This window comes from Salvelinus sp. IW2-2015, linkage group LG26 (assembly GCF_002910315.2).
Source record: "Salvelinus sp. IW2-2015 linkage group LG26, ASM291031v2, whole genome shotgun sequence".
NCBI classification, from domain to species: domain Eukaryota; kingdom Metazoa; phylum Chordata; class Actinopteri; order Salmoniformes; family Salmonidae; genus Salvelinus; species Salvelinus sp. IW2-2015.
This window is the reverse complement of record NC_036866.1, coordinates 45,279,498-45,423,676: the sequence shown is the minus strand read 5'-3', so window position 1 is coordinate 45,423,676 and position 144,179 is coordinate 45,279,498. Positions and strand designations below refer to the sequence as shown.

Sequence of the window (144,179 nt, the reverse complement as noted above, 5' to 3'; positions counted from 1 at the left end):
CCCAAGAGTCTTCCTTCCACACACCATGTAGTCGTCAATGGTCTCTGGCCTCTAACATGCCATCCACTGACTGGGATGCAGCAGGAATGTGGGAAAATGAAAACGAAACTGCCCTTACCCTGCCACCTCCACCTCGCCCACTCTGCTCTCCTGGAACTGAAGTAAAGCTGTCCTACACAGGGCTAGGCCAGCTTTGTCACACAGACACATACCTCCTCTGCTGCTCATACGTGGCAATAGACCAGGAAGTCACAGTGAAATAAGAGAAGTACACAGTAGTCTTTCAATTGTACTGTCTTACCCTCATTTGGTCTATTCCCCTGAACATACCAACCAGGAAGAATCCCTCTGTGTAGCCTAACCTATCCCATTCATAGACGCTAACTGCTTTAGCGCCAATTGACAATAGTATCTTCTGACAGGGGGAGTTTAGTTAAAAGCGCCAAAGCTTGCTCTAAACATGAACACACATCGATTGCGCGTATCTTTCATATCAGCTAGAAATCATTTTCAAAAAAACAAAAGGTTAAATTACTACACACCTTTTTAGGGTTAGGGTTACCACACAGACATATTTCCATATTACATCCCTTGTTTACGCAAAACAAACAGAAGACAGAGTGAATTATTATTATTTTATTATTTAACAAGGCAATTCAGTTGAGAACAAATTCTTATTTATAATGACAGCCTTCAGGGGATCAGTGGGTTAACTGCCTTGTTCAGGGACATAACGACAGATTTGTACCTTGTCAGCTCAGGGATTCGATCCAGCAACCTTTTGGTTACTGGCCCAACACTCTAACTACTAGGCTACCTGCTGCCCCTGTGCTAATCAGCTATCTGCCTCTCCGAACACCTGTGTGGAAACGGAAGATGGACGCAGCAAAAGCAATGTCACTGAAAAATACTGTTGGCTGTAACTGTGTTGAAACTGGTTAAAACAGTGTACAGTAAGTGTATATTTTGAATGGACTCTACAAGGTGCCAAAAACGTTCCACATGGATGCTGGCCCATATTGACTCCAGTGCTTCCCACAGATGTGTCAAATTGGCTGGATGTCCTTTGGGTGGTGGACCATTCTTGATAAACACGGGAAACTGTTGAGCGTGAAAAAACCCAGCAACATTGCGGTTCTTCACACGGTGTACCTGGCACTTACTACCACACCCCGTTCAAAGACACTTACATATTTTGTCTTGCCCATTCACCCTCTATAAACGCAACATTGGTCCCGTGTTTCATGAGCTAAAATAAAAGATCCCAGAAATTTTCCATTCGCACAAAAAGCGTATTTCTCTCAAATTTGTGCACACAATTATTGACATCCCTGTTAGTGAGCATTTCTCCTTTGTCAAAATAATCCATCCACCTGACAGGTGTGGCATATCAAGAAGCTGAATAAACAGCATTACCGTTACACAGGTGCACCTTCTGTTGGAGGCAATAAAAGGCCACTCTGAAATGTGCAGTTTTGTCACACAACACAATGCCACATATGTATCATGTTTTGAGGCAGCGTGCAATTGACATGCTGACAACAGGCATGTCCACCAGAACTGTTGCCAGAGAATTGAATGTTGATAGATGATTTTCTCTACCATAAGCCGCTTCCAACATCGTTTTAGAGAATTTGGCAGTACTTCCAACCGGCCTCACAACAGCAGACCATGTGTAACCACGCCAGCCCAGGACCTCCACATCCAGTTTCTTCACATGTAGGATAGTCCGAGACCAGCCAGTTGGTCAGCTGATGAAACTGGGGGTTTGCACAAACAAATAATCTCTGCACAAGATGTCAGAAACCGTCTCATGGAACCTCATCTGCATGCTTGTTGTCCTCACCAGGATCTTGACCTGACTGATCTTAACCGACTTCAATGGGCAAAAGCTCACCTTCGTTCGCCACTAGCACGCTGGAGAAGTGTGCTCTTCATGGATGAATCCCGGTTTCAACTGTACCAGGGCAGATGGTAGACAGCGTGTATGGCATTGGTGTGGGCTGATGTCAACGTTGAGAACCGAGTGCCCCATTGTGGCGGTGGGCATAAGCTATGGACAACGGACACAATTGCATTTTATCAAAGGCAATTTGAATGCATAGAGCTACCGTGACGAGATCCCGAGGCCCATTGTCGTGCCATTCATCCGCCGCCATCAGCATGTACGACAGCATGTTTCAGTTCCCGCCACTATCCAACAACTTCGCATAGCCATTGAAGAGGAGTGGGACAACATTCCACAGGCCACAATTAACAGCCTGATCAACTCCATGTGAAGGAGATGTGTCGCGCATGAGATAAATGGTGGTCACACCAGTTACTGACTGGTTTTCTGATCCAAGACCCTTTATTAAGGTATCTTTGACCAACAGATGTATATGTGTATTGCCAGTCATGAAAAATCATAGATTAGGGCCTAATGACTAATTGACTGATTTACTTACATGAACTGTAACTCAGTCCAATATTTTTAATTGTTGCATGTTGCGTTTCCATTTTTGTTCAGTGTATTAATACGTATACTCAAAAGGTAGTTATGTATACACAATCTGTATCAACAGGTGTCTTGTGTGACTCAGTTGGTAGAGCATAAAGCTTGCAACACCAGGGTCGTGGCTTCGATTCACCCGAGGAACATGTATGTAAAAGGTAAATCACAATTTTGCTGTGTGAAGTTTTCTATTTTGATTTCCATACTATTTCTTACTTTAGTTTTCATTGACTATGGTTTTCGTTTAGTTGAATAGTTTCTCTAGTCCTGATTGTTGCCATTTAGCCAAATAGTCCTGTTACAAGATATTATTTTGGCGCTTTTCATTGGAGTTTTACAGCTGGCGTATGTATACGCAAAGAACATTTGTTAATGGTCACAAATTAAAACAGATATTTGCCTTGCTATCATGACAATGAACACGTGTGCAGAGATAGAATAATAATCATCATCATCATCATATTCATCATCATCATCATCCTACTCAAAACAAACGGTATTGGTCGCATACACATATTTATTAGATGTTATCGCGGGTGCTCCAACAGTTCAGTAATACCTGACAATACAAAACAATTGTACAACTAATAACGCTATTATTAGCCTATGTTCCTCCTTCCTCTACTTCTTATTTTTGTTGGGTGGGTGGGGCTACTAGGCTTGTACTTGTAGGCCTAGTTAATATTAGGCAAAGTCCTTGTTGCGCATTGGTAAAAAAGAGGCCACACGAACAATAAGGGTTACATGAGTCCTCCAATCCAGCCACCGAGCATCTCTGCTTCCCCCACTGGTGCCTCGCAGTAGCTACAATCAGTCCCTCGCCTAGTCTACTGCCTCCAGAAACGGACCTGAGACCTCCCACTTCCAATAGCCCATACGCTGGCGGCGATGGGAAGGGACTATAAGCTTATGTGGAATAGCGTTCTAAAACGTGCCCCCTTCTTTGAGGCGGACCTCTCTTTTTGGGCCTCTCTCTCTCTCTCTCACTCACGTCGAAGCTGCCTTTGATCTGCTCCATAACCAACCTACATAACAACAGTCACGTCATTTCCCCAGTGCGCGGAGGGGAGGGGAGTTTATTGAGGAAAGCTGATCAAAGTTTGGTCGCCTCCTGAGAGCTTCGACACAGCAGTCGCAGCAGACAGAGGCAAAGCAACATCCACGGAACTTTTGGGGAAGCAATAGTTCAGACTCTCTTTCAGTCTCTCTGTCTTTCTCATTGCTCAAGCGACTGCCGGGATGGAACACCAGTTGCTGTGCTGTGAAGTGGAGACCATCCGGAGAGCTTACCAAGACTCGAACCTGCTCAACGACAGAGTTCTGCAGACTATGCTAAAAGCTGAAGACAATTATCTCCCCGCAACGAACTACTTCAAATGTGTACAGAAAGAGATTGTACCCTGCATGAGGAGAATTGTTTCTACATGGATGCTGGAGGTTTGTGCAAAAAACCCTTTCTAACAGATCCATAACATTCAATTATCTGAATCATGTCACTGGTCTATGCCCTTTGAAATATAGGCAAAATACATTACTACCATGCAACTATAACGATTGCTTGTCCTGTGTTGTTCATGTCATGTGTTTATTACATTAGTCACCCAGCGATAGCTTAAACGTTGGACTTAATTCGAGGTTGTCTGTGTGACTCATTGAGCCTTATTTTTACCTGACACATGCTGCAAATGACGCCAAATTTCCCCTCGGATTATATTCGTGTGAACAAAATGTTACACTTTAGTATTATTACCTTCTTAATTAATGTCAATGTACACGTACTGTATGCCGTCACTAGTGCCAGTATTCGCCCTCTTTGTTTTCTTGTGGTTTATAGCACTACTTTGTGGTTTAAAATGTGTAATAACCATGTCGCAGCTATTTTCCATATTAGTCACTGACCTCGGATGCAATTGAAACTTTGTTTCTGTTGTTAAGTTGCCACTTGATAAAGAAAATTTTGCCTACGTAACTGTTCTTAGAGTTGAAGCAACCGAACAATCAAAGTCGATTTGGGAGTTTCAAAGGGTCGCCTCTAAAATTGGTTAATGGCTTCTATCCCTTTTGAGAGAATGTAATAAAGGTGAACTATTATGTAAGACGACACATTGATTAACATTAACAGGGTAAAAATGTTTTCGTGGTGTGTAAGTTTATATTTTAAATTAATTTTTAAAGTTGCATGCTGTTATGCGATGTGTGCGCGTGCTGCTTGTCCAATTTCTAGCGGCTTACAAATATAGTTCATTTTGAACATTATTATTTTAGATATTCGGAATATGACACTTCTGTCCGATAAAAGAAAAGCATAATAATGTTTACATGCCAATGTTACATTCTAAAACAAATTTGAAATATTTAAAAATGTTTTTTGAAAATATGGCGAACTACAATACGGCTCTGCAAGCCATGCGCTTGCCTTGCAGAGATCAACCTTTGTGTCCACGAGCGAAATGTCTGTCCATTTTTATTTATTTATCCAAAACGTCTTAGATCTCCTTTACAGGCACATAATATGCATGTATATGCATGCGTGTATGACTCGTGTTATTGTTTGTTATTTTTGATAGTTTTGTAGCTTATGGAGATATAGGCCCATAGAGTGGATGTGTAGCCTATATAGACTGGATGTGTAGCCTAACTCGTTTCGCTTTTGATTCCAGGTCTGTGAGGAACAGAAATGCGAAGAGGAGGTTTTTCCCCTAGCTATGAATTTTTTAGACAGATATTTGTCTGTTGAACCCACGAAGAAGACTCGGCTACAGTTATTGGGCGCTACATGCATGTTTCTGGCGTCTAAAATGAAGGAGACCATTCCTCTAACAGCTGAGAAGTTGTGCATATACACAGACAATTCCATCCGGACGGGCGAGTTGCTGGTAATTTGACTTCCACATCATGTTCTCATCAGTTATAACCAACACATGTAGATTATGTTTAGGCGGTATTGTAAAATGTAGTATAGTGTTTTTGACATATTTTAACTGTGATAAGAACTATAATTTCTTATACGCGGATTCTTTTCAGTTTAGCCAAAGTTAACTTTGGGAGATAAATCATTTTAAACGAGAAAATAACTGAAATTCTGTAACAAAATGTCTTAAACCTACTTCCCCTAACATCAATGATTGTCATTGTCATGGCCCTGGCACAGTGGCAGAGCATAGGCCTGTGTGGAGCATGCCCACCCTCTAGTGGTGTGTTGGTTTCTTGAACCCTTGCAGGTGTCCAACTACATGCATTCTCTCTCTCTTCCTATCTCCTCTACAGCAAATGGAACTACTGGTATTGAACAAACTGAAATGGGATCTAGCCTCAGTTACTCCACACGATTTCATAGACCACTTCCTCTCCAAGCTACCCATCCATCAGGACACCAAGCAAATCCTGTGCAAGCATGCCCAGACATTTGTGGCCCTCTGTGCTACAGGTATGTACTGGAGTCCCACCACCACCTGCCTGTTGTTACACTGCTGACTGCTCTTCTGTTGCTGTTTAATGCTGTTAACTTAAAAGGAGGTTGTAGTCCTACATGTCCCCTGGGTTTCAGATGTGCCGATGTGAATTACTACTGTGAAGAGGGGTTTCCAAAGGCAAGCGGTTGAGTTGACGTTTGTCAACGGCATGATAACTCCCGTACTTGTGTAACAGTTATGCCGTTCTCTTTTGCCCTACACTTGATTTGAACCACTGGACTTGGCGAGGTTTGGGTTTTGGTGTAGACCGTTCTGGTAAATACAACGCAAGCTGGACACATTCCAGAAAAGTTGTGTTCGTTTGTGAACGGGCCCTGCGAAGCTGTCTGACACCTGAGCATCAGATGCTTCGGGAATATACTTTGACGTAGCTGCTGTTACACTGTCTAATTTCTACCCTTTGGACTAAGCTGAAGCAGAAGCCGGCACAATAGAAGGCCTGAAGCCAATAGCAAGCAGTTTTACTTAAGGTTATATTGAAGAGAAGTCCTGCTCTATAGGTTTCCGACCTGCACTGCTTTCCCTCGAAAACATTTGATTTGTGTTAGAGTAAGGCCCTCTGTCTTGTGGTAGGTCAGGGGGGAGACTTATCTCAATGCGCTGTTTGAAGTTAGTGCTTAATTGAATAGATTGAATGGGCCTATTGGCCTAGGCCCTGCCTTGTTCTGTTGTGCACTCTTGGTGGCATGGAGATAAAAAGGTCCTGGCCTCTCTTTTGGAAGGGAAGGGAATTAAGAGTGACTCAATAAGAACACTTTTAACAAATGTTCACTTACAGTAGTTAACTCCAATTGTATGAAAGAACAGGCAAACAGAATAAGGTAGGGAGGGAATGACAAGGGAGTGTGTGTGAAAGCATGTTGAAGATCCTGTATGTGCTTATTTGTGTTGAGTAATAGCTCAAGGCACTTAACGAGTTCTGACCTGCTGCCACATTGTCGGTATCAGGGGTGTGTTTTAACACTCTTTGATATACCTTTGTGACATTCATTTACTTCCTTCATCTTGCCAGCATAGAAGAAATGTATCCCCTTTTATATCTTCCTTTTTTTCAGAGACGGCGGAGTCTCTTGCCTTGTATTTCTCCTTGCGAGCAGCTGCTGGCTGGCATTCCTGCATTCATCTTGAGGGTTGCAAGCATTTATTTCCTTTCTCTTTTATAGGGAGGCTAGGATTGGGTAGATCTAGTGGGGATATGGGCCTGGATAATGGCTCTCTGGCTTGCCTTTATGCGAGTTCAATTAATCTCGCAGCGCTCTTCCTCAATCCTCCTCTCTAAGCTCTCTGTGGTGCAGGCCCTTGCAATGGGAGCTCACTCACAATGATGCCCCAGCCCCATACCCATTGGGTTTTGGGGGGGGGGGGGGGTGTAAAGGGGGCTCGTCTCCTAGACTGAGAGGCCCCCTAATTATATGGTAAAATTAATGGTCTGAGCCTGGTGATTAGACCTGTTGTTTCACACAATGTGCCTCGTCTGAGGAGCCCCTCTGTGTGTGTGTGTGCGTGCGTGCGTGCGTGCGTGTGCGTGTGTGAGCGCCCCTGCCTGGAGTAGATTTATTGTCTCTCTAAGCACTTGAAAAGAGGAAGTGAGACATGATCTTTCCAGAGAGGGTTCCAAGCCAAGCGAGTTGAAGAGTGATTTATTGCATACTGAGGCTGTCGAGAAGGGGAAAGGGGGTTTGGGCTTGAGGTGGAGGGGGTAGAAGAGGGTCTGGGGAGAATACATCTGCATTTCATGAGCTTGTCTCTTTCTCTCTGTGTGATTATCAAGCAGTTCTTGGCTGAATAGATCGTTTATCACCAACATCAGATTCCAGCAATATGTCTTACCTCTTATTTGATTATGTCATTTGTTGTATCTGCTCCTCCTTGCTCTTGACAAAGTTTTGTATGTATGCAAATTTGAGGCTAGAGAGAGTAGGAGGGGATGACGGCTATAGGAGTGTAATGGGGGAGGGGGCAGTGTGACTGGGACCTACAGCATAGCTCCTCAGTAGCAGTCAGGGCATACTGCCACATGTCAGCATGGTTTCTCTGTTCTGATTCTGTTGGATGCACAGTGTCTCTCTCCTCTCTGTCTTGCCATTATTGGTTGTGCCACATTACGCTGCCCCATCCCACTCGTCCCACCTCCTTCCTCTCAACCCTCTCTCCCTCCTCCACACTCCACCTCATCCCTCACTGCAGGGGTGTCATCTCTCTTTTGTTGTCGCACCCGTGTCAATGGCCTGAGCTGCCGCTCTGCAGCCAGTGAGCTGCCCCATTAACAAGGTTGTTGTGTGAATTATTTGTGATCAAATGCCTTGCTTCGGGATTTGACCTGTTGCCTCTCGCTCTTCCTCCTCTCTCTCTCTCTCTCTCTCTCTCTCTCTCTCTCTCTCTCTCTCTCTCTCTCTCTCTCTCTCTCTCTCTCTCTCTCTTCTCTCTCTTTCTCTCTCTTTCTCTCTTTTCCTTTTCTCTCCACCAGAAGTCAAAGTTCATTTGCCAACCCTCCGTCAATGATCGCAGCGGGCAGTGTGGCGGCTGCTGTCCAGGGGCTGAATCTGAAGAGCATGGACGATGCACTTTCATCCCAGCAACTCACTGACTTCCTGTCTCAAGTCATCAGAAGTGACCCGGTATGCAAGGACAACCAAGTCTCATGCAAAAATGTTGAATTTAAACATACAGTTTAGAAATGTGACTAGAGAGCCTAATATTGTAAAGGTGCAACCATTCTGCCTCGCTTTGCAATGGGCAATGGAATGGCCGTCTTTTATTTTCCACAGATTTCCAGCCTTTTATTGATCAGATTGCTATTGACTCGTGGGGGAGAGGGGGTGACAGTAGAACAAGAGAGGAGTAGTCCTGAGCATTAACCCGAAGTATCAGTTACCCGGGTCTCCCACGGGAGCAACCAACGTCTTAGACCATTAGAGCAAGAGGAAATTCCCTCTTGGGCCGAGGGCAGACACGGGTTTTGAAGTTCGTAGGCAGGGTTACCTCATCATGTGACCATGACTGACTCATGTCTGCTATACCTGCTATGTAAAAGAGCCCGAAGAATGCGTTATTGAGAAGGATAGAGAGCAGTTACTTCGCATGGTATCTCTACCTGAAAGTGTCAGTGTCATGATCTAAGTGATTGTTAGATGGTATTCAGCAATCATAAAAGTGTGCCTTATTTACTTTGAAGAACAACTAAAATAGTGATTTTGTAAGACAGCAGGGGCAGCAGCTCCATGGAGATGAGATGATGACTTGGAATGAAGTAGTAAAGTCATCAAATATAACAAGTGTGATATACACAACAACTGAAATATTTTGTTAAAGTAACGTGAATAAATGATGGTTAATAAGTGATGTAATGGGCAATCACTACCATCATGGGATTTTTTTTATAAAAAAATATTCTGTGTTACAGCATTCAACTCCCATAATGCATGTTGCATTTAATCTTTTTTTTTTTAAATAAGCGAAACCGGAGTCAATTTTGTCTTCTTTTTTTTTAATAATCAAACCCGAACCGACCTCAAAAAGTACTACTACTAGTATCACTCAGCGCTAGAGGAGAGAGAGAGAGAGAGAGATCTGAGAGACAGGGGATGTAGAGCAGCAGGTAGCCAGGTCATAAACCCTGTCTCTGAATGGATCAGGAAATGAGAGGCGAGCGAACAGTCCCTCACTCCGGTGCAGTCGACGACGACGTGCAAAAGCTCTCGCTCGTTGTCCCCTTTGTCAATGACGCAGGAGGCCAGGCTCTTGTGGAGTCCAAAAGGAAAGGAGGAAGAAAAAAGAAAGAGGCACCATGAATAAATGCACTTTCCTCGCAACTACAAAGTCAGTTGTGTATATTTGCATAACAAACACAGGACACAACTCAGTCCTAATGTCATATTTTAGTACCTACAGTGGCTTACGAAAGTATTCACCCCCCTTGGCATTTTTCCTATTTTGTTGCCTTACAACCTGGAATTAAAATAGATTTTTTTGGGGGGGTTGTGTCATTTGATTTACGCTAGTTACGCACTTTGAAGATGCAAAATATTTTTTCTTGTGATACAAACAAGAAATAAGACAAAAAAACAGAACACTTGAGCGTGCATAACTATTCACCCCSCCCCCCCCCCCCMMMSYCAATACTTTGTGGCGCCACCTTTTGCAGCAATTACAGCTGCAAGTCTCTTGGGGTATGTCTCAATAAGCTTGGCACATCTAGCCACTGGGATTTTTGGCCATTCTTTAAGGCAAGACTGCCCCAGCTCCTTCAAGTTGGATGGGATCCGCTGGTGTGCAGCAATCTTTAAGTCATACCACAGATTCTCAATTGGATTGAGGTCTGGGCTTTGACTAGGCCATTCCAAACCATTTAAAGGTTTCCCCTTAAACCACTCGAGTCTTGCTTTAGTAGTATGCTTAGGGTCATTGTCCTGCTGGAAGGTGAACCTCTGTCCCAGTCTCAAATCTCTGGTAGACTGAAACAGGTTTCCCTCAAGAATTTCGCTGTATTTAGCGCCATTCATCGTTCCTTAAATTCTGACCAGTTTCCCTGTCCCTGCCGATGAAAAACATCCCCACAGCATGGTGGTGTTCTCGGGGTGATGAGAGGTGTTGGGTTTGCGCCAGACATAGCGTTTTCCTTGATGGCCAAAAAGCTCAATTTTTGTCTCATCTAACCAGAGTACCTTCTTCCATATGTTTTGGGAGTCTCTCACATGCCTTTTGGCGAACACCAAACATGTTTGCTTATTTTTTTCTTTCAGCAATGGCTTTTTTTCTGGCCACTCTTCCGTAAAGCCCAGCTCTGTGGAGTGTATGGCTTAAAGTGGTCCTATGGACAGATACTCCGATCTCTGCTTTGGTCTTTGTTGCCTCTGATTAATGCCCTCCTTGCTCGGTCTGTGAGTTTTGGTGGGCGGCCCTCTCTTGGCAGGTTTGTTGTGGTGCCATATTCTTTCTATTTATTAATAATGGATTTAATGGTGCTTCATGGGATGTTCAAAGTTTCTGATATTTTTTTATAACCCAACCCTGATCTGTACTTCTCCATACATGTGTCCCTGGCCTGTTTGGAGAGTTCATTCATGGTGCTGCTTTCTTGTTGGTACCCCTTGCTTAGTGTTGTTGCAGACTCTGGGACCTTTCAGAATAGGTGTATATATACTGAGATCATGTGACCGATCATGTGACACTTAAATAAAGCCCGCCTGTGTGCAATATAACTAATAATGTGATTTCTGAAGGTAATTGGTTGCACCAGATCTTATTTAGGGGCTTAATAGCAAAGGGGATGAATACTTTTGCAAGGCACTGTAATCTCTCATTATTTCAAAGGAATGTCCAAAATTATTATTATTATTAGTATCATTATTATTATTATTATATTGAACTAAAATATAAACACAATGTGCATCAATTTCAAATGTTTTACTGAGTTACACATTCATATGAGGAAATCAGTCAATTGAAATAAATTCATTTGGCCCTAATCTATGGATTTCACATTCCTGGGAATACAGATATGCATCTGTTAGTTACAGATACCTTAACAAAATGGGCCTCAGGATCTTTTCAAAGTACTTCTGTGCATTCAAATTGCCACCGATAAAATGCAATTGTGTTCATTGTCCATAGCTCATGCCTGCCCATACCATAACCCCACCCACCACCATGGGGCACTTTGTTCACAACTTTGACATCAGCAAGCCGCTCACCCACACAACGCCATACACGTGGTCTACGGTTGTGAGGCCGGGTGGACGTACTGCCAAATTCTCTAAAACAACATTGGAGGCGGCTTATGGTAGAAAAATGAACATGCAATTCACTGGCAACAGCTCTGGTGAACATTCCTGCAGTCAGCATGCCAACTGCACACTCCCTCAAAACTTTAGACATCTGTGGCATTGTGTTTTGTGACTAAGTTTCACAGTTTAGAGTGACCTTTTATTGTCCCCAGCACAAGGTGCACCTGTGTAATGATCATGCTGTTTAATCAGCTTCTTGATATGCCACACCTGTCAGGTGGATGGATTTTCTTGGCAAATGAAAAAATACTCACTAACAGGGATGTAAACAAATTTGTGCACAACATTTGAGAGAAATAAGCTTTTTGTGCGTACGGAACATTTCGGGGATCTTTTATTTCAGCTCAAGAAACATGGGACCAACACTTTACATCTTGCGTTTATATTTTTGTTCCGTGTATTGTTATTATTTTAATCAAAGGATAATATCTAAGTATTGTGTAGTAATAGAATAACTTCTGAAACCTTCCTCACCCACTGGTCTGGCTCTAGTTTCTACAGGTCTCTTTGATCCAGGTAATAAGAACCGTAATCATTAGAATGAGGTCCCTAGGGCTCTCCTTCCACCACCTGACTGAGGGTCTGCCCCTCTTATCCTTCGCCCAATGAATTGCTTTTGCTCCTATTGTTTTGGGTCCAGGAATTGGTGCTAGCAGATTTGGTTTCCAGTCTTTCTGGATGTATTCTCTTCCACCTAATCCTCACACAGTCACAGCCCTTCCCACTAGAGTGCAACTCTGCCTCTGCTGTTCCGTGTGTTGTCGCCGCTCCTTAAAGCCTACACAGTATACCATTGGTACCATGGTCATACCCTTCTAATACTGCATATGCATACAAAAAAGCCACCTGTTAGACAAATGTCCATGACTGTAAGTGGTCCTTGTTGCTGAGAGACGATCCAACACTAGTCCTTATGTCATCACTAACAATGCCTCTCTCTCCCCCCCCACTATGCAGGATTGTCTACGGGCGTGTCAAGAACAGATCGAGTCCTTATTGGAGACCAGTCTCCGTCAGGCACAACAACACACCGTTTCCACGGACACCAAGAGCATGGACGAGGAGGTCGACCTGTCGTGCACGCCAACGGACGTTAGAGATGTGAACATCTGAGTTGGACAGCCTTTTCTGGTGCTCACTAAGCAGAAGCCATGGATGGAGGATTGGGCTTCGGGGAGAGAAGAGAACGCGCTGATTGACACTGTCTCAGCAGCACCACTCCCGCTGACTGCGCTCTCACCTACTCACACCCCTGTGCTCGTAGCATAGGGTCTGGCCTGAACGTCATGTCTGGCTCCTAACAGGTGCTGTAAGGGATCAGCCAGGGCTTCATGCGTACACATGCTCTCTGTCCCCTCACTGGTTTGAGGCAGCATCAATCGGGCATGGTTCTCATTATGTATTTTAGACAAAACAAACTTGAATAAGAATAAAAAAAGAAGCGTAGTGCTGTATGTACAACAGAATAGACAACTAGAATAAGAATAATGAACTAGGTATTTTTGTTGTTGTTTGGACAGATTGAGCATGATACACCTGCAATTTCTCACGTAAAACGCTAGTCCTGAGTTGTTTGATGACATAGGCGTTTTGTGGTGTGGTAAACCCGTTTCTAATGGAGGGGCGGTTTTTGTTGTCCCTGGTTAGTTTGGTTTGGCCATGCTTGCCTCAACATTTAACCAACTTTGAGATGTTGTTTTGAAAATCAGTCTTCTAATCTCCTCTTTTTTTTTACGGAGAATGTAACCGTACAATGTTAATTTGTTTAGCGTACTTAGGGCTCTCTTCAATCCATATCGCGGAAGTTCAGCGTTACGACATGATTGAAATTTAAAGGCAATGTTCCCGCGTTGGCAGAGACTGCATTGGCTGTAAACTCTGCGTATGTCGGCTTAATCGGAAATGACCTTTACATTTCGATCGCGCAATCTGTAACGCTTCAGCGATACTAATTGAATAGAGCCCTTATTCAATTGTCATCAGAGGTCTGTGGATTACCAAGGCCTCTGTCCTAACCGCTAACCCACTGCTTTCCGGAGACAGCAAGCTAACCAGTGAAGTACAGCTACTTCAAAATATCTGCAGGAAGTCTAGATCATATTATACTGAATGCTTGCAACATTGCATTCTGCCACAGAATAATTAGCTAGCCGTCCTGTATGTTCTCTCTATGTAAGCTAACGTAGTCCACAGTCTTTATCGAATTGTAATTCTGTCTTACTATCTAAAAACCATTCCATCAAAAAAGCACTTTGGGTCAATAACTCCTTACTGCCTATTTTGAGAAGAACCATATGGGACATGACTAAACATAATGGAATGGTTTGGGAACAACGTCAGTTTCTGGGATGAAGAGTGTTTCTAAACATGGTGTTATGTGGGAATGGCAGGACATATTAGGATGTTTTGGGCAAATCGAATCTATTTGTCTAGCTAAAATACCTGGACCCCATCTTTCCGACATCTTAGTAGTAAAGACGGTGAAAAATGGTGGTCCCATCCACGCAAGAAGGCACCTGTCTACCTATTCTCCTCATGACAGTTGATAACAGACTTTTCTAACTGCTTGAATTGCATCTGAGGCTTGTAATTTGTAGTTACACTAAGAACTATTTATTGCAGAATATTCTCTTTTCATGATGACAGAAGCTATTTCATATATATGTGAATATTTCCAAACATTCAATTCAGAGTTGCAATTACATTTTTTGCAAATATGTGTAATTTCATCCAATCAAAATACAACTTTTTGGCCCGACTTTGAAAGGCATGTGAAGTAAAACTACACTCAAAGTATTGCTTTGAAATCATTGCGTTGGCTTAGTGTACTGAATGTTAAGGAAAAACTAGAATTCAAAAGAGGAATGTCTCAAATCTTCCCTTGTCATCAAATGAAAATTGAAAAGGCTTTTAAATAATTTTGCACAAATTCAAAGATGTCTTTTGCGTATTGTTGAAGCTGGAAGAAATAACTGAAGTTGCTATGGGGAGGGGAGTGATGGGGGGAATAAGGTATGTGGGCAAACGGTTTGATTGTACAGTGACAGATTTTTTTTTGTTAACACTCCTAACAACAAGCTGCTATGGAGGAATATTCCCAGCAAAGTTTCATGACTTTAAATGAAACGAAAATGAAAAGAAAAACCATCCTTTTTTTCTCAAAGTGTTTGCTGCTATTTTGTGGATATTTGTAATAGTTAAATGTCAATATACTGCCATGTAATAGAATTTCTCATAGAAAATTATGATATTATTGACATTGTCATTTGTAGTGTATTGGTATGCGATCCGATTTTTCTTACTATGTTTTATGATTTCTGCTCTATTCCAAAAAAGAAAAAAAGAAAACGTAAAAAATAGAGCTCCTGTTTCCTTCACTATACCTCATGCTACAGACAAAAATATCGGATTATTTCGTCTGAGTTTTACTTTAATTCTGACTGTATCTTTTTTTATTTGTCTGTCCATTTTGAAAATTTAAATACTATTATCCAAATGGGTCCTTCAGGGAGCTAGTAGAAAGCATTGATTGAACCTGGTGACATAACAACCAATCTGATGTTAGAAAGTTGTTATAACTAGTTTAAAACACCTTTATAACTCCTTTTTAAGCTGTTTCATTAAAAGAGACTATCCCCCATTAGGCCGTTGATGGCCCTTATCTATATATATATATTTATAAAGCTTTTGTACAAATTGAAAACAGATTTTTGTAAATGGCATGTTTACCTATTAAGCCATAGGTTGTTTTCTGATAGCGATTTAACACCATTTTGATAAAAAATGTACCTCATGTCATCAGCTCGAAACGACCAGAGACATGATGTTATCAATCATGTGTTTTTGCTGCACAATAAAAATAAATTTAAAAAAAATAACCCTAAAGACTACTGCATCTTTTCTCTTCGTGGTATGTTAGAGTGTTCCATATGGAGGCAATATTGTTGGTTTTGCCTCAACATAAGTGAATACTTTTCCGGTCTTTGTGACCAAAGTCAAGTAAATACATCTGCTTGGATATGAAGCTGCTATCCAGGTCCTAGTCACTTTGATTCCTACCTAGTGGGGAAAATGTGTTGAAAAGACATCAGGTTGCGTATGCATGTGTGTATGTAAGGGGGGTGGGGGGTAAGAGACTGAGAGGGAGAATTGAGAGAAAGGAGCGAGAGAGGAGAGGGACATAGTACATTCTGTTTTGTTATGCATGGAATGCTTTTGAAGGGAGAATTCTCTATAGAGGAATAGAAAGGCTGAAACCCTAATCCTTTCCCACAGGCAAGGACCTCACCAGGATCGGGATTTTGGGGCTTTAGCCCCGAATGATTTGTGGTCAGCCCTGAATCCTTTGCGCTGCTGCGATGGTGTAAAAATAATTTAGTCAGCTGAATGCACCGCTTAGTTCATAGAGCCGTGGTTACGTGAAACTCACAAAGTCACCCAACCGTTATAATACATGTAAAGCAATTGCTGTGTGTTCTCAACTACTTTATCATTTCAGCACCGTTTTCATTGGGACAGCGCCATTGCGCCAGTGACGTGAAGTGAGGTTGGTGGCTGGGTAAGCACTGGCTATTATCAAAGCCAGATTTACTGACAAATAAAGCTTGATGTAGCCCATGTTCACCATACAACTGATAGCGCCAACAACCAGAGTGAAATAGGCTGTTAATAACCGAAATTGACTTTCTTTTTTTTTACACCAAATGAAAATACCATTGAGGCCAAGATACACAAACCTTTAATGTTTGCATATTTAATATCATCTGACAAAATTACACGCTGCTCAGCTCAGACATGTAGACTGATGTAGCGTCCACAATTTTTAGGCCTTGAGACAATTGAGAGATGGATTGTGTATGTGTGCCATTTAGAGGGTGAATGGGCAAGACAAAACATGTAAGAGCCTTTTAATGGGGTATGGTAGTAGGGGTTCTGGTAGTAGGAGCTAGGTGCACCGTTTTTTGTCAAGAACTGCAACTCTACTGGGTTTTTCCACACTCAGCAACAAACCACCCTCCACTACTGGCTTGCCTCTGAAGCTAAGCAGAGTTGGTCCTGGTTGGCCCCTTGATGGGAGACCAGATGCTGCTGGAAGAGGTGTTAGAGGACCAGTAGGAGGCAACTAGGGCAGTGATTGGGGACATTTCCCTGTGTAGGGTGTCCTCTTTCAGATGGTACCTTAAATGGTTGTCTTGACTTATCGTAGGAGTGTTAAGGCCGGTGTCCTGGCTAAATTCCCAATCTGGCCTTCATAACATCATGGCCACCTGATCATCCCCAGCTTCCAACTGGCTCATTCATCTCCCCTGTAACTATTCCCCAGGTTGATGCTGTAATTGAGAATGTGTTCTCAGTCAACTTACCTGGTAAAAAAAGTGTTAAATATATATTTTTTTAAGTATCAAGAATGTTCCACCACCTAAAGGACATCCAGCCAACTTGACCCAACTGTGGGAAGCATTGAAGTCAATATGGGCTAGCATCCCTGTGGAACGCTTTTGGAAACTTGTAGAGTCCAGGCCCTGACAAATTGAGGCTGTTCTGAGAGCAAAAAAGGGGGCGGGGGGGGGATTTTCATTTTCTGTCATTTTACAGCCAACCATGTTATTTGAGGTGAACAGAGAATGAAAGGCTACATACCTTTGAAATATTTCCCGTGCAGGTCTTTCAGTGCTTGGCGAATCCATGACAACAGCATCTGCACTCCCATCAGTGATAGAGCAAGTATCAATTCTGTCAGTCGACTTGGAAAATTGTTGGAGGTGCAATGGAGTCCATTTGTCACTCAGGTTGTTTTTGCTAGGTAGCTAGCTTTGTACAGTTCAATGGATGTGAGCATAAGATGTGAGTGCAAAATTATGTAAACATGCCCACATTTGCACAGCGTACCCCCTGCAACATGTTAAGGCAAAATGCAAAAACATTAAATAACAAAAAATATTGACATTTTTTTGTATAATATTTTTTTCATTTGGCTCTTCAAAACAGCTTTCTTTATTATATTATCACAGGTTAAGCACTGTCTACATTGACTGCACATCATTGCATTGCACTGCTTTAAGACAAGCATGGGAACTTGTCTTGATAAATCAATCAAATTGTCAGATTTTTGTTTTTACCTTAAACAAAAAAAATATATATGTCACGTTCCTGACCTATTTCTGTTAGTTTGTTGTATGTGTTAGTTGGTCAGGACGTGAGTTTGGGTGGGCATTCTATGTTGTCTGTTTCTATGTTGGTTTAAGGGTTGCCTGKTATGGCTCTCAATTAGAGGCAGGTGTTTGGCGTTCCTCTAATTGAGAGTCATATTTAGGTAGGTTGTTTCACAGTGTTCGTTGTGGGTGGTTGTCTCCTGTGTCTGTATGTATGTTCGTGCCACACGGGACTGTAGCGTTTGTTTGTAGTCGTGTACCTGTTCGTGCGTTCTTCACGTTATATGTAAGTTCGTGTCCAGGTCTGTTTTCATCGTTTATTTGTTTTGTAGTTTATTCAAGTATAGTTCGTTTTCTGTCTTCGTTGTTTTGTCGTGTCTTCAATAAATCATGTCATCATACCTCGCTGCACATTGGTCTTCAGATCCCTCTCTCCTCTCCTCGTCTGAGGAGGAGGATTTAGAGTATCGTTACAATATATGTACACTACCGTTCAAAAGTTTGGGCTCACTTGGAAATTTTCTTTGAAAAAAAAGAAAAGCACATTTTTTGTCCATTAATAAATCCTGTTGAGGATAGAGGGCGCTATTTTCACTTTGGGGGAAAATCGTGCCCAATTTTAAACGGCCTCGTACTCTATTCTTGCTCGTACAATATGCATATTATTATTACTATTGGATAAAACACTCTCAAGTTTCTAAAACCGTTTGAATTATATCTGTGAGTATATCTGTCATTTTGCAGCAAACGTTCTGTCAGAAAGTGAAAAATCTCAAATCGAGGCTCTGTTCCAGGGCCTCCCTATCATTTTGCTTGAGATTTATGACTATACATGCACTTCATACGCCTTCCACTATATGTCAATAGGCTGAGAGAGGTGAAATGGAGTGTATAGGTATTTCTATGGTCAAAAGAGGCCTCTTGGAATGACAGGACCCCAATTTCCTCTGTTCAGGATGACGCGGGATGGACATCAGCTTTGGCTTCTGAAAAGCTTTCCCTATAGACGTGTAATATCTCCGGCTTTGATTTTATTTGATAAATGTGACAATATCATCGCAAAGTATGTTTTTTCAATATAGTTTAATCAGATTATTGAATTTTCTTCGGGAGTTTTGGCGTGTTCCGTTCACTGCGTTTGTTCACGAAGGACAGCTTGGCGCCACTTGGCTAGTTTTGCTTGCTAATTCGCGAGGGAAAAAGGCCATTCTAAAACCAAACAACGATTGTTCTGGACAAAGGACCACTTGTACAACATTCTGATGGAAGATCATCAAAAGTAGGACCCATTTATGATGTTATTTCATATATCTGTCAAATTGTTTACTATTAGTTTGCGCCCAGATTTTGGGCGCTCTCTCGCCATAACGTGAGCTGGATGTCGTACTGAAGTTATTTTTAGAATTCTAACACGGCGATTGCATTAAGAACTAGTGTATCTATCATTTCCTATACAACATGTATTTCTTTGTAAAGTTTATGAATCGTTTTTTTGGTCAGAATAGGTGAGTGTCAGAAATAGATCCGGACATTCTGGGAAAAAGATGCTACATGTTCACAATGTATAACCACGGATTTCAGCTCTAAATATGCACATTTTCGAACAAACCATATATGTATTGTGTAATATGATGTTATAGGACTGTCATCTGATGAAGTTTATGAAGGTTAGTGAAAAAATGTATATCTTTTGCTGGTTTATTCGCTATCGCTAAYGTGCCATGAATCAATGCTGTTGTGTGGTAGGCTATTGTAGTAAGCTAATATAATGCTATATTGTGTTTTCGCTGTAAAACACTTAAAAAATCGGAAATATTGGCTGGATTCACAAGATGTTTGTCTTTAATTTGCTGTACACCATGTATTTTTCAGAAATGTTTTATGATGAGTATTTATGTAGTTCACGTTGGTCTCTATAATTACTCTGGCTGCTTCGGTGCTATTTTTGATGGTAGCTGTGATGGTAGCTGTAATGTAAAACTGATTTATACCTCAAATATGCACATTTTTCGAACAAAACATAGATTTATTGTATAATATGTTATAAGACTGTCATCTAATGAAGTTGTTTCTTGGTTAGTTTGGTTCGTTATGTGCAAGCTACCTGTGCTGTGAAAAATGTCTGTGCTTTTTTCTATTTGGTGGTGAGCTAACATAAATATACGTGGTGTTTTCGCTGTAAAACATTTGAAAAATCGGACATGTTGACCGGATTCACAAGATGTTTATCTTTCATTTGCTGTATTGGACTTGTTAATGTGTGAAAGTTAAATATTTAAAAATATATTTTTAGAATTTCGCGCTCTGCCTTTTCAGTGGAATGTGGGAGGAGTGGCGCTAGAGGAACCCCTGTCCTAGACAGGTTCCATTAAAATAACATAAAATTGATCAGAAATACAGTGTAGACATTTTTTATGTTGTAAATGACTATTGTAGCTGGAAATGGCTGATTTTAATGGAATATCTACATAGGCGCACAGAGGACCATTATCAGCAACCATGACTCCTGTGTACCAATGGCACGTTGTGTTAGCTAATCCAAGTTCATCATTTTAAAAGGCTAATTGATCATTAGAAAACCCTTTTGAAATTATATTAGCACAGCTGAAAACTGTGTCCTGATTAAAGAAGCAATAAAACTGGCCTTCTTTAGGCTAGTTGAGTATCTGGAGCATCAGCATTTGTGGGTTCGATTACAGGCTCAAAATGGCCAGAAACAAAGACCTTTCTTCTGAAACTCGTCAATCTATTCTTGTTCTGAGAAATAAAGGCTATTCAATGCGAGAAATTGCCAAGAAAATGGAGATCTCGTATAACGCTGTTTACTACTCCCTTCACAGAACAGCGCAAACTGGCCCTAACCAGAATAGAAAGAAACAGACGCCTCACAAGACCTCAACTGGCATCTTCATTAAATAATACCCACAAAACACAAGTCTCAACATCAACAGTGAAGATGCTGGCCTTCTAGGCAGAGTTGCAAAGAAAAATTTATATCTCAGACTAGCCAATAAAAAGAAAAGATTAAGATGGGCAAAAGAACACAGACACTGGTAAGAGGAACTGTTGAGACTGGTGTTTTGCGGGTACTATTTAATGAATCTGCCAGTTGAGGACTTGTGATGCGTCTGTTTCTCAAACTAGACACTAATGTACTTGTTCTCTTGCTCAATTGTGCACCGGGGCCTCCCACTCCTCTTTCTATTCTGGTCAGAGCCAGTTTGCGCTGTTCTGTGAAGGGAGTAGTACACACAATAGTCATTTACAACATTAACAATGTCTACACTGTATTTCGGATCAATTTGATGTTATTTGAATGGACAAAAAAATTAGCTTTTCTTTCAAAAACAAGGACATTTCTAAGTGACCCCAAACTTTTGAACAGTGGTGTATATTTGGATATTTGGTTACAATTAGGCTGGGAAATGTTAGCTAAGTTGAGATGCGTGCTCATAATAATTAGTCTAGCAATTGAAATCAATTCAGATCTTCTAACACATGCCTATAGCTTACCTGATGAGCTTCCCTGATGTTTTTCTGAACTTTCCAATACTTTTCCGATGCAATACTTTTCCGATACTTTTCCGATGATTCCTAGATGCTCTTCCAGACTCCCTCCACCTACCCAAGGATGTCAGAGTACAAAAATCTGTTAACTTCTTGTCAATAGGGGGGCACTGTTTTCACTTTGGAAAAAATCGTGCCCAAATGAAACGGCCTCGTACTCTTTTCTAGATCATACAATATACACATTATTATTACTATTGGATAGAAAACACTCAGATGTTTCTAAAACTGTTTGAATTATGTCTGTGAGTAAAACAGAACTCATTTTGCAGCAAACTTCCATGCAGGAAGTGAAAAATCTGAAAACGAGGCTCTGTTTCAGGGCCTGCCTATTCAATTGCCTTATATTTATCGATATGCATGCACTTCATACGCCTTCCACTAGATGTCAACAGGCAGTGGAAGGTGGAATGGGGTGTCTAGCTTGATCTGAGGTCGAACAAGAGCTTTTGGAGTGGCAGGTCAGGAATTTCCTTTGTCTACCAAGGCGCACGAAGTACCTCGATATTGTCTTCTGATAAGCGTTCGGTTTACACGGCGAATGTCTCCGGCTCTGATTTTATTTGATACATGTGATAATAACATCGTAAAGTAGGTTTTTTCAACCGAGTTTTATCAGATTATTCAATGTTTATTGGGACTTTTGGAGTTTTCCGTTCTTTGCGTCAAGAGAGGATGGGAATGTTATCAACATTGGCTAGCATTGTGGCGCGAATTCGACAGAAGAAAAGGACATTCTAAAACCAAACAACAATTTATTCTGGACCAAGGACTCCTATGTACAAGATTCTGATGGAAGCTCAGCAAAAGAAGAACAATTATGATTTATTTCGTATTTCTGTGGAAAATGTTGATTCCTATTCTCTGCCGTTTTGGCGAGCGCTGTCTCGCAATAACGCAAGCTGTTTTTTATGGTAAAGTTATTTTTTAAAATTCTAACATGGCGGTTGCATTAAGAACCAGTGTATCTTCATTGCCATACAACAAGTATTTTTATGTAAAGTTATGATGAGTTTTTGGTCAGATTAGGTGAGTGTCCAAAATAGCTCCGGACATTCTGGGGAAATGTTGCTACATATTCACAATGTATAACCACGGTTTGCAGCTCTAAATATGCACATTTTCGAACAAAACATAAGTGTATTGTATAACCTGATGTTATAAGACTGTCATCTGATGAAGTTGTTCAAGGTTAGGATTAATTTTATATAATTTTGCTGGTTTTTGCGATAGCTACCTTTTCGGTGAATAAATGCATTTTGTGTTTGGCTATTGTGGTAAGCTAATATAATTCTATATTGTGTTTTCGCTGTAAAACACTTAAAAAATCGGAAATATTGTCTGGATTCACAAGATGTTTATCTTTCATTTGCTGTACACCATGTATTTTTCATAAATGTTTTTATGATGAGTATTTATGTATTTCACGTTGCTCTCTGTAATTATTCTGGCTGCTTCGGTGCTATTTGTGATGGTAGCTGCAATGTAAAACTATGATTTATACCTCAAATATGCACATTTTTCGAACAAAACATAAATGTATTGATAACATGTTATAAGACTGTCATCTGATGAAGTTGTTTCTTGGTTAGTGACTAATTATATCTCTATTTGGTCGGTTTTGTGATAGCTACCTATGCGGTAGAAACATGGTGAAAATATGCGGTTGAGTCTTTGGCTATTGTGGTTAGCTAATAGAAAATACATATTGTGTTTTCGCTGTAAAACATTTTAAAAATCGGAAATGATGGCTGGATTCACAAGATGTTTATCTTTCATTTGCTGTATTGGACTTGTGATTTCATGAAAATTATATTATATGATATCCCTGTTTACGCCCTGGCCTTAGTTTATCTTTGTTTTTCTTTATATTTTAGTTAGGTCAGGGTGTGACATGGGGGATGTTTGTGTGTTTTTGTCTCGTATAGGGTGTTTGTATTGTCTAGGGGGTGTTTGTAGAGTTCATGGGGTTGTGTTCAGTGTAGGTGTTTATGTAAGTCTATGGTTGCCTAGATTGGTTCTCAATTAGAGACAGCTGTCTATCGTTGTCTCTGATTGAGAGCCATATTTAGGCAGCCATAGTCATTAGGTAGGTTGTGGGTAATTGTCTATGTGTAAGTTGCCAGTGTCTGCACTTATTTGTTTTGTATAGCTTCACGGTCGTCGGTTTATTGTTTTGTTTAGTTTGTTTTAGTGTTATTCGTCTTTCTTAAACACTTAACTGAGTAACTCAATTTAACCTTGCGTAATACCGTAGATGCAGTCATAAGAAACTAGTTCCCTGGTATACAGAAAATACCCGAGCCCTGAAGCAAGCTTCCAGAAAATTGGAACGGAAATGGTGCAACACCAAACTGGAAGTCTTCTGACTAGCTTGGAAATACAGTACCGTGCAGTATAGAAGAGCCCTTTCTGCTGCTCGATCATACTATTTTTCCAACTTAATTGAGGAAAATAACAATCCAAAATGTGTTTTTGATACTGTCGCAAAGCTAACTAAAAAGCAGCATTCCCCAAGAGAGGATAGCTTTCACTTCAGCAGTGATAAATTCATGAACTTCTTTGGCAAAAAGATCATGATCATTAGAAAGCAAATTACGGACTCCTCTTTAAATCTGCGTATTTCTCCAAAGCTCAGTTGTCCTGAGTCTGCACAACACTGCCAGGACCTAGGATGAAGGGAGAGACTCAAGTTTTTTAATACTATATCTCTTGACACATTCATGAAAATAGTCATGGCTTCTAAACCTTCAAGATGCATACTGGAACCTATTCCAACTAAACTACTGAAAGAGCTGCTTCCTGTGCTTGGCCCTCCTATGTTGAACATAATAAACAGCTCTCTATCCACCGGATGTGTACCAAACTCACCTAAAGTGGCAGTAATGAAGCCTCTCTTGAAAAAGCCAAACATTGACCCAGAAAATATAAAAAACTATCGGCCTATCTCAAATCTCCCTTTCCTCTCAAACATTTGAGAAAAAGCTGTTGTGCAGAAACTCACTGCCTTCCTGAATGCAAACAATGTATACGAAATGTGTTCTACTTTTAAACTCGGACAAAACAGAGATGCTAGTTCTAGGTCCGAAGGAACAAAGAGATCTTCTGTTGAATCTGACAATTCATCTTGATGGTTGTACAGTCGTCTCAAATAAAACTGTGAATGACCTCGGCGTTACTCTGGACCCTGATCTCTCTTTTGACAAACATATCAAGACTGTTTCAAGGACAGCTTTTTTCCATCTACGTAACATTGCAAAAATCAGAAACTTTGTGTAAAAAAATGATGTAAAAAAATGAATCCATGATTTTTGTCACTTCTAGGTTAGACTACTGCAATGCTCTACTTTCTAGGTACCCGGATAAAGCACTAAATACAAACACAGCTGCTAGAATCTTGACTAGAACCCAAAAAATTTATCATATTACTCCTGTGCTAGCCTGTCTACACTTGCTTCCAGTTAAGGCAAGGGCTGATTTCAAGGCTTTACTGCTAACCTACAAAGCATTACATGGGCTTGCTCCTACCTATCTTTCCGATTTGGTCCTGCTGCACATACCTACATGAACGCTACGGTCACAAGACACAGGCCTCCTTACAGTCCCTAGAATTTCTAAGCAAACAGCTGGAGGCAGGGCTTTCTCTTATTGAGCTCCATTTTTATGGAATGGTCTGCCTACCCATGTGAGAGACGCAGACTCGGTCTCAACCTTTAAGTCTTTACTGAAGACTCATCTCATCAGTAGGTCATATGATTGAGTGTAGTCTGGCCCAGGAGTGGGAAGGTGAACGGAAAGGCTCTGGAGCAACGAACCGCCCTTGCTGTCTCTGCCTGGCCGGTTCCCCTCTTTCCACTGGGATTCTCTGCCTCTAACCCTATTACAGGGGCTGAGTCACTGGCTTATTGGTGCTCTTCCATGCCGTCCCTAGGAGGGGTGCGTCACTTGAGTGGGTTGAGTCACTGACGTGATCTTCCTGTCTGGGTTGGCGCCCCCCCTCGGGTTCGTGCTGTGGGGGAGATTTTTCTGAGCTATACTCGGCCTTGTCTCAGGATGGTAAGTTGGTGGTTGAAGATATCCCTCTAGTGGTGTGGGGGCTGTGCTTTGGCAAATTGGGTGGGGTAATATCCTGCCTGTTTGGCCCTGTCCGGGGGTATTGTCGGACGGGGCCACAGTGTCTCTCGACCCCCCCTGTCTCAGCCTCCAGTTTTTATACCGCAATAGTTTATGTGTCGGGGGGCTAGGGTCAGTCTGTTATATCTGGAGAATTTCTTCTGTCTTATCCAGTGTCCTGTGTGAATTTAAGTATGCTCTCTCTAATTCTCTCTCTCTCTCTCTCTTTCTCTTTCTCTCTGAGGACCTGAGCCCTAGGACCATGCCTCAGGAATACCTGGCCTGATGACTCCTTGCTGTCCCCAGTCCACCTGGTCGTGCTGCTGCTCCAGTTTCAACTGTTCTGCCTGTGGCTATGGAACCCTGACCTGTTCACTGGACGTGCTACCTGTCCCAGACCTGCTGTTTTCAACTCTCTAGAGACAGCAAGTGCGTTAGAGATACTCTGAATGATCGGCTGTGAAAAGCCAACTGACATTTACTCCTGAGGTGCTGAGCTGTTGCACCCTCGACAACCACTGTGATTATTATTATCTGACCCTGCTGGTCATCTATGAACATTTGAACATCTTGGCCATGTTCTATTATAATCTCCACCCGGTACAGCCAGAAGAGGACTGGCCACCCCTCATAGCCTGGTTCCTCTCTAGGTTTCTTCCTAGGTTCCGGCCTTTCTAGGGAGTTTTTCCTAGCCACCGTGCTTCTACACCTGCATTGCTTGCTGTTTGGGGTTTTAGGCTGGGTGTCTTTACAGCACTCTGTGACATCAACTGATGGAGAGCTCCTTGGTCTTCATGGTGCTGCTTGCTTGGTCGTGTCCCTTGCTAAGTGGTGTTGCAGACTCTTGGGCCTTTCAGAACAGGGGTATATATACTGAGATCACGTGACAGGTCATGTGACACTTCAATAAAGTCCACCTGTGTGTAATCTAATTATGTGACTTATGAAGGTAGTTGGTTGCACCAGATCTTATTTGGGGGCTTCATGGCAAAGGGGGTGAATACATATGCACGCACAACTTTCCTATTATTAATTTTTTTGAATTTTCAGAAACAAATGTTTTTTTTTCATTTTACTTCACCGATTTGGACTATTTTGTGTATGTCCAGTACATGAAATCCAAATAGAAATCCATTTAAATTACAGATTGTAATGCAACAAAAAAAGGAAAAAGGCAAAAGGGGATGAATACTTTTGCAAGGCACTGATTGGGGTTACTGACTACAATCCGTTGAATAATAATAATAAGTGTTGATTAATTTAAATACATTTGCCAAATTACATAAATACTCCTGTCTGTATAGAAATAAATGAAGTAATTGAAAATACTTCACATAATTTAGCCACAGACGATCAATAACTACTTTTTAAAAAATCGCTATGGATTGCGTTCTGTCACATTACGAGCACATATAGGCCTACAATCGAGAAGCCCGCAATTGGAAAGCCCGCATTTGGGCAACCCGTACAGCAAATATCAAACAGCTGAGTTGAGTTGTGGCTGTCAATGAACAACAGGCAGTAGCTAAAAGGTCTTTCACAATACAATTGCGGGGGGAAAAAGTTTGGATGAGTGAGTGCCACTAGAAAGGTGGACTGTAACTTCCTAGCCATGTAGGCCTATACTGTATGTGCTCATGATGTGACAAATCATATTGTACAATCTGTGTCTCCACTCCTTTCATTGGCGTATACTATTAGTTGCATTTAAAGCAAAGTCATTCGTTTTATTGATCTATCTATTTATTGGTCAGTGTCAGAGTAGCCTGTCATTTTGGTCATTTCTGTGGTATTAAAAAAATATTATTGTAATGTCTTCAGTCATGTAAAAGGACAAAGAGTTCCATGAAATTATTTGAGGAAAAACAATTTTTTTCTCAGATCTGCAAATACAATGATATGCATGCAATGCTTTAATATAAAGGAGATTTTGTTTCTATCGGCCATGGTCAAAAGTAGTGCACTATATAGGGAATAGAGTGCCATTTAGGACACAGCGACCCAGTCAGCCTAAGCCCAGTCAGCCTAAGCCCATGGCCTCAGGACACACTGCACCACCACTGTTATGTCACATAACAGAACAGCTGCTGAAGCGGCCTCATACTGCATACTGTGTTTTATCAAAAAGTAGAGGGAGAAGTTTCCTCGCCAGTAGCTTGTACGATTGTAACTTGTAAATCTGCTTTTGTTGCTGTTCTCGTAGCCTGTAGAATAGCCTGCAAAGCAAAGTAAAGTAACGTACCCTATTATAATGGTATATAGTGCCTTCTAATTGTTTTTTTAAACTTTCGATACCACCTGTTGCTTCAGAAATTCCATCACATTCTCCCATCCCCGGAATAGGGAATACTGATTTCCAGGGAATATAGCTTTCTCTTTCTTTCTCTTTATTTTCAAATTATCTTTCCTCCAGATAGTGCTTCTCCGCTTTATGCTCTTGCATTTTCCACTGACACAGATTTATGAAACAGTAGAGGAGGGTCACGGTCGTTGGCACACAGGTTTCCAGGCGGTATAGCTGGCAGCATTTGAAGTGAAGTGCTGTTTGCTTGCAGAGTGGAGTCTTGTAGTAGAGAGAAAGAGAGCCGAGAGAGAAAGAGAGCAGAGAGAGAGAGAGAGAGCAGGGCAATGTTATCAGTGGGCGTCAGTTCATGCCGCCAGTCCGATGCTCACCTGCTGCAGAGTGCTATAGGCCAGCTGTCTGTCCGGCAGCTGGCCCCTGCCTGCTTTGTCCCGCTGAATTCTGATCCAGGCCTCTTCTAGGAAAAGGAGAATCAGAGAAAGGCAGCTGCCCAGGACAAAACCAGCTTGGCAGACAGCCTCTGTGGCTCTCATTCATTCTGAACCAACTGCAGTCCTGTGGTGTCACGGGGTCCAGTAGGAAGGGTCATATCACCCTCTACTGGAGGGTCCATAACAGATTGAGCGCATGTCTGATACTAAGGCAATACGTTGTGTTGTCATACCTCTTCCTTTTGATGGGATTTAATGCTTAATGCCGTTGTCGAAAACCCTCTATAAGGCCTATACAGATGCTTCCGAAATCATTCAAAATGGATACGGAGTGGCAAATAACTATGCTATGTTGCTACCTTGTAGTTCTCTATTTTGCCCAGAGGATGGCAGCACTTTACTGGATTATGCTTACTAGCTATGGCACCCAGACTTTCCCAATACGGTCTTCTTGCTAACGTTTGGAACTCACAAAAAGTAAGTTCCTATGTGACTGGTGTCATATCATGATCTTACGTAAAGTGTCAGATTAAGTGTTGCTTTTACTATGAAAAGTGGTTTACCAGCTTTTAACACCTAAGTGTCTGATATTTTTGAACCCCAACGATCCTTGGAGCAGTAGGTGAAATTATTATTTGACCCTGCTGGTCATCTATGAACTTTTGAACATCTAGCATGATCTAGAATGATCTGGCCTTTCTAGGGAGTTTTTCCACGCCACCGTGCTTCTACATCTGCATTGCTTTCTGTTTAGGGTTTAAGGCTGGGTTTCGGCTACATCTGCTCATTTGAAAAGGGCTTTGAGCCTTCTTATGGGCTACTACAGGATCATGTTATTGAATCATTCATGATATTTTCATTTTTTTTAGTCACATTCAGTCCAATCTAGTCTATTAAAATCTAGCAGAATGACAATTTCTGGGACTGGGACAACGTTGGCAAAATATACTGAGGTCCATGCTGTTCAAAGCTCTCAAATCCTCAAACAGAAAAGAACAAAAAATTGTTCTGAGGTTCAGCTTGGTACATAGGGGTTTCTGGAGTGCAGTGTGTTTCTGCCCGTGCTGTTACAAAACACCCTACTCTATATGGGCATTCCTGCAGCCAGCATCGGGGTAATCTGTGTCCCCTGGTCTCTGGTCTCTGTGGTGTAGAGCTCCTCCAAGAATACATGTTATGTCCTGGTGTCTTATCTGCAGCAGCTCTGCCTTTGAAGGGCTCCCTATCAGAGGAGAAGCAGGTAAATAAGGTGGCTTGAAAGCGCCTTAAGAGGACTGTTTCATCAAGGCCGATGACAAATTGACACGCTAGTCTCAATATGTTAGATCCTTCCGTTTTCTAATATGTGTCAAATGCGTGTTTAATGCCTTTGTTTACGTTAATACATTTGTACTGTTCTATGTGTCCCATGTTGGTTTGTGATTATCGTCACACCACAAAAATTACCCTTATTGGCTACTGGAAGTTTTGTGTGAGGGTGCTGAGCTTGTAAATGGGAGTTGCATACGACACCTTTAGTATGTATTCCATGCGTGTCCATGCGTGTCAGGGCATACGCGTGAATGCATGTGTACCTAACTCTAAATCTAGTCCACTGCAACAGGTGAGCATGAGCATTACAAACGCAGCCTTTGAAATTCCTACTCAATCTGTTCTCACAGAAAGTCGTCCCCTTGCGGGAGCTAGCGTTCCTGCACCAACGCAATGCTCCCCAACTGAGGATCAAACGTTAAGGAGTCTCAGTTGTGCAGGCCCCCACTTCCCATTTCCCCCTAACTCCTTTGATAGCTCCAWCTACTTGGTTCATACCATTTTTAATATGCTGACTGGTGGATAGGTAAATGCAATTTTGGCACCATTTAGCGTTTCATAGGGCCACTGTAGTAGCTTGGGGCCATCACAGTGCTACTTTCACCTATCCAGCCCTTCACTAGTTTTGGATCTGTGAACACCAGAGCCACAGGATCTTCAAAAAGGGGCTAGGGGCGTGTTGTGGTCATCAGGAAAAGCCCTCGGTCAGACTAACTCCTTGTGTCGCAACCCACTGACACAACCCACTGACACAACCCACTGACACAACCCACTTCAATTGTTTTTTTTTGGTTTTCTAGTGTGTAGAAGGTATCTTATTTCAGATCTTGCCCATCATCCCAGAGGGTTAGGGTTAGGAAACACTTCCTAGTGGTAACTCAGCCGTGCCCGTGTAGATGTAGCGTCACGCCACGCCGGGTGGGAGATACATCACAAATACGCGCGTATGCACAGACAGACACGCGACTCATACGCAGGACAGACACCCAGAGAACTCACTGTTCACCTGCTGGGAAACTCACCGATGACTCATTTTGTTTGATGATTAGAACCCCCCCGAGTGCAACTCTCAACACGCTGATGTTTATTTCCACGAATAATGCTTTTAAAGTGTTTATTTTGCAGCTCAACCCCTTCAGATTGTCTTTGAGAGTTTGTAATGCCGTCAGATTACCAGGGTCCAGCTATATGGAGGTTCTACAGTTGTAGAACAAGTGTTATTACTGTTATTAGTGTAATTACTGACTTATTCTTGTTATTACTGCACTGGGAAAGTATCTGTCCCATTATTCCATCGAACACAAAGGGATTGAGCGATATCAAACGTTATGTCACGACAAAAGAATGGCATTGTTATCATTTCGGACGCTGTGTCCCAAGGGCACATGTTTGGCCCCTTCCGAAGTTTCACTGATTGCCCCTTTCTGTTGACTTAAATCATTGAGTAAAGTTTGATTTAGATACAAAGTGTGTACCTACCCTCCTTACTGCTTAATGTCTTCCCTTAATAGGTCGTTTGATCTTTAGCTCACACGGGGGGGGGGGGAAAAGCTTCGGTAGCTTTTTGGACTGATAGTCTCTGATTGATTTGACATCAACCCCCACAGGCAGTGCAGTGGCAAAGGACGAATCAGCTGGAAAATAGGAGTAAATGTTGACTGCTTCATATATTTGTCACATTATGTGAAATGAATACCATTCATATAACTAATGCACAATGCATTATAAATAACGATAATTACAGTGAAGTGGTGTGTCTGGTGTAGTCACAGTTCACTGAGTACCTAAAAATTCAAAGACCTTTTACTACCAACGTTAATCCAGAGGAACATGTTGGCTGTGGTGCAGCACATCAATCAAGTTGTCCCACATTATGTATAAAACGATAAGATCCCAGTTTATAGTGATCCCTTGTGCTGATACAGTACCTTGTTCCCTATCGCAACCAAACCTTCGCTGGATCTGATACCTGCGAGTGAAGCGTTTGATCAAAAGGCTGCTAAATGAAAGGAGACGGCTTCTTATGCTTAACAGACAGATCAGATATAATACGTCTTTCCCATGGTGAGTTAGGGCGGGGCTTGAACTCAGCAGCTTTGATGAATGAGATGAGACGTCCCCCTCCCCCCCACCCCTCAAGCCATCACTTCTTCTCTCTCTGTGATAGGAGTCTAGCGGCAGGACAAGAGTATTATCCTCTCTGAGGCGCGGTCCATGTCAACGCAGCACTAGATATCAAGGAGAGCACTGCTGAGCGGGAGGAGCCAGTCAAATGAAGGTGTGTGATCTTAACGACCTCATAGAAGGTGCAGAGAAAAATAACACACATGGGTCATTAGAGGAGGGTCACATTGTGTAGGACCTTACGAGAGAAGGAAAGAAAGTTTGATGAAAGAAAAAGAAACCGTTGTTTTATGTTCTATTCGAATCTATGCGTTTAACTATTTGAAATGGAGAACAACCGTTCAACYTCTGATAGAAATTACAAGCTTTTGTTGTGTCTATTTATTTGTTTGTTAATTTCACAGCCTGCCTAAAAAAATTATATTTCATGCCCATTTTGCTTTGTCATGCCCTGGCTGCACCATCTCAGCTGTGAGGGAGTGCCAGATGAGAATAATGGGAATGTTTGATTGCAGATGGAAATGTGAAAACATGTGGCAGGAATGCAGTGGAAATCAGACTGACCTTTGAGAACAGAAGTTGTTCTATTCCCCCTTAGAGAGAATTCTAATCACATAAACACTGGAGGTGTGACAAGTCCCTCCTATGTCCCTCCTATTCTGCTCGTCACCTGAGGCTCGTCAACTAGTTGCGCCTTCAATGGAGCTAACTGGAGGGCTGAGCAGCTATATTATACCAGTAGCTATGCCACTGTTAGGATACTAGGATTAATTAGACACTTTGTATGCCAACGGGTATAGGCCTTAAGCTAGATCCCTGAGGAACCCCTATTGTACAGTTGTTAGACGATGGGACATTCTGATTGAATCTAACACATGATATTCTTTCTGATTATGAACTTGGCTAGATTCTAGAGAATAAACAGGAGATAATACAGTAAATACAACACTGCTGCTACCTCCGGTACTTCTGCTGCTACCTCCGGTACTTCTGCTGCTACCTCCGGTACTTCTGCTGCTACCTCCGGTACTTCTGCTGCTACCTCCGGTACTTCTGCTGCTACCTCCGGTACTTCTGCTGCTACTTCCAGTACTACTACTTCACATTTCCCTCTGTGGTCCCTGCAGTCGTGTGTGATCCCTCTCTAAAGAGCTTCAAACAGATGGGTTTAAAAGGACTAAAACGTTGGTTTAAAAAAACACATGTACATGTAATAGTCAGAGCATGAAAAGGATCCTTAATGAGATAACCCAAACACTTTAGGTTAATCTGGAGTGCTCTAGTTCCCAGCTGTTGATACAACACACACTGTTAATACTAACATAAGCCTTCCCAACTCACACACAGTAACTCAGTTGTCATTTCCTGGTTTGTTTCACATTGAAGACTGCTTTACTAGCTTGTGTTCCTGCACAGACAGAGTGCAAGCAGCAGTCAAGTTCAAGATGTCCCAAGTTTACAGACATAAGGCCTTGACTGGCCAGGACAGACCAGTCTGCTGCTCCATAATATGAGACAACAGCATAGAAAGTGACTTGGGTCTAAACTTGTTTCTCCGGTCCAGAACTAGCCCTTTATTCTTCACAACACCTGTCAGTGGCCGCTGATTACAGGGCCCAAGTCTGCATTGTTTCCCCTCGCTGAAATCCTCCAGAGTGGAGCTGTGTCCTAGAAGAGAGGGGCTGGAGGAGAGGGGTGGGGGTGTCTCTTCCCTTTTGAAGTGCTGCTCTTTATGGCCAAACATCTGCAGGCCCGCACTGCACCACTGTCCCAAACACATACATCACAGCTGGCTCTACAAAGGAGACCAGGGGCACAAACGCACCGGCTAAATAGATCCCTCCATCCGCTAGGCCAGGCCTCGTTCTCCCAGCTGCAGGTTGGGGCCTGCCGCACCATGGATCCAGGCCAAACCTGGGCCGGCATTGCTGCACGGGACAGGAGCAGACATACGCACACATATAGCGAGCACGCTCAGACAGGAAATGCACACTTTCACATGAGTGGCCATTTAGTTTGGAAGGAGAAGAAAGAGAGGCAGGTAAACAGCTAGGTTATGACTTCCCAGATCGTGGATTCTTACCAAAGGAAAGGCTGGCCATTACGTGCTTAGAAATGATTACAGACAAACAGACCAGAGCATGTGGCATCTTACAGCAGCTCTGACTGTATATCATGCGATTTCACTCTTAAATGAGCGCCTCTTTCATGTCTGGCCATGAGTAATTCCCCTTTGATGTTTAATGTGCTGTTTGCATTCAGAATTGCCTATTTCAAACGTGGACAGCGAACTCGCTTAAGACTCGCCTGGATTCAATGCATACAAGAAGACATGACGCAAAACAATACTATTTTCCAAAATATTTTGTAACATTAATTTTTACATGACAAGAAAAATATTGTAGCAGTGGTTAGAGGGTTTGGCGACGGGCTCGGAGATTCGGGTTAGAGACCAGCAAGTGCTGCTCTGTCGCCGTTTGCTACAATATTATAGCTTGTTGTGTGCGATGTGGTCTGACCTTAGGGAAAGAAAGACTTCCATCTGCTCAGTGTTTTGTTTTATCTCAAGGGGAAGTGACGAGATAAAGGGACAGAGACAGACAAAACAGTAGCAAAGCCAAACAATAAACTGAGGCCGGGCTATCACACATTTAAAATATATATATATATATACAATATCTGAGATCTAGAGAACAAAACCTTAACACCGGCAAAACAAGCTTTGTGTGGCTCAAATAGTGCTTGTGAATCTTCCATTTGATATCATCTGAAGGCAAGTGTATTTGTGTTGAAGCATAAATTGCATTTGTGTCTTCCTGTCCCCAAAGCACCTGTTGAAAGGTCAATTATGGGGGAATGTGTCCGGTAAAACCAGCAACTGAAGTCTGACTGGATTCACCCAAATTGCTGTATTGTTTTTACACTCCAGTGTCCATATGATCATCACTGCACTATGATAATAACGCTTCGATTCGTTCTGTTTCACACATGTACAAGTGAGTATTATATGCATATGTGAATTGAACATTTTTTTTTTTTTTGCCATATCCCAACTCCCTCTGAGACCCTTTCAGAGAGTGGGGTCACGTCCAGAGAGGCACTATGTGAGATGCGTCGAGTCTTCAGCAGTAAACCTGACCTCCTACCAAACTACCAAACCCGCAACCTCCCTCTCTGTGGTGTACTTGCAGTCCTCCTCCCACAGCTCTTCTTCTTATTTGCTCAGGCCCTTACAGGCCATGACAGAGAATTAGACACAAGCCCTGTCCTGGAGAGTTCTTCCCAGCGCTGAGCCTATAACCCTCTTCCAAAAGCAGAGGCCGTGTGTGTTTGCTCAAGGAGGATAAATAGGGGGATTAAAAAAAAAACTGTCATTTAATGATTTCAACATTTGTGGATGTTGAGACTCTAATGGGACAATGAATAGTCAAAGGATTCCCCTTCCAGTCACTCTACAGCAGTAGAGGTAGAGGAAGATTAAGTGAGTCTAAGAGTTTAAGACAAATGCTTAGTTTAACATATCCTTCATTTTTCGTCCTCTGTCGTTAACTAGTTTCCTGACCTGGGACTGTTATTGTTGGCCCTTTATTCAGGGATTACAGTGGTGATATTAGTTTGAAGCAATTAATTCACTACTGCATTCAGGAATTAACATTCTGTGTTCCCTTCGACGGCCGCACATTAGACTAGAGCCAAAGGAGTACGCATTGAGGACCTCCCCCTTTTTACACCTGAGCTCTCAGACACAGAGGCGATAGGACGGTTGCATTATATAGGCCCTTTCACAACTGCCTGCTGTCAATGTGTAGGGCTGGCTGTCTGTTCCCTGCTGCTAGCCTCCCCGGCCAGTGTGTGTGCCTTAGCACTGCAAAAGAGAGAGGGGAAAAAATCATGTGATAATAGCTACTAGCAACTACCAGCCGTTGCCCAAGCCATGTAGCATCTTGTTTACCAAGGCCATCGACTTAACCACCATTCAATTACAATCAACACACTCTCTGTTAACGCACACATTGTTGCTAGTTTCCCGGATTGTCTGGAGTTTGCTGAGACCTCTGTGCGTCTAAAGGACATGAAAGGATCATAGGGAATAAAACAGACCCTTGTAGGTAAATGTTTCAATGTAGAAGTGGCACCCAAGTGATGTGCAAATGTTGGTGTTGATGATGGCAGTACAATTGGTGCGGAAATGACACCGTTTCTAGTGGTCTCTCAGCTGGGCTGGGAAGGTACCAGTGTACTGTCGTCTTTATGGTGGAAAAGAGAAGAGGCCCAAAATGCTTGTGTGGGGATTGGACACTTCTCTCTGTGACCTTCCGGATACACTAAAGGCTTAGGGCCATTGTAGACGTTGCGTGGTGAACTGTCAGAAGGCGMATTTACATGAGCTGATCACTATGTAACCTTATGAATGTAACTATGACTACATAGTGAGTGACGGATGAATCAAGTAGAGTATGTATATAGAAGCTGAGCGGGCCCAAAGCGGGAGGCAGGACTGGTGCTCTACTGTCCTACTGTACATGCATTCATTCATTGAAATCACACTCTCATATTGACGAATGCTTTGTCCTCCATTCACACTGTCTCAGCCTGCCACAAGGAAAACAATCTAGTCCTGTTTATCCCTATTAGCATAGCCAATTTACTGATGAGATTTCAGCCGCATTACCACTTTAGAGAGGTGTGAATGCAACAGGCTTTTAACATGTTAAATCCAAGCATACAAATTACCCCATTGTCTCAATGATCTGCATGGTGACCTCCGCACCCTGCATAGTGACCTCCAGTGTGGATTTGCTGTTGATTTTGAGTTCAAGTGTCGCTGAAAGTTAGCTTGGAAATCAATCCTGCTATAATTCACTGTGGTTTCAATGAGTGAAACAAACGTGAAACAGAGTTGAATTCAATCTGAATTTCTAGGTTAAATGAATGTTATTTTGCAGGTCTGAAAATGTCTGGAAATCACAGCGAGGTAGGATAGTTTAAAAGCATCATTATTCATCTTTCACGTCTCGATTTTTTGTTGTTGTCTGTTTTGAAAATGCATTGCAAGATGGTCACAGTTGGGGAACCCCGTTATTTAGTGAAACTGACCGAAGCGTCATAGTTTGAAGTCTGAACTGTATACGTGTGAGTCACCATTCAGAAGAGCACACAGCGTAACACTTCCTTGTTAAGGGACCGTGTGATAGGCCTATGTCCCCCAGGCTATGTATTGCACCAATCAGTACTTGAAAAGGCTTTCGACATTTCTGAAAGTGCCGTGGGTCATGAGTGTGGACAAATGATCTGTGATGTGTTTATATTTTATATAGGCGCTAATAAGAAATGGGGCCATTGTTCACAGACACGTCTGTTGTAGATTGATGTTGATCAAGACGTTTCCACTTTTCAATGCACTCCTTTATGGAAGTAAGCAATCCACACCACATAGTCTATATGCTATAACATCATTTATTGACTTTCTTGACGTTTTTTTTTTGGATCATGTGCACAGCACATACACCACAAAGTTGAACAGGACCTGTATAAAACTACAGACATAGTTTTGATACACACGAAATGCATAACAGAGGACATAATATAATGTTGAACTGATTGCAGGAGATCACAAGGGATCATACGAGTGAACACAGTAAGAAACACATCTAGTTTCAGTTTTTTCGTTGACATGTTCATTTTCTGCATCCTCTGTGCTAGCAAGAAAGGACATTCTTCTTGKTTTTTTTTTAGTTTGCATGAGTACAAAACTGAAATAGCAACATACTCCCAAAGCTAACATGGGTTCTTACTATTGACAACTGCACGGGAGGTCAATTCAAAAGGATTTACAAAACCACATATCAGGCATTGAGTACAACAATACATATATTTGAAATACAGAAAACATATAAGAAAGTGGAATTGTCATAAATTACTGATAGTCAAGTACCTTCACTAATGCTGGATTAGAGAAGTGTCCAGTCATTTGTGTGCTGCATATACTATTTATGAAAGAGTTTTTACCATACATGCATACAACAAAAATATAGTTCAACCCTGGACCAGAGTTACCTTTAACCCTAACCGTACACTATAGTTGTGCCATCTAAACTCAGATGTCCTTCTCTCTGAATGGGTTCCTCTAGATCACCTCATCGGTGGTATACAGTGTAGGTTAAGTTGTAACTTGTAAAACACAGAAGTGTGGCAACGTCATATGTCAACGCTCAGAAATATGACAGAACAACATACTGTAGAAGACACAGAACAAGCAACAACACAATCCCTAGAGCTTACACGTCCATACTGAGGTAGTAAAAAGCTAAATCAATTAGGAATGGAAAAATAACAAGTGATCTTTCTTACATTGAAATACTGYAATAACACACACAACTCTGACCAAGACCATACAACAAATTCAATGCAGAAACCCATTTCTGTGTTGTTGAGTTTTTGTAAGTCCCAATTGTCGTTGTATCGACCAATAAATGACTAATCATGGGACCCGTAATTAACTTTGAATGGTTCGGACCTTTGCCGTCATTGTCTTTCTTTTTGATGCTGAGACACAACTCTGACAAACTTGGGTCAGCAATTTCTTTCAAAGTAAACACAAGTACGATGAGAACACAACCAWTGCCGCACAACAATACTTAAAAACAGTGCAAAATCCATTTCACGTTTAAAAAACATGTACTCATCTCAAGACACTTATAGCAGCACACATTTCATAGATTTAAAAACAAAAACAATTGTCATTTTTTCATGTTCCCTTTCTACGTAATTCCACTTTCCCAAAATATAAAAAGTCTCAAGAATCATAAATAAACAATTTAAATATCTCAYTCTAGAAAAAGCATTTGAAAGTGCATTGTTTCCTCTCTCTTTCCTCTACCCTCTGTTGAAGGCACAGTCTGTCTGGGATCATTCAGATCCTCGGCAAGAAGTGTGTCACTGTCATTGCTGTTGTTACCCGGTTTCCTTTTTTGGTTTTGCCAGTCTTACTCAGTCCAATATACATCCCTGGGTGAGCTGCAGATTCATACGCGTTGTAGTTATTTGCCAAGAGGCTTTCCTTGAACTTGCACTCGTCATTGTAATGACCCTAGAGAAAGGATGAGAGAGGAGAGGTTTAGGTCTACATTAAGAAACAATAAAATGACGCAATGAACAGCGGACTATGTGGAAGCTGATGTAGAACCTCTATTGGCAAATTACCCAAATCACGCAGATCAATCTCAACACTTGGGATTTTGTGGCCAATTCAACTTTACTTTGAAATACCATATACTGTACATGGACTCTAAGGAAAGGAAAGGTCTACACCTTATATTGAACACACCTGTGGCGTATCTTATTATGGAGTTCATGAGCTACAAACATGTAAAGGCACGCCAAGACATTGACAATCATTCTGCTGTGGAGACCTTTCATGCAATAWAGTATGCTGTGACCCAGAAATACGTCCCGGGAAAACGTAGCATGTATACTTACAGATCCRTAGAGCTTCCCTTTGCTGTTCATGGCTAGAAACAGACCACTTCGGACTCCAAAGATTGTCACAATCCCTCTCTCCACAGGTGATATCTCAAGGAGACCTGAAATGAGATAAAGGATATTACTGAAATGTTTATTCTGTACACCATAGCAAAGTTGTGTATAATCCATTGTTTATGCCAGTCTTGTGAAATAGATCAAGTAGATAAGGAAGTMTGTAGTAGACACAGGTCTATTTAGATMTATTTTCAAACTGTTACTTAAACACCCTGCAAGGAAATCGGTGCATTTCTCCCTTGGCATTAGATGACAACTAGGCTACATATGATATGGACTTCCTCTCACTAAAGTTCCCAGTATGAGTTCCTGTAGCAGGTTGAAGTTCTGAGAAAACTTCAAACTGTTATGTCTACGGGTTTACATAAGATAAGAAATAATAATAATGTTGTCTAGTCTCTGTTATTYTCTTGGAGGAATGTATCAAATGTATGTATCAAAATACAAGGCTAATGTGTTAGGCAGGAAGAAGAAAAATACGAAAATTGTCCTGACTTTATACTGGACAGTCGGTAGAGAATAACTAACTCAATTGTACCCCAATATACAGGTAGCCGACAGTTATCGTCAAGTCCAAACCCCCAGATCTGGTACTATCCGTGATTTCTTTTGACTCTTCAGAAACATGTTTGTTTGTTGTTGTCATTGAAACAGAGCCGCAAACAATTTGCAATGTGTTGCAAAGAAGACGAAATCATACTTGGCTAAAACACTCCTTCCTCTGTCCTCATGGCCATCGGACGAAAATACTAACACGTGACGTCAATTGGCTAGTAGCCTAATCTAAACACAATGTTACGTTGAAGTTGGCATGGTGCCCATTTACACAACCCAAACTCACAATATGAAGTTCTAAAGTGGTGGCACATGGCACAAACAGGTTGCAGACGAAGAGAGGGGCATCAAACACGTGTGCCCAAAGATGCTGGTTTAAATAAAAGTATGAAACTAAACTTACTGTATCTATTTTCGTTATGTATTCCAGTGATCTTTCCGTCTGGTAAAACTTGAATATGAAACCCAATGCCGACGTTGCAATAGAGACGCCTAAGTCTTTTGATGCCCATAAGATATTCACCATCCCGGGTGATTTCTCTCTTTTCCCATGGGTTCCGAGCCAGTGATCGAGAGTAGAGCGTTTCCCAAYGCCGCTCAAGAGCGCCGTTCTGCATACCCGCTAACGGGGCAGTGCGCACTGAGCTGCAGACCAGCCCCCACACCAGCAGCGGTAATGGTAGCCAGGACGCGTGGACAGACATCCCTGTGTGGTCAGTGCGCTCTCACGTGTTTGAATTTGTTTTTAGAATTTTCCCCAAACCCCTCTTTCCCCTGTCCGTGGTGCTCACAGGTTGACGGAAAAGTTGTGGAGACTGTGGGACTGACTGAGCCTCCAGTGAACTTATTTTTGAGTCTGCATGAAGTATTTTCTGTAGGCTACTTCAATGGCTCCGCTGAATGACTCTATTCCGAGATGCTTTTAGATCGAGTTGTGAATTGTCAGTCGTGTTGCAAGACATAGCCATGACTCTCTCTTGACGATACTTATATGTGCCCCGAAATGACATCACACGCCACCTACTGTAACAAAAAGGTTGCTCTCAACTCAATCCACATGCACGCTAGTTACCTCCGACGCAAAGTCACTCAGAAAACCACCTCCCCTTGTGCGCTCTGATCTCGAGTGGCAGGGCGCACCATGCAGAACATCTCAATGAACTCAGTAGTTGCCACTGTACTTTTAGTGTGAGCTGACACATGTGGCCTCTATAAAGTGTTTTGCCCATCCTTTATTTTGTCTATTGGGTCTTTACGCGGCACAAACTTCTCAGACTTCTCAAGATGTGTCCAAGCGACATGGAGGATTACGCGTGAGATCTTTGTCTAAAACTTCATCCAATATCGACTGAAGTCAAAATAAATAATGTATTGCAGGATGCAGAAAAGGAAGCTGAAAAGCCAACAGACTGTTACACAGGAGACAGTTTTATAAATGAATCCATAAAAGCAAATCAACCGCTTTCTTAATATGAATTTCTACTTTTTGACTACCGAAAATAATGGATGGGCTTCTCTTGTACAGAATATAATCATCAGACAAAATAGAATATTTTGTACGTATCTCAAGATTACAATATAAACAAAACGTGTAACATGTTGATGGAAGGCAAAATACTTTTCATCTTAAAACAGTTAAGTGGCCTTATCAACCCAAGCCTCCTACTGTACCATGAGGATGAGGTATCTAAATTAATCGGATACAGTTCTCTTTTGCCTATCTGATCAACTGAACACAATGTAATACCCGTAGACTGTACCAAGCACTTATGTACAATGTAGGCTACTAAGCCGTTACGCATAGGATGTTGAAAATGTCCGTTATTAGACTGAACTTCTGGCCCATGGTGAGTTAAGTACCCATGCGTAAAACCCCCATATCAAAGGTTCGCTCGAGATTTGAACCCCATGTGTGACCATCCACACCATAGAAAGCCTATTGCCACTTAGCCAGTGTAATACACAACCACCAACCGAGATGACATAGAGGCATCAAGTGACACGCAAGGAGCAACGACTTTTGCACCTGCTCACAAGTTTATTCTATTCTTTCGAACTGGGGAATTACTGGTGGAAACAATGCGGCTAATTGTTGTTAAATTATACCTAAAACTAACCATTTCGGAATTTGTGTGGCAAATATTATCAACGTCTTCATTCATTTGATGTTTCAAATTATGACATTTTTTATTCAATGGATTCACAACAATCGTTATTATTTGAGGCTGAAAGTTGAATACTTATATATATATATATATTTCAATAAAATCTAACTTCTACACTCTCAAGTAGACAAAAATTAATACATTATCATAAATATTCTATAGCGTTTGTTGACAGTAACCTACCCCTTTTTTGTATCAATGAAGGGCCAATATCGCAATAATCATTTAAGCTAGGCTATTGAATTCCTGATAGTATCGTCAGAGTTTTCTCATGTAGGCCAGACTACGTGTTCTCAGCCGCTCTCCAAGGTGCTGCATTTCAGTCACGTGGTTTTGCGTTTTCATCACCTCACTGTGCTGGCCAAGGTGCTGCATCAGTGACGTCCTTGTTACATGTTTTAAGTGAGAATACCTTACTGAGATGAACAGATGAACAGGCCCTACAACTTTCTTACAGTATCATTACCTTTATGCGTTTGGTGTCATTAGGGAACAATAGTTTTAGATAAAAGTAATGTCGCTCTCATGGAATGTCATTTCTTGGGTACAGAACCTCTGAAGAGAGAGACGATGTTTGACTTGCTGCCTCTAGAGTGCAGTGTCTACAAAGGAAGAGAACAGAACCAATCCTTTGCTTAACCCCCGAAATCACACAGACCACATGCCAATGGAACCCAATGATAACTGACACAACATGCTAGCAGTAGCCCAGTGTTCAGAAAAATCTAAACACTGCATATCCCAACACCTACAGTCTGGTAGTCTTTATTACTCAATTGTTTTATAGATATATTTACTATTTATTTTAAGAGAATTCTTCAAAAATGTAGGCTTAAATACATCGGGAGACTACAGTACCACGAGTAATGACACTTGAGTTTCATAGACTTAAAAAAAAAAACATTAAAAATACACAGAAAACTTGTTTATGATATAACAAGTAATGGAGGCAAATAAATAAATTAACAACACAATGGCAATCTATATACAGTGCATTTGGAAAGTATTCAGACCCCTTTACTTTTCCCACATTTTGTTAGGTTACAACCTTATTCAAATAGATTAATTTTTTTTCTTTCTTTCCTCATCAATCTACACACAATACACCATAATGGCAACAAAACAGGTTTTTATCAATTTTAGCAAAAAAAGTAATAAATACTGAAATATCATGTTTACATTTGGAAGCGATTACAGCCTAAAGTMTTCTTGGGTATGATGCTACAAGTTTGGTACATTCTCCCTTTCTTCTCTGCAGATCCTCTCAAGCTCTGTCAGGTTGTATGGGGAGCGTCGCTGCACAGCTATTTTCAAGTCTCTCTAGAGATGTTCGGGCTCTGGCTGGGCCACTCAAGGACATTCAGAGACTTGTCCCAAAGCCACTCCTGCGTTGTCTTGGCTGTGTGCTTAGGGTCGTTGTCCTGTTGGAAGGTGAACCTTCGCCCCAATCTGAGGTCCTGAGCACTCCGGAGCAGGTTTTCATCAAGGATCTCTGTACTTTGCCCTTGGCATTTCATCAGATCAGAGAATCATGTTTGTCAAGGTCTGAGGTCTTTAGGTGCCTTTTGGAAAACTCCAAGCGAGCTGTCATGTGCCTTTTACTAATGAGCCTTTCACTCTACTATAAAGGCCTGATTGATGGAGTGCTGCAGCGATGGGTGTCCTACTGGAAGGTTCTCCCATCTCCACAGAAGAACTCAGGTTCTTGACCATCGGGTTCTTGGTCACCTCCCTGACCAAGGCCCTTGTCCCCCGATTGCTCAGTTTGGCTGGGCGGCCAGCTCTAGGAAGAGTCTTGATGGTTCCAAACTTCTTCTATTTAAGAATGATGGAGGCCACTGTGTTCTTGGGAACCTTCAATGCTGCAGACATTCTTTGGTACCCTTCCCCAGATCTGTGCCTCTACATAGTCCTGTCTCGGAGCTCTACGGACAATTCCTTTGACCTCATGGCTTGGTTTTTGCTCTGACATGCACTGTCAACTGTGGGACCTTATATAGACAGGTGTGTGCCTTTCCAAATCATGTCCATTCAATTGAATTTACCACAGGTGGACTCCAATCAAGTTGTAGAATCATCTAAAGGATGATCAATGGAAACAGGATGCACCTGAGCTCAATTTCGAGTCTCATAGTTAAGGGTCTGAATAGTTATTTAAATAAAATAAGGTATTTCTGTTATTAAATTAGCAAAAAATTATATATATATATTTTTTAATATATAATATATATTATATATTTTTATATTTATATATTTTTTTGTATGGAATGGTCCTCCAGAATAATTACACAGGACATTATCTGCATCAATTTACGATAATGTGAGTTAACAATAACAGTACAAAGATACATTCAAGACATTGACCACTTTATTCATAAGACAGTATGATGCATGCATTTTCTATATAAGGTTGTACATTATTCCAACAGTATCATTATGCCAGTTTAAAGGAGGGAAAGGTGTGCTGGTGTCTCTCAGTCACCAGGTAGGTAGTCAGGCTGTGGGCAGCGTGGAATGACATGAGTCAGACTAGTCATCAAAACTGCCTGGATATGGAAACATGTCTCTATCTCCTTTGCCCTGTCTTTCCTGTAAGTCTGAGGGCAGTCTGTCTGTACCCTAGACTACTGTTGAACAACAGGTGAACCATGTCATGGTCCTTGTGGCCAAGGACCCTGGGCAGGAAGAGGGAGGCCTTCTCTGTCCTGCGAGTCTTCAGGCCACGCTTTGGCCGGCCCTTTCCGTTGATCGACACGTACCACAGCCTCTCAGCACTCGCCCTTCGCCTGCTGCTGCTTCCTGTTGAGGTGGAGGGAGTGGTTGTCTGGTAGTTGCGGGAGGCGTAAGTGTTGTAGCCTAACTCATGGATCCGCTCCATGAACTCACACTCCTGGGTGAAGGCAGCCTGAGAACAAAATGACTTCAGTTGAAACCAAATGCATTACAACGAAAGCTTATGACCATGTTATATTAAAATGAGACTGAACATGAATGGTAGTCAATTATCCAATTATTAGAGAGAGAGAGAGAGAGAGAGAAGAGAGAGAGAGAGAGAGAGAGAGAGAGAGAGAGAGAGAGAGAGAGAGAGAGAGAGAGAGAGAGAGAGAGAGAGAGAGAGAGAGAGAGAGAGAGAGAGAGAGAGAGAGAGAGAGAGAGAGAGAGAGAGAGAGAGAGAGAGAGAGAGAGAGAGAGAGAAGGGGATGAGAGAGAGAGAGAGAGAGAGAGAGAGAGAGAGAGAGAGAGAGAGAGAGAGAGAGAGAGAGACCTCAGAGATCATGCGACATTTACCGATGCATATAGTCCTCCTTTTTCGTTCATGGCCAGATATCTATCAGAGAACAGTCCTTTAATCACCACCACTCCCACATCCACTGCTGCTATCTCCAATATGCCTGGATGGAAAAAATGTATTAATTCTCATTTCCTGCGGCACCAAACGTCATGGCAATGTAATAACGACGCTATCATAATGTAGAGACACTACTGTTGTAGTGTCTCTACAACCAGTATGCTTCTGTCTTCACTTTTTTAAGTTGCCTTCTGATCACTCCAATTTACCAATGCATTCGTGACGGGCAGAAAAATGAACAGCATAATAACGTGCGCAATTGGTAAGAAGTGTTCTCGTTTTCATGATCTATCTAGGACTACTTTAAAAGTGTTTCTGTATAGGCTATTCTTATTCGGCTATAGTCTATATAGTGGCTGAACATAAACTTCATATGCATAGCATATAACAAAGCATAAATATACGAGAGTAAGTTATATTGTACTCACTGAAAGGGTTATTCTCCTCCAGGGTCCCGTCTATTCTCCCATTGGGATGTATTTGTAAGTGATACTTTGTGGCACAGTACAACTTTCTGTGTCTCGGTGCTCCCCCAAGGTGCTCGTACACTCCTCCACGCCCCGCAGCATCCCTGCGCTGCCTCGAGTTAAAGCTCTGCTGCTGTGGAGTTGATGTCCTAATCGCCATAGAAGAACGGGGCTTTTGGTGACTGGGATGCATCAAATTCAACAATAACAAAACCAGTATTATAACCATTATGGCATGGCCGAAAATAGTATTTTAGTCCTTTTCCATGAGTGCCAAAATCGGAATCAATAGGTTCCATCGAAGTCTTATTAGGTCCATTGATTAATCCACCCCGAAAAAATGGGTACTCTTCAAACATCTACTTTTTACAAACGGAAGTTAKGATTGATTGAAACAGCCTCTCGTGACAAATATAGCGCGCACGAGAGAATGTCCAAGTTGCGCACAAAAATTAAATAATCATCATTCAAGGCAAGGTACCGTTTTGTGTGAGCTATGTGTGCAGTATGCTAGGCTATGGATGGATAAAATTACATGACATTACACACAGAGGCTCATTGCTGAAAGCCGCATCACAAAGGGCGAGCCAGGCATCTAAGGGCAGGGCTCTCCTCTCAGCTTTACTTTTGATGGATCCAAAACGCCAATTAGACATTCCCAAATTAGACACTGGGTTTCGGCATAAATATTCCCCTGGTCAATTCCATTCTTGGCCACTTGGTGAGAAAAAGCTAAAACGAAGACATCGACTGCGAAGATGGCACAAATCGTTTCATATTCTAAACAGCTAGACATTAAAACGTTATTTAGAGGGCAGACATAGTAATACAAAATATATAGGTATTGTTACATCAAGTGTTCATACAAAGACCCCTAACAAGAAATTGGTAAATGTAATGACTGATGTCTGTCTGCTTGTTTTTCATTGTCAAAATACACCTGACTGAATAACAAATGTATATTTTGAAGAGTTGGATGTATAGAGTAGAGTTATGGGTTATGCCATGCAGTAACGGTGCGTGGGTAAAATCACTGGGGAAGCCAGTGCGGTGTTTGCTGTTAATTCATATWCCTTGCGACCATGATATACAGTATAGGCCTAAAGGCAAAGACAATAATAAGACAGTRGCAGAATAAATTCAACCACACCTTTGTTTTATCACAAAAAAACGGATAGCAACCTCTCTCCGGTGAAGTCCACGATGCATATTGCATGTACCAGACAGTTGTTTCCGACATTTTCGGGCCACCAAACAACCATTGATGTATTCATATATTCACATAGAGTGTTACCGCAAGTTGCAAAGAAAACAGCAGCTGCCTCAACTATTCCAGCAACTTCAACATTTCGGCATCACCAAATCACCTCTGCTTAGTCTAATACAGTGAAACTAAAAGATACCAAAAACAATTTTGTTCAATCAACSTAAGCTAAATAGGATGTGGCTGTCMATGGTTCTGATTTCTCCTTGCGTGTGTGTGYATGCGTGCGCGCGCGTTCCTGCAAGTAGAAAAAACACGTTGACTCACCCTACTTGTAGAGAACCGCCAATGTCATCCTCCTTGCTTTCATGTGGAGGAAACATCTATCACTATGCCATACAGTACAAGCAGTACACACCTTTATTTTTATGTGTCCTAGGCTACCTTTCTGAAATGCTTGCTCACTAGAAACCCTAGTTAACATTAGTCTGCTACTGTACATCCAGCTACTGTACACATTGAACTTAAATCCTCTCAGGCCAGGGGCACCACGACGTATGAATTCATGGTTGGATCAGAATTGCTATTATAACCATTGGCCAGTATGGAGAATTAAGTAAAACCACAAGTCCAAATCTCTATCTCTGTCCATGGCTAATTTCGGGAAAGGGACAATTTTAGCTAGCCGGCTAGCTAGCAACAACAACAACGAGATGCAACAATTCAAGTTGTTTCTGTTAATGATGTATGCTCTCAAAGCGATTTGATAGGAGTAACGCCAAACGCGAGCTTCCCATGACACTTTTATTTCCCCCTCCAGGACCATTCACAGTTGAGCTCGCTCAGTTCAACTCAACACTGATTGGCACATTTTTTAKAMTTTTTTTGTCAAGGGTGGCAAAATGCTGGCTTCCCTTGCATTCAACGCTACAGGCGGAAACAATGTCATACTTGTTTGGACCAGACAGTATCAGATAGACGGCCTACACAGTAGAGAGACAGAGGGGTGCTGCTCGGATGCTTTCTCCTGTGAGATACATTCACCCTCTTGCGAATTGAAGGAAAATGATGAAACACAGAGAGATGAAAGATAAATGATTTATGTTATTATTGTTTGTTTTCTTGTATTCTTTTGTGGGAAGCCTGGCTTCCGTTGGCGTGCATGAATATATGCCACTGATGCGATTTAGACTGCAAGTGTAAAGGACCTCACGCTGCTTCCTCCTGATTCGGCTCATACTGAGGCTTGAACACAGGATCTCTGCCTCTCAAACACATCTGACCACCCACCTGAAGAGTCTTACCCAGTCGCTCCGCGAAAAAGCTATCTATCAAGCATCGCAAGTGGAGACAGCTCAGGGTGAGGCTTGAGTTTCACAGATCCCCATCTGCCAGTGTTACTAAGACTGTCCCTGGTCACCAGGAGAAGGCAACACATGATCAGCCACAGAGCAACATCCCTGAAGCAAGTTAAGTGCTTTGCTTCAGGGCACAATTGTAGTTGGTGGCACCTGATATAGTCAGATTTATACTGATGGCAGATTCAGTTAGCAGCTCATTCCCACCAAATATGTCCAGTCAGCACTGGGACTTGAACTGGCAACCCTCTGCTTACTGGCCTGTTTCACTAACCGCAAGGCTCATTGTTACTGTCCATTCACCTCACTTGGACGTTAGACAGAAGATTGTTCTCTCCATTCTTTCTCACACTATCCTAGTTCACCATAAAATATTGAAGTTTGCTGAAGCCAAGATTTGAACCCGCAAATTACTCCTGCTAAAATTGCTTCCATCTCGACAGCGTTGTGGTTACAATCTTGATAATTAGCACCCCCATCGTTAAGCTACATATGCATCATGCCCTAGGCGTTATGTGAGAGTGGGGCGCTTGCTCATAAAGCCATAGATCCATGGCATATTGCACAGAGCGTACTCACTGGATGGTGTCGATAATTTGCCCGGTCCTTTATAGAATGCCTGTTGGCCACAGTTTACCAGGGAAATCTGTTGTGTAGTTTGTTCCACTGTTTAGCTCATAGGCCTTAAAAACTGACTACCGTCTCATGTTTTTGCTGGTGACTGTGTCTGTCTGATGTGGTGGGACTGAGAGTATAGTTAGATGAGGCACTTTGAAGTATTTTTGATCTGAGGGCCCGGTTAGGGTTGTAGAGAATCAGGGTTGTTGGGCTTCAGGGTTGGAAGGTTGTGAGGCTGTAGGGTTGGAAGGCTATAGAGTTGTAAGCCCTTCTGGCTATTGAGCTAGGACTGTTGTCTGTCTTTGAAAGAGAGCAATGTCATTTCTTTGCCGTTTTCTGTGTTATTCATTTGGTCAGTCCGGATGACGAGACAAAACAATATTTTCTCCTTTACTGAAGTCTGTCTTTGGAGATTATTCTTGATAGAGAAGTCAAAGTGTTTACGTCTTGTTGAATTGTTTTAACGAGTTCCAGATTGCAAGAGATAAACACTTGTTGGTAGAGATCGCCGACCTCACAGATTAGCTAGCTGAAAATACTTACCACCCTCAGGGCACAGYGACAATTATCACTTGGAGTAGGAAATCACCTGAGATAAATGGTTCTGAACTGGTCTATGTATGAATATAACTGCAGGCAGGCTGTGGAAACACAACACCTCCAGGGTTAAAGGGTTAAATGTTGTTAGCTTGTTATAGAGCTTCGGCCCTTGGCCCTGGATCTAATGATTAGTATACATCTTGCGTAGTCATCAACTTTGTCCAAAATAGAGATGTTCCGAATATCCCCCAAAAATGATATAAAATTATTCCCTATATTGTCTCAGAGAATAACACCCCTATTTAGGAAAATAGTAGGCTAATGACTCAATAATAAACCCATGCAATGCACATGCAGGCAAATCACCGATCTTGCAGGTTATCTAGCTGAAAATAATCACCACCCTCAGGGCACAGTGACAATTATCTTAAGGAGCAGGAAACTCTACAAGTATAGCCCAGTACATCACTGGGGCCAAGCTTCCTGCCATCCAGGACCTCTATACCAGGCGGTGTCAGAGGAAGGCCCCAAAAATTGTCAATGACTCCAGTCACCCAAGTCATAGACTGTTCTCTCTGCTATCGCATGGCAAGCGGTACCCGAGTGCCAAGTCTAGGTCCAAAAGGCTCCTTAACAGCTTCTACCCCCAAGCCATGAGACTGCTGAACAGTTAACCAAATGACCACCCAGACTATTTACATTGACCCCCTTGGCCCCCTTTTGTTTTTACACTGCTGCTACTTGCTGTTTATTATCTATGCACAGACACTTTACCCCTACTTACATGAACAACTTACCTCAACTAACCTGCAGCCCCGCACATTGACTCGGTACCGGTACCCCCTGTATATAGCCTCGTTATTGTTATTTTATTGAGTTACTTTAATATTATTTTTTACTTTCGTTTGTTTCGTAAATATTTTCTCAACTCTATTTCTTGAACTGCATTGTTGGTTAAGGGCTTGTAAGTAAGCATTTCACGGTAAGATCTACACCTGTTGTATTCGCGTGTGACAAACACAATTTGATTTGATTTGCGATAAATGGCTCTGAAATGGTCTATGAGCTCTTTGTTGCCTGAGAAGTTTAGCTTTGTTCATCTTCAGGTCTATTGATTATGACAAATTATTCATAGATATTTGGCCTTTGACCCTGGATCAAATTATTAGTATATCTTACATAAAATGCTTCCATTTATACATTTTAATATGATGTGATGATCCATATATTTAAACAGATTACCAATATGAATCCTTATTGCTTATAGACTAACACCTCTGCTTTGGAAAAAAGTTGTGAAACAATCAACAAACCTGTACACAGCTCATATAGAGACGGTTGATTTGAATGTGGTAAATGATCATATCCATCTGGTATGCTCCTTCAGGCAGATCTGATCTGAGCAGCAGGGAGAATGCAGGGAGCATGCACCCAGCATGGGGGAGGACTGACAGTAAATAAGAAGCAGAACGTTGTTCAATGAACCAGATGCTTTCTAATCTGTAATTTAGGAAGTGTTATATTTTGATGCTCTGTGTTCTCTCAACCAGTTGGCTGGCTCCTCTCTCTGACCATCATCTGGAAAGTAGAAATTATGACACATCCTTGTGTCCCTACAGTATTATCAGAACATTAGAATGGTTTTAGAAGTGTGAATTCTAACAGATTGTCTCACAAATCGCAACAGTGCGATATAAATCATTTCAGGGGGGGGGGGGGGACCTTTGGTATCACAGATATGAGTATGACCGAAAGGGGGTTTGTCATCAGGTTCACTACTCATACATGGTATTATACCTCCTTGATTTTTGTCTCTTGAAGTCATCAGTAAACATAGCATAGCCATGATACAGTCGGGATAACTATCGCCTCCACAGTGGCCCTCAGGGGCAAAGTACCTCCCCACCCGGCACCCCCCATAGACGTAATTGGTACGTAGTGCACCGAACCCCTCCATTCTCAATGCAATTAAGATCACTCAATGTTCAAACAGTATTAATTCACATGCCAACCAAGCAGGCTTAAGTACTGCATACACAGTACATTATCATCCACTCCAGCTTTACAAAGACACATCCCTGACTATGGAGACAAAGGCAATGTCCCAAATGGAACCCTACTTCATATGGGCTCTGGTAACAAGTAGTGCACTATATAGGGCATCGGGCGCTATTTGGGATGCAGCCTAAGTGTGGAGAGGCTCTACTTATCAGCTCAATAGAGATCCGGTGTTCATACTTACTACAGAGCCCTGCCCAATCTTAATTACCCCATTCACTGATATTTTTAAAGCATTTTGTAGCTTCCCATTGATGTCTTAATTTTGATTATGGCTGATAGCCTACGTGYAGCAGAGAGAGGCAGAAAGAGACGAGCAGCTGCATCTACGACCCTCCAGCCCAACTCCTTCGCTTCTTCAGTCGGGAGGTGCACGTGAGCAACACAGGTAGTCTAGACTCTAAATAACCAGCATATAGTAAAATATCCATACAAGCCGGCCATATATCATGAGTCAGAGAACATTAGGAATATTACTGTAACAAATGACATGTTTGGATTCACGTCTCCCATCCTTTAACAAAATAAATTAAGTTAAAGAATGGGATTAAGCCAGTGTCTCAGATGAAACTATCCAAGCTGTAGATACAGCTCCTTTAAATGTTGATATTTGGTTGTGTTGTTAACCGAACATAATTTAATATTACTTTTGTAAATACAGTAAATAGCGTAACGTAGCGTAATGTTACAAACTATGTGACATTCAACCTTAAAATGAGTAACACATCCATGGCCACATTTTGAGATCACTGTAACTATACATGTATTCTTATGTAATCATATAAAGGGTGCATGTTCAAGATAGCATGCATAGGTCGTTGCAGGTCTGTGGAGATCTTTGCAATTGTTGTAATAATCTGTGCAGAATCTCGAACAGCATTGATCACTTGAACCATGTATTTCGAATGTAATCTCAACTGCAGTCCATGTCATTAGATCTGCTGTGTAAATAAACAAAATATCGGACATTGGATTCCCATTTGAACTTTGTTGTGCTTTTAAATGGTTGAAAGCATAGTGATAACACATTGGAAATGAAACTAACTTTTGGCTGTCTTTTTGAGTGGGTGAATATAGGTTTTAATCTCATTGGTCAACGTCTCAACCAAATATTACCCAATTATCCACATTGAAATGACGTGGTGTGCCCAGGTGGTTTGCTCTTTCAGTCTTCTGAGAATACTGAGCCACCTACGGGGAATTCTATACGGAGCCACCTACAATGGTTTCTGGTTGGTTTACAACAGCCACTTCATAATAGTTGGGACAATATGTCTCACACAGTCACTCTGCTCAGTAAGAGAGAGAATGACCCTCTTGGCTACACTGAAAGAAGAGGAGGTTGAATACAAGTACGCATGCCAGAAATTGTTTGTAGCTTTCAAAGGAAACCACATTTCACAACAGTGTGCTAAGGTCTACCATTCTGCGGTTTGAAGTATTATGGTTTTATTTCACTCTGCCTCGGATTCCACAAATGGTTGGCAGAAATCGAACATAAACAACGATAGAGAATAATACGGACCATATTTAGAAAATGTCAACAACAGCGTAGGGAGTCTTTTGGATTGCTGCCCTTTCTTGTCAGGGTAATAGAGACAGTACTCATTCTAGAATCCAGCTGTTAAATAATTTGGTTTTCTTGTGAGATGGCACATTTCATACTCRACATGCTGCTTCATACTCCCGTACATACGACTGTAGTTTACTGTATGCTCCTTCATTACCGTATTCTAGCACATTTCGTATTAAGGAATGTTGACGACTGAAAACTTAATCTAAATCTTTACTGCAGTCAGCGTAAAATAGGGGTTGGGGGGGGGCACACAATGCAAATAGTCCGGGTAGCCAACATGTGGCTTAGCAACAAAAAAGCACGAAATATTGGATTTCTGAGTCTTCGGGAAGACTACTTTCTAGGTGTCCATAATACGAGGCAGGTTTACGAATTGGGTGAGCTATCCCTTTAAAACCAATTGCCTCTAAAATATTCCAGAACTGCTCCCTAGTGTCTGCCATTGCTATGGAGAGAGAGAGAGAGAGTGAGAGAGGGGAAAACAGAGAGAGACGTCCCTGTACACAGAGTCTTAATGTGTTATTGGTTTGATTCTTGGCTACATCTTCAGAAGCAGACCTCTCTCCCTCTCTCTCTCCCTGTGTGTGATAAAGTGTGCAGGAAGCCCCAGGCACCCTGTATCCACTGACAGATGTTTATCCACTCGTGTTATTTATTACTCATCACACTAACAGCGCACACATTTTACATTTCAAGTTTCACGTTTTAATGTCACGTGCACAAGTACAGTGAAATGCCTTTCTTGCAAACTCAAAACCCAACAATGCAATAATCAGTAACAATGTATTACTAGAAAAAAAAACACATGAGAAATAATAATAAGAAATATGGAATACACAATAAAGTAAGTAAGTAAGCATACTATATACAGGAAATAGTTTTTTAAAGTCAGTTCCAATACCATATGTACAATGTGCAGGGATACTGGAGTGATTGAGGTAGATACTGTATGTAGAGGGGTAAGGGGACTAGGCCACAGGATGTAAGATACACAGAGTAGAAATAGCAGCTTGTATGTCAGTGGGTGTGCAGGTGTGTAGAGTCAGTATACATGCATGTGCATATTATGAGCAAGTGAGCAAATGAGGGCTGGTTTGTGTGTGCGTTGGAGTGACAGTGTGTGTGAGTGTGTAGGGCCCTGTGAGTGTGCATAGAGACAGTGCGAAAATGGCAATAAAAGGTCAATAAAGATACAATGTTAACTCAGATAGTGAATGTAGCTATTTTGTTAACTATTTATCAGTCGTATTGCTTGGGGATAGAAGCTGTTCCAGAGCCTGTCAGGCTTGATGAAGCGGTATCTCTTGCCGTGCGGCAGCAGAGAAAATAGTCTTTGAACTGGGTGGCTGGAGTCTTTAACAATTTTTGGGGCCTTCTTTTTACACCGGCTGATACAGAGGTCCTGGATGGCAAGTAGCTCTGCCCCAGTGATGTACTGGGCTGTCCACGCAAGAGCGATGCAATCGAGGGCGGTGCTATTGCCATACCAAGCATTGACCAGTCAGTCAATGTGCTCTCAATGGTAGTGCTGTAGAACCTTTTGAGGTTTTGAGGGCCCATGCCAAACTTTTTCAGCCTGGCACTGTCCCGCCTTCTTCACGACTGCGTGTGTATGTTTGGACAATTTTAAGTTTTCAGAGATTTGGACACAGAGGAACTTGACGCTGTCTACCAGCTCCACTGCCGCACCGTCGATTTGGATGGGGGCGTTCTCGCCCCCCCCCATTTCCTGTATGTCCCTATCAGCTCTTTGGTCTTGCTGACGTTGAGGGAGAGGTTGTTGGTCCGGCACCACACTGCCTGGTCACTTGCCTCCTCCCTTTAGGCTGACTCATTGTCTCCGGTGATCAGGCGTACCACCCTCGTATCGTCAGCGAACGTGATGATGGTGTTGGAGTCGTGCGTGGCCATGCAGTCGTGGGTGAACAAGGAGTACAGGAGGGGACTAAGCACACACCCCTGAGCGACCCCTATGTTATGGGTCAGCGTGGCAGAGGTGATGTTGCCCACCCTCACCACCTGGGGTCGGCCTGTCAGGAAGTCCAGGATCCAGTTGCGGAGGGAGGTGTTCAGACCCAGAGTACTAAGCTCGATAACGAGATTGGAGGGGACAATGGTGTTGAACGCTGAGCTGTAATCAATGAACAGCATTCTCACATAGGTATTCCTCTTATCTAGGTGGGTGAGGGCAGTGTGGAGAGCAATTGAGATTGCGTTGTCTATGATCTGTTGGGGCGGTATGCAAATTGCAGTGGGTCTAGGGTGGCTGGGATGGTGGAGTTAATGTGTGCCATAACCAGCCTCTAAAAGCACTTCATGATTACAGAAGTGAGTGCTCCAGGGCGGTAGTCATTGTGGCGTGAAGCCTTAGAGTTCTTAGGAGAAGGAATGATTGTGGTCATCTTAAAACATGTGGGGATTACAGACTGGGACAAGGAGAGGGTGAAAATATGCCTGCCAGCTGTTCTGCGCATGCTCTGAGAACGCGCCCTGGAGTACTGCAGTTGCCTTGCGTGTGTTGACCTGATTAAAAACTCTTCTCACGTTGACCTCAGAGAGCGAGATCATTCAATCCTCTTGGTCGGTGACGGCCCTCACACCCCAGGCTCGATGTTGTTGTTGTGAAAGCGTGCATAAAATGACTTGAGTTCGTCTGGTAGAGAGGCGTCGTTGGACAGATCACGGTTGGGCCACATGCGGACAGATCACGGTTGGGCGACATTACCACATGCGGCTGCCATTGGAGCCTGTGTAATATGATTCCACCTTATCCCTATATTGTCCTTATGCTCGTTTGATGACTCTGCAGAGGTCATAGCAGAACTAATTGTACTTATTCCTGTCCTTGGCTGTGGCATCAGGGTTGTCTAAGATATCTCTGTGTGCGGTAGCCCTGTTCTTTACTTTAGTGCCATCCTCTGTGTTAATCCAGGGCTTTTGATTGGGGAAGCAGCGAACCGTCACCGAGGCTACAACMTCGCCTATGCATTGTCTAATGAAGCCGGTGACGGAGGTGGTTAGCTCGTCAGTGTTATCAGCGGAGTCTTGAAACATATACCAATCAGCACTAGCAAAGCCGTCCTGTAGCATAACCTCTGATTCTGTTGACCATTTCTCAACTGAGCCCATCATGGGTACTTCCTGTGTCAGCTTCTGCTTTTAAACACCAAGCAAGAGAATGGAGTCATGATCTGATTTACCTAACGGTGGACRAGGGAGAGCCTTGTATGCTTGCTTGTGGGTAGAATAGCAGTGGTCTAGGACTTTATCGCCCCTAGTGACGTTGGAGATGTGTTGATGGAAGTGGGCAACCAGAAGGCAGCCTCTGGGTGTAGGTTCTTCCTGCTTGTTTATAGTCTTATACAGTTTTTAAGCGCCAGCTTCTTTTTTTTACTGTCTTGAGGTGGAATGTATACAGCAGTCACAATAACAGCTGAAAACTCCCTCGGGAGGTAGAAGGGTCGGCATTTGATCATCAGGTATTACAAGACAGGTGAACAGTGGGGTTGACACTTCCACCGAGCTGGAATTAGCACACCAGTTGGTGTTGACGAAGAGGAAAACCCTTCCCCCCCCTCGATTTCCCCGACTCCACTGTCCTGTCCGCCCGGTGAACGGACAATCTTTCGGGTTGGATAGCCGTCCGAGAGCCATGTTTCTGAAAAGCAAAGAATAGTGCAATTCCGAGAGTCCCGTTGGTAGCAAATCTGCGATCGGCTGTCTTATTATCAAGTGAATGGAGGGAAGTGAATGGAGGGAAGAGGTGGCCGGTTTTCCCTTCGCTTTAATCTCTCCAGGATCCCCCCGCTCTTGCCTCTGTAATGCCAGCGTTTCCTCTTGGGTAGGCCAAAAATTGGGTCGGAATTGCAGAGAGAGCCAAGGGGAGACGAGTCAAAGTCTAAGTAGAAGTCGGAATTGGGGCAACTGCCGATCTAATGTTCAAAAGTTGTTGTCAGTTGTAAAAAGTATTAGCGTATACATTTCATGAAACGAAAGTAAAAATAAACCACAAAATAATCACAAAATAGCAAAGTTGGGTTGGAGCTTGTAAAATGGCGGCCATCCAGTACGGTTCCATCTTGAGCCATTTTCCCTCACAACAAGGACAGCCTGCAAAGCAATTGCAATACGATGGACCTTCCTATGAAGAACACTATCTATGGTGTACTGGAAATCTTCATAAAGATATTCAGGGTGGCTTCAGATGCAGTGCTTTGACATCTATTAAATGTTATACTCATGTTATTACTATAAGATGTATAATTGACATCTAAGGTACTCTTTATTTTGTATACCCAATAACATTTGTCAAGCTGATGCATCATGTGTAAACCAGGAAAGGAGGCAAAAGCATTATCCTTGTCCCAGGGCAGACCTGGGTTCAAATACTATTTAAAATAATTTAAACTCTTCATTTGTGCTTGGTTGACCTTGCCTGGCTTAATGAACCTATAGAATGGTCCTACAACTTCACAAAACCCATCCAACTGGCACTCCAGGAAGACTAAAGCAAAGGATCAAAGTATTTGAATGATTTTGAATGGGTACCAAGGTCTGGCTGGTCCTTTTGGAGGTCTGATACTGTTGTCCTGATACAGCTCTGCCCGGTGCGGCCCTGCCCCAGATGTAGCCCTGGGCTTGGGCAGTGGGAGTCAAACCATTGTTGTGTTTGAGTGAAAGTATGGCTCCCCTTCATGTACTGCAGTCAAACTGTTGTCTGCTCCTCACATCTTACATTTATTTCACATTCACAGAATCATGTTTATGACCACCAGCATCTCTATGGATTATAAAGCATCGGATAATTGGGTCTCTTACATGGCTAGTTGGGTCATTCCACCAATATAGTACCCTTTGGGTTGTGTCATTTGGTAAAAAAAAAAAAAACATTTTATTTCACCTAATTCATAAAGAGCACATGTTCAACTTGAGGAAAGACATATTTTCCCGTCTCAAAAGGTTACATTAAGAGTTCATCTTAAAGGTCAAATGCAGCCATTTTTAGCTCAATATAAAATCATTGCTGGGTAACAATTAAGTACCTTACTGTGATTGTTTTAAATTGAAATGGTCAAAAATCAACAAAAATAGCTTCTTAGCAAATGCGATTTCTCAAGCAACATTTTTGCTAGGACTGTTTGGGAGTGGTCTGAGAGAGGCGTCTAATTGGAGGAGCCTAATGGGAGGCATGTGTAACCTGAAAAACTAGCTGTTATTGGCAGAGAAGAGGGAAAACACTCGTTGTTATTGGTCTATTAACTTATATCGCCTGGCGATGTCACCAGGCCGGACGTTTCTGAGATACTGGAACCAGCTCGCCTGACACTGACGATCATWCCATGCTCAAAGTCACTTAGGTCACTCGTTTTGCCTATTCTAACGTTCAATCGAACAGTAACTGAATGCCTGTCTGCCTGTATTATATAGCCATGGCCACGTGACTCACTATCTGTAGAAGCAAACCATTTTCGTGAACGGGGCGGCGTGCCTAATAAACTGGAAAACACATTTTCAACTGCACCGCCCCATTAAATGAGCCACAAATACCCTTGTGACATGGGGAATGGAAGCTTGTCGTGTGTAACAGGGATGGGCAATTGAATGCGAGTTTCAAAACAAAACCAAACAAAATTCTGAAATKACTTTGTCAAAGCAACAAACTTGTGGAAATGTGGGGTTTTAAGTGGGTTAAAATCTTCCTCGTCGGAAAACATGAGGAATGACATTTTTTATAATATAAATATCTATATTACAGGGCACTTAATTAAGTATAACAGGGTTTTAAAATTCAATATTGTTTTCTACTGAAATTGGCACTCTATTCGTGGAAAGACCAAGTTATTACGCTCTCGTGGATCAATTTGCACATGCGAAAAGTCAATCCAGTGTTCTAAGATGGATGTGAAAAACATTTAAAGCTGTCTTTACAAGCGAGTGTAACTCCCACTACAGCAATCCATTATTGAAATCCTACAACAGCTATGCTGTGAAAGTGAAAAGTAAAAACACTGCCATCTACTGTGWTTTCCTGAGTATTGCCTCACTTTGTAGTCTAGTCCCAAGACTGCTGTCCTTGGGACGGCTGCTATGCCGGCTTTAATCAAATTGTGTACACCATTATGAACTGCCTCGTGTTGCGAGTTTATAAAATATGTGACTGTAAGATGTTAGAAATGAAACCGGAGACGGGGTCCATTTTCCACAGTGAAAAATGCAGAGAAGCTTGGAGCTCCGGTACCGCTTGACGTGCGGTTGCAGAGAGAACAGTCTATGACTAGGGTGGCTGGAGTCTTTGATAATTTTTAGGGCCTTCCTCTGACACCGCCTGTTATCGAGGTCCTGGATGGCATGAAGCTTGGCCCCAGGGATGTACTGGGCCGTACGCACTACTCTCTGTAGTGCCTTGCAGTCGGAGGCCGAGCAGTTGCCATACCAGGCAGTGATGCAACCCGTCAGGATGCTCTCGATGGTGCAGCTGTAGAACCTTTTGAGGATCTGAGGACCCATGACAAATCTTTTCAGTCTCCTGAGGGGGAATCAGGACTGTCTTAGTGTGCTTGGACCATGTTGGTTTGTTGGTGATGTGGACACCAAGGAACTTGAAGCTCTCAACCTGCTCCACTACAGCCCCGTCGATGAGAATGGGGGCGTGCTCGGTCCTCCTTTTCCTGTAGTCCACAATCATCTCCTTTGTCTTGATGACGTTGAAGGAGAGGTTGTTGTCCTTGAACCACACGGTCAGGTCTCTGACCTCCTCCCTATAGGCTGTCTCGTCGTTGATCAGGACTACCACTGTGTGTCATCGGCAAACTTAATGATGGTGTTGGAGTCGTGCCTGGCCGTGCAGTCATGAGTGAACAGGGAGTACAGGAGGGGACTTAGCAAGCACCCCTGAGGGGCCCCGTGTTGAAGATCAGTGTGGCAGATGTGTTGTTACCTATCCTTACCACCTGGGGGCGGCCCGTCAGGAAGTCCAGAATCCAGTTGCAGGAGGGAGGTGTTCAGTCCCAGTGTCCTTAGCTTAGTGATGAGCTTTGAGGGCACTATGGTGTTGAACGCTGAGCTGTAGTCAATGAACAGCATTCCCACATAGGTGTTCCTTTTGTCCAGGTGTGAAAGGGCAGTGTGGAGTGCAATAGAGATTGCATCATCTGTGGATCTGTTGGGGCGGTAAGCAAATTGKAGTGGGTCTAGGGTTTCTGGGATAATGGTGTTGATAGGGCTGCAGACATGAGTGCTATGGGTCGGTAGTCATTTAGGCAGGTTACCTTAGTGTTCCTGGGCACAGGGACTATGGTGGTCTGCTTGAAACATGTTGGTATTTCAGACTCAGACAGGGAGAGGTTGGAAATGTCAGTGAAGACAGTTGCCAGTTGGTCAGCGCATGCTTGGAGTACACGTCCTGGTAATCCGTGAATATTGACCTGTTTAAAGGTCTTACTCACATCGGCTGCGGAGAGCRCGATCACACAGTCGTCCGGAACAGTTGATGCTCTTATGCATGTTTCAGTGTTACTTGCCTCGAAGCGAGTTAAGAAGTAATTTAGCTAGGTAGGCACGTGTCACTGGGCAGCTCTCGGCTGTGCTTCACTTTGTAGTTTGTAATATCTTGCAAGCCCTGCCAAATCCAACAAGTGTTGTATTGATGCTTTGCCTGTTTGATGGTTTGTCGTAGGGGGAATTTCTTATAAGCTACCTGATTAGAGTCCTGTTCCTTGAAAGCGGCAGCTCTACCCTTCAGCTCAGTGCTGATGTTGCCTGTAATCCACGGCTTCTGGTTGGGGTATGTACATACGGTCACTGTGGGGATGACATCATCGATGCACTTATTGATGAAGCCAATGACTGATGTGGCGTACTCCTCAATGCCATCGGAAGAATCACGGAACATATTCCAGTCTGTGCTAGCAAAACAGTCCTGTAGCTTAGCATCTGCTTCATGTGAACACTTTTTTATTGACCGAGTCACTTGTGCTTCCTGCTTTAATTTTTGCTTGTAAGCAGGAATCAGTAGGATAGAATTATGGTCAAATCTTCCAAATGGAGGGTGAGGGAGAGCTTTGTATGTGTCTGTATGTGGAGTAAAGGTGGTCTAGAGTTTTTTCCCTCTGGTTGCACATTTAACATGCTGGTAGAAATGAGGTAAAACTGATTTAAGTTTTCCTGCATTAAAGCTCCCGGCCATTAGGAGCGCCGCCTCTGGATGAGCGTTTTCCTGTTTGCTTTTGGCCGTGTACAGCTCATTGAGTGCGGTCTTAGTGCCAGCATCGATTTGTGGTGGTAAATAGACAGTTACGAAGAATATAGATGAAAATGCTCTAGGTAGGTAGTGTGGTCTACAGCTTTTCATGAGATACTCTGACTCAGGCGAGCAAAACCTCGAGACTTCCTTAGATATTGTGCACCAGCTGTTGTTTACAAATATATATAGACCGCCACCCCTTGTCTTACCAGATGCTGCTGTTCTATCCTGCCGATACAGTGTATAACCCGCCAGCTGTATGTTATGCATGTCGTCGTTCAGCCACGACTCGGTGAAACATAAGATATTACAGTTTTTACTGTCCCGTTGGTAGGATATACATGTTTTCAGTTCGTCCACTTTATTATCCAGCGACTGTACGTTGGCCAATAGTACCGATGGCAAAGGCAGATTAGCCACTCGTCGCCGGATCCTCACAAGGCACCCCGATCTCCTTCCGCGAAACCGCCGTCTCTTTCTCYTGCGAATGACGGGGATGAGGGCCTGTTTGGGTGTCTGGAGTAAATCCCTCTMGTCCAACTCAATGAAGAAAAATTCTTCACCCAATTCGAGGTGAGTAATCGCTGTTCTGATATCCAGAATCTCTTTTGGGTCATAAGAGATGGTAGCAGMAACATTGTGTACAAAATAAGTTAACAAAACAACRCGAAAAACAAACAAAATAGTATGGTTGGTTAAGAGCCCATAAAACGGCAGCCATTMCATCTGGATGCCCCACCATCCCATCAAGTACAACATGTTCAGTAGAGGTTTTATGTTAGTTTGAAGTCTTTCTGCAGTTTGTGATGGTGTTATTTAGGTCAGTTTAGGGGAGAAGACTTTGCTAACATATTCCCTCAGTGCACAGGACAGGTAATGTGATTGGTCAATGCACTCTAACAATAGAGCGCTTATGAGTCATGAGCCGTTGGCTGTATGTGTCTTAAAGTGGACCTCATTTTACTTTATTTATTTATTTAACCTTTATTTAGCCAGGCAAGTCAGTTAAGTTCGTATTTGCAACGACGGCCTCGCATTGTGACACCGTAGCGTTCACTGCTGTCATTTACACTTTTGGCGATGTGTAGTCATTTTACAAAGTGCAATTATAGTTCGAGAATGTGCTAGTTCGATGAGCACAGGATGCTTCAGAAACGTGATGACGTACAACACAATTTGAAATGAGTCTGGTGAGAATGTTGCAGCGCATCAATTTGGTCCCTGATATTTTTTGAAATGTCAGCAGTGAATCATTTTAACACCTTTAGCCCTGTCTCTGTATGAGGCGGTATTACCTGCGGCTCAGAGACACGTGAAAGGGGAATGAACCTGCAGACCTGGGTTCAAAAAGTATTCAAACAGACAGGCTTAATCAGATGGCTCAAAGTAAAATAAAAAAGAATATTTGAACCCAAGTCTGGAACCCTGGGCAGTTCAGGCTGCAGCACTACATTGGAGGAAATGGCAGGAAATGACCTCAGCGGGTTACAGAGAGCCTCAGGGCGCTCCATGTCCACTCTGCTGGCATTAGGACTGGTCGGTTGGCCAAGCCACTCTGGTCTGCCACCATTTTGTATAGGTCAGTGCACCAGGGTGGCTGACGGTGGCTGGGTGTGCTTCCGTGGTGTACGTATATGTGTGAGGAGAGGAGAACGTAAAGCTGTGCTGTGGGACTAGTGACTCACCACCAACCAGTGTTGGGCATTAGTCACCCTCCATGTGCTCTGAATATGTACCAATGCTTTAGCACTAAATGTGTGTATATGAGTAAATGTCTCTTGAGTACGTGCATAGGTGTGTGAGTGTGAAGAATGTCACCGTTTTGTATGAATTATATTATCTTTCTTAGATTTGCGCATTATTTCAATAAAACATTTGAAAAAAAAAAATCTTTTTTTTACCGTTACATTTCTATGGATATCTTTACCTGCAATCAATCGATTTAACATGCATCACGAATGCAATATGATCAAACCTAACAAGCAGGTTTAGTGTTCGGTCAGTTGGTCCGTGATCATGTTGACCTGTTACATAAGACCAGTGGCTTTGTTTACACTGGAGTGACGTGAGTCTGTAGGGGGAAAGTGTTTACGAAAGCCCCAGCAGCTTCGATCGTCACCAAAACCTTATCTACAGTGTCCATATTAGGACAGCTTCAGCCTCAGCGGGATCTCCCCCTGTTGGTGTCTGTCCTTATCATCTCTCTGGTCTTTATTTGATTTATTTAACCTTTATTTAGCTCGGCAAGTCAGTTAAGAACACATGATTATTTACAGTGACAGGCTGGCCTGATCTGTTTGATGTTATAACACAGTTCCCATCCTGATGCTGTCGACCCGCTCAGGAGGACCAGCCCTCCCATGTCAGCCTTAAAATGGAAGTCCTAGGGAGATGTGAGGACCTACCGCTGCTCTTTACCCCTCTCTGACGCAGCCCATGTCTGGGAAAATCAGTCTCTCCCTCCTCCCGGTGCATATATTTATTTGTCTGACTCAATTTGTTGGTGGAAATACGTATGCTCGAACAGACTCAATACAGCCACAGGGCCCATGTTATAGGACATAGTTAGTCATTCACAGTCACTCGGTTTCAAAGAACGGAAAATAGTTGAGGAAGAAAAAGTTGCTCAGTTTTAGACATTGATATTGTATACACAGTATAGCAGGGACGTTCAATTAGGGTGCTGGAGGGTTGGAACACTTCTGGTTTTTGTTTCTATCTGATTGTTAATTACACTCACCTGGTGTCCCAGGTCTAAATCAGTCCCTGATTAGAGGGGAAGAATGAAAACCAGAGTTCTACTGTAACTGGATCAGTATGGGCTATTGTACCAAAGTGGTGGTCGTCAATATTACGGATCTAGACGCTAAGTATATCTCTAGCCCAGTGGCGGTCGGTGCTGTTTAAGATGAGGGAGGACGATTTATTTTTTAATGAGAATGGCCTTATTTCTATTACAGCATATTGGATGACTGTCATTCATGTTACATTCACCCAGCTCAATGTAATTACGATAGGTTTAGGCTACTACATGATACTCAAAATTTCCCTGTCCCCATCATCAGGTTGTTACATCCTAGCCTATGATTGAAAGTTTACAACGTAGGTGCAAATAGGCCGAGAGAAAAATTTGAGGTGACACAGTGACACATTCAATGCCGCCTTGCACACTCTTGCCTGCATCTAGCTGATCTAGGGTGTAATCATTAGTCCAACAGTTGAAAATGAGTTTCTATTAGACAATTCCAGTGTTGTGTTGGATAGTCATAGCCAGCTAGCTAACATAGCATCCCTCTGTTTGAGCAGGTTGTTTGAGAAGACTAAACTATCTAGCTGCATTTGCTAGCTAAGTAAGTGAAACTAAAAGTGAAAAGAAATGATGAAATCTCTCTATCTTGCTTCTCCTTCATTTTGGAAGAAATTAATTTGTTCAAAACTGTTCAACTATTGTCTTTCTCTCTCTTTGAGTTAAGTACTCACCACATTTTATGCACTGCAGTGCTAGCTAGCTGTAACTTATGTTTTCACTACTATATTCATTCTCTGATCCTTTGATTGGGTGGACAACATGTCAGTTCATGCTGCAAGAGCTCGGATAGTTTAGAGGACGTCCTCCGGAAGTTGTCATAATTACTGTGTAAGTCTATGGAAGGAGGTGAGAAACATGAGCTTCCTAGATTTTGTATTGAAGTCAATGTACCCAGAGGAGGGCGGAAGATAGCTGTCCTCCGGCTACACCATGGGGCTACTCTACAGAATGCTGTTGCGGCTACTGTTGGCCTTCATTGCAAAACAGTGTGTTTCAATCAATTATTTTGTGACGTGAATATATTTAGTATAGTTTTATCTAAAAAGGATATCTTTTGACATGTTTTGCCATTTTTATTTTTATGAAATTCACTGGTCCTCACCTTCCTCCTCTGATGAGGATCCACAGCTCTAGCCGTTTCTTTGGAGATTGTGATCCGAGAATGCCGATGCTTTGTGTAATATTGTTTTCTATAATCCATGCACTGGACACAATGGATTGGAAGTGGTCCTTTGTAGATCAGTTGGTAGAGCATGGTGCTTGTAACGTCAGGGTAGTGGGTTCAGGACTTAAAAGTGTCTGCTAAATGGCATTTGTTATGCTCTTCACATGGTTTAGAGGGAATCTTTGGATAACTCCCGAATGGAAAACTAGCCTGACCAGATCCAACACTACCCCACAACTCCACATTTCCACTTACAATAATTGGTGGCAGCGGTGGGATCTGAACCCACCCCTCCATTGACTCCCTAGGGAGACATACTGGCCTACATTTTCTCACACGAGACTCCAAGGTCTTCTCCAGTAAAACGTCCTAGTTACGCAGTCAGGACTCCTTTGTTATCATACACAGGACTTACCTTACCTACCTTCTCAGTCATAGGACTCCCGAGGTCTTCCCCTCCAAGACTCCCTACCTACATGGTCAATAAACGGACTCCTTTGTGCTTTCACTGAGGACTTCCTATCTGGTCAAAACACGACTGCCTGCCTTTGCGCTGTCTCTGTACTCCCTAAAGGAGTCAAAGGACTCCCTGTGTGCTCCCAGGACTCTGAAGACTCACTACATGCTCACACAGGGAACTCCAACCTTGTCATTCCAAGGACTCCCAAACCTACTTGCATGCTCAGTCTCAGGTCTCCCTATGTTGTCATAAACACAAGTCCCTACGTGCTCTGCATCAGAACTCCCTCTGTGTCATCAACAGAGCGGAGGCAGGGGCCGGAGGCCAGGGTTGCGCCTCACTATGAGATGCAGAGAACCACCCAGGAGGCCAGCGAGGAGCACCGGCTGGGGGTATCCCCACCATGGCAGCTTGTCACCCCTGATCTGAAGAGGCCCCATCCAGGCCCCATTTGGTCACCCAGGCCAAGTTTTCCCCCACTGGTATATCTTCAGAGGGGCTTTCTCTCTCTGTGGGTGCTGGATGATGTATTGGGTATAGGTGTGTGYGCGTGGGTGGTGTGTGTGTTTGGGGGGGCTATGGGGGGGTCCAAGGAGGGATTCTCTGCAAGGAAGGGAGTACTCAGCCCTCCTGGAGATTCCCATGAGGAGGCACAACAAGCCTCTTCGATTAACCAAGGGGCATCTACCTGGATGCTTTGTAGGATGATTGGATGAGGACCCCTAGTGGTAAAATAGGTGAAGGCAGTTTCCTGTTACGACACTGTTATAAATCTGTTCAGCGACAGAACTATAGAGTTTCAACTGTACTTTATTCAATGAAATATGGTGACAATACCTAAGAAAATATTTGCATAGTAAATGATGCAATAATCCTAAACAGAACTAGAGATATACATAGGCCTTTTCAGAATGCTAAACCATGGCTCAGATTCCAACACATAGACATACAGGTAACTGCCAAAATAAAGGAAACACTTGAGTAAATGAGGGATACAAAGTACATTGAAAGCAGGTGCTTCCAAACAGGTGTGGTTCCTGAGGTAATTAAGCAATTAAGGGGCTTGTATAAAAATGTCCAGTTGACCATTATTTTGGCTACCATGGCTAGAAGAAGAGATCTCTGTGACTTAAGCCCCGTTCACACCGGGTGCTGACATGGGTCCTCTGTCCTGAACTTGTCTACATTCTGATTGTGCCCACATTTCCAGAAATGTGTCTACACATGGTATTAAAATGTGTCTGTTATCCGTCCACTGMGTCTGCATTGTGACCAGATTTCCTGGTCCCTTCCTTTATGCAAATTATTTCACAGCTATTCTTAAAAAAAAGTGATTTATTTATTTATTGTTAGACACATATGATTTTAGAGTGCAGAATAAGGAGGATTTAAATGGTTTCTCTGTCTACACTCGTAAGACATCCAGACACAATGTGTGTCTGACTACATCCGGAGGTGGGCAGGAGGATTTGATCAGAATCAGATCACAATCAGATCACAATGTGTCTTTTGATTATCTACATCTGTCAAAAGACGTGGGCACAATCAGAATGTGGACGAGATCAGGACAAAGGATGCAAGTTAGAACCAGGTATAAACGGGGCTTCCGTAACCAGATCTCAACCCAATTGAATACTGGGAGATTCTGGAGCAGCGGTTTTCCACCACCATCAACAAAACACCAAATGATGGAATTTCTTGTGGAAGAATGGCGTCGCATCCCTCCAATATAGTTCTAGACACTTGTAGAATCTATGCCAAGGGCAGTGAAGTTGTTCTGGGATTGTGGTAACCCAACGCTCAATTAAGACACTTTATGTTGGTGTTTCCTTTATTTTGGCAGTTACCTGTATGCCCCACACTGGCAATGATGAAGAGATTACTGTATAAAGACCACTGTTACCATCTAGTGGTTATAAAGAATAAAGCAGCTGTGCACAGAGGAACAGGTAGTGTAACATCCAGACACTTGGCCATAGTGAGTTCGATAAGCCACCCTAACATATCACATGGGTGCAGGAATATTGAAAGAATGTAAGAAGCACACACACAAGCAAAGAAGTATTTGCTTTCAATCAAAGATGACTTTTACTATACCATAAGACTGAGCATTAGGTTTTGACAAAAACACTTGAAAGCAGAAATATTTTGGAGCTAAATTAGCATTAGCAGGTTCCCATCCAACCTTTTCATTCCAGTAAAGTACATGTTGGATAAAAAATGTTACAACAGGCCTGATGGAAATAACAAATTTGTCAATAAACTTTCCAAATGTCTACTAGACATATATACGCTAGACAAGGTGAGATCATTTTGTGTCGGTACAATTAATTATGACGGATATTGCGGTAGAAATATTGATATAATATCCATCATATCGAAGTAAAGCTGGAGTCGTGTGGTCCTCCCATTACGACTATGGAAAGCATACAGTTCATTAGGTTACATGTGAAATATGCTGAACAAAAATATAAACGCAACATGCAATAATTTCAGAGATTTTACTGAGTTACAGTTCATATATGGAAATCAGTCACATKAAGTCAATTCATTAGGCCCTAATCTATCGATTTCACATGACTGGAAAGACAGACATGCATCCGTTGGTCACGAATACCTTTTAAAATAAGGTAAGGGCGTGGATCAGAAAACCAGTCAGTATCTGGTGTGACCACCATWTGCCTTTGCATAGAGTTGAACRGAATGTTGATTGTGGCCTGTGGAATGTTATCTCACTCCTCTTCAATGGCTGTGTGAAGTTGCTGGATATTGGCGGGAACAAGAACACGCTATCGTACAGTTAGATCCAGAGCGTTCCAAACATGCTCAATGGGTGAAATGTCTCATGAGTATGCAGGCCATGGAAGAACTGGGAAATTTTCAGATTCCATAAATTGTGTACAGATCTTTGTGACATGGGGCAGTGCATTATCATGCTGAAACATGAGGTGATGGTGGCAGATGAATGGCATGACAATGGGCCTCAGGATCTCATCACGGTATCTCTGTGCATTCAAATTGCCATCGATAATATGCAATTGTGTTCGATGTCAGTAGCTTATGTCTGCCCATACCATAACCCCACCGCCACCATGGGGCACTCTGTTCACAACATTGACATCAGCAAACCTCTCGCCCACACAACACTATACATGTGGTCTGAGGTTGTGAGGCCGGTTGGACGTACTGCCAAATTCTCTAAAACAATGTTGGAGGCAGCTTATGGTAGAGAAATTAACATTCAATGTTCCGTCAACAGCTCTGGTGGACATTCCTGCAGTCAGCATACCATTTGCAAGCTCCCTCAAAACTTGAGACATCTGTGGCATTGTGTTGTGTGACAAAACTGCACATTTTAGAGTGGCCTTTAATTGTCCCCAGCACAAGGTGCACCTGTGTAATGATTATGCTGTTTAATCATCTTCTTGATAGGCCACAGCTTTCAGGTGGATGGATTATCTTGGCACAGCAGAAATGCACACTAAATGAAATTTGTGCGAAACATTTTAGAGAAATAAGCTTTTTGTGCGTATGGAACATTTCTGTGGATCTTTTATTTCAGCTCATGAAACATGGGACCAATATTTCACATGTTGCGTTTATATTTTTGTTGAGTGTAAGTTATGATGAACTTCACAGGGCGTTGAAACTGCAAAGTGATGAGCTTGCTGCTCCTTTCCAATAAATAATGAGGGTCTTTTTCTGGTGACATGATCGATGCTTGGCTGCCATTTGACAAATTAAAATAATCTCTCTCTTTTGTCCATAACAATCTCATCATGTAGGCCTAGCCCTAGGCTATACCCGCACTGTATCTGCGAGCTGCTAGCTAGAGCGCACGTCATGTGCCAATATCAGAGTGGGCACATTCACTATMTAATGCAACATTTTTATGTGACAAAACAATCAGTATAGTAAAAAATGCAATGGAAACCCATTTAGCTTGTACTTTTTATTTGGTACATGGGAATTTAACGGCAAAATGTAATTTTATGTCCACTAGCCTATCTCATCACGCAACAAGTCAATTTGATGSAACATTTGCATATTTGATTTTTGCGGATTTTAGAATATCCACAGGAAAATCTGAAGCCAATTGGATGGAAACCTAACTAGTGATTGAAAATAACMATTTCTGGGAAGATCCAGAATTCTATCAGTTTGCTTTATTTCAGAAAAGATTTTCTATTTTCCACCAAAAAGTAAGTTTAGTCTAAAGTCTGAAAATATGTATCTCTTCACAGTCCGTTTCTGATCTTTGGGTACGATTTACAGTAAAAGTTGCTTCTTTTGTCTCGTCTTAAAACATGCCATGAGTGCTATCAAGCCAAGGAGAGGAAGTTCCGTTGTAAGCTGAAATGGAACATTTCCCTTTATTTACATCAAGAAGTGCTTCCTCTGAGTTCCATCTCCTGAAAGCTCCATTAAAACGATCTGTCCTGTCCTGAGTCAGGCCTGGCCTATCTCAAATAACACAGGTTCCAGAACACTGCAAAGTGTCTAGGATCCTTGACTGTCTTGGCTTGGTGGGATAGGATTTTACAATAGGATTTGGTAAACACCGTTTTGATTATGTTACCAAATGATGCACGGCACTCTTACATTTACAAATGTTACTATATATATAGTAGGTACACTCTATGGCCAAAAGTATGTGGACAATCCCTTCAAATTAGTGGATTCGGCTATTTCACCCGTTGCTGACAGGTGTATAACATCGAGCACACAGCCATGCAATCTCCATATACAAACATTGGCAGTAGAATGGCCTGTACTGATGAGCTCAGTCACTTTCAACACAACACCATCATAGGATGCCACCTTTCCAGCAAGTCAGTTCATCAAATTTCTGCCCTCCTAGAACTGCACCGATGAACTGTTAGGGCTGTTATTGTGAAGTGGAAACGTCTAGGAGCAACTTCCAAACTGCCTCTGGAAGCAACGTTAGCACAAGAACTGTTCATCGCTTCATGAAATGGGTTTCCATGGCCGAACACAAGCCTAAGAGCGCTATGCACAATGCCAAGCGTCGCCTGGWGTGCTGTAAAGCTTGCCGCCATTGGACTCTGGCGCAGTGGAAACGCGTTCTCTGGAGTGATGAATCACGCTTCACCGTCTGGCAGTCGGACGGACTAATCTGGGTTTGGCAGATGCCAGGAGAAGGCTAATGCATAGTACCAACTGTAAAGTTTGGTGAAGGATGAATAATGGTCTGGGGCTGTTTTTCATGGTTCGGGCTAGGCCCCTTAGTTCCAGTGAAGGGAAATCTTAACACTACAACATACAATGACATTCTAGACAATTCTTTGCTTCCAACTTTGTGGCAACAGTTTGGTGAAGGCCCTTTCCTGTTTCAGCATGACAATGCCCCCGTGCACAAAGCGAGGTCCATACAGAAATGGTTTGTCGAGATCAGTGTGGAAGAACTTGACTGGTCTGCACAGAGCCCTGACGTCAACCCCATCGAACACTTTTGGGATGAATTGGTACGCTGACTGCGAGCCAGGCCTAATCACCCAACATCAGTGCCCAACCTTTACTAATCTCTTGTGGCGGAATGGAAGCAAGTSCTTGCAGCAACGTTCCAACATCTAGTGGAACGCCTTCCCAGAATAGTGGAAGCTGTTATAGCAGCAAAGGGGTGACCAACTCCATATTAATGMCCWTGACTTTGGAATGAGATGTTCGATGAGCAGGTGTCCACATACTTTTGGCCGTGTTGTGTATTTGAATGTTGAATGTTGGATAAAAAAAACTKTTTAAACAAACTAGGTTCAAATAGATTCTATTGCATTTGATACCGATACTCTATTATTCAATTCTAAGTTACTGCAAAGGCCGCAATCCTTTTTGGAATACATTTCTCTTCCTAGCCTAAGAACATGACAACACTCAATAGCCATACCACATTGTTGTTTACATTCAATTTAATGCATTATTTATTCAACATCACATCAAAATGAATAGGCAGGCAGCCTATACATTTACAACATAGTCAGTATCAATACAGTAAAATATGCTGCTATGAAATGACTCTCATTTTGTATGAAGACATTAGTTAGACATATAAAAGGATCAAAGTGTCCTTGTCCTCTGAAGAAAGGCAAGTAAAGAATGAGAAATATTATATTTCTTCGTATATCCAGTAGACAGAAGTAAGTGTAAACAATATASAATTTGAAGTACAATTGAAAGGTTTCATTATTATTACTCCATATGTAAAATAATATCCTGATTGGCTATGAAGCGTAGAAGTCACATAGTTTAATGTATGTATTGTGGCAGAGAAAGATTTGCCTGAACTGTACATGTTACAACAGGGGTGTATTCTTACAACACTGCTAAGTTGTATGTTCTGAACTAAAGTCATTCAAAGGTGTTTTACTATGTTTAGCAGCATCTAGTCATCATACAGTGCTATTGTACTTGTATACTGTAACGCAATAAAATACTCTACTAACTGCTTTTGCTATATGATAGCATGGGAGCCCACAACCAGGTGTTGTATCAACCATGCTCAACTGTGTGCTTGGTAGCTAAAAACATTTGAGATCTTTGAATCAAAGACATACAAAACCTGTCACCCATTTAAGATTATATCCTTTGCTCTACACACATACATTTCAAGATATCCAAGTTCGTTTTTTTTGTTGTTAAAAATACAATAAAAAAAATCTAGGTAAAGAAAATAATTGTACATTAATGTTGTGTAGCAATTGAATAAAAAGTGTAGCRTTTATGAGAGTGGTTATTTGCACGGTTTCACCATGGATATGGCTGAGTCATAAGAGCAAAGGATGATGTATAATCTACATCCTGTTTATAAAGAGGAAAACATAGAAAAACCTTGGATGCCAGATATGCTGTAAGGTAAAGCATGTAAAGAACATGTTAAACAAACATTTTCTCTCTTCTCTGGCTGCTCTGAATATGGCATATGGTCCGCCACATTTAAGATCAACCTCAAAACCACGACCCCGCTGGTTGGCAGTTAGTTAACTGGTTGGCAGTTAGCTAGTTAGTTATTCACTGAATGGTTTGACAGAAAGGCATTGTGCACTCGGGCTGTTTCTGTTTCTCATAGTTCGGCCTCGACGACGTCTTGAAGGGAACACTTCCCCCTTTCTACGGAATGTCTGGACAAGGATAAAGACACAGAGAGTAGTAACCCTTTGGCTTAGCTTGCAAGGCTACACCTTACAGTAGCTGCTAGAAGTTGTTGGCGTGTGTGTGACTGTGTGTGTGTGGGATGGAGCGCGAGCGGGCTATAGGGGCGTGGTTGTTGCGCCGCTTGCCGTCACAAGGAGTCATGCTGTCTATGAACTGCATCTTGCCCTGTTCCTCCTTCATGAACAGCTCCACCATCAGGATCTTCTCCTTATGGATCTGGAGGCTGATGTCTTTAGGGATGTCTGGGATCAACCAGTCCACAATGTCACTCATCAGCATCACCACGTTCTACAGGGAGGGAAGAGAGGTAAAACATTTTAAATATATTTTCTCTAACAAATATTCACTTTGTTTCCCCAAATAATTGTAAATGTGTTCGCTAATATATTTTCTATTGACGCACTAATGACATCAATATAGAAAATCCATATATAGTCAGTCCACTTAGGCCCTCATCAGCATCACCACATTCTACAGGGAGTGGAGAGACAGCATGTCATTGGTCAACCAGCAGGAAACAGGAAGTATACTGTATACCAGGGTTCCCCAACTGGTGGCCCGTGGGTGTGGTTTTATTTGTCCCCCCAAGGTTTTGAGCAAAAACTTATTAGAAATAAAAGACTGTAAAAACCCCAAATCATCTCCAAGTGATTTTAATTTGGGAAATCTGTTCTCAAGTATTCCCACGCATAATAGAGAAACACATGTGATCATATACAAGATTCAAAATTATATTTTAGTCTAACATTATATCCGTTTGGCCATCTTGCGGTCAATTTGCAGTCTACAAATGATTTGTAATTATGTTCCGGCCCCCCGACCATCCACTCAACAAAAAAATCTAGTTGATGATCCCTACTGTATACTAATGTCACAAAGCAAAATGAGCGTGTCTTTGAATCCCTCATATATGTAACAGTTTAACTTTAGTCCGTCCCCTCGCCCCGACCCGGGGACCCTCTGCACACATCAACAACAGTCACCCACGAAGCATCGTTACCCATCGCTCCACAAAATGTGGCCCTGGCAGAGCAAGGGGAACCACTACTTCAAGGTCTCAGAGCAAGTGACGTAACCGATTGAAAGGCTATTAGCGCGCACCACCGCTAACTAGCTAGCCATTTCACATCCGTTACACTCACCCCCTTCAACCTCCTCCTTTTCCGCAGCAACCAGTGACCCGGGTCAACAGCATCAATGTAACAGTTTTAACTTTACGTCCGTCCCCTCGCCATACACGGGCTCGAACCAGGGACCCTCTGCACACATCAACAACAGTCACCCACGAAGCATCGTTACCCATCGCTCCACAAATGCCGCGCCCCTTGCAGAGCAAGGGGAACCACTACTTCAAGGTCTCAAAGCGAGTGCGTCACCGATTGAAACGCTATTAGCGCGCACCACGCTAACTAGCTAGCCATTTCACATCGGTTACACTCCCCCCCTTTCGACCTCCTCCTTTTCCGCAGCAACCAGTGATCCGGGTCAACAGCATCAATGTAACAATTTAACTTTTACGTCCGTCCCTTCTCCCATACCTGGGCGCGAACCAGGGACCCTCTGCACACATCAACAACAGTCACCCACGAAGCATCGTTACCCATCGCTCCACAAAAGCTGCGGCTCTTGCAGAGCAAGGGGAACCACTACTTCAATGTCTCAGAGCAAGTGACGTAACCGATTGAAAGGCTATTAACGCGCACCACCGCTAACTAGCTAGCCATTTCACGTCCGTTATATATACATACACTGTAGCTGTAAAATCTGGCACTAACTGTACACTTCCAGCAACTGCATTCTTCTTTATGTTTCATGTTATATTTAGACTATTCAGAAGTTGAGATGGAGTAAGATGAAGGGGGGAGACACAGTGGGAAGGGAGGGTGGAAACAGGGATCGAACTCCGGTCTCTGGTGGGGAGGCATATAGAAGTGCTTGCAGACAAGTGTGTTACCAACTACAGAGAGACTTCTCCTCCACTCACCTGAAAGACTATGACGAAGGCCAGTCGGGCAGCCAGGACCGCCCAGAACTCTTTAGAGACCACATAGGGCGTGTTGGACCATGGGGGCTCCCTGTAGTCTTTATACCTAGAGTCAAGAGTCAACTGATTACAAAGACTAAAGCAGGGCAGCCTAGTGGTTAGAGCGTTGGACTAGTAACCGCAAGGTTTTAAGTTCAAATCCCCGAGCTGACAAGGTACAAAACTGTCATTCTGCCCCTGAACAAGGCAGTTAACCCATTGTTCCTAGGCTGTCATTGAAAATAATAATTTGTTCTTAACTGCAACAACTATTTATTAACAACTATTTATTTTTACGCATGACAAAAATTGGTAGCACTTTATTTTACGGTACAGAAAATTAAGACATTACATGGTCATTACACTGTAATTACTTATCACAAAAATATAAGTTGTTGACCCAGTGCTGTGCGTTATCTCACCTACACATTTCCACCTGGTAACCCAGATGATGAGGGTCCATAGGTTCTTTACCATCCTGGAAGTCTGAGACGTTAAAGTATGACATGGTGTGGTTGACAAAGCCGTGCATGGAGCCATCTGGGCTGTACATGTACTGGTAGACGAGCCTCGGGATGAAGTCTGACGTGAAGGAGATCACAAACGCCTGGCGAGAGACAGACAGTGATCAATGAGAAAGCACCTGAAGACATGTAAGGATGTAACAAATGTGACCCGTTTCAAGAAACTGGGCGTATGTCACACGTCGCTTCTTCACATTTGAACGTTATTACATTTTTTATTCATATATGCTGGCTGTGGCAAACTACTCACTGTCAAACCATCATGCCTACTCTCTCTCACATTGTGACCTAAGGCTGAATGATGTTCAATGAGCTGCTGGTAGAGCGCCCTCTTCAGGCAACCATTGAACATAACCAAAACATTTCCGCAAATGAGCAGACGTATTTGTTTATTATATTTTTGTTTGTACAGTACCAGTCAAAAGTTTGGACACACCTATTTTCTACGTTGTAGAATGATAGTGAAGACATCAAAACTATGAAATAACACAGATGGAATCATGTAGTAACCAAAAAAGTGTTAAACAATTCCAAATATGTTTTATATTTGAGATTCTTCAAAGTAGCCACCCTTTGAGCCAATCAGTTGTGTGGTAACAAGGTAGGGGTGGTATGCAGAAGATAGCCTTATTTGGTAAAAGACCAAGTCCATTTTATGGCAAGAACAGCTCAAATAAGCAAAGAGAGACAACAGTCCATCATCACTTTAGGACATGAAGGTCAGTCAATCTGGAAAACTTCAAGAACTTTGAAAGATTCTTCAAGTGCAGTCGCAAAAACCATCAAGCGCTATGATGAAACTGTCTCTCATGAGGACCGCCACAGGAAAGGAAGACCCATCAAAGGATAAGTTCATTAGAGTTAAGAAATTGCATCCCAAATAAATTCACATCTCAACATTAACTTTTCAGAGGAGACTGGATGAATCAGGCCTGCACGGTCAAATTTCTGCAAAGAAACTACTATTAAATCACACCAATAAGAATAAAGTATTTGCTTGGGCCAAGAAACACGAGCTCTGGACATTAGACCGGTGGAAATGTGTCCTGTGATCTGATGAGTCCAAATTTTTGATTATTGGTTCCAACCGCCGTGTCTTTGTGAGACGCAAAGTAGGTGAACGGACGACCACATGTGTGGTTATTTGACCAAGAAGGAGAGTGATGGAGTGCTGCATCAGATGACCTGGCCTCCACAATCACCCGATCCCAACCCAATTGAGATGGCTTGGGATGAGTTGGACCGCAGAGTGAAGGAAAAGCAGCCAACAGGTGCTCAGCATATGTGGGAACTACTTCAAAACTGTTGGAAAAGCATTCTAGGTGTGTCACGTTGGTATAAATGGGTTGGGAGACAGGCGCAGGAATGCGTAATAGGGATGTTTATTTCCCAAATTACAGCGTGCCGTGTAAAGGCACAGGGGTGAAGACCAAACAAACAGATATACAAAACACAGTGTAGAAACCAAAACAAAAGAGCGAGGAGTACCTCGACTAAATACACAATCGCACAATGATTATCACACGGGACGAGAACCGTAATCATCTGCATAATATACGTGGCACGAAAGCCAAAACAACATAGCACAGGTACTCACACGAACCAACAGACACCTCAACAATAATCGACAGGACACTGGTGAAGAAAGGGCACACTTATACAATTACTAATCAATAGGGGCCAGGTGTGCGTAATGAAAGTTCCGGAGGGATCCGTGACAAGGTGAAGCTGGTTGAGAGAATGCCAAGAGTGTGCAAAGCTGTCATCAACGCAAAGGGTGGCTACTTTGAAGAATCTAAAATCTAAAATATATTTKGATTTATTTAACCCTTTTTTKGGGGGTTACAAAAGGATTCCATGTGTGTTATTTCATAGTTTTGATGTCTTCACTATTATTCTGCAAAGTAGAAAATAGCACAAAAATAAAGAAAAACCTTTGAATGAGTAGGTGTGTCCAAACGTTTCACTTGTACTGTATTTAATATTTGCTCGTTATCTGTGGAGTAAAGCAACACATTTTTCTGTTTAAGGCAAATATCGGCAATTCATATCGGTCAACGGCTTCATCAGTCGGGCTCTAGTAATGCTATATCGGTTGAATAAAGGGGTCAACTTCAKCAAAAGGAGCGCTGTCTTCAGTGTGCTTTATACCATCTACAAATATCGAATCACATTTTATTGGTCACATACACATATTTAGCAGATGTTATTGTGGGTGTAGCGAAATGCTTGTGTTCCTAGCACCAACAGTGCAGTAATATCTAACAATTCACAATAATCTAAAAGTAAAATAATGGAATTAAGAAATATATAAATATTAGGAGTCGGAGTGGCATTGACTAAAATACAGTAGAATATAATACCATTATACAGTATATACATATGAAATGAGTAAAGCAGTATGAAAAACATTTATTAAAGTGACCAGTGATTCCATGTCTATGTACAGTATATAGGGCAGCAGCCTCTAAGGTGCASGGTAKAGTAACCTAGTGATTGCTAYTTAACATTCTGATGGCCTTGTGATAAACTCAGCAAAAAAAGAAAAGTCCCTTTTTCAGGACCCTGTCTTTCAAAGATAWTTCGTAAAAATCCAAATAACTTCACAGATCTTCATTGTAAAAGGTTTAAACACTGTTTCCCATGCTTGTTCAATGAACCATAAACAATTAATGAATATGCACCTGTGGAACGGTTGTTAAGACACTAATAGCTTACAGACGGTAGGCAATTAAGGTCACAGTTATGAAAACTTAGGACACTTAAGAGACCTTTCTACTGACTCTGAAAAACACCAAAAGAAAGATGCCCAGGGTCCCTGGGCATCAGACATCACAGGCGTCGCCTATGGGCACAAACACACCGTCGCTGGACCAGACAGGACTGGCAAAAAGTGCTCTTAACTGACAGACAAGTCGTGGTTTTGTCTGACATGGGGTGATGGTCGGATTCACGTTTATCGTCGAAGGAATGAGCGTTACACTGAGGCCTGTACTCTGGAGCAAGATCGATTTGGAGGTGGAGGGTCCGTCATGGTCTGGGGCGGTGTGTCACAGCATCATTGGACTGAGCATGTTGTCATTGCAGGCAATCTCAACGCTGTGCGTTACAGGGAAGACATCCTCCTCCCTCATGTGGTACCTTTCCTGCAGGCTCATCCTGACATGACCCTCCAGCATGACAATGCCACCAGCGATACTGCTCGTTCTGGTCATGATTTCCTGCAAGACAGGAATGTCAGTGTTCTGCCATGGCCAGCGATGAGCCCGGATCTCAATCGCATTGAGCACGTCTGGGACCTGTTGGATCGGAGGGTGAGGGCTAGGGCCATTCCCCCCAGAAATGTCCGCTTTCCACCTTCACTGCGGTTCCGTCAATGTGGATAGGAGCGTGCGCCTTCTGCTATTTCCTGAAGTCCATGCTCCTTTGTTTTGTTGACATTGAGGGAGAGGTTATTTTCCTGGCACGACTCCGCCAGGGCCCTCACCTCCTCCCAGTAGGCTGTGTCGTCATTGTTAGTAATCAAGCATACAACTGTTGTGTCATCTGCAAACTTGATGATTGAGTTGGAGGCGCCAGAAGCGGAAGCCTTTATTCCTGTCTGCGCGATGTACTGAGAACCCAGCTGGTTRAATGGACGGGGACAGTATATCCAGAAAGAGCCATGATTCCGTGAAACAGAGTATGTTATAGTCCTTGATGTCTCTCTGGAGACTGAACATTAACAAGTAATACACTCGGAAGCGGTGGATGGTTTGCCCGCCTCCTGAGTCAGACTAGAAGTCCACTCCAAATACCTATTCTCCGCCGGCAGCATCTTGGAGCAGCCTCTGGGATAAATTCAGTTGCCCTGGGGGGTGCAAACAAAGGATCCAATTCGGGAAGTTGTGTTCCTGGTCGTAGTGCTGGTGAGTTACCGCCGCTCTGATATCCAAAAGTTATTTCCGGCTGTATGTAATAACACAAAAAACGTTCTGGGCTAATAGTGTAAAAAAAGAACACACAAMAAAAACGAAATACTTCAAAGTTGCTTAATTGCTAGAAGCAGAGCTGCCATGTCTGTCGGTGCCATCTTGCTGTTTCATCTGCAACTATCTGCCTGTCAGCACATAGTCTTTGGTGACTGACTGTTAACATAAATGTTAGCCCTAACCCTAACCTGAGAAGCTGGCCAGTACCCACGCGATATTTGATTCTGGGTTCTGTGATTTGTCAGCACATAAACCTACAGTGTATCCAAGGCCTTAAAGTAAAAACACATTGACATCCTGTACTGTTGAAAACATTATCAATAAGAGAATGGAGGTGAGGAGATCCCTCCCTTCCATCTTGATTGAATGTCATAAATAACCCAGATCTGGATCTCAACTTGCCATTGCCATGACGATTGTGATCCCCTTGGAAGTGAAGTGAGAGCCTGGTGTAGAATTTAGAACCAAGCTAGCTCTCTTTCTGACCAAATATGGTCTTCTCTGCACAGAGGGGCAGGCATTTAAAARCCTTATTATGAGCTTTTACAAGTAACCCCCCCAAAAGTGGTGACATAAATTCTCAGTAAATGTTGTGTGGACCAGGGCTGAGCTTCAATGAAATATGTTCTAGTTTTAAGTGCAGACTTGTTATTGTTCAGGGGGTTGTGGAATGGATAAGATGGAATAAAAAACAGTACCTTTGGCAGAACATTCAAAACAATCAAAACAGTATATGTTAAAGTCAGAAGAATCTTTTTTTTGGTCACTATTATGTTTTGCTGGGATTACAGGAATGACTTACGTTTATGATGACGGCCACTTTAGCCACACCTCGGAGAAGGTTGTACCATATACCTAGAATCAGAGAAGCAGAATCACATGAGAGTTAGAACTCTTGATGGTAATTGATATTACAATCTTATRACAAATATATTTGTTAATTAAGGCAGTCAATCACAAAGGGTTCCATTCATTGGGTTCCATTCCTCAACAATCATTCTCTTTGAGTTCATCTTAAATATGAATACCCCCATTTTGGGGGAATTTCCGTTATAATTTAATTGTTTTATCAAGGAATATCAAGGTAATTTGCTTATAAATGGCTTCACGGAAGTTCTGGCTAAAAGCCCAGCTTCCCTACTTCAAAACACTTGGCCTTGAATGACTATGGGGTATCGGGTCACATATCCACAGCCATTGGAGGCTCGGGAGTCCTGCCTTAATGATCATTTGCTGATTAGACTGTCTGTCAATTTGTGACGAAACGGTACGTTACAGGTACACAGGCTGCACAGTGCTGTAAAGCTGAGCGTCTACTGCAGCGATAAGAAACAGTCCCATCGTTCTATGACAAACACACATCAATTTATATTGAATAACAAATCATAAAAAAACGAACACAATTGCAAGATACAAAACCACTTTGTCGTCATCACAAAAGGACAAATCAACTCGTTCACAGGGCTAGAGACAGCAATGATGAAGAGCAGTGCACCACAAAATAAGTCTGATTTTCCCTTACCGCTAATTAAATACAAAATTATTACAGTATTAAGGCAGCTGAAATCTTATATCATGTCAACTTCAAAGTTGATCGTGAGTATATGTAGATGAAATGTTTCAAGCCCTATTCCCACATGTTTCATGAGTAGGTTGATCATAGCATACGAAATTCGCCTACCGCCCTGACAGATCCACGTACCATGCAATCGCCATTGGCACTGCACACTACCCTCACCTACCTGGACAAAAGGAACGCATATGTGAGGATGCTGTTCATCGTCTACAGCTCGGCCTTCAATACCATAGTGGCATCTAAGCTCACCACAAACCTTACAGCCCTGGGATTGAATTCCTCCCTATGCAACTGGGTCCTGGACTTCCTGATGGGCCGCCCCCTGGGTGGTGAAGGTAGCCAATATTACCTCCTCGACACTGATTCTCAACATGATGGCCCAGCAACGGTGCGTCCTTAGTTCCATCCTGTACACCCTGTATACCCACAACTGCGTGGCCTCACACAATTCGCTGATGACACGATAGTAGTAGGCCCAAATACCAACAATAACGAGACGGCCTACAGGGAGGAGGTAGGCACTCTGACGGCGTGGTGCCAGGTCAACATCCTCTCCCTCAACGTCAGGAAAACAAAGGAGCTGATTGTGGACTTCAGGAGGAACCAGGCTGGGCACACCCCYATCCACCTCAATGGAGTCGCCGTGGAGACAGTCAAAAATGTAAAGGTTCTCGGCGTACTCATCTCCGAGGAGCTGAAACGGTCGAACCACACTTTTCAACCTCAGGAAGCTGAAGAAATTCGGCCTGTCTCCGAGGGCCCTGACAGTGTTCTACCAGAGCACCGTCGAGAGCATACTGTCGGGCTGAATCACAGCCTGGTACGCCAACTCTACTGCCGCGGACCCCAAGGAGCTACAGAGGGTGGTACGCTCAGCAAAACGTACCTTTCGGAGCACAACGCCTGCCCTACAGGACACCTACAACACCAGGTGTATCAGGAAGCCCAAGAAGACCACCAGGGACCCCAGCCACCTGAGCCTTGGCCTGTTCTCCCCATTTCCATCACTCAGATGCGGGCAGTAGAGTAGCATCATGGCAAAAACTGTAAGACTGGCTAATAGCTTCTACCCCCAGACCACCAGGCTGCTGAATAGCCACCACTAGTCAGCTACAGTACCTATTCCCCCTATCCCTCTCCTGCCCCCCCCCCCCCCCGACATTTACCCTGCAACCACCCCAATGGATATTTATCATTGCCACAGTTGTTAATAATATGTGCATATTATTATTTATATTTTTACATTGTCTATTTTTATTATATTTGTATTGTTTTATTTAACATTGTCCTGCATTGTTGGAGCTAGGAGCACAATCATTTTACTGTACCCTGTAATTACATCTGCAACCCTGTATATGTCACTATTATACTCTGTAATCAATTAAAAACAATTGTAAAATGAAATCAGCAATGAACAATTTTTCATACTATTTACTATAGCAGTGCATACTAGTGCAAAAAGTGCATACAAATCATTGATAAATAATAAATACAATAAAAAAGCAAAGAATCTGAGTTTTCTAACAGTTTAAAGCATAAGACCATTTTATATGGTCATCCACTTAACATTAACACTCCAGAGCGTCAAGTTTGTGACGGTGTGCTATACATCTGTCATTCATTCATTCCTATGAATGAATGATCCATTTTCATTTTTATAATCCATTTTCCTTTCTTTCTGTGCTCCCAAATGTTTGGATATACTGGTAAAGTTATCAGGTTCTTAGCTAGCTAGCTAGTTAATGAGGTACCATACATGACTGAAAAATTTGTAAAACAAATGGTTAACAGCCCGCAAATAGTTTTAGAACAGCCCACAACATGGTTTATGAATGTTTAAAAAATGACGTTTGTTGGCGGCAGTATAATATGGGTAAGATCCTTTGAACTGTTTGGGCTAGAAAGAATACGTTTTCGCTGTAGTAATGCTGCACGCATGACGCTAGCGAAACTGCGCTTGTGAAACAACAGTACAGCGAATCCTTAAAATTCCAACAATTATTATTTAAAAATGATCATCCCAAATTCAAACTACAGGTCGGGAAGAGCAAAATCTCGCACACCAAATTGGTCGCACTTTAAAGCCCTGGTCACATGGTAAGGAAAAACTCAAGGGCCCGAAGAATCCCAAAGATAACGAGTGTTTTTTTTCTTCTTTGTAAATCACTTGTATTGGAGTGACTTCAATATTACGTTTATTATTGTGAAAGGAATCAATGTAGGAGTGTAATAAAAAAGAACCTGTGTGCAGACAGAGTTTGAACTGTAAACCCACCAATGTCTTTTGCCCTCGCAGCGACCGGCCTCCTGAGCTCAGCCACAAACTTCTTGGCATCCAGGCGTATCTCGATGATGTTGTTGAGCAGGGCGAACAGTGGGGCCAGCGGAAACGACGCCACGAACAGGGTCACAAACCCAAACTGGATTACTGCAAGGACACAGATATACATCGCCTTCAGAAAGTACTCACACTCCTTGACTTTTTCCACATTTTGTTGTGTTACAGCCTGAATTTAAAATGGATTCAATTGAGATTGTGTGTCACTGGCCTATACACAATAATCTATCATGTTAAAGTGGAATTATGTTTTTAGACATTTTTACAAATAGATAAAAAATGTAAAGCTGAAATGTCTTGAGTCATTAAGTATTCAACCACTTCGTTATGGAAAGCCCAAACAAGTTGAGGAGTAAATATGTTCTTAATAAATCACATAATAAGTTGCATGGACTCACTCCATGTGCAATAGTAGTGTTTTAACATAATTTTTGAATGACTACCTCATATCTCTGTACACCACACACACAATTATCTACACTTTGGATAGTGTATCAATACGCCCAGTCACAACAAAGATGTTACAAAGATGCAACTCAGCTGCCGCAGAGGAAGGAAACTTCTCAGGAATTTCACCATGAGGCCAATGGTGACTTTAAAACAGTTACTGAGTTTAATGGCTGTGATAGGAGAAAACTGAGGATGGATCAACAGCATTTTAGTTACTCCACAATACTAACCTAATTGACAGCATCAAAAGAAGAATACAAAAGAATACAAATCTTCCAAAACATGCATCCTGTTTCCAACAAAGTAAAACTGCAAAAAATGTGGGAAAGAAATTAACTTCATGTCCTGAATACAAAGCCTTGTGTTTAGAGCAAATCCAAAACAACACATCACTGACAACCACTCTTCATATGTTGAGGTATGATGGTGGCTGCATCATGTTATGAGTATGCTTGCCATCAGCAAGGATTAGGGAGTTTTTATTTTATTTAAATAAATGGAATAGAGCTAAGAAAAGGCAAAATCCTAAAGGAAACCCTGGTTCAGTCTGCTTTCCTTAGAGACAAATTCACCTTTTATCAGGACAATAACCTAAAACACAACACACTGGAGTTGCTTACAGTACCAAGATGACATTGAACGTTCCTGAGTGGCCTAGTTATACAAGACTAAACAAATCAATCAAAAGAGATTATCTGAACCTCACATCACACTGCAGCTAGCACTGAAACATGCTCATGTTCAAGGTTTCTTCCCTCAACACGTGTAGGATAACAAGAAACACTTGAATGACCCTTGTAAATGTATAAATAAACTAAATAAGAATATTTGTTACGTAGTAACAACTTTGACCTTTAGGTAATTCAAAGCAACATCATCCTCCTAAGTGGTTAACTTACTGAAGCAGCTGAAAATAATTATGGGAGTGGACCAGACTAGAGAGAACAGAACAGGGAGACTCTTCATGGGTCTTGCAGAGAGAGGAGACATAGGGAGGGGGCAGGCAGGGAGAGGACACGGTGAAGGAAGGGGCATGGACATGGGAGGGGGAGGAGAAGGTGAGGGGCAGGGAGAGGCAGGGACAAGTCAGGGACGAGGGAGGGGCAGTTACCATGGAGAAGAGACAGTGAGGGGATGGAAAAGGGATGGGGACAAGAGGGAGCACGCTGGGACCTGGGAGTTGTGTAGTAGAGGGGGCAGACAGGGACGCAGGCCAGAGGAAAGCTGATCGGACCAGAGACCCAGGCTGTAATCTCTACTGACATGGAGCCAACGCATGACCAAGCCCAGAATGTGACTCTCTCATAACCCCAGTACTACCCCTGTACCCCTAGTACTCTGTAATGTCCCACCACAACCTCAGTAGTACACTTCAGACAGGTTTTGCATAAATGTTCTCTCTCTCTCTCTCTCTCTCTCTCTAGCCACACACGCACGCACGCACGCACGCACGCACGCACGACGACGAGACGCGTCGCACGCAGGAGGCAGCGCAGAGACGACAGAAGCAGACAGAAGACAGACCAGACAGACAGACAGACAGACAGACAGACAGACAACAGACAGAACAGAAGACGACAGCAGACAGAAGCAGACAGACAGACAGACAGACAGACAGACAGACAGACAGACAGAAGACAGAGACAGACAGACAGACAGACAGACAGACAGACCAGACAGACAGACAGAGACAGACAGACAGACAGACGACAGACGACAGACAGACAGACAGACAGACGACGACAGACAGACAGAAGCAGACAGACAGACAGACAGACACGCACACACACACACACACACACACACACACACCACACACACACACACACACACAGAAAACAGACAGACAGCACCAGAAGACAGACAGACAGACAGACAGACAGACAGCACAAGACAGAACAGACAGACCAGACAGAGACGACAGACAGAACAGACAGACGACAGACTAGAACGACCGAACACAATAGAGAGTTCTCAGTTGTGTTTGAGAAGCAGGTGCTCTTCAAAAGCCATGCTAGGGGAAATCTAACACCACAAGGTGCAACATTTTGTGAAATATTGACAACTCCTATAATAAATGTGTGGAACTTGGGTGTGCCTGGTGAAGGTTTGGACTAATAGGCCTATGCCTGCAGGTTAGGAACATTGGATAAGAACATTCCTCTTACAATCCCTTAATACCCATAATGTGGGAGCGTGAAATATATGCGATGCCATGAAAATGAAGTTAAGTCTTAAACTCTCTGAGAATAGACCTACTCACCAGGCATTAACTGAGAGTCACTGCCTCTTCTGAGAGTGACGTAAGTTAAAAAGCCCTGTAACTGGGGTCTTCTGTTGTTTAAGACATTCTCAAGAGTACAGAGAGCAGACAGAGAACAAACAATGTATGTCTGTCTAAACAGTCCTCTATGATTTGCAAATATATGATAATCTGAGAGATACAGATGTTGGATCTTAATTTGAACCAGTTTGCTACAGCAGGAAAATAATCCTGCAGCAACAGGAAATGTTACTTATTATGTAGATTATAATTAATGGGCATTTTGGTAAGGGTTGAAATTTTTTTCTGTAAATCAAGTCTGAAATTTCTAAATGGAAATTACAAACTTCAGAAGCCTTTTTAAACCTCAAATACACTAYACATTTTACATTTCCTGTATTGCAGGAAAGTTCTCCTGCTACAGGGTTATCAAAATAAGATCCTACATCTGTAGATCGCGAAAGAGAGAAAGACACAGAGAGAGAGATGGAGCATCGAGACAGTTGAGAGAGAGAGAGAGATAGAGAGAAAGATGGAGCAATCGAGACACTTGAGAAAGAGAGAGAAGAAGACAGGCAAAGCAAGATGAGGGCCACAGGACCAGGGCCATGTTGACTAAACTACGGGACAGAAGACAAACGACACATCACTGTGAAAAGAGCCTGATGGAGGGTCTGGCAGAGGTGTGTGCCAACAGGAGGATCTGCATAAAACACTGCTGTCTGTCGTGGAGGAGAAGGCCCAGGGTGTAGGTTTGGTACAGAGGAAGGAAGTAATTCATTCAATTAGTTATGTGCTTAGCTTAGGAGCAATTCAATTATAAAACGGTAACGAGTTTCCAGGATGAATAAAACAATATTCGTCTAACTCCCACACGAAGAGGAAGTATGTTTCTTTTGATACTGTATCTTGCTGCTCCAGATCTTCTTGGTTCACTCAATGAACATGAGCATCAAGTGCGTTTGGAAAGTATTGAAAACACTTGACTTTTTCCACATTTTGTTACATTATAGCCATATTCTGAAATATATATWTTTTTTTTTAACCCTCAGCATTCTTCACACAATACCCCATAATGACAAAGCAAAAACAGGTTTTAAGACATTTTTGCAAATGTATTAAAAATCAAAAACAGAAATACCTTATTTACATAATTATTCAGACCCTTTGCTATGAGACTCGAAATTGAGCTCAGGTGCATCCTGTTTCCATTGATCATCCTTGAGATGTTTCTACAACTTGATTGGAGTCCACCTGTGGTAAATTCAATTGATTGGACATGATTTGGAAAGGCACACAACTGTCTTTATAAGGTCCCACAGTTGACAGTGCATGTCAGAGCAAAAACCAAGCCATGAGGTCGAAGGAATTGTACGTAGAGCTCTGAGATAGGATTGTGTGGAGGCACAGATTTGGGGAAGGTTACCACAAAAATTCTGCAGCATTGAAGGTCCCCAAGAACACAGTGGTCTCCATTCTTCATAAAAGGAAGAACTTTGGAACCACCAAGACTCTTCCTAGAGCTGGCCGCCCAGCCAAATTGAGCAATCTGGGGATAAAGGTCCTTGGTCAGGGAGGTGACCAAGAACCCGATGGTCACTCTGACAGAGCTCTAGAGTTCCTCTGTGGAGATGGGACAACGACCCTAGCACACAGCCAAGACAACGCAGGAGTGACTTCAGGACAAGTCTCTGAATGTCCTTGAGTGGCCCAGCCAGAGCCCGGACTTGAACCCGATCGAACATCTCTGGAGAGACCTGAAAATAGCTGTGCAGCAACGCTCCCCATCCAACCTGACAAAGCTTGAGAGGATCTGAAGAGAAGAATGGGAGAAATTCACCAAATATAGGTGTGCCAAGCTTGTAGCGTCATACCCAAGAAGACTCAAGGCTGTAATCACTGCCATATGTGCTTCAACAAAGTACTGAGCAAAGGGTCTGAATACTTTTKTTATTTTTTATAAATTAGCAAACATTTCTTTCATTTTTTACCCCATTTTCTCCCCAATTTCATGGTATCCAATTGTTAGTAGTTACTATCTTGTCTCATCGCTACAACTCCCGTACGGGCTCGGGAGAGACGAAGGTCGAAAGCCATGCGTCCTCCGAAACACAACCCAACCAAGCCGCACTGCTTCTTAACACAGTGCGCATTCAACCCGGAAGCCAGCCGCACCAATGTGTCGGAGGAAACACCATGCACCTGGYGACCTGGTTAGCGCGCACTGCTCCCGGCCCGCCACAGGAGTCGCTAGTGYGCGATGAGACAAGGATATCCCTACCGGCCAAACCCTCCCTAACCCGKACTACGCTAGGCCAATTGTGCATCGCCCAACGGACCTCCCTGTCACGGCCGGCTGCGACAGAGCCTGGGCGCGAACCCAGAGTCTCTGGTGGCACAGCTAGCACTGCGGTGCCCTAGACCACTGCGCCACCCGGGAGGCCTTTAGCAAAAATKTCTAACAACTGTTTTTGCTTTGTTATTATGGGGTATTGTGTGTAGATTGATGAGGGAATAAAACAATTTAATCCATTTTAGAATAAGGCCGTGACCTAACAACATTTTGAAAAAGTCAAGGGGTCTGAATACTTTCCGAAGGCACTGTACAAGTGACTCTACACACACGCACACCCACTCGCATACAACCATCATATACGCTGCTGCTACTCTCTTTATCATGTATCCTGATGCCTAGTCACATATTGACCTCTATCACTCCAGTATGCCTCCAGTAACCCTGCACTTCAAATATGGTACTGGAACTGACTGACCCTGCATATAGTGTACTTCATTACTTTCTTGTGTGTTTTTGTTTTACTTTATGTCATTTTTTGTATTACATTGTTATTGATTTCTGCATTTTTAGGTTTACGACTTGAAAGAAAGACTTTTCACTGCACTTGAAACTTGAACATTGCTTTTTTGAGTACTTTAAATTACTCTAAACTGTCCGTACTTACAGTGCAGGAAAAATGATGTTGTCTTAAATATTCTATATTCTACTCAATCAATGTTACTTTACAATAGTAGTAAACACAAATACAGAATTTGAATAATAAAAAAAATCACATATTTTTTCCCCCCATAAAGCCTTTGCAACACATTATCCAATACCCTGTTAAATATTTAAGTCATACAAATCTTCTACTAGCTAATCAAAAGACATGGGCTCTAATTATCTAGCTGAGGAAAAAGGCCTGTGGGTCTCTCATCCATTAATTGCGTCGATCTTTGACATTTGCTAAAGCCAGCCACCTGAGGTTTCATCAGCATTCAAGTCAATACAAAATAAAAGCCATCTCCATCTAATTCTTTAATCAATCCATTCACATCCGCCGGCTTGAAGCTGGAGCCAAAATCAGTGCCAGTGACAGACTAAAAAGCTTTGCTTGTTTGAAGAAATTAATTGACCATCGTTTCTAAACCAACATGAAGGCCTATCAGAATTCTCTCACGACAGGGGTTACGTCTAAAGATCGCCATAACAACAAAAACAAGGCTATTTGTTTTATTCATCACAGGGTCTCACTGGTCCTCTGGCCAACAGAAATAAACCCTGAGTTTACTCAGTAGAGACCCCAGTCCTCACAGTTTCCACAACTTTTACTGTGCCACTTCCTGTTGACGTGACAGTGTTCCCGGCCGAATACACTGCAGTCACTGCACGCATCAGCCAATGGCTGTGTGGCACRTCATCAACTGCTCAGTCGGGCACCCGGGCATCAGATTGCTAGATCATATGATGTGGTTAGCCGATTTGTTAAACACCTATCCAGGTGCTACGTGATCTGTCATGAGACTGCAAAATAGTCTACCTAGATTGCTACAATTCTGCTGACCTTGAAAGGGACCTTCTTCCACCTGCTGTGACACTTGTCTTTGAACGAAGGTGCCAACTAACCAGCTTGTGGATTGTGCTACCAGTGTTCCTTCACATGTTATCACCTTTGGAGGATAACATGTATTAAAGCATTACAGTGATATTGTCCTACACTCTTAGAAAAAAGGGTGCTATCTAGAACATGAAAGGGTTCTCCGGCTGTCCCCTTAGGATAACCATCTGAAGAACCCTTTTTGGTTCCAGGTAGAACCCTTTTGGTACCAGGTAGAACCCTATTGGGTTCTATATGGAACCCTTTCCCCAGAGGGTTCTACATGGAACCCAAAATAGTTCTACCTGGAACAAAAAAGGGTTCTACCTGGAACTAAATACAGTTCTATGGGGACGACCGAAAAAATACTTTTCTCTAAGAGTGTACCACTAGTATGTGATAAAAATAAAATTCAACATGGGAATGGAACCTTCTTCACAGTACAGTACAGCTATTTCAGACCAATGCCCACTCGAATTTCCATAGCAGAGGTGTGTAGTGTGAAATATCTGCCATACTAAAAACATGTACCGGGTCACAGTGCAGCAGCAGAATGGGTTTTGTTACCTCACACCTAGAGGTCAGGCAACAGTTCCCTCACAACTCAATTGGAACATAAAGGAGAATCAGAAATGCTGTTGTTACCTTGCTTTCAAACCAAAGTGCATGGAAAATGGAGAAAACAAGCAGAGAAAGAAAATGATTTTTAAATAAACTGGACAATGTAGACAAGACATGCATATCCAGATTAAGATTTGCATGGCATTGAATGTAATTAAAGGCTACATTCTATATTCAAGACAAATGCTTGAGAATACGGTCTGTCTGACTGATTGGTCCTGCTACCGAAGGTCTCACAGGGAGCTCCAGCAGTGTCAGATGGTTCAACCAACGCACACATATACACACGCACGCACGCACGCCCACAAGCACGCACACTCGTACGCACGTCCACACAGAGAGAGACTCACTCATCTCCATGTACTCTGGCGTGAGGCCTGCGAAGGGCTCTAGGAAGTGGTCTGTCTCATAACGCTGTAACTTCTTCTCCCTCTCCTCTTCCTGGAAGGACCTTCTCTTAGACTTGATGTACCTTATCAACTTCTTCAGCTTCCTGCACACAAAGGAACACAATCATAAGACACCATACAGCATATAGGGCAGTTACAGACAGGGACACAGTCACAGACAGGGACACAGTTACAGACAGGGACACAGTTACAGACAGGGACACAGTTACAGACAGGGACACAGTTACAGACAGGGACACAGTCACAGACAGGGACACAGTCACAGACAGGGACACAGTTACAGACAGGGACACAGACAGGGACAGTTACAGACAGGGACACAGTTACAGACAGGGACACAGTTACAGACATGGACACAGTTACAGACAGGGACACAGTTACAGACAGGGACACAGTTACAGACAGGGACACAGTTAAAGACAGGGACACAGTTACAGTCAGAGCCAACGGCAGGCAGTGGCACAGGAACATAGTCCCAGTGGAGGGACAGGGACAGGAACACAGTAATGATTTGGGATCATATCAGCATAGAAAACTACTTATGGGCCTGGCATTTGCATCTTTGATATTTATTTATAGAATGTATTTAACCTTTTTTTTAACTAGGCAAGTCAGATATACAGACTTTGTTTTGTGGTGTGTGTGTGACGAGGCTGGCGTGCGCGCTTGTGTGTGTACTCACGGGATGCCGATTTCAAACAAATTGTTCTGGATGAGTTGCTTTCCCAACATGGTGATACTGAGCTGAATACACAACTCCATCAGACATCCTCCATGAGCACACTGCCGAGGGAAAAAAAGACTAGTTAAACCTTTCCGTACTGTAACACACTTCCACTACAGAAAGACTAACACGATAAAAGACAAGTACTAAGGATGGGATTCAAACCAACCCAGATGTACGACTTCCTCACAGCCACAGGCAATTTCCCCGACATTCAAAGAGGTCGAAGTTCACTGTAAACACTGCACATCGGCTCAAGAGAGACAATCGTAGTCGTTTATCCATGTTTGATTGAATCCCAGCCTGACACTGTTGTGAACTTTGATTGACAGCTTCAAGAGAGCAGCACTCGAATCATACAGATTTATTTTGAATACGTGAACTCTGAATTTATGTTCCTAGGTTAATAACTAACCGTGTTTAATTCGTAGCCGTCTGCTGTTAATAACATTACACTTCACTATGCTATGCAATATGATAAAACGTATGAAAATTAAATATACCTGTATAACATGGCAAATAATGCGGTACATCTTTAACAAAACTCTCTAAATTACTGTTCATGATGCAGAGTTTTCTCAGAGACTGAGAGGAGGGTTTATAGTGAAAAAGTGTTTAACCTCTTCCATGCGGTACGACTCAAACACATACAGATAACTTCCAGGTCGTCCAACAAGCCTGTATGAGGAGACAGGAGGAAGGAAGTTGGGAGAGGCAACACTGAGAGGAGTTCTACGACCTCTCACGGACATAGACTGTGACATTAAAAATAGCACAACATGACATGACATAAGATAGCGTAGCATAGCATAGCAGAAAAGCATTGCATAGCGTCCCATTGCGTCCCACCACGTCACATTACAAGCTCATACAGAACAATTGAGAGTAGAGAGAGAGAGAAGCTGCGGGGACTCACCTGCCTCTGAAGAATGCTATGTATATGATGGGGGTGAAGGCATTCACAAACTTTAGGATGAAAGTTTTGAATATCAACCTCTCCTCAAAGCTCTTGTCTGTCTTTGGGACCTCTGAGAAAACAGGCGGGAGATGTACAGACGTTAGTGAATAACTTAGAAGACCACTGCTGCTCGAGACTTGACACGGAAGAGTATAGTAGGATCAGATCTAGGACTATAGAGAAAGCGGAGTGTTAGAGGGTTTCTGTATAAGCACTTTGTGACATAAAAAAAAAGAAGGGCTTTACAAATACATTTGATCGATTAGATCATTCAGCACACCAGATGACGGTACGTTTGTTGTCACTTAGATGCAAGTACATTCTGGAGCTATTTTCAGTTGGAAAAGTAGGTAGCACAGTGATGCAGTACACTGGCCTGTTGTTAGAAATGAACAACAGAAATCCTTGCTAGTGGTGACACAGCTAATCGGGAAGTTGGCGGACTGTCAATGCAAAATGCACACTTTACTTTCTGTAAATGGGTCTTGCCCGAGGAATTGTTCAAACAAGTTGTCAGACCGACCTAGGACACTGATAAATAGAACCCAAAATGCCTTGTTGATAGCTTAGAACAGTCTTTAAAAGCACATTAAATGTGCTATATGCATGTGTTATTATTACAGTATTGGAATTAGGTTGTCAGGCTGACATCCCGAGGACATGCAAAGATAGGGAATCTTTTTTCCATGACTTGATTCTGTATACCATGTACTGTACTTGCTAGTTACTGGATGTGCATGCCCTACTTCTATACAAGTTGTCAGACGTACCGAGGACAGTGAGCCAGCGGGCGACGGCTCCGTAGACCTCGTCCAGGATCAGAATGACCACTAGGTTGATGATTGCGGCGGTGGTTTTTACCATCAGACGGACGTTGGATCGCGTCGTGGGGTTGTTGCTCATGTGCAGCGCTGCCGTGATGGAGATCCGGTAGAGGATGACCCCGAACACTATAGCAAAGGTCACCCCGATCTGGAAAGAGGTAACAGGGATAAGGCCTCCCGACAAGGTCAATCTTTTCCAGCGTGCCGTCAAACGCTTAGGTACAGTATCATCTGTTACACAGTTTAGGAATTGTAGATCTAAGCCCTTAGATCAAAATATCTACTAAGCTAACGTATGGAATTGTTTTAAGATGGTAATAAAATTCATAATTTATCCATTTGATTTAGAATTTTAGGACCACTGTAGGTATAAAAATATATACATACAAAATATTTGATGAAAATTGGACCTTTACTGCTATAGTCCATAGAAACACATTGAATAACACATTTGTGCATGGCAAAACAGACAGCCAGAAAATAAATCACAAGGAATAAGGTTTCAAAGTGTCTGTCCCATATCTGAGAGATATAAGAAAACGTAGGAAAAAAGAATGTTTCGACCCATGTTTACTCACGTTATTCGTGGCACATTTGACCCCTATACACTTTTTGCCATTTTTATAGCCCAGTACTGTGTTACCTTCAGACCACTCCCCTGAAGCCCACACCTTTGTGAGAGTCTCCCCTTTCGATATTGGTGACATATTAGTTTGTAGCCCCAACGGTTCGGTCTGGAGAGTCGGTTTTGTGAGAAAACCTCTTTGAAATGAGGACATCCATAACAGAGAGTTCAGACGACTGCCGTAAAGTTTTTGGGATGTCGTAGAGCCAAACCACCGACACTGACTTGTTCATGAGAGTCTCATCTGTCGATGGCGGTGACATATTAGTTTGTAGCTCAAAACTGTTCAGGTTTTACAGACGAGTTTGTGACGATTTTCTTGTCTGGATCCTCTCATGTGTAGAAAAATACCGCTTTCACAAGCCCCATGTTATGGAATAGGCACAAACTTTATATCGTCGGAAAGAGGGGATTGAGTTGCAGCCACTACAAGAAACGGTAAGTCTATAGAATAAACACACAGGGAGCTATTCAATATTCAAAATGATGTCATTGTTGACGCACACGTTTTTTTTCATGAACAATGTACAGTATTAGTAGTCAGTACAATGCATGTGGTTCAATCTTAAATGCCTCTTGGCAGTTGTGCTTTGCTAAATGGGTTGGACTCACCATCAGAAGCATCATGACTATGTTGGTCATGTATGCTGGTAAGCGGTCTCTGCAGGTCAGCTTTTCTTTTTCAGTCTAAAAGAGGGGAGAAAATATTAAGATCTACAGAGGTCTAGCCAAGCGTACTGGTACTGTTTGCATGTGGGAAATATCACAGCCAGTCAGCAGAAGAATCCAAACAGCGATGGAGGAGGAGAGGAGAGAGGAGAAAAGCTGGTGTTTTGATGCTGACAAACCATTACCCCGAAATAAACGCTTCATACGGAATTATTCAAGCCTGGAAGTCAAGACGACAGTGTTCCAACAGTTTATTCACTATATTTCAAGCGTTTAGTCATTCATCGTTCTCATCATTCCATTCTCTATGCAGCAAATCTCAGGCAGAACACGACTGGGTCTAAAATGGCACTTTGTTCCCTACATACAGTAGTGCACTAGTTTCGACCAGCCCTACGGCATCGGTCAAAAGTAGTGCACAGTATATGGAATGGGGTGCCGTTTTCGACGGAGCCAAGTCGATGAAGAGGTCAGCACCTTCCAGCAGCCATTTTGGAACAGAACAGGCTAACATGCTGTTCATGGAAGTACAAGAAAACAAACCATACAGTCTCAATCTCATTACCAGACCATTTTCAACATGCACCAAGCACCAGGCACTATCACTATGGCGATCCAAGCACTATCACTATGGAGATCCAAGCACTATCGCTATGGAGATCCAAGCACTATCGCTATGGAGAATTCAGATTCAAGTTACACAGAAACGAACAAATAAAAGAACAAGAAAGTCAAGAAAGAAGAAAGTGCACTGGTTCTGACAGACGGTGACAGAGTGTGTGTATGTGCGTGTGTGTGTGTGTGTGTGTGTGTGTGTGTGTGTGTGTTGGTGTGTGTGTGTGTGTGTGTGTGTTGTGTGTGTTTTTGGTTTGTGTCATGGTCTATTTGTGTGTGTGAGAGAGAGAGAGGAGAGAGTGCATGTGTGCGTTGTGTGTGTGGGGGGGGGGGTATGGGGGTCTTAGTGAGGGGGCTGTTTAGGTCAAAGGGACAGAGATGTCAAGTCCCATCTTACTGTAACCCTTATACGCTATTTTGTACTTTACTTGGGAATTGTTGTGAAAATGTGCAATCATCAATCAACATGCTTTACAGACAAAAGAGCAGTTTCTCTCTTTCATTGAAATAGGCTAAACGGAGGTGTGTGAGTAGTCCACACACACCTCCATTTGGCCCATTTAAATTAATACAAAGTGTGTGTGTGTGTGTGTGTGTGTGTTGTTGTGTGTGTGTGTGTTGTGTGTGTGTGGTGTGTTGTGTGTGTGTGTGTGTGTGTGGTGTGTGTGTGTGTTGTGTGATGTGTGTGTGTTGTTGTGTGTGTGGTGTGTGTGGTGTGTGTGTGTGTGGTGTGTGTGTGTGTGTTGTGTGTGTGTGTGTGTGTGTGTGTGTGTGTGTTGGTGTGTGGTGTGTGTGTGTGTGTGTGTGTTTGTCTAGGAACCAACCGAAGTCTATGTATTGAGCATGACTGGGATTGGGCTTGTGTTGGACAGAATAGTACAGAGTGTGTGTGGGATAGGTGTGGGAGGAGGCGAGGACACTAAAAGTACCAGTTTAAGCCCAGCCATGGCAGATTGAACAGTTTGCTTCCATTTGTTTGTTGGTTCTTCTGCTATCTCTGTAGGCTTCATACAGTCAGAGGACACAAACACAACAAACCACAAGACAAAGAGGTAAAAGAAGACAAGACAAAACACACGCTAGTCATGTAAAGGCGTAAAGACTGTTATAAGACATACAATCTCACTGTAGTCTTCTAAGACCTGTGTGGTACGAGTGTCACATCAATTTACCACAGGAGAGGATTAATCATTATGTACGGGGCAAACACTTTTCCAAACATTAGGAGTCAAGAAGAGACTGCAAATCCATTTACAGAAGAAGTTGGATGACAGTAAAAACCCAGGAATAAGCAATCAGTACCTTCTGTGTCTTGTGTTCTTTCTTCAGGGACTTCTGCATGACGCAGAGCTCGTACTCAGCTCTCGGGTGGTCCTAAGGATGTAATAGAGGCAGAAGCACTTAACACTGTATGGGGACTGACTGGGATACATAGAATTCTCCCATCAGGTGCAGAATTTAATACAGCCGTTAAGGATGTGACTGTCCGTCCAACTGGGTCAACAAACCCTGCGTCGAGGTGAGGTTATAAAGTCAAGTCAAGTTCTACAGTATAAAGTAGGTAGAAGATTTTCAAAGACTAAGGTTGTCTGCAGTTGCTGGTACCCAGTCAGGTTCTACCTATTTCTACTGAGATGGGTAGGACATTATCACAAAGACAAGGCTGCAGTTGCTGCTGGCCTGGAGCAGCATGGATCTTTGCAGAGGGGGACAGGTCAGGGAGACAGAGAGAGACAGAGAGAGGACTGGCCAGGCCAGGAGATTGTGGGCTGGTGAGCTGGACCTGTCATCCGACTCCAAGGAGACAGGATGTTTCAGGTGCCGTAAGCAGGCCAGAAGCAGTGGCCATGAGGGTTGTAAAATTCCCAGGTTTTATACAGCAACCCCAGTTGGAAGTTAGCAGAATTTTGTAACCCTAGATGGCATTCAGAGAAGGAGTAGTGGTTCAATGAGTCGTGGTAGTTTGTGGRTGCTTTAGGAGGGCGTGAAGGTGTCCATGGACAGTCTGAAGAAGAAGAGCCAGTGTGAGGGGTAGCAAAGCCAGATGGTGACCGAGGGGGAAAAGGATATTTGTGTAAAATGAAATGTTCCAAACCTTCAGCTCTTCCTGTAGGTACCCACGGGGGAAAGAGGAGGACAAGAGAGTTACAAAAATCTCTCAACCTTGAAATCTTTTTGAAAATGGACTTGAAGAAGAAAAAAATGATGTCACAGTCTATTGTGCCAGTTATTATTATTGTCTCCAAGTAAAACAACACTGACAAGACAACTGAAATGTAGTTATACCACATTTTCTCTTCTATTCCGCTTTCCATGGCTAGTGATGGAATTATGAATAATTAACTATTGGTGGAGAAAATATTACTGGGCAGTAATAGCAGTATTTTTGAAACAAACAACAACTCCCGGCGTTATTTCGTCAGTCTACAATATGGCGCTCCCATTCGCAAACAAATAGTAGTGAAATGCAAGGCACTAACAGGAGAGCACTCACCTCCTCCTCCTCGAAGCCTGTCAGATCCCATTCGTAGTTGAGCCGCATCTGCCKTCTCTTCCAGTGCTCCATGAACATGGCAGCTGCAGAAACACGACGCGGTTAAGAGTTACGCTGAGAGCCCCTTGAACGCAGGAAGAACATAATCCACAATATCAACAAGATTGTCAGTCCTTCCATCTAGAGTGCTGTCTATGAATTTGAGAAGGGTTACACGTCCAAAGCCTCCGTCCCTCAGCTGTGTATCCCAAAAAAGTGACGGGGCTGCTGTTTTGATGTTTTTCAAATCCCAGATTGTACAGTTTGATGCAAATCTAAAGTAATTCTATCTCCATAAAGCGTTCATTTTTATTCAGTCGTTTTTTCAACATTGTGCAGATTATGCAGAAAATTATGTGGAAGGGAGTCCTGCATGGCTCAGTTGGTAGAACATGCTGCTTGCACTGGCAAGGTTATGGGTTCAATTCCCGGGGCCACCCATACATAAAATGTCTGCATGCAGGACTGGAAGTTATTTTGGATGAAAGTGTCTGTTAAATGGTATATTTGTAGTAGTTATTATCAGTGACTCTGGCAGTCCAATTATGGTTCCTCAGCCAGACTAGAAGGATAATTAGTGTGGCATAATAAAGGTGCTAAAATTAAGATTGCAGTGATCAATTATTACATGTATAATGAGCAAAATGATCAATTGCCACGTGCGTGGGATGAGGGGCTAAACGTGTCGCTAACTCAATGTGATTCAGTGTGGAGATGACATGGATTGATGGTAGGTATTTTCTAGTCCAGTGGAACAGCAAAAGGGCGGTGGCAGTCTATATGCAGACAGGCACCTGGGGCGATAACATGTTCTACATTTCATCCATATCATGTTCATCCATGAAAGCGTCTTGGCAAGAGTGGATACGCGAGACTGGAGGAGCGAGACTGGATGAAGGAGACTGGATGAGCGAGACTGGATGAGTGACCCTGGATGAAGGAGACTGGATGAGCGAGACGCCACTACTATACTGTTTCCCATAGTGTTGACGTTGAGTGATTGAATGAAAAAGAACCCCTATGTGGAGTATAACAATGTGTACAGGTATCTGACTACATTAGGGATGTGTACAGGTATCTGACTACATTAGGGATGTGTACAGGTATCTGACTACATTAGGGATGTGTACAGGTATCTGACTACATTAGGGATGTGTACAGGTATCTGACTACATTAGGGATGTGTACAGGTATCTGACTACATTAGGGATGTGTACAGGTATCTGACTACATTAGGRATGTGTACAGGTAWCTGAMTAMATTARGGATGWRTACAGGTATCTGACTACATTAGGAATGCTGGTATGTACATTTGTGGATAACCAAACATTTCTGCTCACAATATTGACTCTGACAACAGAGGCAGGGAGGGCATACAGACAATTATTTAAAAATATGTATCATTCAATTACTTAAGTTGGTCTGAAACGCCCTTTATAATGGCACCTTTAGTCCTAGTAGATCGGTAATGCGCTACGTCCTACTTCCAACAGTGAGGGACGCCACTCTTTCACTCGTTGGACAACAACGACACAACATACTGTAATACTTGAATTGTATACTGTGCTGTATACTACAAAGCCTCATCCACGCCTATCATATCACCACCAGATGATAACGCCCAGTAGTGAAAATAACACACACACACACATTAAACAGCAAATAAATCCCAGGGCTGTACCTGTGCCCTCATACAGTGCTCCAGTCTATTGCTTCCTCCCTTCAGTCTCAGGCCTCACAGGCCCAGCGTTACCGTGACACTGAACAGAGCACAGGAATGCACCACCAAAGAGTCCCGTTTTTAAAGTGAATGTGGCTTAATTCACTTAGTAAGACACTGTGCAGTCTAGTCTACAGGGCTTAGTGTTGCTTGGACAGTCATGGAGGAAAGAGGCGGAAGGAGCGAAAGAAAGAGAGAATAGTGGATGCAGGTGGTCGGGAAATGAACGGAGGAAAGAAAGAAAGAAGACAACCGGGAGACTAAACATCTGGAAGAAGAAAATAGATGGAGCTGAGAAGAAGGAGTCAGTCCTATTGTTTAGAGCGGTCCTGTGTGGCTCAGTCGCTGCCAATGCCAAGGCCGTGGGTTCATTTCCTGCAGGGATCACATACACACACTAAACACATGTGCACTGTACTGTTAGTCGCAGGTGGGAAGTGAACAGAGGAAACTGTCCGTCTGACTGTGCCCTCTAAGCACACAACTACCGCCACGTTTGAACACTTTGGATAAACACATCTGCTAAATGGCCGATATCATTTTTATTATTACAAAAGTTGAGATGGACGACGGATAAAAATGAACTGTCTAGCTAAGTCCTGAACTGTTACATTTTAGTATCGTCTTGTCCAAGCAAGAACGGCCCATTGGGCAATAGCCTATTTCCTGTTTTTGTAGTGTGCGGCAGCTTGATGTACAAGTACACCCCATGGACAGGATGCTAGTCTATCGCCGGGCTTCACAGTACCATCTGAGTTGTTGGTTATTGACTATTGTTCCTGTTAAATAAATCGTGCAGATACAGAAATAAAGTCGTGCTGTTGTGTGGACGAGCCTCGGCCTCTTACCCCAGAGGGCCATGAAGATGGAGAAGAAGACGGTGGCAGGGTTGTCAAAGAGGTGGCTGGCCCGGGCCGTCCCGCAGGCTTCCTTCAGTTTCCAGTAGTTACAAGCTCTGTCACACAGCGGGCACATGGTGATGTTGTTCCTGGGGTGGCAGATCTCCATGCTGTAAAGAGGGAAGATGGTGGGAAGGAGGTGTAGAGGGAGGGGGGGGACAGGCAAACAGTCAGCCCTCTTCATCTCACTACCACCAGTGTTATTAGGCCAACCTGTCAAGCCAGTGTTTCCCCTATATTCCTTTAGCAGAGGTGGCCCGCCACTGCTAAATTGTTGCCGCCACTCCCCCCAAAAATATGTATTTGTATTTTTTACATATATATACTTTATTTCTGCAGAGATGCTCGTTTTGGCAATTAATCCCTTTTTGTATTTACACAGAATGGATACTCATGGACACCGTTTATGTCTCTACATGCAGATCAAAGGAAGTAGCTAACTAGCATTAGTGCAATTGCTAATTAGCACAATGACTGGAAGTCTATGGGAACAGCTGTTAGCTGTTAGCTGTTCCTGTTGACTTCCAGTCATTGCGCTAACTTTAGTTAGCAATGGTTCTCGAAAACTACCTTGAACTTCCTCAAACTGCACACAGAGACATACAAATGGTCTCCATGTGTTCATATGACTCGGGGTAAGTAATAAAATAGCTTAATTGCCAAAATCTTGCATTATCCCTTTAAGATTATATGTAACATTATCTCTTGCGTTATCCCTTTAAGATCAGTGACAAGTTACAACATATACTTGTAACAAACAGAGCACAGTGCAGTGGCACGCATTAGTTCTATTTCAGATGGTGTCAACATACAGTAATTCCATTTTCCTGCATTTTGGAGTAGAATGTCTTCAAAACAATATCACCAGAAGTGACCTTCTCATAGTCGTTCTACAACATCCAACCCCCCTCCCCCGCTACCTTGTCCACCACCKCTGAAAGAAATCCTAGGAGAACCACCGCAAGCTATAAGGACTTTTAACTTCTATAGATCTAATATATTATAATATTATAGTGAGTATTGAATAAATCCTTGTAAATATGGTGAATGTACACCTGCCCAGAGTTCGCTGAAGCGACTATTGATGAAAAATATTTACACAATAATATCAGGGATCTGGATTGTGTAGTTTAGTTAGGTCTAGTCCCACGAGCCAGGCTCTCAACACAGTAGTACGCTGGAGCTCGAGGCTAAGTCAAGTATATTCAGTTCCTGTGAACTCCTGTGGCACAGAATTGAGACACAGAGAGCAGTGTGGGACTATCCTGACTGAGACGAGAGACGTTAGCCAGGGGTGAAGCTTCAGCTCGCCTTGTCGTCTATTCTAACATCAACCAGATGTTGGTCGTTAGAAATCACCTCTTCTGTCTCCGGAGGAACGCGTTTCCTTGTTTCCTTTTTATTGTTCTGGACTGACACACCAAGACTAAGCTTAAGGCAGCAGGAAGTGACCTGGTCTATCTTGTCAATACTTGACTAAACTGCATTATTTATGCTAGCAGGAAGTGAAGATGATTGAAGACGTTAATGACGAGCCGGAAGGTAGGGACAAGACAAGACAGAGGTACAGCGCTTGACAGGTATTCTGAGCGGGAAGCAACGTGACGGCTATGAACGCAGAATTGATGGGTTTCAGTGTATTTTCAAACTATTGCACATAAATCGTTGATCTGTTTGCTATACGTTACCGTAATAAATATAAACTGTTAAACCTTTGTCTTAATTCAGTTTAGAATATAAATCGTTTCGGTCGTCCGTTTGTTCTATCTTTGGCCTGGCTTCGAGTTGTGCACTTGTCAGTCACCATGGCACAGATCCTCTCTACTGTGTGTCACCATCCCACTGTTAACCACTCTACAGCCTAAAGCTGTCTGTCACAATATTTGAAGCGATTCAATTGGATGTCTGATTAGGACGTGAGGTCATACCTCTACTTGAGCTATGTCTCCGGGGATGACTTTATGGGCTTTCCGTTTGGTTTACCTTCAATCAGTTCAATGGTCTTAGGCCCCTTGCACACAGTGAATGAATTGTGTGAATCGTAACCTCACGTAGACATGCCYTATGATTCTGCCGGATAGAACCTATGACTATTTCCTTGGTTTTCTGACAAGCTGTGTATGGGGCCTTATGTTGCTAACCTGGGAATGTTGTTGTCTACAGTGGCACAGCCGTACAGGAACACGATGACTCCCACTAGAGAAGCAGGGATCAGCATCTGGGTGTACAGACCCAGCCAAGCAAAGTACAGCCCTATCTTCTCCCCAAAGTACTTCCTGCATGGGAAGAACAGAGCAATCTCAGCTTTTGAATAGAATAGAGTAGAATAGAACACATATAAAGTACTTCCTGTATGATGAACAACACGCTGCATTAGAAAGTAAGGTACAACGCTTTCTCCATTCCGATTTTTGATATATTTGTAAAAAATATTTAGATTAAAACATATCGTGACGTTTCGATCTGAACAGACATTAATCAGACAGAGATTGAGGAAGAACAGAGCAATCTCAGCTTTCAAGTTCAGTTTCAGAATATGAAACTTTAACTCACCTCACTAGCCCGATAGGCTGGTATTTGTAAAATACACTGTAACTCGCCCACTCCTCATACAAGAGCTGAAACAAAGAACAACACGATGGATTACTTTGAAACTATCACATGCATAAGAGGGTCCAGACTCAAAAAGAGACTTTAAAAGTTTTTTTGGCTTGATCTCTTCATTCAAGAGGCAAACGAGTGTAGAAGAAATGTTTTGGCTGTTAGTCCACCGTCAGAGATATTGCTTTCAAACCAACATGCATTTACGTCAGTCTTTCAGCATTGGACCCATCTTCCCTATGACTCTCCCTGACAAGTATATCCGTCTCAGCTCTAAGCATGATTGCTGGAGAGAGTGTGTGAGAACTGTGAATGGGTCTTTTGACTTCTGAGGGCTAACATGAGCTGCAGTTAAAGACCAGCGGGCCAAAGGGTGAGAGATGGTGAGAGAGCGTGAAAGGCGTCTGAAGCCAGCTCCTTTTTCTTCCTCCAACTGACAACAGATGACAGGAGGGACGAATAGAGAGACAGTGCTACCGTGGTAAAGTACAGACGAGTGAGGTTGTGAAGGGGGAGGTGGGAGGGCTCAAGGAGTAGGTGAGACAGAGAGGGGGAGGGGTGAGATGGTGAGGAACAGGGGTGGAGAGACAGGGAGTAGGGAAGGTTGTGACAGGGAGTTGGAAGACAGTCTACAGTATTGGGGGGGTTGGGGACACAGCTGTGTGTTCCTTCCATCAACCACAGTTACTGTGTGTTACAGTCCTCCCTCTCCTCTCCATGACACCACACACTCGTTTTCCATCGCAGTATCTATCCATCCACCTGTGTGTCTCTGATCAACACCCTTCATGCTGGTGTTTCGCTGAGTGACTGCTTTAGTCAAGCACTAGAGTAGAACTGTGAAGCTGAACATCCTAGCGCAACAATGTCATTATTTTCTACTGAAAGACTGATTTGTTTTTGACTCCGTCACGTCTCATTCATTTTCGTCTAATTCATAATCTCGTCGAGCCTCTTATGTATCCTTGATCATTTTATCAACCCCAAAAAACAATGGTTCTCCTGATGTAAATTTGAGAGGCTGTCTTTAGAGTAAAGAAGACATGCTGTCCCCAGAAGACCTCCTCTGTTTCTCTCTTTCTCAGCCCCCTCCTCACCAAAAAAAAGTGTTCAACAAATCAAATAGATTTTATATTTGAGATTCTTTAAATAGCCACCCTTTGCCTTGGATGACAGCTTTGCACACTCTTGGCATTCTTTCAAACAGCTTCACCTGGAATGCTTTTCCAACAGTCTTGAAGGAGTTCCCACATATGCTGAGCACTTGTTGGCTGCTTTTCCTTCACTCTGCAGTCCGACTCATCCCAAACCATCTCAATTTGGTTGAGGTCGGGGGATTGTGGAGGCCAGGTCATCTGATGCAGCACTCCATCACTCTTCTTCTTGGTCAAATAGCCCTTACACAACCTGGAGGAATGTTGGGTCATTGTCCTTTTGAAAAACAAATGATAGTCCCACTAAGCCCATACCAGATGGTATGGCGTATCACTGCAGAATGCTGTGGTAGCCATGCTGGTTAAGTGTGTCTTGAATTCTAAATAAATCACACAGTGTCACCAGCAAAGCGCCCCCACATGCTTTACGTTGGGAAATACACATGCGGAAATCATCCGTTCACCCACACCGCATTTCACAAAGACACGGCGGCTGGAACCAAAATCTCCAATTTGGACTCGAGACCAAAGGACACATTTCCACTGGTCTAATGTCCATTGCTCGTGTTTCTTGGCCCAAGCAAGTCTTTTCTCCTTATTGGTGCCCTTTAGTAGTGGTTTATTTGCAGCAATTCAACCATGAAGGCCTGATTCACACAGTCTCCTCTGAACAGTTGATGTTGAAATGTGTGTTACTTGAACTCTGTGAAGCATTTATTTCGGCTGCAATTTCTGAGGCTGTTAACTCTAATGAACGTATCCTCTGCAGCAGAGGTAACTCTGGGTCTTCCATTCCTGTGGCGGTCCTCATGAGATCCAATTTCATCRTAGCACTTGATGGTTTTTGCAGAATGACTGACCTTCATATCTTAAAGTAATGATCGACTGTTGTTTCCCTTTGCTTATTTGAGCTGTTCTTGCCATAATATGGACTTGGTCTTTTACCAAATAAGGCTATCTCCTGTATGGCCACCCCTACCTTGTCACAACACMACTGATTGGCTCAAMTGCATTAAGAAGGAAAGAAATTCCACAAATGAACTTTTAACAAGGCACGGCTGTTAATTTAAATGCATTCCAGGTGACAGCCACGTGAAGCTGGTTGAGAGAACGCCAAGAGTGTGCAAAACCCTTGAAAGTAGGTGTAGTAGGCGTTCTAAAACTTTTGACCGGTAGTGTATATGCCCTCATGTATGAGGCCCCCTGGTATCGGGTTGTGCCTGGGCGGGTCACATAGTGGATCTCACAGCCATGCAGACATCAGTAAGTGATCTGTGTGCGTGCGACCCAGTTTTCAAGTCTCAGAACACAAATAAACGTTCCTTCTAACACTCCCGTCCCCAACACCTCAGTGTCACTATGGGTGAGGCAAGGTTCTCTGAAACCAAGCCATCATGTGACCAGCATATCATTTATACCACATTCAGACAATACCTGTAGAGATAATCCAACTAATGAAGAAAACAATGAGTAGCCTCAGGGAGAGTCTCATCACTGTCTTCACCTACAAGCCTTTAGAAGGCTCTCTCTCTCTCTCTCTCTCTCTCTCTCTCTCTCTCTCTCTCTCTCTCTCTCTCTCTCTCTCTCTCTCTCTCGCCTCCTCGTCTTCTTCTCTCTCTCTCTCTCTCTCTCTCTCTCTCTCTCTCTCTCTCTCTCTCTCTCTCTCTCTCTCTCTCTCTCTCTCTCTCTCTCTCTCTCTCTCTTCTACTCTCTCTCTTCCTCTCTCTCTCTCTCTCTCTCTCTCTCTCTCTCTCTCTCTCTCTCTCTCTCTCTCTCTCTCTCTCTCTCTCTCCTCCCTCTCTCTCTCTCTCTCTCTCTCTCTCTCTCTCTCTCTCTCTCTCTCTCTCTCTCTCTCTCTCTCTCTCTCTCTCCTCTCTCCTCTCCTCTCTCTCTCTTCTCTCTTCTCCCTGCTCTCTTAATTCAATTTAAGGGGCTACTTTTGGCATGGCGAAACATATGTTTACTTGCCAAAGCAAGTGAAATAGATAATAAACAAAATTGAAATAAACAATAAAAATTGAACAGTAAACATTTACATTAAAAAATTCCAAAAAAGAATTAAAGACATTTCAAATGTCACATTATGATCTATATACAGTGTTGTAACCGATGTTGCAATAGTTACCCACAGTACAAAAGAGAAAAAAATAACATAAAATGGGTTTTATTTAACAATGGTGTTTGCTTTTTCACTTGGTTGCCTTTTCTTATTGGCAAACAGGTCACACATATCTTTGCTGCTGTGGTCTCCCTCCCTTCCCTCTCCTAGTGATCCTTCGGCCCAAAAGACCCTGGCAAGTACCCACCTGTATCCTACGCTGCTCAGGTGTGACGAGTAGTGTGGGTTGGCTGGTCCGGGGCCCCCTTCAGCACGGCAGCCAGCTCAGAGTTTAGAACTGACCCCCTCTGATGCCAACTGCCAGAGACACAACTTATCCATACAGTCGACAGAAAGGGTGGTGAAGCGCCTCTTTCTCTCTCCCTTCCCTTCTTCTCTACCAGCACGGTCTCTTCTTTCTCCTTCTCCCTCCCCCTCCAAACCCCAACAGTCAGGGTTTTCCACCCACAATCCATCCTACTGAATACTTACAGGCATATTCCCAACAGGCAGGGGTTTCCCCCATAACCATCCTTACTGAAATACTGCTACAGTTCAAATCCCAACAGGCAGGGTTTCCACCACAACCATTCCTAACTGAAATACTTTTGGTAAACCAGGGTTCATATCCCAAACAGGCAGGTTGTCACGTTCCCTGACTATTTTTATGTTTTATTTTTTGATTATTTTAGTTGGTCAGGGCGTGAGTGTGGGGTGGGCATTGTATGTTGTGTGTGTTTTTGTTAGTCTATGGGTGTTGTATGTGTATGGGATTAGAGTATTGTTTAGGTTGTCTAGTCATGTCTATGGCTGCCTAGATTGGGTCTCAATCAGAGACAGCTTGTCATTCATTTGGTCTCTGATTGGAGCCATATTTAAGGTAGCCATAGGCAGTAGGCTTTTGTGGGGTAGTTGTTCTTGGTTTAACGTTGTTTGCTTGTCTGTGCACTTGCGTTATTTACTTTCACGATTCATTTGTTGTTTTGTTTGTTTGTATAGTGTTTTTCGTGATTTCATCTTTCGTTGTTAATAAAGAGAAGATGTATGCTTATCACACTGCGCCTTGGGTCCGTCTCTCCACAACGATCGTGACAGCAGGGTTTCCCACCATAACCATCCTACTGAAATACGTTACAGGTCATATCCCAACAGGTCAGGATTTCCACCAACAACCATCCTACTGAAATACTGTACAGGTCATATCCCAACAGTTCAGGGTTTCCACCACAACCATCCTTAACTGAAATACTGTACAGGTCAAATCCCAAACAGCAGGGTTTCCACCATAAACCATTCCTACTGAAATACTTGTACAGGTTCATATCCCAACAGGCAGGGTTTCCACCAAAACCATCCTACTGAAATACTGTACAGGTTCATTATCCCAACAAGTCAGGGTTTCCACCACAACCACCTACTGAATACTGTACAGGTCATATCCAACAGTCAGGTTTCCACCACAACCATCCTACTGAATACTGTACAAGGTCATATTTCCACCACAACCATCCTACTGAAATTACTGTAGAGGTCATATCCCAACAGTCAGGGTTTTCCACCACAACCATTCCTACTGAAATACTGTAGAGGTCATAACCAAAATAAACACTAGACTTCTCTCTCTCCACAAAGCCTAGTTAACAACAGGCTACAGACAGGCAGCTTATTCTCCTGTTGTTGTCACCACCCAAAGATACCCTCCTCCCCTCCCCTCTTTTATGAACACTTACCTTCGCTAAACTAAGTATATGTTTGCATTTATCTTATCAATAGGATTACGCCTAGCTATAAGAATGTAAACTGTTCGATAATTTAATAAACAAATTTGTTGTGAAGATGAGACAACACACACACACACGCGCTACAGTATGTACATTCCATCTTTGCCAAGGCTGAGCTTATTGTAATCATTCTCAGCGGGAGGAAGATAAGACACTTGGACACGTCCCCGTTTCAGAGAGAATTCCTCAATTACATGCCGTTATTCTCTTTTTCAATGATGGGGATGCCAATAGGATCCTTTTAGCACTCAACAGATGGCCCATACAGCACCACACCACCATTAACACACACAGCAGCCTGGCTAAACAGCTATGAAGATGCTGGATATTTCCTGCTTGCCATGTTGTTTTAACTCATTTATAGGCAAAATTATGCATTTTTTGCTTTCTTATGTTTTAGGGCATCAGAAATGCCCTTTACCAGATTGGTAAAGACAAAGCACTCTTCTTGACTAGCCAATTTCCAGACCTCAAAGCACGGTCCAGACCTTTAATTCCATACGACATCTGAGGTGTAAACTCAAGGACGTAGCCCATTAAGAACAGAGGACCAAAAAATCTGAAGGAGCTGAAGAACAGGAAAAGCCAAACAAACCTTGAGTCTGCTCTAAACTAAAACTGGGTTCAAATACTATTTTTTTTTTAAACTTGATATATTTTATCTGTGCTGGACTCTGTTCCAAATCCACAATACATATTTAGATTCCAGTCAAGGTCGTTATACTAAGCTGAGAGTTTCATATTTCAGATGCAATCGGAGCCCATAGAGTTCCAAAGTTAGAGTCTGATGGCACTAAACGTCTGATGGCACTGGCACCTACTGTATATCGCTCATAACGCTCATATTGGCGGCCATCTTAGGTTGTACCGGTACGTCAGCTCAATTGCCAATTTCTCAGACTCTGAGTATCACAGAATCAACACTGAAACAGAAACATGTTCATGACAAGTTGCTATGGATGAAATTGATCAAAAACGACTGTTAAAAACATGAAAAACATACAAAAAGGTCAATTTTTTAAATATCAAATTTGACTATAAGTGTGTGAACATTTTCAAATATATGCTTATTTTGGGGGATTAAAACCAATAATTTATGTAACTAAAGTGTCTCTTTTTACAATCATGACCAATTTGGGATAAAAAAAATGACCCATGTTGGCACTTTTAAGAAAGAAATACGTTGGCGCTTTTAGGTTTTCACAAACACACACAGCTGTACTCCAATCAATTAACGCAGCAGCAGAAACATGGCTGCAGTGTGGTATATTAACATCAGTGTCTCCTAAAAAAATGTAGAAGTTCAGTGTGGTCATATTTATGTCACTCACCTTCCTATCATTGGGCTCCACGTTTTCACCATCCACATCTCCCTGCACGACAAACAAAACAGAGTTGTCTTGTGATTCGTCCAGATTAGGGTTACTGACATCTTGATAAAAATGTGAAAAKAATTCAAATACTRAGCTATATTGTTTGCTCCCCCAAAAATTGGGAAATTATATTATTTTATACTAATACAATTTCTCAGAGAAAGAGATTTTATTTAACAAGTAATAATTGTGTTTCTCAAAAAAGGTAGTGGTCAAAATTGACAACCCTAAAGATTCTTATAAATAAAGTAGTCAAAAGTGTAGTATTTGGTCCCATATTCCCAGTATGCAATGACTCTACAAACTTGTCGGACGCATTTGCATTTCATTCGTTTTTGTTGTGTTTCAGATTAGAAAGTTACATAGGGTCAAAGATCACACCCCCAAGACATGCTAACCTCCCTTTTTATTGGTAACAGTGAGAGGTTAGCATTTCTTGGGGATCTTTGACCCTTTCTCACTCATCATTATTCACGATTCATTCAGGATTAGCGGTAATCATGGTAGCATCCACATTRATGTGAAGTGTTTAAAAACATATTCTATTCTTATTTATAGTAAAAGTGACTCCAAAATGACACAATACATTATTAACCATTCATTTCTATTGGGCAGAAAATAATCTGAAACTCAAGGAAAAAGAACTGCAAATGCATTCAACAAGTTTGTAGAGCCACAAGCTGTAGTCATTGCATGCTAGGAATATGGGACCAAATACAACATTTTGACTACTTTACTTATAAGAATCTTTAGGGGTGTCAATAAGTTTGACCGTTAGCATTTTGAGAATTTTTATTTTAATTTTTTACCTTTATTTTACTAGGCAAGTCAGTTAAGAACAAATTCTTATTTTAAATGACGGCCTAGGAACAGTGGGTTAACTGCCTGTTCAGGGCCAGAACGACAGATTTGTACCTTGTCAGCTCGGGGATTTGAACTTGCAACCTTTCGGTTACTAGTCCAACGCTCAACCCTAGGCTACCCTCCGCATAAAAAACAACAACGTATAAAACAAAATATATTTCATTTGTATTAGTATAAAAAAAAAAAGTACAATATTGCTCAGTATTTGAATCATTTATTTATACAGTCATTTTTGCGCATCTTTATCAAAGGCGTCAATAATGTCGGACCCCACTGTACCTCAATTTACTGCAAGCCTAGGCCTGTAACGCATGACCTATTCGACTGGACTCAACAACGCCTATTCAAATAGGAACAATCCTATCCATAGACAGTCAAGTTGGAAGTTAAATGTATCATATAGTCAGCACTCAAGAGTTGAATTGACTGCCAATGTCTCAAAAGTCATTAAAACAGCAACATATGTGATGTCCAGCTGGTTGGGAATAACATAATACCGCAAAAAGACACATTTCAGATACAAATTCTACAATCTAGTTTTACTGTAAACACACATGCTGATTGCAATGAGTACTCACATCATGTAGTGGATAGGCAGCTGTGTAGACTCCCCTACCTAGCAGGCTGGTGATCCCTACAGGCAGGGGGGGGGGGGAAACGTTTCAAATCCAAATGAAATAGCAGGTCATTCTGTTGATCTTTAGTCACTGCTTTTGGCATATCCAAGTACATGAACAAATGCCCTTAAAAGGGGTTGCACCTCTGGTACTAGTGACAACTCAGAGGTACCATTTCAGTCTAAAGGACAATTTGAGAATCAGCATTTTGTTCAGGCATATAGGTTATAAAGCACACACACACACACACACTAAACACACACACACACACACACACACACACACACACACACACACACACACACACACACACACACACACACACACACACACACACACACACACACACACACACACACACAGCGCGCGCGCGCGCGCGCCGCGCGCGCGCACAAAGAACAGGCTATTGTCTACATTCTGCATACTTACTGCGTTCCTGTGCATGATACATATGTACTACATAAGCACAGATATAACACTCCAACTAACCAGTGACGGGAAAACCCCTCCTCGACAACGGGTATATAAAACAAGGCAGACTGTTATGACTTACCCATACTATACTTAGCCTTTGTGCATTTTGTACGTTTCAATACTTCAAAAACCTGATAAGATAAGAAGTGAAGAATAAGCGAATACAGAACAGCACATTCCTGTTACGTTTCCCATTAATAAACTGAGAACATAATGACTGCAGTCTAGAGTCTACTGTAATGGAGGATTTGGCCGGCGCAATGAAGAAACACTTACTATCGAAGCTCTTGTTTTACTGTCAAAGAAGGAGTCTCTGTCTGATAAATCAAACCTGTTACAGAAAACACACAGAGAYGGTTGTGTTAACTGGGGACATATAGGCAGTTGGTCTTTGAAGTCATATACCCACATTATAAAGAGAGACACTCTTTCCTAATGTTGTACCAGCACACAATAAAGACCTTCCCAGAAGTGATTTACACGCAGACGTGGAATGAAACCAATTATAGAGAGGATGTCAGTGGTTAGGCACCCCGGACAAAGCCTGGTCCCAGATCTGTTCCTACTGTCTTGCCAACTCCCATGGTTATTGTCACGCGACGTGGAGTTGGCAAGACCGCAGGAACAGATCTGGGACCAGGCTTGCCCATCCAGGGACTAGAGGGCCTAAAGGTCTTTAGGGACCAGATCTGGTCCCGTGTGGCTCAGTTGGTAGAGCATGGCGCTTGCAACGCCAGGGTTGTGGGTTCATTCCCCACGGGGGGACCAGGATGAATATGTATGAACTTTCCAATTTGTAAGTCGCTCTGGATAAGAGCGTCTGCTAAATGACTTAAATGTAAATGTAAATGTTTAAAGGTCTTACAGACCTGTAATAGATAACCCATTGGGAGATTGTTTTGGTTAGCATAGGTACAGCACACCAGATGCGCAGATAGCATGGATGGAATAGCATAGCCTCCAGCAGTAGGCCAGCAGCTCACGATAGACTCCCACCCAATCTCTAGACAAAACAAATCAACAACAACCGCAGGCAGAAATAACCCTGTTTATAGCTTATGCCCTTAGACAAATACTGTTGTGTGTTGTTTGAGTAAGAGTAAAAGCTTTTTTTTTTYTTTCTTTTTTTACATTAAACACAACATCAACATCATGTTTATTTGACTTCTGCTTCCGGGCTAGATCATGTGTGAGCTGGTATGTCTGTCCTTCCTGGTAATTCTTTCCTGGAAGAGTTACAGAATAATGGGTTCAATTTCAGCTCTCAGTAGAGTAACTAGAGAGTAGAGTAACCATCTTTTCAGGAAATTGTTCACCATACCATCTCTTTACGTTTATTGTCATTTAGCAGACACTCTCATCCAGAGCGATTTACAGGAGCAATTAGGGTCAAGTGCCTTGCTCAAGACCACATCAAAAGATTCCCCCCCCCCCCCTAGTCAGCTCTGGGATTCAACCTAGCAACCATTCGGTTACTGACCCAACGCTCCGAACTGCTAGGCTACTATTTATAACTAGCCTTTTTGTTTTTTGTTCTTCCTAAACTGTGTCACAGTTAATATTGATAGTCTCTTGTTGTTCAAGCCCTCAAACCTTCAGGCCTTTTTCTATTTTTCTGTTCGGTCTTCAGTGTGTGGCAATAGGTATGCCACATGTTATGCCATATGCCGCTACAGTAGTCCATTTCAGGAAGTTCATGAAATGCTCATTAAACAAAGATGGATAGGAGCGGCAATTGGGGCTTTAGAGAACAATCTTCTATTTATAATCGTAATACTTACATACTCACGTATACAAGCCTTTAGTTGTTTTTCTTGCCTGTCCTCAATGTGTGCCAACAGGCATATGCCACCACATGCCATACCATATGCCACTARACGTATACATTAAAAGTGCATTAAATGTCCTTGAAACCAAGATGGATTGGAGCAGGAATTGAAGTCCATATGTTACCGTACATGTATACAGTCTATACAGCCTTGTATATTGTATATCATCGTAAGACATACAGTATAAACTCACAAGTGTTGTTTTTCTCTGGAAAACGCGTAGGAGAGATGCTTAACGTTTTGTGCCCTGTTCTCTTCCACGTTGGGATGAAGGGGTTCAGTGGCTTTGTTTACCAGCGTGTTGATCTTCGCCCCAACACCACTACACTGTTTCACTTCATATACCTATAAGAAAACCACCAGGAGGTTAACCAGGGCACCATAGAACAGATCATCGGTGACAAAAATGACGAGCACGAAGTCCGTGTCTGAAAAGGTTACTAGCTGTCAAAGCCTTGCTTCCTCCGTCCTTGTTTCCTCTGATTCCTCGTCTCCCTCTCAAAGCTGATGGGAGAAGGAGGTCCAAAGGAGAAAACAGGGACGGAGGAAGCAAGGACTTGACAGCTGGTAACCTTTACATATCATTCAACAGTCGACTCACTTTTTTCGTGGGCATCTTGAGCTTCATAAACTCTGCCTCTCGACAGAGCACATGCCACGGAGCATGGATCTTCACGAAACCCACACCTGGAGTTTTAGTCTGAAATAAACAGAGCGGATTCATTTCATAAAATCAACATCTGTTTTTAAACGATACAATGTACGTTTAAGGTTTGTTAAAAGGAAACACTTCTGAGTGTCCAACACGTTGCCCATATTACCCTTTCTGTGCTAGACCAACAAACAGTACATGACATGAAGACGTAGATAAACATCAGAGGCAAAAAGGTGACCGAATGAAAGGATTAAAGAAATGCATGCATTTATCTCGTGTCATTAAGGAAAGCAATACATTCATCCGGATAACAGTTGGGTAAACAATAAGTGGGACTCTCCAAACAAATCCCTCCTCCTCTATAGTAACTTCAATCAAAACAACGTCTGGGAACGGAAGGCTACTTATGCGAGACACAGAGGGAAAGACACCATGGGAAATCACGAGAGAAATATGCTACCATTCTTTAGAAACACATCATCATTATCATTACAAACAAGTCTCTCAATGTAAGCGTGTCAAGTTGATTTGAATTTATTTCACCGCTATACGTGATTATACATTTACAATGACGACCTGTCAGGGAGCGATCGCAGCACGTATAACACGCAATGACAAAAAAAAGTGAAAAGTAGTACCAACACAAATATTATTTCACTGTGTGTATGTTCATGAACATCCACACAGGAGGGATTCACTGTGAAGACTTCGATGCTGCTGTCACCCAGTTACCCAGTTATGACCCACAGGATATCGTGGTTAGTTAGCTGTTTGTTTACATGGAATCAGTGGTTACTGAGATGATCATTCATGGTACAGCACAGCATATCTGATTCAATGTGCAACTCCTGTGACAAGGCAACCATCGCCAGCAGCAGGGGACGACCTTTAACCTCGATCTCAAATTCTAAACAACCAACTGTAACAGGCTTTCTCGGTTTATATCGTCTCCAGTAGTGCTGTGACGAGCATCGTTAGTAACAAGGGACGCATAAAACAAAACACCGTCTCTTACTTGGATCTCGAACTCTGGATCAACTGACTGTCTTAACAGCTTTGTCACTTCTTAAGATATCGTTCCCTTCCATTTCAGAGCCAGCATTTTGTTTTGTTTTTGATACAGATCATCGGTCTTTGTGTAACATCTTGTCAAAGTACCTTGGACTTGACGTGCCTCTGTACTGTGTTCTGTACGTCAAAACACAGATGTCACACTATCTAAAACATGAGGAATTGACATTTCCTACAACTCAAGACATGGTGGAGTCGTTGTTATCAAAAGGCTGTATGTCTGGGAGTACTCGGACCCAGAATGATTTTGGAATGCAAAACTAGTCTGTGAGACTGCATTATGTCTCCTGTTCCCACCATCACATAGCAAAACATACAGACCCCTCCTGGACAAAATTTGGGCTTTTGATAGAGCCAGTCTTGGATCAAAATGTAGTTGTGTACAGATAGGATCTTAATTTGATCACTTTTGTTGCCGAGACTTTTCCTGCGAACCTAAAAGGGTTCTTCGGCTGTCCTCATAGGAGAACCCTTTGAAGAACCCTTTTTGGTTCCAGGTAAAACCTTTTTGGGTCCCATGTAGAACCCTTTCCACAGAGGGTTTTGCATGGAACCCAAAAGGTTTCAACCTGGAACCAAAAAACGTTCTCCTATGGGGACAACTGAAGAACCCTGTTGGAACCCTTTTTTTCTAAAAGTGTAGCATACGGTTATTTTAGCAGTATTACACTTTTCATGTAGCCTCATTTTGACCTGCTAATAGCCTAACCACCGATCAAGCCACATTATGGATTAAAATCCTGTTGCTGCAGGATTTTTTGCTGCTACAATACAGATCAAATGAAGATCCTTCAACTGACCTGCAATCCCGTTAACGGGATCGATATGACAACAGCCAGTGAAAGTGCAGGGCGCCAAATTCAAACAACAGAAATCTCATAATTAAAATTCCTCAAGCATACAAGTATTTCACACCATTTTAAATATACACTTCTTGTTAATCCCACCACAGTGTCCGATTTCAAAAAGGCTTTACAGCGAAAGCACCACAAACGATTATGTTAGGTCACCGCAAAAACACAGAAAAACACAGCCATTTTCCCAGCCAAAGACAGGAGTAAAAAAAAAGCAGAAATAGAGATAAAATGAATCACTAACCTTTGATGATCTTCATCAGATGACACTCATAGGACTTCATGTTACACAATACATATATGTTTTGTTCAATAAAGTTCATATTTATATCCAAAAACCTCAGTTTACATTGGTGCCATGTTCAGAAATGCCTCCAAAATATCCGGTGAAATTGCAGAGAGCCACGTCAAATAACATAAATACTCATCATAAACTTTGATGAAAGGTATATGTTTTACATAGAATTAAAGATACACTTGTTCTTAATGCAACCGCTGTGTCAGATTTAAAAAAGCTTTACAGCAAAAGCACAATATTCAATAATCTGAGACCAGCGTTCAGCCACAAAAGGAAGCCATACAGTTACCCGCCAAATTGTGCAGTCAACAAAACTCATAAATAGCATTATAAATCTTCACTTACCTTTGCTGATCTTCGTCGGAATGCACTCCCAGGACTCCCACTTCCACAAGAAATGTTTGTTTTGTTCGGTAATGTCCATCATTTATGTCCAAATAGCTATTTTTGTTAGCGTGTTGGGTAAACAAATCCAAAGTTAGGAAGCGCGTTCACTAAAAGCAGACGAAATGTCAAAAAGTCCCGTAACAGTCAGTAGAAACATGTCAAACGATAATAACGTTCCTTCAATAACGTTCCAACCGGAGAATTCCATTGACTTCAGATGTGCGATGGAACAGAGCTCCCTCTCATGTGAACGTGCATGGTCAGAGCATGGTCAGGTCATGTTAGACCTGACTCATTCCTGTCTCCTTCGGCCCCACTTCACAGTAGAGGCATCAGACAAGGTTCTACAGACTGTTGACATCTAGTGGAAGCCATAGGAAGTGTAAACTGATCCATATCCCACTGTGTATTTGATAGGCGATGAGTTGAAAATCGACCAACCTCAGATTTCCCACTTCCTGTTTGGATTTCTTCTCAGGTTTTTGCCTGCCGTATGAGTTCTGTTATACTCACAGACATCATTCAAACAGTTTTAGAAACTTCAGAGTGTTTTCTATCCAATACTACTAATAATATGCATATATTAGCAACTGGGACTGAGGAGCAGACAGTTTACTCTGGGCACCTTTCATCCAAGCTACTCAATACTGCCCCTGCAGCCATAAGAAGTTAAAGGTTTGTGGAGGACCAATCGTGTGTGTATACACTACCCCTTAACAAGTGATCTACCAGGTGAGAACAAGTTCTAATTCACAACTGCGACCTGGCCAAGATAAAGCAAAGCAGTGCAACAAAAACAACAACACAGAGTTACACATGGGATAAACAAACATACAGTCAATAACACAATAGAAAAATCTATGTACAGTGTGTGCAAATGTAGTAAGATGTAGTAAGATTAGGGAGGGAAGGCAATAAATAGGCCATAGTGGCGAAATAATTACAATTTAGCATTAACACTGGAGTGATAGATGTGCAGATGATGATGTGCAGGTAGAGATACTGGGGTGAAAAAGAGCAACAACAACAAAAAATAACAATATGGGGATGAGGTAGTTGGGTGTGGTATTTACAGATGGGCTGTGTACAGGTACAGTGATCGGTAAGCTGCTCAGACAGCTGATTCTTAAAGTTAGAGAGGGAGATATAAATCTCCAGCTTCAGTGATTTTTGCAATTCGTTCGTTGTTGGCAGCAGAGAACTGGAAGGAAAGGCGGCCAAAGTAGGTATTGGCTTTGGGGATGACCAGTGAAATATAYCTGCTGGAGCTCGTGCTGTGAGTGGGTGATGCTATGGTGACCAGTGAGCTGAGATAAGGCGGGGCTTTACCTAACATAGACTTATAGATGACCTGGAGCCAGTGGGTTTGGCGACAAATATTTAGCGAGGGCCAGCCAACGAGAGCATACAGGTCGCAGCGGTGGGTAGTATATGGGGCTTTGGTGACATAACAGATGGCATTGTGATAGACTACATCCAATTTGCTGAGTAGAGTGTTGGAGGTGTTGGAGTGTTGGATTGGAGATGCTTAATGGGAGTCTGGAAGGAGAGTTTACAGTCTAACCAGACACCTAGGTATTTGTATTTGTCCACATATTCTAAGTCAGAACCGTCCAGAGTAGTGATGCTRGTCGGGCGGGTGGGTCAGTTGAATGGCATGCAGGCAGCAATCGGTTGAAGAGCATGCATTCAGTTTTACTAGCATTTAAGAGCAGTTGGAGGCCACAGAAGGAGTGTTGTATGGCAATGAAGCTCGTTTGGAGGTTTGTTAACACAGTGTCCAAAGAAGGGCCAGATGTATACAGAATGGTGTCGTCCGCGTAGAGGTGGATCAGAGAATCACCAGCAGCAAGAGTGACATCATTGATATATACAAAGAAAAGAGGATGCACATTTCTGTTTGAAAAATCTAGCCTTAGCTTTCCTAACTGACTGTGTATATTGGTTCCTGACTTCCCTCAAAAGTTGCATACCGCAGGGGCTGTTCGATGCTAATGCAGTACGCCACAGGATGTTTTAATGCTGGTCAAAGGCAGACAGGTCTGGAGTGAACCAAGGGCTATATCTGATCTTAGTTCTACAATTTTTGAATGGGTCATGCTTATTTAAGATGGTGAGGAAAGCACTTTTAAAGAACACCCAGGCACCCTCTACTGATGGGAGGAGGTCAATATCCTTCCAGGATACCCTTGCCAGGTCGATTAGAAAGGCCTGCTCGCTGAAGTGTTTTAGGGAGCGGTTGACAGTGATGAGGGGTGGTCGTTTGACCGCGGACCCATTACGGACACAGGCAATGAGGCAGTGATCGCTGATATCTTGGTTGAAGACAGCAGAGGAGTATTTAGAGGGCAGGTTGGTCAGGATGATATCAATGAGGGTGCCCATGTTTACGGATTTAGGGTTGTATCTGGTAGGTTCCTTGATCATTTGGGTGAGATTGAGGCAGGGGTGTTAAGCATTTCCCAGTTTAGGTCACCTAACAGTATGAACTCTGAAGATAGATGGGGGCAATCAATTCACATATGGTGTCCAGGGCAGAGCTGGGGGATGAGGTGGTCTATACCAAGCGGAAACAGTGAGAGACTTATTTCTGGAAAGATGTATTTTTAAAAGTAGAAGCTCAAACTGTTTGGGCACAGACCTGGATAGTATGACAGAACTCTGCAGGCTGCAGGCTATCAGTCTATCTTGTCGGAAAATGTTATATTTAGGGATGGAAATTTCAGTATTATTGGTGGCCTTCCTAATCCAGGATTCAGACACGGCTAGGACATCAGGGTTGGCGGAGTGTGCTAAAGCAGTGAATAAAACAAACTTAGGGAGGAGGCTTCTGATGTTAACATGCGTGAAACCAAGGCTTTTACGGGTACAGAAGTCAATAAATGAGAGCGCCTGGGGAATGGGAGTTGTGCTGGGGGCTACAGGGCCTGGGTTAACCTCTACATCACCAGAGGAACAGAGGAGGAGTAGGATATAAGGGTACGGCTAAAGGCTATAAGAATTGGTCATCTAGTGCGTTGGGAACAGAGAATAAAAGGAGCAGGTTTCTGGGCGTGGTAGAATATATTCAGGGCATAATGTACAGACAAGGGTATGGTAGGATGTGAGTACAGTGGAGGTAAACCTAGGCATTGAGTGACGATGAGAGAGGTTGTGTCTCTGGAGGCACCAGTTAAGCCAGGTGAGGTCTCCGCATGTGTGGGGGGTGGGACAAAAGAGCTATCTAAGGCATGTTGAGTGGGACTGGGGGCTCTACAGTGAAATAAAACAATAATAACTAACCAAAACAGCAGTAGATAAGGCATATTGACATTAGGGAGAGGCATGTGTAGCCGAGTGATCATAGGGTCCAATGAGCAGCAATAGGTGAGACAGGGAGCCGTTCGGTAGTCGCTACTACGCTAGGCGAGCGGGAGACACGGCGTTCAGAAAGCTAGCGGGCCGGGGATAGCAGATGGGTCTTCGGCGACATCGCAACGGAAAAGCCTGTTGAAAACACATTGGACGATTACGTCGGCAAACCAGTCGTGATGGATCGGCGGGGCTCCATGTCGGCAATAAAGGGTCCAGTCCAATTGGCAAAAGATATATTGTAGCCCAATAATTAGCTGGTATGCCTCTTCGGCTAGCCGGGAGATGGGCCTAGCTTGAGACTAGCTCAAGGCTAACTGGTGCTTCGGGACAGAGGCGTTAGCCAGCAAATAGCCACTCGGTTGAAGCTAGCTAGTTGCGATGATCCGGTGTAATGGTCCAGAGCTTGCGGCAGGAATCCATTGATATAGTAGAGAAAAGCAGTCTGATATGCTCTGGGTTGATATCGCGCTGTGCAGACTGGCAGCTATTGACCGAGCTAAAGCTGGCTGGTGTCCGAGCTAACGGAGAAGACAACTAGCAGTGGCTAACTGACTACTAGCTAGTAGCTAGTTAGCTGGCTAGATTCTGATGGGGGTTCCAGATTATAAAGTATCAAAATAGCAGATCCTTACAACATTGGGTGAGGCAGGTTGCAGGAAAGTATATTCAGTTCGTAGATGGAAAGTGAGATTAAAATATACATGGAAAAATGAAAATAAAAACGACTTATTTACACAGGACAAGACGGGACAAGACAAACACACCAACTGCTACGCCATCTTGGAATTCATGTTTCATGAAACATGAAATAAATGTTTCAACAAGTAATGCGTTTAGGCCTGCGGAACTAAAAGACGTCCAACCAGGTATTATGTAGTCTTGCGCTGCCAGATATTACCCTGCATTCTCTTTCAAGGAGTCTGAGAAACCTAGAACATTCTGGAGCGGTTGTGGTCAGATTTAGGTAATGGATTTCCTAGCAGAAGTTTCCATCACTGTTTCAGTCTCAAACATTCACACTCCTCCACATCCCATTACCACCTCCGCTTCCTCCCTTCCCACTGCAGTCCCGTCCCAGTATTAGATCCACTAAGTGTCTTCTATATACAGATTAGTTTAAGTCAACAGCACTTTAATGATCTATAATACTTAGGGCGCCTGTTTTAATCAACTAACTCCACAATGGACGGTCGATGAGAGGAAACGATAAAATACCTAAACATTACTCCCTTCTCTCCACTCCACTAACATGATAAGAAAGAGATTATTCAGTATGTTTTCCCCCCACAGAGAACACAAACAGTTTGATGTAATAACCACGGTATCTATGAGGGAAAAGCTTCAATAATAGAATGGTGGCTTGAATGCAATTTGGGGACAAAGTGGAAATTATAACCGGATGGTTTATAGATGAATCACAATTCATCTTGGCACCCAGAACCAATTCTCGCGTGGACACTGTCTGTCACAAAGTCCCAAAGAACACTTGACATACGACATACGGCTCTTTTTCTCACACACTTACTTTAATGAAATCAATAGGACAACAAGCTTGTGAAAAATGTGCCCTTTGTAAGTGTGAGAGTGTGTGAGAGTGTGCAAGAGTGTATGTACAGTCAAGGTGTTATCTTCTAGCTGGCATTGCCACATTGCTTGCCTGGAGTATGCGTGTGTGTGTGTGTGTGCGTGTGTTGTGTGTGTGTGGTGTGTGTGTGTTGTGTTGTGTGTGTGTGTGGTGTGTGTGTTGTGTGTGTGTGTGTGTGTGTGTGTGTGTGTGTGTGTGGTGTGTGTTGTGGTGTGGGTGTGTGTGTGTGTGTGTGTATGGGCATGGTGTGATCCTTCCACTGGGCCATCCCTGTCCTGTCCTATCCTATCCTGCCCTGCCCTGTCTGGGTAAAGAGATCCACCATGGCAGCTGTCATCTTGCCATCATCAGCACTCGGACCAACTTGATAGTCTCAGATTACTGAGACTTCTCCCTCATGTCCCTCTTACTCTCTACTACAGATTACAGTTGGTCAACACACCACGAGCCTCCTGAAGGCTATCACTAGAAGTGCACAGGGTTTTCCCTTTTTTTCATTCACTCTTATGACATCTAGTCCAAAAAGTTGATTTGATGAATCTCTTGATCCTGATCAGTGATTTGGATTTCAAAATGCGTTGGCTTTGAATGAAGAAAAATAAGATTACATTGAAATGACTGAGGATTCTGACGTCTAGCATGGCATTTTCAAAGACGGCCACACATTGTCAGGTGTGAGAAACAGAACCCGCTTCAGAAAACAGACTGACGATGCAGTTGGTTCCGTGATGCGGTTCGAAATAATTCCAACAAACAAACCAATGACAGCAGCCAGACAGGTTGCCGCAGTTAACCCACCCCCCTGCTAGTCCTGCTAGCCTTCTATAGGCCGGTTTCAGCTGGTGCTGTGCCAAAATACAATGTATATTTTGTGTAATGTTGCATGGTGGGGACAAGAATAACCCTGATCCACCAGCCTGCTGGAAAACTCTAGAGGGGCAACAGTATTATACGTTCTCCCCTCTTCCCTAAGCTAACGCTCGGCTAACACTAGCTAGAAGCACAAGCACAAGTTATACTAGAAGCACAAGCATTTCGCTACACTCGCATTAACATCTGCTAACCATGTGTATGTGACAAAGGAAATTTGATTTGATTTGATTTGAGCTAATGCTAGACCTGGCTGGACATAGGTAATAATATCGGGTGGGTTTGGGGCTGTCAAAAAGAACAGAACAGAGAAGCCATAGAGAAGCAACTCACATCCTCATCCTTCTCCAGCTCCAGGCCCATATCCCTCAGGTTGCCCTCAAACTCTTCCCGGCGGTAGCGCTTGTCGTCCTCGTGGTAGTCCATGCTGTGGTCCTGAGAGGCCACCTCCGGGTCACCTCTGGGCTGCGGGGGCGGGGGTCGTCCCAGCCTGGCCGTCCCGCGGCGGAGGCTCCGTGTGAAGGCATTGTCGGTGAAGCGGGAGGACTGTCGGTTAGAGCGGGAACTGCTGGGCTTTTTGATGTGGTAGGTGAGGATGTAGTCCACCCGCCTCTCTCCATCCTGGAAGTATAGGCCGTGCTGGCATTGGGTATTCTCCTCAGGTGTCAGGGAGTTCAGGAACTGGGGAGAGAGGGGAGGGCTGTGCATTAGAGAGGGCTAGTTACCTATCTGGACCATGTTCATGTGTGTGTGCGGTGAGGCTTTTGCCATTCAACTGGTCAGTGAGCCTGTTGGACTACAGGTGTCAAGTTGGGAGAGTCACCTCGTCCCAATGGGGTTCCTGTGGATTTCTGGTTCCCCTTGGGAGAAGTGACCACTTAGTGACTCTGAATGCTGGTTTGCAAGGCAAGCAGTACTGAGAATTATTTAGTAAACAACAAGTTTAAAACATTTTTTTGCATCCAACTAAAGGCTTGTGTTGCTACTCTGTATGCGTGCGTACAAACGATTAACCAAACATAACTGATTCTTTATTTTATGATATATCATTCATTTATATGAATGGCATCTATAGGTATGATATTATAATATCTTATTGTACAAACTTCAATAGGCTTTGCTGAACATCTATCACAACAGTGGAAATACACTACAGAATCATAAACACCTTTTAAAAAAACATTTGGGATTTTAGTATTGTAATATGACAGTATTGTAATATGAAAGTATTGTAATATGACATTATTGTAATATGACATTATTGTAATATGATAATATTGTAATATGCCAGATTTCTCATTTACTGTCGGCCTGCCAACCAGTATAGAGTCCATCTTTGAGAGAAAGCTCTTCTTTCCAACAAACTGAAATCTAGTCTGTAATGTTTTAGCACAATAGGTTTATTATATCGTCTTTACATTGTTTACACGGTAGATCATTCAAATTCCTGTGATTTCTCTACTCTAAGTTTGCTATACGTCCACCTGAATGTTCGTGTCACAATTCTAGGTTGATGATATATGTTTGATCCGGTTATAGTTGGACATTTCCATGGAGTTTTCAGAGGGATCGGCGAGTCAACAACTGCCATCGGACAACAAGCTTATTTGACCAGGAAAGTTTGGATGACTCCGAAACACATTATTCCTGATCTGGTGGCCTTTTATTGTAGCAATAGTTGATATTATCATTAGAGACATCCAACAGTCTCGTCTCTCAAAAATCAGTAACTATTCAAAGACAGAAAAGACATTTGTTTTGGTAGACCGATGAAGAACTGCACATACCGGTATTCTGTGTGCCACTATCAATATAGTATTGTTTACCTTAAAGGCAGTTGCATGAGGCACCTTCAAGAAACCCTTGAACTATTTTACTTCAGGTAAGCGTGCCAAAATGGTTGATGATTGTTTGTGTGTGTGTAGACATCTGGGTGTTTGGGTGCACACAAGACTACATGCTGAGCATATACTGATGATCTTGAGAGGTCTGGATTGGTTGGGTCCAGCTAACTACAAGCTGCTGTTCACAGTGTCCAGCCCATTGACCATACCAGCATACTTCAAATTGTGTGACTTATCAGTTGGAATAATATTGTCCAATATTCCAGCGAACTATTTTAATAGCACTGACTGACCCAACTGATTTTCTATTTTTAATCACAATATTTAAAAAGTGGATTGTGGCCCGCCCCACATACACTTCATACAATCATTTTGACCTCATTTGACAATTCCACATTCTACCCTGACATGACTGCAAGGAAAACCGAATACACTGTTCTATTTGCAACACTGGTTGAGACGGTTTTAGGAACCACTCGCTACTAGCCGAACGTTATGTGTAAAACTACATAGACATGGTCACAGACCGCAACATGATAAGGGAGTTGAAAAAGAGTGATGAGTGATGACGTTATCGGATATATACAGTACATTTCACTCATTTCACACACACACACCCCTCTCTTGTATAGTACAAGTCTTCACAGAGCTTCATGTGTAATGTGGAACGAGACAGACATTAAAAAGTGTCAGACGTGTACGGTAGATACTTGTTCTCTAATTTAGGCTACGTGATAATTTTCTCTCTGCAAGCTGTCAAACCAGGTCAAGCCATCTCTCAACTATATTGAGATAAAACAATAAAAAAATCCTGGCACTATAGTTACTAAAAAAGGATTACAACAGACAAAATGAATGTACTCATTACTTAACCAAGTTGAAGTGGAAATTTCCACAAAACAATCGTCTGACTTCCACCTACAGTATTATTTTCCAACAAATCAAAGTTTCAAATCATAAGCAAAGTGAAATAACTGCCAAATGAATCTTCACTTTAAAAACCAAATACCAAGCTGTAACAAAACAGCAGTCCCCCTGAGATAGTTAGTCTCAGTCTCGACTGAAGTACTAGTACGTTAACACGTGATGTAAATCCACACACGCTGTATCTTCGCCATTCCACTCACTTGAAATTTGCCATGAAAAACCACATCCTTTAAGAAGTGCCTGGGCTTGCTAGCTGTGGCTGCTGAGTTATGAAGCAGTGAAGTCCCTGAGCTCTCTGGTGTTTCTTCTGCCATCTTCCCATCACTAGGCGAGCGCCACCGCTGACTACTGCTATTAAACAGAGCTCTCTCTCTCCCTTTCCCTCGCTCTCTCGTTCTCTCTCCAGCTTTCTCTGTCACCGTCCACAGGGGTGAACAAGCCCGACGCCTCTCTGCTACAAGACCCACAACTTGTTACTTGAGAAGAGTCTGAGACGCCAAGTAGCTAATATTAGCCTTGATGTGAACGCGACAAGGTGCCCTCTCCTATCTCAATCCCTCATTACATATAGAAGCCATAACAGATATTCTGCATTATTTCAGGGGCTGCTAATCATTCGGAGGTCAAGGTTAAGCCGCAATACATTTAATTATAAACTGGGTGGTTTGAGCCCTGAATGGCCGTGTGACAAAATAAGTATTTTTACTGCTCTAATTACGTTAGTAACCAGTTTACAATAGCAATAAGGCACCTTGGAGGTTAGGGATATATGGCCAATATACCACGGCTAAGGGCTGTATCCAGGCACTCCGCATTGCGTCTGCCTAAGAACAGCCCATAGCCGTGTTATATTGGCCATATACCACACCCCCTCGTGCTTTATTGCTTAATTAGAATGTAAACATTGGCCCAACCCAGAGGCGACTCCACAGGTCCCAGGGTGGTTTGGTAGAAAAACAATTCTGGAGCCGTAATGTTTCCTGATCTGGTAACCTAACCAGTTAAAACTGACCTAATACGGTATGGTGTGATTAATCTGTTGTAACAAGGTTTAATATGGGCTATGAGGCTATGATGGGACCAGAGTTTTTCTAATCAGGTTGGTTTTTAAAAAAGCCTTGGGGAGGATGAAAACCCTGTCAAACTGCAGCAGCCTTGTACTTGTTCACATGCATTATATTTTAAAGAAGGCCTAGAGGTGGTACCTTTACACAGACACAGAGAAAGCAACATGAGTGGACAATAAAACTCACAGGGCTGAGCTTGCGTTCTGCAGGTTTGCGTCGCCTAGTCCTGCTTATTGATTCATTCCAGTTAATCATTTTGGATTGAAAAAGTCTAGGTAGCCCAAGTTTTAATATAAAACAAATTTGATCCCGCTCACATTTTCTCACAAATGGGCTATAAATACACAATGTTACCGCTTTGTTTACACTGGCCAGAGGGACAGGACACATAGAGCTGCTGTTAGCAGCCTACAGATCAGAATTGTTTTCTTTTGTCCATGCAATACAGCATGCAAGTTCGCTAATGTTAAGGTGTATAGGCTGCTACATTTATTGAAGAGTTTTTGCTTGTGTCTGTCGGAGTGATGTGTTATCATGGTTGCTAAATAAATACCGGAGGAAAGCGGAGAGTGCGCATGACCGGCGATTTCCGTGAATCTGATTTGCCAAGACACGCAAACGGCCTGCAACAGCACTCTGATGTGAAGGACAAAGAAATTCTTCGCAAGTTGACAAATCATCGAAAAGTGCTGTGGCAAATGCCGCCTCACCACACGTTTTCCGCCGGCCTTTGCCCAACCAGTACAAACATTCCCCTGAGAGGTTCCTCGGTGACATCATTTCTCATCGCAACACAGAGATGGATCACCGCTTCAGATGTGGCAATGGATACGCAGTATTGAACAAGAGGTCATTAAACACATCAGAAAATGGTTTAAGCATCAGCCAATTAAAATCATCGACGTAGTGTCACGTGATAGAACGCTACATTGTAGCTGGTCCCATCAGATAACATGGCACATGTTAGCCCTATGCTAACCTCAACAGGTGGCAGTGAATATTTCCTGCAAGACATTCCTCATCATCCTATTAAAGATATTACATTTTTTCTCCAGAAACCAATGGCATTTCTTAAAATGGGTCAACTCGGCCACCAGAGGGATACATGTAAATCTCCAAATGTAAATTCAACCTTCATTCAATTCTTCAGCCAGCATTTCCCAAACGGCTTGTTACGGAACTGTTCCGTGTCTACATAGACCCAAAATATCCAACACATAGCAGACATCGGTTTACATTATACAGTATCAGTCAGTCCAGTCCAAACTCTTGTCACAGTGTTGAGTAGGACATATGCAGATAGAGGAGAAAAATATGTAACACTAAGATCATTTATTTAGCTAAGACAGACATCTCGTGACTTGTCGTACGTACATCTGTGACATACAACAATTGACAGATGAAGTCGGTTAATGGAAAAGGCCATCAAGACAAAAGCAAACAACCATTTCTGTATGGACCTCACTTTGTGCACGGAGGCATTGTCATGCTGAAACAGGAAAGGGCCTTCCCCAAACTGTTGCCATGAATTTGGAAGCACAGAATCATCTAGAATTTCATTGAATGCTGTAGCGTTAACCATGAACCATGAAAAACAGCCCCAGAACATTATTTCTCCTCCAGCACACTTTACAGTTGGCACTATGCTTCGGGGCAGGAAGCGTTCTCCTGGAATCCGCCAAACCCAGATTCGTCCGTCAGACTGCCAGATGGTGAAGCGTGATTCATCACTCCAGAGAATGTTTCCACTGCTCCAGAGTCCAATGGCGGCGAGATTAACACCACTCCAGCCAACACTTGGCATTGCGCATGGTGATCTTAGGCTTGTGTGCGGCTGCTCGGCCATGCAAACCCATTTCATGAAGCTCCGAAAAGTTATTGTGCTGACGTTGCTTCCAGAGGCAGTTTGGAACTCGGTAGTGAGTGTTGCAACTGAGGACAGACGATTTTTACACACTCAGCGGTCCCATTCTGTGAGCTTGTATGGCCTACCACTTCGTGGCTGAGCCATTGTTGCTCCTACACGTTTCCACTTCACAATAACAGCACTTACAGTTAACCAGGGCAGCTCTAGCAGAGCAGAAATGTGACGAACTGACATGTTTGAAAGGTGGCATCCTATGACGGTGCCACGTTGAAAGTCACCGAGCTCTTGAGTAACGCCATTCTACCGCCAATGTTTGTCTATGGAGATTGCATGGTTGTGTGCTCGATTTTGTACACCTGTCAGCAAAGTGTGTGGCTGAAATAGCCGAATCCACTAATTTGAAGGGGTGTCCCCATGGTTTTGTATATATAGTGTACAACAATTGACAAATAGTCAGTTAATAAAAAGGCCATCAATACAAAAGGAAACAAACAATGCAGGAATGAGGTATCCCCACTGTAATCTCAACTTTTCATCGGGCAAACCAACCAATTAGTCTTCCAAGGGTGTTCTACACTGTCAACACTAGTTTTACTGTGCTGGATGTTCTTTCCAGGAATCAGATGTTGCTATGTGCTAGCTACTATGTGCTGTGGACTGTGATTTGCCAGTTGCTGAAAAGTAAAGGTGGCTTACTATGGAATCCGGCTGGACATAGCCTATGTCCTCGATGCCCTTGATATTGATGATATCCACCTCTTTCTCTTTGCCAGGGATGGTGGTGGACCTCTCATTCTTCTCCATGGCTTCCCCAAACTGCTGGCCAGTCTCTTGGGGCTCTCCTGACGGGTCCGGGTCCTGGGTCAGGTGGGCTTTACCTGGGGAGACAAACAGCAAGGTGCACCTCTCAAGTCTCAACACATAAATTCTGGGTTGGTTGTAAAGTACCATAGATGATGAATAAGCTTTTCTGTAGGCTATAAATTAGGCCTACATGAGTTCAAATGTATAGGCGCATATAATGTAGAGTATGTGTCCATGATATGCTTCCGGTGCTAAAATTGTAGGAGCATACCTTCAGGCATTCTTTATGCATGTTCCCATCTAGTTCAGGCCATGTTTCAACGTTACAACTGTGAGTTATCACATGCCACACTGACAGCAAGCAGCAGATGTACTGTACATATAGTGGGCCATATCACAGAAATGATCTAGCTCATGGATGTTTGGCTATATGATTGTTTTTAGTGTTTTAAACACCAATTTGAGTGGTCCACAATGTGGTTTTTAAAAATCTTTATTTTGTATTATTATATCATTGCGGAGTGACAATTAAATCAATTGTTCCAACTCTAACTGGGTGTGCATGAATATCAAATAAGGATATACTAGCTAAATAATATAAAGTAAGGATATACTGGCTAAATAATATAAAGTAAGGATATACTGGCTAAATAATATAAAGTAAGGATATACTGGCTAAATAATATAAAATAAGGATATACTGGCTAAATAATATAAAATAAGGATATACTGGCTAAATAATATAAAATAAGGATATACTGGCTAAATAATATAAAGTAAGGATATACTGGCTAAATAATATAAAGTAAGGATATACTGGCTAAATAATATAAAATAAGGCTATACTGGCTAAATAATATAAAATAAGGATATACTGGCTAAATAATATGAAATATCAAAAGCTTTTTCATCCCCCTTGTGTAATTAATTTGCTTAATAATCTATGCAATAACAAAACGGTTATAAAAGTTGTTTGTTTTTCATGTTCATCCATAACTAACGCATCCAAAAGCAACATTTATATCTGTGAAATCATCCCTCTCAATCTCCCGCTAGCTGCCCAGGCAGGCCAGGGTCCGACTCAGATGACATCTGAGAGTTTGCAGCTGAGCGGTGTTTATTTTTCAGACATACTGCACTATGTGAATGGCTCCTTGGACCTCTGTTGAACCTCACCCGGATGGTGCTTTTCCTCAACTCAAAGGGAAGATGTGCGTGCATCTTCACTAACATAAGCTACTGTCCAGCTGGTCTCCATCAAGTCCCTGACTATCTCTGACTCAGGGCTCACTTCTCTGCAACATGAATTATCTGTTAGCTTCAAAACATTGGGCTTCCACCCAGTTGTGTGTTTGGCCGTTTAAATAAGCAGACCCGAGGATTAGAAGGAGTCTCCGTGGGAATCTTTTTTTTTTTTTTTTTAAAGAATGAAGAGGAAAAGAAAAAGGAAAAAAAATAACTTCCTCTCGTTCTAATATTAGAATGGTCTCTGTGGAATTTGGACAAGCTACACTTCAATTAATATAAATTTGACCATAGGTCAATCGTTCTACACAGGATACTACAAAAATGTTGAATAAAAGAGAAACCACAGTGCTGTGAATTCACAATTTGTGTTCAATAACCTAATAAAAATGAAATACATTTAATATTACATTTATAAATCAGAATAAAGGAGATATAATGATATCCATAATGAGTCCACAAACACACCCACACATCTAAAGTCCTATAGATTGTATCCAAGTGAACTTAATAAATGGTTAAATATTGCTAAATGGTGGTTTTGTTATGATAATGTCATGATGTTATAGGTTATCTAAAACATATTAAACATGCCTTTAAATGAACAATGGACTACACTGACAAATATTCGTACTAATATAATGTGTAAATTCATTCTCATCATTCATCCTTAACATTTCCTTTGTTGTTGTGTCCAGTCCCATTCTCACCCATTCTGTTCTTCTTGAACTCTAAAACTCTAAGAACGACAGTATCTCTTCAACTCAAACTGAAACACTCAACTCGAAAGTAAAGTTCTAAATCCCAGTCCTAAAAGAAAAGTCCTAAAACATTGCCAGATTTCTCTTTGACCTGCTTTGAAAAAGTTTGACACTAAGTTATTCATAGAGAGAGAAAAGGTTATACATTTTTTTTCAACAAAAAGCATGCTTATTCAGCAGAAATCAGTAGACTCTCAACAGAGGTGCACTGTTAGATCTCCCAGACCAGATCAGACCCGATGGTACTCCAATTAGAACAACCTTGCAAAGTCAACAACAATCTCACAACAATCTCTCTAGACACACACAGTACTAGTCACAGAATCAGGCTATCCTTCCACCACAAACCAAATTGTAATCCAACACCAAACCCTACTCAAAGTGTGTGTCTAGCTACATCCCAGTCCCTATAAGACAATGGAAGGGGATGTATAGGATCCATATAGGACCAGAGATGATGACATCATGGGCTAGTGGGGTAATCAAATATGTTTTATGCATATATTTTCGTTAGTAAAGCAGGTGTTGACTGAGAGCCAAACGCCTAATCAGTCCTGAGGTCAATGTTCGTGACTCTTCCAGTTTGACAAACATATGAAGAGTTTAGTTCCAAAACGCTATATCCACAAATTGTTCACATTTGTGTTTTTTTTTATCAGAAATTATTGGTCATCGGTACGTTAATTTGTGTGTAAAATATTACTGTTCTCAGATGTTTAATTCATAGAATTTTAGATGTGTATTAAAATGGGTTTTGTTGCAAAACACTATGTTGCACTCCTGCTATCATCATTACGCACACCTGCCATCATCATTACGCACACCTTATTTTTGTACTCCTTTTTCATGATATCCAATTGGTAGTTACAGTCTTGTCCCATTTCTGCAACTTTCGTACAGACTCGGGAGAGTTGAAGGTCGAGAGCCATGTGTCCTCCGAAACACGACCCTGACAAGCCACACTGCTTCTTGATACATGCTCGCTTAACCCGGAAGCCAGCCGTACCAATGTGTCAGAGGAAACACCGTACAACTTGTGACCAAAGTCGCTAGAGCGAGATGGGACAAGGAAATCCTAGCCAGACAAAACCTCCCATAACCCGGACGACACTGGACCAATTGTGCGCCGCCTCGTGTCTCCCGATCACGGCCGGCTGCAACACAGCCTTGGATCGAACCCAGGTCTGTAATGACGCCTTAAGCACTGCGATGCAGTTCCTTAGGCCGCTGCGCCACTAGGGAAGTCCCCGACCATCTTATTTTTGGGAAGTATATTTGATTCTGAGTTCGGACATATAAAGTTTGTACGTGAAAACTATTTCTAAGACGCATACATTCAGTTGTCCCAAACTCACTTCGCTAGCGCTAAAGACAGAGCCTCACTCGGCTGGGGGGAGGACATGCGCAGATCAAATACAGAGCTGAAACGCCAATTAAGGTGTTTACACGGCCTAATAATTTGAATGATTGCTCAGAAAACAAGGTGTTTAAATCGGCTTCAATTAAGATAAGCACAGTAAGGTGTTTACATGACTATTGCATAATATGCCTACTGCCGTAATGGTGCAGCCAGAAGAGCCTGGTTCCTCTCCAGGACTTCCTTCTAGAAATATGTTGTGGTCTATGTTACTGTAAAAGCACTTTATGACAACTGCTGACGCAAAAAGGGTTTTATACATTTGATTGATTGATTGATTGATTTATTGATTGATTGAATGATTCGATGGGACACCATAGGTCATAAGACAACCTAGCAAGTGAAAGTGACCACGGTGTGTTGACACTACAAGGACACTGCATTTCATCCCACATCCCAAAAAGCATCTGCCACATGACGGTCCCCAAGGCAGGAAGTGGAAGGGTGGTGTAGCAGCGAATCTTTCTGGAGACCCTGAGCTAATGACATTGCAGGGTTTCAGGGGCCCTACAGTTAAACTAGCATGTGATGTGTGTAAACACATAGTAATTCCAAAGCAGATATTGAGTTAACGACGCAGTCTCTAACCTATGTATCATTTCAAACAGTTGTTTTGAAAGTGGTGCTCACGAGCCAAAACGGGTCCCTGTTTTTTGTTTACTGTGTCATCCAGTTGTACACTAGGTCATCCATTTCATGTGATATGTTACACATTTAGCAATTTATATGATATCACCCTAGATTCAGTACAATTTGCATGCCGCCCCAACAGATCCATGAATGATGCAATTGCCATCACACTGCACACTGCCCTATCCCATCTGGAAAATAGGAATACCTATGTAAGAATGCTGTTTATTGACTACAGCTCAGCCTTCAACACCATAGTGCCCTCCAAGCTCATCACTAAGCTCGGTGCCCTGGGTACTAACACCGCTAGGCTCGCTAAGTCCTGGATTTCCTGACGGGACCAAACCCGCTACGCCGATCATCAACACTGGGGCTCCACAAGGGTGCATGCTCAGCCCCCTCCTGTACTGCCTGTTGACCCAGGACTGCGTGGCCACGCATGTCTCCAACTCAATCATCAATTTGACACAACAGTGGTAGGTAGGCCTGATTACCAACAACAACGAGACAGCCTACAGGGAGGAGGTGAGGGACTTGAGGAGACAGCAGAAGGAGCACGCCCCCATCCACATCAACGGGGCCGCAATGGAGAGGATGAAAAACTTCACTAAGCAAGGGTGTGGTGAAGAAGACCTCAGGAGGCTAAACAAATTCCATTTGGCCCTTAAGACCCTCACAAACTTCTACCGATGCACGATTGAGAGCACCTGGTACGACAACTGCACCACCCACAACCGCAGGGCTCTCAAGAGGGTGGTGCGGTCAGCCCAGCGCATCACCGGGGGCACACTGTCTGCCCTCCAGCACATCTACAGCACCCGGTGTCACAGAAAGGCCAAGAAGATCATCAAGGACCTCAGCCACATGAGCCATGGCCTGTTCACCCCGCTATCATCTTGTAGGTGGAGACAGTACAGGTGCCACAAAGCTGGGACCGAGAGACTGAAAGACGAACTTTCTAGCTCCAGGCCATCAGACTGTTAAATAGTCACAACTAGCCGGCCTCCGCCCTGTACACTGCCCTGAACATTAGTCACTGTTACTAGCCGGCAACCACCCGGTACTCGACCCTGCACCTAAGAGATTGCTGCCCTATGTACATACTGTAGTCATTGAACACTGGTCAGTTTAATAATGTTTACATACTGTTTTACCTACTTAATATGTATATACTGTATTCTAGTCAAGGATCATCCTACATACAGTTGAAGTCGGAAGTTTACATAAACCTTAGCAAAATACATTTAAACTCAGTTTTTCACAATTCCTGACATGTAATCCTATTAAAATTCCCTGTCTTAGGTCAGTTAGGATCACCACTTTATTTTAGGAATGTGAAATGTCAGAATAATAGTAGAGAGAATGATTTATTTCAGCTTTTATTTCTTTCATCACATTCCCAGTGGGTCAGAGGTTTACATACAGTCAATTAGTATTTGGTAGCATTGCCTTTGAATTGTTCAACTTGGGTCAAACATTTCGGGTAGCCTTCCACAAGCTTCCCACAATAAGTTGGGTGAATTTTGGCCCATTCCTCCTGACAGAGCTGGTGGAACTGAGTCAGGTTTGTAGGCCTCCTTGCTCGCACACGCTTTTTCAGTTCTGCCCACACAATTTCTATAGGATTGAGGTCAGGGCTTTGTGATGGCCACTCCAATACCTTGACTTTGTTGTCCTTAAGCCATTTTGCCACAACTTTGGAAGTATATTTTGGGTCAATGTTAATTTGGAAGATCCAAGCTTTAACTTCCTGACTGATGTCTTGAGATATTGCTTCAATATATCCACATAATCTTCCTTTCTCATGATGCCATCTACTTTGTGAAGTGCACCAGTCCCTCCTGCAGCAAAGCACCCCCACAACATGATGCTCCCACCCCCGTGCTTCACTGTTGGGATGGTGTTCTTCGGCTTGCAAGCGTCCCCCTTTTTCCTCCAAGCATAACGATGGTCATTATGGCCAAATAGTTATATTTTTGTTTCATCAGGCCAGAGGACATTTCTCCAAAAAGTACGATCTTTTTCCCCATGTGCAGTTGCAAACCGTAGTCTGGCTTTTTTTATGGCGGTTTTTGGAGCAGTGGCTTCTTCCTTGCTGAGCGGCCTTTCAGGTTATGTCGATATAAGACTAATTTTACTGTGGATATAGATACTTTTGTACCTGTTAAGATGCTGGCGGAAACAAGGTCCTTTGCTGTTGTTCTGACATTGATTTGCACTTTTCACACCACAGTACGTTAATCTCTAGGAGACATAACGCGTCTCCTTCCTGAGCAGTATGATAGTTGCATGGTCCCATGGTGTTTATACTTGTGCACTATTCTTTGTACAGATGAATGTGGTACCTTCAGGCGTTTGGAAATTGCTCCCAAGGATGAACCAGACTTGTGGAGGTCTACAATTTTTTTCTGAGGTCTTGGCTGATTTCTTTTGATTTTCCCATGATGTCAAGCAGAGGCACTGAGTTTGAAGGTAGGCCTTGAAATACATCCACAGGTACACCTCCAATTGACTCAAATTATGTCAAATAGCCTATCAAAAGCTTTTAAAGCCATGACATCATTTTATGGAATTTTCCAAGCTGTTTAAAGGCACCTTCAACTTAGTGTATGTAAACTTCTGACCCACTGTAATTATGATACAGTGAATTATAAGTGAAATTGTTGGGAAAATTACTTGTGTCATGCACAAAGTAGATGTCCTAACCGACTTGCCAAACTATGGTTTGTTAACAAGAAATTTGTGGAGTGGCCGAGTTTTAATGAATCCAACCTAAGTGTATGTACATTTCCGACTTCAACTGTTACTACGGATGTACATATCTTTTCTATTCATATACTGTCCATAATGTCTATACACACCATAATATACTTGTACATTATATTTATATTCCGGACTCTGACATTGCTTGTTCAAAAAATTTATATATTTCTTAATTCCTTTCTTTTTCTTTTTGGGATTTCCGTGTATTGTTTTGTATTGTCAGGTATTGCTGCACTGTTGGAGCTAGGAACATAAGTATTTCACTACACCTGCGATAATATCTGCTAAATATGTGTACACGACCAATAAATCACATTTGATTTGATTTTGATCTGATGCGAATTTTCCAATTTGTGTGATATGGTATAAATTATGTTCCAATTCGTGCAATATCTTATACATTTGTTGTGATTAAGACACAGGAGTGCATTTTTAAGTAATTGGACTGAACATATGTAACAATCCCAATGTAACCAAACCAAAATGTATCACATGCACATTGACAGCACATAGGGCCCAGACCTAATGACACTTCAGATTTGAGGGGGGCCCTTGAGTTTAAGAAAATGTGTAATATGTTAGTACATATTAGACAAATTGTACAGGAAATATTGAAAAGAAGAACAGTCTTGTTGTCTTACATGATAAACCAAACACATTTATCAGTTACAAGTTTCTCAAGTCTCTCACTTAGTGTGGATAGCCGCAACCTACAATACGAACTTGATAGGCTGCACTGTAAAACTTTTCTCTCATAATTTACAGCATTATACTGGCAGCAGAGTTGCCAGGTAAGTACTGTAATTTGCTTTACAGCAGGGATGCTGTATAATGTTTTACAGTAAAACAAATTGTGCCGTCTAATACAGTTATACAGTTACAGTAATATGATGGCAACTCTGATGCCAGTATAATGCTGTCAATTTACAGTACAGCATGTTACCGAAACCAGTTTTACAGTACTAATACTCTTATTGTAGTCTTTTTCGGTAATTGTATTTAATGAATGAATGAATTAATGGATGGATGAAATTCATTGAGGGGAGGCTGGGTTTGCAATTGACAGTTTTACTGTAATTGCATGGGATTGGTGCAAGCAGGTTGGCTGCCAGGTAATGTGTTTACATATTACAGCATATGAAATGTAAACATTAAGAACACCTGCTCTTTCCATGGCATAGACTGACCAGGTGAATCCAGGTGAAAGCTATGATCCCTTATTGATGTCACTTGTTAAATCCACTTCAATCAGTTTAGATTATCACTATAGATTAACGGGAGAAGACAGAGGGTGAATGGGCAAGACAAAATGTGTAAGTGTCATTGGATGGGGTATGATGGTAGATGCCAGGCGGCTTGTGTCAAGAACTGCAACGCAGGTCCTAATGTTTTGTACACAGTGTATATCAATATTTGGTTTTTAATATCACTTGCACTTCTAGAGGCCTTAACAAAGGCTTCCAAACCTGCAGTGACTACAGGACAAAACAGACCAAGGGCATGGCAAACATTCAACCATTAAAGGTTTGAGACTTGCTGCTCCTCTACTATGCCCCCTATACACATTTCATTGTTGGGACACTACTAGCACATATCAGTTAAATTGGTACAGCACTCTCACTCACGGGTACAACAGATGTAGCCTCTTGCAAGGCACACCTCAAAATATGTTAATGAGCCAGAAATAACAATACTATGCACCCACCAAAAATACGGTAGGGTACTGTTTTCTGTCGGTTGTAACTAGAGTACCATTTGAAATACAGTAGATCTTTACAGAAATATATACTGTTAAACCAATGTTTCATTGGAGGTATAATTGGAGGTATAATCAAGGTATAATTGACCAGTTCCACCTAAAATCACATGCTAGTTGTATTGTATAATACTGTAAAAACAACAAGATATTTTAACAGTGTACACAGAAGGTGCTGAAAATATTTATCCACTTCACCGCCGCTTCAAGAAGATATTTACTAAAATGGTCTGAGCTTCATGCGTCTCACCTGACACCATGAGGTTGGCCCCTGAAACTGACATTTTTGTCTACAGTACACATAAGCTATTACTGTAAAGCAATACAGAGATGTGAATCTTTGATGGGGTGGGGGCCACTAAAAACCTGAACTTATCATGAGGGACCGCAATTGCTAATATCCATATCCGCTCCTGTCCCCAATTGGAAGAAAAAAAATTGTGGCCCCCCTCTTGACAGTAGAGATTAGTTTTACATTTACATCATTTTACATTTAAGTCATTTAGCAGACGCTCTTATCCAGAGCTTTAGACAGTAAAACTTAGTTTTGGAGTCAATTTCCTGCAATTCTACACATTTTGGCATGGGGTGTAGAGAAAATGTTGCAGTTTTAAAGCAAGTTTTCTGCAATTCTACAGAAAGATTGTACAACACATTTCAGCTCATTTCCTCCAATTATACACATTTTGCAATAGGGTGGAGATCAAAATCCTATCTAAAAAATGTTAGCTGACAGGCTAATTGACTGACTATCTGCGACTGACAAAACAAGAGAACTGCTGATCCACAACCAAGTTTACATATTGCACCTTGTGTATTCTACTATTCTAACTTGTAACAGTAGTTGAGACCCCTGGTGGAAATTGATCAGAGGGCCCATCCCTGAAATGCAGTATGTTAATAAAGTAATTTTCACAAGAGGCTACCAATAATAGGCTACCAATAATAGTATTTTTCTGCATTTTACCCATAATGCAATGCAATTTAATTCTGTAAAACCTATAAAGTATTTTACTGTATGTTCTACAGTGTTTTACTGTTGAAATTACAGAAAAGTCTTACAGTGTGTAATGACTGAACACGCAATGCATGCAGCATCGACAATATGACCTTCTGACAGCCTTGCACAGTGCACACCGACCTGACTGACAAAGACAGGTGAGGGTTTGGCGACAGGAAAAACTCCTCTCTCACAACATGATCGTCATACTCCTGGATTAGTTTGTACACCTGACACCATAGAATAGGAATTGGCTTCCCCTCCTCGAGCTCGACTGTCACTAAATCATATCCAAACAATAGGAAAGGTACAAGTGGATGTTCCTGCTTCTGAGTGCATTTCAGTGCTAGAAGCGTCACTACAGCCCCTGGTTCAATTCCAAGCTGTATCACAACTGGCCGTGATTGGAAGTCCCATAGGGCGGCGCACAATTGGCCCAGCGTCGTTAGGGTTTGGCCGGGGGTAGGCCGTCATTGTAAAGAAGAATATATTCTTAACTGACTTCACTAGTTAAATAAAGATTTTTTTTTAAACGCTTTGGCCGAAACAATGCGCTCCAAATCAGACCTTTGTAGCTCCTTATTTTAAACTGTCAATGGGATTGCCGAATGTTTGTATAACAAATCATATAGTCACATTTTGTACAGATACATACTGAAGCCTAGTTTCATGTCTGTGTCTGTATAACAAAACTTTTTTAACGCTTGCTCAGACTCAAAAATATAACGATTATCTCCTGCTCTCGCTGCTTGAATTCCCTTTCATCTAGCGGAGTCCGACCTATGCAAAGCGCTGCAGGTTAACCAGCTCTCTTTACAGTTCAAGTTAAAGATGCAAAAGACCAAAGTAAATAATTAAATCACTGTATTATCTATCACACTCATAATTACACCATTGTATCAATTCACAAAACAATCGAAAAATAGATACACGTCTCTTTGTATGTTTATTACATCGTTATTACGCATGCAGATTAAAGGGTGTTATTGTCCTGCGTGAGAAATTGAGTTGACATGTATAATTTTGAAAAATGCATTTAAACACAAAATATAATAGTTTGCTGTGACAATGTGACAATGTCTTGTCATTGTTTCACCATCCCCACATTGCCATACCAACTGAAAAACATTATACAGAGATGTATCAGCAACTTTATACCTGCAGTGGATGAAATAAAAAGCCTCCGGTCCAACCTGCTGAGAAGGTTTACAGAGAATTTAAATCCATAGTGACCATCAAGCAGTCAGCCTCTCCTCGTTGTTCCCGAGGACAGTCAATGCGCGCTGCGCTCTTGTCAGCCCTCCTTCGTCGAGTCGCGCGAAAAGTGTGAGGCAGAGGAACATGCATGAAGATCTATATCTGAGGCAGTCCCTCTTTTCCTCTTTGCCATTGAAGTATCAGCCCATTTTTTATGGCGTAGAGTAAACCAAATTTAATTTAGGAGCCAAACATGCCCAACTCAATAATCTAATTCGCCAATACATTTAGGCAGGCCATATATTTAGGCTGTATTGGATTATCCTTCGGGGTTTGTTCCATATGCATGAGACTACTTCACTTGATTGGGCATTATTCTGTCCCACAAATACCATAACTTACCACAATGTAATAATGAGGTGCTTTGAAACACTAAAACTAGTGGCAACTGAGCTGCCACCACCTTAATTAAGGGAGACAAAACCTTAATTTTGCTGGAGTATTGAAAAATATGTGTGTGAGGGTAGTGGGACAGATTTAAGGTGTACTGAAACATTCATCCTGAGGTGTTCTGAAACATGACAAGGTGTGTTTTAAACAGTGGTGGTCGGTGCCGTTTAAGATGAGGGAGGACAAAACATTTTTTCCTGACCTTATTTCTATTACAGCATATTGGATGACTGTCATTCATATTACATTCACCCAGTTCAATGTAACAGGGATAGGTTTAGGCTACTACATGAAACTCACATTTTCCCTATACCCATCATGAGGTTGCTACAACCTAGCATACGAATTAAAGTTTACAAAGTAGGTGCACACAGGTCGAGAGAAAGATTTGAAGTGACAGACAGTCACACATTCAATACAGTGACACACTCTCCTACATCTAGCTGATCTAGGGTGTAATCATTAGTCCAACAGTTGCAAATGAGAGTTTCTATTGGAAAAATTCAGGTATGTTTGTCCCTGTTACGTTTGCTTCCGTTTAAGAAAAGTTGTTCAACAGATTCGACGGAATGAATACACCCCTGATCAAGCGTAAACACAGTTCACTTTCATAGCAGCCGCATGTTATTCCTTCTCGCATCAATGCACTCTCCTCCTCACCTTTTCCCTTCGATTGTGGACTTCAATGCACAACACATCAGCTGTATGAGACCAGGCGAAAAAACCTTTCCAAGCCAAATCATATCATAACCGCTACACACAGCCTACATCGTTGTCCCCATATTAGCTAAAGTAATGCCATAGTCAACATAGCTAATATAACTACTGTGTTAGTAAACCAGCTACAATCATGCAGTAACATTAGTGTTCAGCCAGTAAGCAGTTTAGCACTTACACCGGCGGGCCCTGGTGGCAATAAATTAGTAAAACCAAAAGCTTACCTTGACTTGGAAGAGTTCCAATGTTGTGTTGGATAGTCATAGCCAGCTAGCTGATATCATCCCTCTGTTTGAGCAGGCTAAACTAGCTAGCTGCATTTGCTAGCTAAGTAAGTTAAACTAAAAGTGAAAAAATTTATGAAATCTCTCTATCTTGCTTTTCCTTCATTTTGGAAGAAATTCATTTTGTCAACTATTGTCTCGCTCTTTCTTTGAGTCAGCTACTCACAACATTGTATGCACTGCAGTGCTAGCTAACTGTAGTTTACACTTTCAGTACTAGATTAATTCTCTGATCCTTTGATTGGGTGGACAACATGTCAGTTGATGCTGCAAGAGCTCTGATAGGTTGGAGGACGTCCTCCGGAAGTTGTCATAATTACTGTGCAAGTCTATGGAAGGGAGAACCATATATTGAAGTCAATGTACCCAGAGGAGGACGGAAGCTTGCTGTCCTCCGTCTACACCATGTTGCTACCCTACAGAGTGCTGTTGAGGCTACTCTAGACCTTCAATGCAAAACAGTGTGTTTTAATCAATTATTTGGTGACATGAGATTATATTTAGTATAGTTTTATCTAAAAAGGATAACTTTTAAAATGTTTAGCAATTTTTATTTTTATGAAATTCACTGAGGAGGATGGTCCTCCCCTTCCTCCTCTGACAAGCCTCCACTGGTTGTAACAGCACTTAATAAAGAGTTGTGCAACACCTTGCCAGAGACTGGGAGCACTAACCCGGAAAAGAGTCTTTATATTCAGAAGAGGGTACATGGCATGGAAGGTTGTTCTGATGGATTGAATCCCAGTACAGTTGAGTTAGATTATATGATTGACAGTTGACAGTTCAGTTGACAGTCTGATTCTTGTCTTGATTGACTTTGGTTAGAATTGGCCAGCCCGTGTGTAACGTAGTTTGTATGTATGTTTTTCTACAGGGAGACAGAGAAAAAGCAAACAATAACAAGCAATAATTATAGTATATCAATGCATAATTAGGTTATTAACTTCTATAATATTAATACATTGCAAGACCAAAGCTAGAGCAGGCTAAGTTGGTAGTGGCTGTTTAGTGTACCATACAGCATGTGTGGCATACATCATCAAACACTAGGTGAAGCTTATACAGTTAGTAGGCGAACAAACCAGCACTTTTAACTAAATAGCTACATTTGCATAAAAAACAAGTGCACGAAAGGCGCAAACAATGACATGTGTCAATTAACAACTACACGTAGCATCAAGAAAACTGATCAATGAATCAAAGTGTTCGTTTGACTTCGACTATTAGCACACGTTTTATTTTACGCGTCATTTCTTGGATTGCTTTGGAGAGTTTCGTCTGAGCGTTTGGGGCTCTCACCTGTATGAGTTCTGGAAGATCCCAAGCAGAGGGGAGGTGTCTGCAAACTTGTTTTATACTATACCACCTCCGTGCCTCAGACTGGGGTAATTCTGAACAGTACCGCAGCACAATGTTTGAAGTTCACATGTTTCCTATAATCTAAACATTTGTCTTCTGATACGGGGGCCCACATTCTTCATACGGCATGTGGCTGTGGTTGAAGGGGTTACAATTCTGAAGAAATGTGCCATCTTACTTCCTGCTCCAGCAGTCTGGGTTTCAATTCCCACACCCAACTTTCATTCCTTCTCTGTTTCTTATCTGTCTAAACAAAGCACTGAAAAAATAAAGGTGGAATTTTACAGAAAAATATTCTCCTTAGCCCTATTCAGACTTGCGATAAGTTAATTTAATATAGACTTTACAAATGCTTTTACTTAAGTCTATGCTTCATTGAGTCCCTGTTTAAGTCTACATATCTCAAGTCTGAATCGGGCTCCATTTGCTCAGTTTTACAAGGGTGGTTGAGCACAACAGTTCAGTCTTGAACACTGGCCGAGTAGACATAAGGCATATTTTTCACAAGTGGGAGACCAGGGTTCACATCCACCTCTCACATGAAAGCCCACTTTATACGTTACCTCCGCTATAACTTACATAGCCCTAAACATTTCTACTGTAACATTATGTATGATCTCACAATGGGCCTGCAACTCTAGCCTACAATTAGAGGCATCTTCTACCCTACCCTCTTTAAAATGTTAATCACAATATTGACTGAAAATCATCATCAATCAATATTTACATCTTAAACCATTAGCAATTTAAAACCATTTCATTGTAAGAGACCTAGTCTGCCAAACCAGTATTTTACATGCACTAAAAAAGAAAAATCTTAAAAACACAACTTATCAGATTGAAGAACTAAGTTGGGTTTCTTTTTTAAACACTTTCTGCGTATCATAACACTTACATTCAAACACCCTCCAAACACCAGCTCTCATTTTACATTAAAACACCCTTACATTCAAACACCAGATCTCAGCTTAGGTGCACTACTTTTCATGGTTTGTCTACACAATGATGGTGTTTTGAGTCTTTCTATTTTAACAGTGAACAATAGCCTAACCGATCCACTAATGGCTAGGTACTCCTCTTTGTAAAATGCAATAAGGTCCACCGTGAGCAAATATGAGCTGTGACTGTTGTATTTAGATCTCTCTTGATCTCTATCAAACAGGTGCATCCTACAAGAGAACCCTGACGTATTCCCCCCACCTTTGGTATTTCTCAAGTGCATTCCATTAAGGGTAACTATCTAGTTGGTCCTTCATTCAACTCCTACACTCAACTCTAATTGATTGTACTAGATCTGTCACCTCAACCTTCGGTGTGATAGAATCAACCATTTCAGGAAACCCTTGTTAGTCACGCATAATGACAACAATCGTATGATAATCATCATCTTTAAGGTCGTCCTTGTTAGTAGAGAATCTCACTTGCTTCCTGCTTGACATTAGTTACACGAGTTCACCTCAAATACTACGATAGAGCTTTTCTTGTCCATGCGACCTGACCAGGTAAAACTCTACCTGAGTATTTGAGTTGTCATTAAACTCAAATGACTTCAAGCTAAAAAAAAAATAAGGGAGATTCCCTCC

At 42.4% G+C, this 144,179-nt stretch overlaps 4 protein-coding genes across 7 annotated transcripts; 1 reads left to right on the top strand and 3 right to left on the bottom strand.

The window, feature by feature from the left end:
• Positions 1-3,358: 3,358 nt before the first annotated feature.
• LOC111952420 (G1/S-specific cyclin-D1) lies at positions 3,359-15,631 on the top strand. The gene is made up of 5 exons (XM_023971066.3): positions 3,359-3,931; positions 5,155-5,370; positions 5,762-5,925; positions 8,444-8,585; positions 12,711-15,631. The coding sequence occupies exons 1-5, from the start codon at positions 3,734-3,736 to the stop codon at positions 12,864-12,866; spliced, it is 876 nt and encodes a 291-aa protein (XP_023826834.1). The 5' UTR covers positions 3,359-3,733; the 3' UTR covers positions 12,867-15,631.
• Positions 15,632-38,473: 22,842 nt separating this feature from the next.
• Positions 38,474-40,623, bottom strand: LOC111952918 (fibroblast growth factor 4B-like). Its single transcript, XM_023971937.2, has 3 exons — positions 40,251-40,623; positions 39,233-39,336; positions 38,474-38,843 (listed from the first exon to the last, which is right to left on the bottom strand). The coding sequence occupies exons 1-3, from the start codon at positions 40,549-40,551 to the stop codon at positions 38,667-38,669; spliced, it is 582 nt and encodes a 193-aa protein (XP_023827705.1). The 5' UTR covers positions 40,552-40,623; the 3' UTR covers positions 38,474-38,666.
• Positions 40,624-44,358: 3,735 nt separating this feature from the next.
• On the bottom strand, positions 44,359-46,202 carry LOC111952893 (fibroblast growth factor 3). Its single transcript, XM_023971887.2, has 3 exons — positions 45,790-46,202; positions 45,301-45,404; positions 44,359-44,917 (listed from the first exon to the last, which is right to left on the bottom strand). The coding sequence occupies exons 1-3, from the start codon at positions 46,055-46,057 to the stop codon at positions 44,579-44,581; spliced, it is 711 nt and encodes a 236-aa protein (XP_023827655.1). The 5' UTR covers positions 46,058-46,202; the 3' UTR covers positions 44,359-44,578.
• Positions 46,203-71,776: 25,574 nt separating this feature from the next.
• LOC111952905 (anoctamin-1) lies at positions 71,777-139,901 on the bottom strand. Of its 4 annotated transcripts, XM_070435314.1 has the most exons (26): positions 139,748-139,901; positions 128,910-129,091; positions 122,842-123,189; positions 114,036-114,134; positions 113,628-113,779; positions 111,882-111,936; positions 111,685-111,736; positions 111,093-111,148; positions 109,609-109,650; positions 103,197-103,261; positions 102,785-102,919; positions 100,593-100,753; positions 97,986-98,068; positions 96,794-96,865; positions 96,421-96,495; positions 94,820-94,894; positions 93,529-93,730; positions 92,717-92,828; positions 92,421-92,478; positions 91,759-91,859; positions 91,017-91,159; positions 83,398-83,550; positions 80,349-80,401; positions 75,474-75,658; positions 75,013-75,118; positions 71,777-73,316 (listed from the first exon to the last, which is right to left on the bottom strand). In XM_070435314.1, the coding sequence occupies exons 2-26, from the start codon at positions 129,015-129,017 to the stop codon at positions 73,068-73,070; spliced, it is 2,940 nt and encodes a 979-aa protein (XP_070291415.1). In that variant the 5' UTR covers positions 129,018-129,091; positions 139,748-139,901; the 3' UTR covers positions 71,777-73,067. The 4 variants fall into 4 exon arrangements, with proteins under 4 accessions (XP_070291415.1, XP_023827677.1, XP_023827681.1 ...); XM_023971909.3 differs by lacking the exons at positions 128,910-129,091; positions 139,748-139,901 and adding an exon at positions 125,480-125,694; XM_023971913.2 differs by lacking the exon at positions 96,421-96,495 and having other exon boundaries at positions 71,778-73,316.
• Positions 139,902-144,179: the final 4,278 nt, after the last annotated feature.

What these genes read in the sequence shown, in the direction of transcription:
- LOC111952893 (XM_023971887.2), bottom strand. Translation starts at nt 46,057, where the DNA reads ATGGTTATAATACTGGTTTTGTTATTGTTGAATTTGATGCATCCCAGT. An exon ending in GGAGGAGAATAACCCTTTCA is followed by an intron (nt 45,405 to 45,789) that starts GTGAGTACAATA and finishes TTTTCCATCCAG; the next exon opens with GCATATTGGAGATAGCAGCA. An exon ending in AAGGAGGACTATATGCATCG is followed by an intron (nt 44,918 to 45,300) that starts GTAAATGTCGCA and finishes TTTTGTTCTCAG; the next exon opens with GCTGCCTTCACCCAGGAGTG.
- LOC111952420 (XM_023971066.3), top strand. Translation starts at nt 3,734, where the DNA reads ATGGAACACCAGTTGCTGTGCTGTGAAGTGGAGACCATCCGGAGAGCT. An exon ending in GCCCTCTGTGCTACAGGTAT is followed by an intron (nt 5,926 to 8,443) that starts GTACTGGAGTCC and finishes CAGAAGTCAAAG; the next exon opens with TTCATTTGCCAACCCTCCGT. An exon ending in AAGTCATCAGAAGTGACCCG is followed by an intron (nt 8,586 to 12,710) that starts GTATGCAAGGAC and finishes CCCACTATGCAG; the next exon opens with GATTGTCTACGGGCGTGTCA.